We start from the raw sequence: 144,179 nt of genomic DNA on the forward strand, positions 1-144,179 counted from the left end.
GTACTTGGCCCCACAAATCTTAGAAACATGGCGTCTAACCAGATCCTTACTCTGGATGGCATTACTCTGATGTCTAGTAATACTGTGAGAAATCTTGGAGTCATTTTTGATCAGGATATGTCATTCAATACGCATATTAAACAAATATGTAGGACTGCTTTTTTGCATTTGCGCAATATCTCTAAAATTAGAAAGGTCTTGTCTCAGAGTGATGCTGACAAACTGTGTGAAAAAAAGTGTAGTGACACGGACCCACAACAGGGGGCGCAAATGAACGGTCAATAGATGAGCCAAAAGGTAACAATTTAATGTTGTGAATGTGCACAACGATTATACAGACAATCACAGAATCTGATAGCAGTCAATACACAAAGGTGACGTGTGGGCAGGCTCGAGGATAGAAGACATCTGTCCTGAGAAGAGCCAGAACCACACGATTTCCACCACCACAGAACCCGGTGAATACTGGAACCGCCAAGTCCCGAATTCCCAGGTGATCACCGTCCCCGACTGTCGGATCTGGTACTGCTGGCGAGGAGCACAAACAGTGAGATGTGGGTGTGTGCACACCCAGTAACAAAACAGTCAGAAGGTGGAAAGTCACCTCCACCTCTAATCAAACACTCGTGCAGCTCCTGTTAAACCACTTATCTGGATTGGGTGTGAAGCGTAGCCGTCGCTGTTCACACCAAACGCCAATCCAGCTGATAAGGCACACCACAGGAAAACGGCTGCAAAAGAGTTCAGACTATTATTTAAGTTTAAGTCAGCAGAGAAATTACCTTCACAGGTAGATGATATCTCGGCAGCCAGTTGGAGATGACGTCCGGCTTTTATGGAGTAGATTGATGAAGTGGAGATGGGTGACAACTGTCATGAGTTGATGAGTGACAGCTGTCATGGCGGCAGCGCCCTCTAGTGCCTGAAGCCCGCACTTCAGGCAGGGCGCCCTCTGGTGGTGGGCCAGCAGTACCTCCTCTTCTGGCAGCCCACACAACAGTTATGCTGCTATAGACTTAGACTGCTGGGGGGTTCCCATGATGCACTGAGTGTTTCTTTCTCTTTTTGCTCTGTATGCACCACTCTGCATTTAATCATTAGTGATTGATCTCTGCTCCCCTCCACAGTATGTCTTTTTCCTGGTTCTCTCCCTCAGCCCCAACCAGTCCCAGCAGAGGACTGCCCCTCCCTGAGCCTGGTTCTGCTGGAGGTTTCTTCCTGTTAAAAGGGAGTTTTTCCTTCCCACTGTCGCCAAGTGCTTGCTCACAGGGGGTCGTTTTGACCGTTGGGGTTTTTACGTAATTATTGTATGGCCTTGCCTTACAATATAAAGCGCCTTGGGGCAACTGTTTGTTGTGATTTGGCGCTTTTGATTTGATTTGATTTGATATGACCGTTAACTATAATTACATGAAAGGCATGGCTGGACTGGTTATCTGGCGTACCCGGCAAATCCCGCCGGGCCCTCACGCATTTTGGGCCCCCTCAGGTCTGTCATTAAAAAATATATGTATATAATTATATTTTTTATTGATTGCGATGGTAAAAAATGACACATAGACGCCCACTGGATGCTTCTCCTGAGGCAGATTGGGCTAGTCCCATGAAATTCCTTGGTTCTCGAAGGCCCGCCCCTCCCTACAGGCCCCCACCTGACCCAAGTCATCACTCAAAGTTTTGGATATTCGATCCGAGCTCGAGTGGAGAACGGAGAGTTGTGCGCAAAATGGAGAAGCAAAAGAGTGGAGCTGAGAAGCGAAAGGAAAAAAGAAAACAGTAATTAAAATATGACACAGCAAAATGTGCCAAAATCACAGATATGTTTAAAACCACAAGCTCGACCTCGGGTTCGGGTAGTGGGGCCGCCGGTCCGTCATTTCAAACTAGCCTGGGACCAGCGTCAAGAGCACAGGTGGTGGAGAGTGAGCAGGAGGAGGAGGAGACGGAGACGGAGAGAGACGTGACCCAGCAGGGAGAGATTGAGGTTAGAATTCATCTCAACACTTGCTAGTAGCTAGCCAATGCAGTGTAGCTATTCACCGCTTCGGCGTTTCGTTTCCCATTTATTGCCTGAAACTAAGACTAGGGGCACTAGGGGGCGTGGCTTAGTTCCGGCTTTACCGGGAATCGTCGAAAAAATTATTCAACATGTTGAATAATTCCGGGAGCACTCCCGGAGAATTCGCGTGACGACGGAGACAACGCGAACAACGGTGTTTGATACTTTTTAATCGTTGTTTCATCCTGCCCCTTCCTGTAGTGCCGCAGTTTACACTGCCATAATTGGCAGCCGGCATTGTATCCCTAACCAACAACGTGTAAAACGGTGATAGAGCCCACATCGGCGTCCTCAAAGGTGTTTTAACCGGCGACAGAGGCACACAAAACGGCGGCGCTAGCGGACAGTACGACGTTCTAAACGCCACCTCCCGGTTAACGGTGTTCCAAACAGCCGATAGGCGGCGGTCAGTATAAAAACTCTAGTGCGCTGCATGCAGGCCTCTCACTCGTGGCCAGCTCCAGATATTTTTGCAGAGAAGCTCCAGTATGCCTCCTAAAAGAAAATTGGCAGCGGCAAGGACTTACCAAGAGATCTGGTTCAGAAGCAGAGGAGAGGCCTGTGGTGGAGACGAGCAACACGTTGAAGAGGGGAAAAGGAAAGGAGAAGAAAAGGCTCAGAGATGAGCTCCCTCCCCCTGCAGTGACAGCTGCTTCAGCCTATTATACTCTGGGGCGGTGCCTATATGCAAAAGTTCCTGGAGTAACGCAGGATTTGCCTGGATAAATCCAGCAGTACACAGGGCATTATCGGCGGCAGCAGGACACCGCCATTTTCACGCGCGTCTTAACCTGCGATTGTAAAGGATAGAACTGGGTATTAACCCCCATTGCCTGATGTGTGCCGGATGCTACGGCGTCAAAACGCTGCTTTATTCGGCAGATTTAGCGGCGTTTTATCCGCGTATTTGCGGCTAGTACGGCGCTCAAAACGCCGGCGAAATGCTCCGCCCCTTTCCACCGCAAAAACACCCGGAACTATTGCGAACTTCGGTCTACGTACTACCCGCCGACAAAACTGTCTATGTGTAACCTGGGCTTAAGTTGTCATCCTGACTTTCTCAAATCAGTCACAAACATGTACCCATTTGATTTATTTTCATACACTTTGACTTCTCTTGTATTGTTGCGCCAGCATATAGAACTCTTCCATTTGTCTTGAACTGTCACAAGGACGACCTGTGCTGTGTGTCTAAAGTAACTGCTAGTGCGTGTTAGTTATGGCATCCCCCCCTTTCACTTTCACAAATCCAACTAATATCTTATTTCTACTCTACTGCTTGTCTATGCACCACTCTGCATTTAATCATTAGTGATCGATCTCTGCTCCCCTCCACAGCATGTCTTTTTCCTGGTTCTCTCCCTCAGCCCCAACCAGTCCCAGCAGAAGACTACCCCTCCCTGAGCCTGGTTCTGCTGGAGGTTTCTTCCTGTTAAAAGGGAGTTTTTCCTTCCCACTGTAGCCAAGTGCTTGCTCACAGGGGGTCGTTTTGACCGTTGGGGTTTTACATAATTATTGTATGGCCTTGCCTTACAATATAAAGCGCCTTGGGGCAACTGTTTGTTGTGATTTGGCGCTATATAAAAAAAAAATTGATTGATTGATTGATTGATTGTCATGTGTTGTGCAACTATGATTTTATACAAAATGTATTTTTGTAATCTTTTCCTTCTGTAATGGCATGCCATGTCATTATCAAGACATCTCGTATTAAGTATTGGCTGCCTCGTGGCGTGTTAGATGGATAGGCAAGAAGCCGACTAGCTGTGCTACTGTTTAGCAATCGCTGGTAGCTGTTCCAAGGTGGAGTAGCTACTGCCAGCCTGGTGAGAAGGGGCAGAAAGACGTGTGATACGCTGTGGAATTGGCCTAAAATATTTTTGGTTGTTATTAACATTCCATTCAGTAAGCTCACTGACAGTATCTCTCAACTGGAGCAATTGTAAGCTGAAAGTATGAAAATGTTTAACCTAGGAAATTATTACTAAGGGATTAATTTTATTCAGTAAGACTTAGAACATACAATAGCGGCCCAGATGGAGTTGTGCACAACACAGCCCTTTTCTTACTGTATATGAACAGAAATCATATTTACCTCATGGCCTATGCAGCACCATTTCCCTACTGTTTCCATGTTATTCATATGACCATCTATATTTAAGGACATAATACATTAGGGAATTAGGAGTTGGGGCACCAGTGTGTGTGTGTGTGTGTGTGTGTGTGTGTGTGTGTGTGTGTGTGTGTGTGTGGTGCCTTAGCTTTGGTGTCAAATAATGCTCTGACTAGATTTGGTGTCCAACTTACAGTGTTTTGTTGTGTGGGCCGCTGAAGAGGAGGTACTGCTGGCCCACCACCACCAGAGGGCGCCCTGCCTGGAGTGCGGGCTCCAGACATCGGAGGGCGCTGCCGCCTCACAGGAGCAGCCAGGGTGACAGCTGTCACCCATCACCTGAGACAGCTGATATCAATCACCAGGGAGGTATATCAGCAGGACGGCATCTCCACCTCATTGCCGAGATATCGCTCTACTAAGGAGGTAACGAACTCAGCCAGTTGTGTTATTCAGAGAAGTAATACTTTGTTGCTTGTGCTTAGGTCAGCTGAAGACCGTATTGGACGTGGTTGGATAAGTACTCACATTCCAATCCTACAGTGCTATTTTTGAGTAGAGGTGGAGGTGGTGTTTCCACCCTGTGTGTTGCTGGGTGCGGCCGCACCCACACCTGACTGTTTCTGTTCCTTGCCAGCAGTACCGGATCCGACGAGCGGAGGCAGTGGCCACCTGGGAGTTCGGGACTTGGCGGCTCCAGTATTCCCGGGGTTCGGTGGCAGAGGAAATCGGGTGGTTCCGGTTCGACTCGGACAGACGTCTCCTATCGTCGAGCCTGCCCCCACGACACCATTGGAATTCGGCTTACTGCTATAATTGTAATCTGTTGTGTTTGTTGTGCGTGTTCACAACAGTAAAGCTTTGTGATTTGACTTCCTCCATTGTCCGTTCATTTGCGTCCCCTGTTGTGGGTCCGTGTACCTACACTTTCACAACAGTGTTGTGTGTGTTAGTGAAATATTGCTTTGCTTAACCCTCGTAAGGTGTTTGGGTCTGTGGGACCCGTTTTCAGTTTTTGCTTAAGGAAAATGGTATGAATATTTTTTTTTTTTTTCACAGTGAGATTCACTGGCCAGGGCTCATAATCAGGAAAAAAAAGTTAGTGACCTTATCCTCCTCTCTCTCTATCTCTCACCCTCAAAAACATACATACACAGAACTTCACATACATTCTTCTTTAGCATATGCTTCCAGACATCATATATAGGCCTATATATATATCGTATATATAATGGCGCTGGGCCCTCAGGTGATCAAAAAGTGCCCGGGCCCTTTTCAGATGCCAGTCCAGCCCTGATGAAAGGCTATATGTTACAGTGCAGTTCTCTGACAATAAGAGCACTATTGAACCAATGTGGTACTACTGAAGCCAAATACAGTTTTTGAAGCAGATATATTGTTTCAGTGTATGTTTTGTTGAGGACAGACACATCACCCACGATGCATCTAAATGGTGATCTGATCACATTCAAACTCTCCAAACATTTCAAGCAAATCAGAGTCTGGCTTGCACCTTTGTGCCATCATGAAATAGATTTAAAACCCTACCTAAATATACATGATCACACTTGTAATAAAATGCATGGCTTGAGAGTGACAGGCGGGTTTGTCAAAAACATTTGGACACACAAACAGCTCTGGTTGGTAAAGGCTTTAGTAAGGAGGATAGCAGAGGTCGGTACATAAAATGGCAGTCCAAAATACACAGCAGCAGTACAAAAACCATCAGGCTTTGGCAAGGTTGGAAAAACGGGCAGGAGGTCCACAAACACACTGAGGCAGGCAGGACTATGGAACACGAGAACGAGAGCTGGAGAGAAGGCACAAGGCATATCAATCTGGCAAGGAGCAACAGTACCCACTGAGTTTATATAATCCCAGGTGATGAGCTGCAAATTAGCAACAGGTGTACGTGGAAAGCACCAGAACAAAGACGTGGCCAGAGAGAGAGAAACGCCCACCACCAAGAACCCAGGGACAGACAATAGAGATAGAAACAGACAGACCCAAGCAGAAAAACCCAGCAAGAGAATAAACACACAGAGAACCAATGAATCAAAGAAAATAACACAACAGACCAAAGGAAAATAAAATAGACAAGTAAACAAAATCTCAAACCCTGACAGAGAGTTGCATGTAAACACCCCACCCCACGCCACACACAAACACATACATAGAGACAATACAGTAGGGGAGGTGATGGTCTAGTGGTTAAGGTGTTCAGCTTGAGTCCAGAAGATCATGAGTTCAAATCCCCACCTGACTGGAAAATCACTAAGGGCCGTTCTGCAAGGCCTTTGATCCCCTATTGTTCCCGGTGTGTAGTGAGCGCCTTGTATGGCAGCACCCTGACATCGGGGTGAATGTGAGGCATAATTGTAAAGTGCTTTGAGCGTCTGATGCAGATGGAAAAGCGCTATATAAATGCAGTCCATTTAATACAGTACAGAATTTAAAATATCTTCAAAAATAAATGCAAATGAACCATATAATTTCAAACACAATCTTGTAAGGAACAATAAATTTGCTGAAGTAAACAGATCATTACTTGGTGGGAATATCAGAAGAAAACAAGAGCAATCAGAGATTTCTGATCACTTTCAAAATTCAGTGGAGTCTTCCATGCCCTAATATTGATCTGTGGTGCAACTGTGATGAGAATCCATGAAGTAGTTTTTACGTAATCCTTCAAACCCTATATAAAGTGAAATCTTGATCCAGAATCCAGATGCAAATCCAAATGACGCCCAGAATTCAACGGAGTCTTTCATCCCCTAATATCAATCTGTGGTGCAAATTTGGTGAGAATCCGTGAAGAAGTTTTGATGTAATCCTTCAAAGCCTATATAAAGTGAAATCTTGATCCAGAATCTGGATCCAAATCACCTCCAAAATTCTGTGGACTATTCCATGGCCTACGTACGTATCTGTAAATGTGGTGAAAATCCATGAAGTAGTTTTTGATATAAAGCCGATACAAAGTGAAATCTTGATCAAGAATCCTTATCTGGATCACCTCCAAAATTTAATGGAATCTTCCATGACCTAATATGTATCTGTGTTGAGAATTTCATCAACAGCATGCAGTAGTTTTGATGTAATCCTATTAACAGTAATCCTTCAAAGCCTATATAAAGTGAATCTTGATCCAGAATCTGGATTCGGATCTAGATCACCTCCAAAATTTAATGGAGTCTTCCATGCCCTAATATAAATCTGTGGTGAAAATTTCATCAAAATCTGTGTACAGACAGGCAAATAAATAAATAAACGCAGATGATTTTATTACATCCTTGGCAGACATAATTACAACTGTAAAGAATTTTATCTTTGAGCCAGAGTTAATTTTGCAGTGTCGCAAAATTCCCTGCTCACATAGTACCAGGCTGGCGGTTGAGTGAAAAGGCTTAGAAAGCTAGCTTCATCATGTAGTGGGATTTGTGTATTATTTAATTATTTGTGTATTATTATTATTATTATTGGGATTTCTGGATTATTGAAATTGCTTTTTAAAAAGGACTGGGTTTTTTTCTACTTGTGGAGGGGATGTTTCTCAATTCACATCGAGAGGGACTAAGGCCTAAAAATGTTGCTATTTACAGCCAAGTGGTAAGCTTCGATGGCCTCACATGAGGCCCTCCCAGAAGTGCAAAAAATTGCAGTTCTTTGACTGGCCACTTGAGACTCCAACAAAGAGCATATTCCCACAGGAATCAGTTTTATAATGTTCAATTTGAGAGCAGAAACAGTTTGGTACAAAAAAACGGTTTAGGCCTCTATAGATAGTCTCCTCCTCCATGACAGCTGTACAGGGAGTGAGTCTAACGTCTCAGTTTAAGAAGTTTAAAGACATAAAGTTCTATAAATTTGAGGACGTGGTTGCATTAAGTTGCAAATACCTGGAACAATACGGCTTGCTGTGCAGTGAAACATCATAGCACACAGAGAAACTCGTCGGATTTAGTGTTGTATGCTAACAGAGTTAGCACTTTAGCAGCTGTCAGCAGCTTCAACCGCTAGGTCCCTTTAGAGCACAATTACTTACAAAATAAGCAACTCATAAGTTTTCATGTCCACACCAAAGCAAACTGTTAGGACAACCGCTGCACAGTCCCCAAAAATATGATTGAATAAACACCTGAACCAAGGCTAGCCTGTTAGCATAGGTGGCTAGACTCAAAGAGAGGGGTGCATTCAGACTTCTTTGTCACACAGTCAGTCACGCATCATATTTGAAGTCATGGAGTCAGGCGTCATGTTTGGAGGAAACCAGGCACCATCCCTACAGTGAAGCATGGTAGTGGCAACATCATGCTGTGGGAATGTTTTTCAGCGGCTGGAATAGGGAGACTAGTCAGGATTGAGGGAATGTACAGAGACATCCTGGATAATAACCTGCTCCAGAGCAGTCTTGACCTCATACTGGGGCAATGGTTCATCTTTAAGCAGGACAATGACCCGAAACACACAACCAAGATATCAAAGGCGTGGGTTCAGGACAACTCTGTGAACATCCTTGAGTGGCCCAAAGGAATGGACAAAACTCCCCAAAGGCTGGTGCACCAAGCTTGTGGCATCAAGAGGACTTGAGGCTGTAATTGCTGCCAAAGGTGTATCAACAAAGTATTGAGCAAAAGATGTGAATACTTAGGTACCTGTGATTTCTTATTTTTTTTTTTTTTTTTTATAAATTTGCAATATATATATATATATATATAAAACAACTTTTCTCATGTTATCATTACGGGGTGTTGTGAGTAGAATTTTGAGGGAAAAAATTAATATATTCCATCTTGGAAGATGAATTTTATAAAAGCACACCTTTGTGGAGCCTTGAATGCTTATTGGGAATTCAAGGTGTCTCATCTGTCATTTGGGCGGCAAGGTGGATGAGTGGTTGGCACTGGTACCTCACAGCAAGAAGGTTGTGGGATCACTTCCCGCCCTTTCTGTGTGGTGTTTGCATTGTTCTCCCTTTGTCTGTGTGGGTTTCCTCAAATGTACAATGACAATAAAGACTCTTGTTCTTCATCTCATTCCCATTGATAGCTTTTTGCTGATAAGTCTGTAGAATGTTATCTTCTTTTCTTGTGCCATACATTTCATTTCATTAATGCATTGCTACACTGACGCACAGAATAAAAATCAGCTTTTATTATACAACACTTTTGAAGAATAATAAAGGATTATTAACCGAGCATGAGGTCTGTATGGGAAAATATCAGACCGAGATCTTAGTACAGACCGAGCCAGCGAGGTTAATGATTTGTTTATTACCTCCGCCAAGAAGGTTATGTTTTCGGTCGAGTTTGTTTGTTTGTTTGTTTGTCTGTCTGTTTGTCAACAGGATAACTCAAAAAGTTTCAAACGGATTTTGATGAAATTTTGTGGAGTGGTTGGAAATGACAAGAGGAACAAGTGATTAAATTTTACTGGTGATCCGGATCACAATCCGGATCCAGGAATTTTTTAAAGGATTCTTCACCATTGCGGGATAGGGGGAATTTTGACATTCTAGTTTCTAACTCCACAAAAACAAGGCAGAAAGGCTTGAAAAAAATTAGGGTGTAACACAGTCAAATGTTCTATCAAACAACAAAGTTTGGTGATGATCGGATCCGGATTCCGGATCTGGTGATCCAGAATATGTAAAAATATAGGGAAAATAGAAAATATGTCAGTGTGAGGTGACAAATGAAGCTAGAGATGCACAACTAACACCAAATTGTAGCTGAATCTGTACTGATTCAGTAAGGTGTCATCAGATTTGATGTAGCTTCAAATGTTATGGAGCTAGATCCAGAAGAAAACCGCCATTACCGAAAAATTGTTTTTATACAATAACTTTTGAACTAATAAAGACATAAAAGTGATTCCAAGTTCTAGTGGTATGTTTTCATGGTCAAGGATGTCAAATATAAAGGAAAGAAAAGTGTATGTATCATAGTTTTGGTTGTAACACTGAATTGTTGAATAGATCACTGAGCCAAGGAGGGAATCTCTTTAGGGTCAGTGACCCTATGGCCTTGTGTATCACATGCAACACTTAAAAAATAGTTCTATTTCAGAATTTACTGTTATTTATTTAGAGAAGTGTTTCATAAATGTTAAAAAATTCATATATTTGCAGTTTAGTTCAATCAACTTCAACTTCAATCAACTTTTTTCTTGTATAGCGCCAAATCACAACAAACAGTTGCCCCAAGGCGCTCCACATTGCAAGGCAAGGCCATACAATAATTATGAAACACAGTCTACGTCTAAAGCAACATAACCAAGGGATGGTCCAGGGTCACCCGATCCAGCCCTAACTATAAGCCTTAGCGAAAAGGAAAGTTTTAAGCCTAATCTTAAAAGTAGAGAGGGTATCTGTCTCCCTGATCTGAATTGGGAGCTGGTTCCACAGGAGAGGAGCCTGAAAGCTGAAGGCTCTGCCTCCCATTCTACTCTTACAAACCCTAGGAACTACAAGTAAGCCCGCAGTCTGAGAGCGAAGCGCTCTAATGGGGTAATATGGTACTACGAGGTCCCTAAGATAAGATGGGACCTGATTATTCAAAACCTTATAAGTAAGAAGAAGAATTTTAAATTCTATTCTAGCATTAACAGGAAGCCAATGAAGGGAGGCCAACACGGGTGAGATATGCTCTCTCCTGCTAGTCCCCGTCAGTACTCTAGCTGCAGCATTCTGAACCAACTGAAGGCTTTTTAGGGAACTTTTAGGACAACCTGATAATAATGAATTACAATAGTCCAGCCTAGAGGAAACAAATGCATGAATTAGTTTTTCAGCATCACTCTGAGACAAGACCTTTCTGATTTTAGAGATATTGCGTAAATGCAAAAAGGCAGTCCTACATATTTGTTTAATATGCGCTTTGAATGACATATCCTGATCAAAAATAACTCCAAGATTTCTCACAGTATTACTAGAGATCAGGGAAATGCCATCCAGAGTAACGATCTGGTTAGACACCATGCTTCTAAGATTTGTGGGGCCAAGTACAATAACTTCAGTTTTATCTGAGTTTAAAAGCAGGAAATTAGAGGTCATCCATGTCTTTATGTCTGTAAGACAATCCTGCTGTTTAGCTAATTGGTGCGTATCCTCTGGCTTCATGGATAGATAAAGCTGGGTATCATCTGCGTAACAATGAAAATTTAAGCAATACCGTCTAATAATACTGCCCAAGGGAAGCATGTATAAAGTGAATAAAATTGGTCCTAGCACAGAACCTTGTGGAACTCCATAATTAACTTTAGTCTGTGAAGAAGATTCCCCATTTACATGAACAAACTGTAATCTATTAGACAAATATGATTCAAACCACCGCAGCGCAATGCCTTTAATACCTATGACATGCTCTAATCTCTGTAATAAAATTTTATGGTCAACAGTATCAAAAGCAGCACTGAGGTCCAACAGAACAAGCACAGAGATAAGTCCACTGTCCGAAGCCATAAGAAGATCATTTGTAACCTTCACTAATGCTGTTTCTGTACTATGATGAATTCTAAAACCTGACTGAAACTCTTCAAATAGACCATTCCTCTGCAGGTGATCAGTTAGCTGTTTTACAACTACCCTCTCAAGAATCTTTGAGAGAAAAGGAAGGTTGGAGATTGGCCTATAATTAGCTAAGATAGCTGGGTCAAGTGATGGCTTTTTAAGTAATGGTTTAATTACTGCCACCTTAAAGGCCTGTGGTACATAACCAACTAACAAAGATAGATTGATCATATTTAAGATTGAAGCATTAAATAATGGTAGGACTTCCTTGAGCAGCCTGGCAGGAATGGGGTCTAATAAGCATGTTGATGGTTTGGATGAAGTAACTAATGAAAATAACTCAGACAGAACAATCGGAGAGAAAGAATCTAACCAAATACCGGCATCACTGAAAGCAGCCAAAGATAACGATACATCTTTGGGATGGTTATGAGTAATTTTTTCTCTAATAGTCAAAATTTTGTTAGCAAAGAAAGTCATGAAGTCATTACTAGTTAAAGTTAATGGAATACTCAGCTCAATAGAGCTCTGACTCTTTGTCAGCCTGGCTACAGTGCTGAAAAGAAACCTGGGGTTGTTCTTATTTTCTTCAATTAGTGATGAGTAGAAAGATGTCCTAGCTTCACGAAGGGCTTTCTTATAGAGCAACAAACTCTTTTTCCAGGCTAAGTGAAGATCTTCTAAATTAGTGAGACGCCATTTCCTCTCCAACTTACGGGTTATCTGCTTTAAGCTACGAGTTTGTGAGTTATACCACGGAGTCAGACACTTCTGATTTAAAGCTCTCTTTTTCAGAGGAGCTACAGCATCCAAAGTTGTCTTCAATGAGGATGTAAAACTATTGACGAGATACTCTAACTCCCTTACAGAGTTTAGGTAGCTACTCTGCTCTGTGTTGGTATATGACATTAGAGAACATAAAGAAGGAATCATATCCTTAAACCTAGTTACAGCGCTTTCTGAAAGACTTCTAGTGTAATGAAACTTATTCCCCACTGCAGGGTAGTCCATCAGGGTAAATGTAAATGTTATTAAAAAATGATCAGACAAAAGGGAGTTTTCAGGGAATACTGTTAAGTCTTCTATTTCCATACCATAAGTCAGAACAAGATCTAAAATATGATTAAAGTGGTGGGTGGACTCATTTACTTTTTGAGCAAAGCCGATAGAGTCTAATAATAGATTAAATGCAGTGTTGAGGCTGTCATTCTCAGCATCTGTGTGGATGTTAAAATCGCCCACTATAATTATCTTATCTGAGCTAAGCACTAAGTCAGACAAAAGGTCTGAAAATTCACAGAGAAACTCACAGTAACGACCAGGTGGACGATAGATAATAACAAATAAAACTGGTTTTTGGGACTTCCAATTTGGATGGACAAGACTAAGAGACAAGCTTTCAAATGAATTAAAGCTCTGTCTAGGTTTTTGATTAATTAATAAGCTGGAATGGAAGATTGCTGCTAATCCTCCGCCCCGGCCCGTGCTACGAGCATTCTGACAGTTAGTGTGACTCGGGGGTGTTGACTCATTTAAACTAACATATTCATCCTGCTGTAACCAAGTTTCTGTTAGGCAGAATAAATCAATACGTTGATCAATTATTATATCATTTACCAACAGGGACTTAGAAGAAAGAGACCTAATGTTTAATAGACCACATTTAACTGTTTTAGTCTGTGGTGCAATTGAAGGTGCTATATTATTTTTTCTTTTTGAATTTTTATGCTTAAATAGATTTTTGCTAGTTATTGGTGGTCTGGGAGCAGGCACCGTCTCTATGGGGATGGGGTAATAGGGGGATGGCAGGGGGAGAGAAGCTGCAGAGAGGTGTATAAGACCACAGCTCTGCCTCCTGGTCCCAACGCTAGACAGTCACAGTTTGGAGGATCCCAAAAAATTGGCCAGATTTCTAGAAATGAGAGCTGCTCCCTCTAAAGTGGGATGGATGCCGTATCTCCTAACAAGACCAGGTTTTCCCCAGAAGCTTTGCCAATTATCTATGAAGCCCACCTCATTTTTTGGACACCACTCAGACAGCCAGCAATTCAAGGAGAACATGCGGCTAAACATGTCACTCCCGGTCTGATTGGGGAGGGGCCCAGAGAAAACAACAGAGTCCGACATTGTTTTTGCAAAGTTACACACCGATTCAATGTTAATTTTAGTGACCTCCGATTGGCGTAACCGAGTGTCATTACTGCCGACGTGAATTACAATCTTACCAAATTTACGCTTAGCCTTAGCCAGCAATTTCAAATGTCCTTCGATGTCGCCTGCTCTGGCCCCCGGAAGACAATTGACAATGGTTGCTGGTGTCGCTAACTTCACATTTCTCAAAACAGAGTCGCCAATAACCAGAGTTTGATCCTCGGCGAGTGTATCGTCGAGTGGGGAAAAACGGTTAGAGATGTGAACGGGTTGATGGTGTACACGGGGCTTCTGTTTAGGGCTACGCTTCCTCCTCACAGTCACCCAGTCAGCCTGCCTTCCCGACTGCACGGGGTCTGCCAGGGGGGAACTAACGGCGGCTAAGCTACCTTGGTCCGCACCGACTACAGGGGCCTGGCTAGCTGTAGAATTTTCCACGGTGCGGAGCCGAGCCTCCAATTCGCCCAGCCTGGCCTCCAAAGCTACGAATAAGCTGCACTTATTACATGTACCGTTACTGCTAAAAGAGGCCGAGGAATAACTAAACATTTCACACCCAGAGCAGAAAAGTACGGGAGAGACAGGAGAAGCCGCCATGCTAAAACGGCTAAGAGCTAGTAGCTACGCTAAGCTAGCGGATTCCCAAACAGGGAATCCGACACTAGACAGGCTGTGGAGCAGCACAGGTAACGCACAACAACAGTGCTAAAAAATAAAATAAAAATCCACTAGACAGGCTGTGGAGCAGCACAGGTAACGCACAACAACAGTGCTAAAAAATAAAATAAAATAAAAATAAAAATCCACTGGACAGGGTGTGGAGCAGCACAGGCAACGCACGACAACAGTGCTAAAACAAAATAAAAATCCACTAGACAGGCTGTGGAGCCTGTTGAATAATAAATAGAATTTTGTCTCTTATTTGTTTTTGTCTATAAGCACATGCAATATCAATATCAGTGCTCAGATGACAGTAGCTTCTGGGAAAGGTGCAAGTTGCAATAAACTGTGATGCCAAGCACTAAGGATACATGCTATCCAGTCACAGCAGATGAAACTTTTTTAGCAAACATAATTGTTAGACTTTTTTAGGTTCAATGATTCCACAGCGTGTAGATGTTATGGCATCAGTGACCCCATGGCCTTGGCGGAGGTTTGCACTCTCTGAGTGCTTCTAGTTATATGGCTGTTTTAATTTTGTTGGTCTTCGTTTTGCATGTCCACATCGAGTTCATTTGTTGTTAATTCCTCCAATTTAAACTCGTCAGTGTAATAAATTTGCTTGCAGAATGGACCTCTTTGTCGCTCATAATTTCTTTGTTCACTATTTGTTTTGTTTTATTTCGCACCGTCAAAATTGTAAACAAAGTCGCAAATCTGATACATGATACGGACCAATTTCCATGGTAACGGTCTGATATGGGAAAATATCAGACCGGAAATCATCCCATCAGAGCGCACGTACTGATGTAGCCACATAATCATTTGGAATATTATCCTCCATCACTCTTGTTCAAAAAACAAAACAAAAGAATAACAAAGAACAATCTGCCACACTGGAACTCCTGCATGTGCAAGGCATTATGGGATGTTGCAGAACACTCAATATCACTCTGCATGTCTAAATTTAGTGTCGGGGGCACGCAGTTGCACCAGCTGGATGTGTCGCTGTCTGACCTAATTAATACACCTATGAGAAAATGTGTAAATGTATCACCATAATTTGTCTCTCACTCTCCACCATGTGGGCTTTTAAAGGTAGCCTGTATGCTGTAGAGATATTCAGTCACAGACATGTTAACTGTCAGCCTGTTTCCCACACGTCATATAATGAAGAGTGGTTGTAGAAGCTAATCCTCTTTATAAAAACTGTATGTATTTTTATGTTCTTGGCTTCTGGTCCGGTGAATTATTTATCATCAGCCTGTCTATTTTTAGGAGGCAACCAAATTTAACCTGAATGACACACGTGATCTATAGTGTAATGATTTATGGGCACTTAACAATCTATTAGAGTAAGAATGAAGACTTTGTTGTTGTTTTTTGTAAAGTATGACTGTTCAGCTGACATCTGATGTGTGTATACTGATGTTTCAACTCAAGCTGATGCTGCAGAGTTCACATTTTCCTGCATTTGTGCCAAAGAAAACTAACCAGTCACCAATTTCAATGTTTTATTATATCAAACAAACTTAGATGTATAGATGTAATCATCAATCAATTCAGGTTAAAACTGGACAAAAACAAAACAAAAAAGAGTCCCTCCTGGGATTGAATCTATTTAAAACTATTACAAATAAAAAGCAAAGTAACATCACATATGCTGTAAATACACTGCAGAATAAAACAAATGCTTGCACAGGAATTTCTCACTGCTTGTCTCATTCATTTTTGAGGATAATGAGGAAATTATCTTTTCATATTAAATCAGCTCAACTGACATCAATACTGGGGTGGATTTAATCTTATATTTTAGTTTTACTGATTTTATTTTGCTCCGACATGAATGTTATGTAAGGATTGTCACACAGTAATGCTGCTTCACTAATACAAAGAATGGAGATAAAATGAGAAAAGCTAAACTTCTTGTTATACACAAAAGTAGAATTAAAAGGAAACGCCGTAATTACAGTTTGCCTATAATGTTTGATTTGCTGTTATAATAAGTTCTACTACAAACAGAGGGGCAGTTGTTGATCAAAGGAAACAGGTGCCACTGAAACATTCAGTGCCATGAAAGAAATTGTTTTCAGACTCCTGAAATCGTAAGTGCCAAAAATCAGATGTTAAGAATATGATTCCCTCATCAGAGGATTAATTTGTACAGGGGTGGACTCAAAATTTCATGGGCAACTGTGCTACACTATGGCCCTAAAATATCAAATATAATCACAGAAGCAAATTAAAATAATGCAAATAGCACTTCTGAGAAGAAGTAAATCTGATATTCTGCATTTTCCAAGTATAAGTCACAGGTTTTTGTTTTGTTTTGTTTTTTTTTTTTTTTTTTTACTCATTTGGGAAGTCAAATGACTTATACTCCAGAGTAGGGATGGGTATTGATAAGATTTTATCGATATCGATGCCATTATCGATTCTGCTTATCGATCCGATTCCCTTATCGATACCTCGTGAATTTTGTACTAAAAGTAGGCTTTACAGGTTTTCTATGTATTTCATTGAGTCTTAAAGTAAATAAATATGAAATTGGTCACTGTATCCTTGATCTCTGGACATAAATAAAAATAAACAAAACAGTGTTTTGCTTTGAAGTTATTAATTCCGACTGGATTCTATCGTTCTAACTTGACTCGTCAGAGAGCCGCGCAATGTTTGGAGCTGTGTGAACAGAACGGAGGACGATTCTCGTTTCTTTCTCACAACAAGACAGGAGTCCCAGTTAGTAACTTTAATCCGCACAAAAGTGACTCACATATTTCACACATATTTCACATATTCAAGGATGAAAGTGGTGAAAAATAAAAAAAGCTGAAACCCAAAATTACCCCCAACACCACCTGCACGAAAATGTTTAAATTCTAGAAGCTCTGAAATGCAATCTGGGACTATTCCAGACAATAAACTGGAGTGAGTGCAGCATCCATTTAGTGAAGCTTTTATATTTTCTGTTGTGTTTCTATTCAGGTTCTTTTTGTCTCTCTAAAATTGTATATAATAATCATTACATTATTAATATATAAACAAAAAAAATTTAAGAAATATTACAATTTGAAAACAAATGCACCCGAACGTGATGACAGCTGCAACTGCATAATGCTAACTTTTAACATTGAAAACGCCATAGACATGCTAACACGTTAGCATCGCTCCCGTTTTTAAGTTATAAAATACATCTATCAACTGTTTCAGAAGACCATAACACGTCAGTTTAACATAGAAAAGGTAAATAATACTCACAGATGTATGCTCTTTAGGGTTTTAGCGGGGGAAAATTAAGCGAAAGAAAGAAAGAATAAACGAAGCAATAGATCGAAGCATTGCTTCAATCTGCGAACTACTGCTTCGATTGGTTCAAGGTTCAAAGCAAAGCCGCGCTGCAGAAAAGTTGATTACGGACCCGCTGCAGGGTCTGTAATCAATGTAGAGATATTATCATTTTCCTGACAAACACCCCCCAAAACAACGGCCACTCTGAAGGACCGATAACAGAATCGTTAAGCACAAAGCTTATTGATGTCGGTGGATCGAATAATTTCTTAATGATACCCGAAAGGAACCAGTTCTCGATACCCATCCCTACTCCACAGTGACATATATATATATATATATATATATATATATATATATATATATATATATATGTGTGTGTGTGTGTGTGTGTGTGTGTGTGTGTGTGCGTGTGTGTGTATTTGGCAGGTGCGAGTTGTACTCCGAAAAATGCAGTAAGATTTGAGGCCCATTAGTACGAGTGCTCATTCCTGGCTACACTGAAGCAGTTGGGAGTTAAGGATTCCTCCTGGAACGAGGTGCCAGTCCATCACTGGTTACTTCCCCAGCCAAGGCTGGTACCCATTTACAGCTGGGGGGGCTGCAGATGAAGTGTCACATCTAGGGACACACACAGGTAGCATGAGAAAGAATCAATAGGAAGTTGTGTTACCATTATTGGTAACGTTTCTGTGAAGGCTCTCAGTTGTCCAGGTGACTTCCATAGTAGAGAAGCTTGAATCCTTGACTGGACTGGGTTGCTTGATGCGAGGACGTTTCGCTTCAAATTGCAAAAGCTTCCTCAGCTAAAATTCTTGCTCTCGTAGTCTGACTTCTGTCTTGACCCTTGTAGAGAAGAACAAACAGAAGCCACAAAAGCTGGAGTTTTAAACATAACTAGACCCCTCCTACCGAGAGGCAGAATGCTATTGGCTAGTGACTAAACAATTGCTTTAATTAGCACCTATTGTGCTCTAGTTAGCACCCTCCTAATGACAGGATAGCTGTCCTTCCTAACGATGGGACTGACACCTCTCCTGACAGCTCTCCTGATGATGTGAATGACTCATTGCCATGAACAAAAGACTGAAACTGCTTTGACCTGAGTACCCCATTGTAAACAGGGGACAAAGCGTGTCTCAGACCCCCTCCCCGGTTAAGGCTGGGTTTCAACTGTTTCACATACAATGCCTCCTTCACCCCTCTCTTAAACCATTTCTTCTCTCTGGCTAAGATTTTAACTTCCTTGTCCTCAAATGTGTGGTTAGTGTCTTTAAGGTGGAGATGAACTGCAGACTGAGGTCCACCGGCGCCCTCTCTGCGGTGCTGGTATAGCCTTTTGTGTAATGGCTGCTTAGTCTCACCTATGTAGTGTTCATTACAGTTTTCCTGACATCTGAAAGAATACACTACATTGCTCTGTTTGTAACTAGGGATCCTGTCCTTAGGGTGAACTAATTTCTGTCTCAAGGTGTTAACAGGTTTAAAGTAAACTGGGATTTTGTGCTGTCTGAGGATCCTCTGTAGTTTTCCCCCTACTCCTGCTAAATAAGGGAGAGACACTCTTCTTCTTGGCTCTGTCTCCTGTCTGTCTGGAGACCAGACAGACAGGAGAGTGGGTCTGAGACACGCTTTGTCCCCTGTTTACAATGGGGTACTCAGGTCAAAGCAGTTTCAGTCTTTTGTTCATGGCAATGAGTCATTCACGTCATCAGGAGAGCCATCAGGAGAGACTTCCGTCCCATCATTAGGAGGGACAGTTGCCCTGTCATTAGGAGGGTGCTAACTAGAGCACAATAGGTGCTAATTAAAGCAATTGTTTAGTCACTAGCCAACAGCAGCCTGCCTCTCTGTAGGAGGGGTCTGGTTAGGTTTAAAACTCCAGCTTTTGTGGCTTGTTTGTTCTTCTCTACCAGAGTCAAGACAGAAGTCAGACTACCAGAGCAAGAATTTTAGCTGAGGAAGCTTCTGCGATTTGAAGCGAAATGTCCTCGCGTCAAGCAACCCAGTCCAGTCGAAGATTCAAGCTTCTCTACCATTACTGGTAACACAACTCCTTATCCCAATGATCAGGCAGCTTAATAGGTTTTTTCTTTAAATTAAACATAGTAAATAATTTTAATTTTTTGCTTTAATCAACATAAAATATTGCATTGTCCTGAGGCAGTGTTCTGTTGGCAGTCATTGGTGCCATTTGTTGCTAGTTATAATATTTATAATTTTGTCTTATATTAAATTTTGTGTTAGGTCTGTGAACACTGTACTATTGAATGTCCCTGGGTCCTGATTAGCAACCACTCAAGCAGTTATGTTTGTGATAATATTATTTGTGTTCTTCACAATATTTTTTTGTGCTGGGCCCCATGTTGCTTGGCACTCCCAAATTTCAGTCAATGCATTAATCCATATCTGCATGTGCAACATAATTCAAGGTATATAAATGCAAATTCAGCACTTAACACATCCCACTAATGAGAAATTCATAATCTAGTTCCCAATGTATTAACTAGATCTACTGAAAAGCTATGATTTATACTAAAAAGTGGATCATTTATCTATGTGACCAATCAAATACTGTAAACATACGAACTGTCAAACAACCCAAATAAACCCAAATGTTAATGTAGCTCTTTTCTTCTTCTTCTTTAAAATTTTGCTTCTAAGTTTGGAGAAAGTTATGATATGAATTTTAAGAGTGATCTTTTCTATTCCATTTACATATAAGGTACAGCTTTATTGCTTTGAGACGGAACTATGTTTGCAGAAGTCATGGCACAAATTCAATGACTAAAAAAATAAAATATAGTATTGTAAGAATATAAAATAATTTGTAAAGCTGGCCATTCACTACATGATGATGTGATGCACTTTGCGTATGGCTGTGGGAAGAGGATATGGGTTGGGAGTGGTGTAGTGGAGTATACCACTACTGACACAGCACATCCAAAAAGGTTGGATACAATATTTAAACAGCATGGTTATCTCTGTGTGTGTGTGTGTGTGTGTGTGTGTGTGTGTGTGTGTGTGTGTGTGTGTGTGTGTGTGTGTGTGTGTGTGTGTGTGTGTGTGTGTGTGTGTGTGTGTGTGTGTGTGTGTGTGTGTGTGTGTGTGTGTGTGTGTGTGTGTGTGTGCATGGCATGCACAACTGTGTAAACTGCTTTAATAACTGCAGCTGTCTCACTGCTTGTAATAAGATCTATGTAACAATCATAGACTGTATATATATTCTGGAATATATGCATGTATAGGTGCGAACAAAATTGTTGGTACCTCTATGTTTTATGCATGCATTTTAATATATGGTCAAAAATAAATGCAAACAAAGCAGTTTTGTTGAATCAAAATATTTTTCAAAATGTCCAAAGTTATTTGGTAACAAGAACTAAAAAAAAAAAAAGCTTTCATGAAGTGAAACAAAAAATTCTGACAATGAGTTATGCTGAAAACAATTATTGACACCCTTTGATGAAATGACAGTAAATCACCACTTTTCCAGCCATTTTTCTTTAGACATGTCAGAGGATGGATACATGAACATTTCCAAGTCACTCATTGTGTCTTGGACATTATTTACAAAATGCAAGTTTTGAATTTTGCATTACTAGTTATACATACATCTTCATGGTGCAGTGGTACAGACAATGATTTTCCTAAAAATGTGAAATTTCAGCTACAGATTTCCAGAAAGTGCATGAGAGATGTAAATCTAGATTAGATCTGTTTTGTTGTATGAAATCCTTTTCTCCTCCACTTCACCGTGAGGCTGAGTGGTGGTGCAACACACAAGCCGTACTGTGCACATTTTCTCCAGTCGCAAGCCTATCACTTCTTCAAAATTGTCTGGGTGTTTGGTGGCTTTCTTCACTCGTCTTCTTCGTGCATGGTCCCTTAGTTTTTGAGAACTCTCTGCTTCACACAAATTTACCACAGAGTGCCATACTGTTTGTATTTCTTCATAATTGGTGTAAATAAAGTCCAAGACATATTCAGTGACTTGGAAATGTTCATGTATCCATCCGCTGACTTGTCTCAAGAAAACTGTCTGTAAAAATGATAATTTACTGTAAATTTATCAAAGGGTGCCAATAATTGTGTTCAGCATACATTTTATGTCAAGCCTTTGGTTTTATTGTTGTTGCCAAATAACTTTGGACATTTTGATTAAACAAACTTGCTTTGTTTACATTTATTACTGACCATATATTAAAATGTGTACATAAATATAGGGGTATCAACAATTTTGTCCATGTGTGTGTTTGTATATATATATATATATATATATATATATATATATATAGGACCTGGATCCATTGGTTTTCTATCAAAGCCCGAAACAGCCGAAATTTCACAATGAACTTCTTAGTGCATAAAGGGGTGGAGCATGGGTGGCTCGGTGTGTGACAAAAAAAACACTGAACATTTAGAGTCCAAACTTTTAGAATCTGAATCACCAGCTAACAGGCTAACCTCCGTTTGGGTGTTTATTAAGTCATATTTTTCCGAGTGATTTACTTTCGTGTTGACAGTAAAAGTTATGAGCCACTTATTTTATCAGTAATCGTGCATTAAGTGGACATAACGAATGAAGCTACAGAAGCTGCTAAAAGTGCTAGCATTGGTAGCATAGTTTCACTCAGCGTCAATATTGCAACAGAGACGTCTTAGCTGATCCGTTAGGATGTTTCACCACCCAACAAGCTGTATTATTACACGTGTTTGTCATAAAATATTCCAAACAGACACAGCAACAACACAACAGCCAGTGGCTCCACATCACGCCGACTCTGAGCTACAGTCGAGGGATATGAGAGGAGGAGTCATTGGACTCAGCCGCTGTCACTCAAAGTAACCACGCCCACAATTATACAGAATTGTACAGATTAAAACATCTTTAAAAAGAGAAGTTAGAAAAACATTTCACCCCTTGTACACTTGCCATGGAGGAGGAAACTCTCTATAGAGACCAAAAACATTTTTTGTATGTACCAGGCTGTAAACATGTTTATTTCTGCTCTAAAGTTTGACATTTTAAAATGAGCTTCTATGGGAATGTGCTCTGTTTTGAAGCCAGCCTCAAGCGGCCAGTTAAGGTTCTTCACTTCCGTGTTAGGGTCAAAATACGGGCTCGAGTGTTGTCACTTGGCAACAATACGCAATCCATGCTGTGATGTAATAGAGGAGATGTGTCAAATGTCCCATCGCAGAAATTCTGAATGTTCAAAATGTTGCGTTGCGGACTGACACATTCTCATAATGCAGGTTTGTAGCACACACTGCAGTACGACGTGTGTTTCTGTACGGCCGTGACCAAACGCACATTCATAACGCATCATCGTGAAGTGAATGGCTGGCTGATGTTACATGATGTTGACTGTGAAACGAGTCATAATCTCGTCCCATCACAGGCTCGTTGGGTATAGTGCAGGGAAAACTATAGAAAACAAATCTGGTAGAATAAAAGAACTATCCCGTCCTTTCAGCTTCTGTACACAAAATAAGAGAAGAAACCCTTGCTATTCTAATAACTAAGGCCTGACTATAGAGGAATATTTGTACAGTAGATGCCCTGACGTTTCTAAAAAGTGAATCTGCAGACACAATCTTCTGTCATTGTGTTGAGCTGGCGGAGCAGACTGAGCAGCATTTTGTTGTAGAAAAGGCCGGTCTATTTCTTTGTCTTCTCCTCTGCCTGCTGACTCTCACTGGATGCTGCCGCTTTTGTGTCTGCAAGATAAAGACAGAAACATAAAAGACTGAGAGACAATGAGACTGAAAAGAGGCAGATTTGGGGGTTGGAAAAGAATCCTGCATCCCACCCGGGGGTCTACAATCATGCTCGGTCTCAAACAGAGGTCTCGGAAAGACATTAATGAAGCTTTATTACACAGATCAGAGTCTGAGGCACATTTTCAATTCACTTTTATCTCCAGACATGGCGATTTACCTTGAGGGGCAAAAAAGGGACAATAGAGTTTGTGGGACGCTCCTCCTACAGAGAATTACACAGCGTTTGGGAGGCTCATGAGTGACACCCAAACAGGAAAATGTTGTTTCCATTGTGTGATCACGGAGGGTGACTGAAAATCCCTACCAACATTCTAGTAACACGCCTACGTAAGACCTCACTTTGTGGATATTCATGACCAACATCCTGTTTTTCTGGAAAAACCCTCTCCTCAGTTTTACAACATAAAGTTTGTTATGTTAGGTTATGTTATGTTACATTAGGTTAGGCAGTGATGTTATGTTTAAAGTTAGATTAGAACTCAGATTTGGTTAAATTATATTAGGTTGAGGTTAGATTAAAGCAGTTTATGTTTAGGATTAAGTTTAAGTTACCGTTAGTGTTGGGATTCATTTAAAGTTACATGCAGGATTATATTAAGGTTAGAGTGAGGGTATAGAGCGGGTTAGGGTTAGGGGGCAAAGCAAATGAATGAGGCACAGTCTGTTGCTGAAGGATTTTTATGTATACTTTGGCTACATTGTTTTTTATGATACAACTAGGACAGTTAAAATATTTATTTATATTTCATTAAAATATCATACATGTAATATCTATACATTAAATAACAAAACATTCTTATCGACAAGAGGACCCTGCAGAAAACATTTGGGAGCTAGTGAGTTCATGTTAGGGTTAAGGCTCCCCGACACTTGCACGACTTTGATTCACGCACTTGTACGCACTATGTCATACAGGAGAGTAAACTTGTCATTAACGGGTGTAGAATGAATGAGAGAGGGGTGCCGGGGCGTGCAATTGCACAGAGAATTTTGAAATGTTCCAAAAATCTTTCACTCATAAATGTCATGCAACATTGCACGATCTACTCACCAACACTACATGCAGCTAGTGAAGTTGAGTAAAGAAGTGAACAGTGCGAGTGGTTGCGTCAGTACACCGCAGCTCATCTGAACAATTATAACGAGATGTTAAATCTATCACAAACATACTTTTACAGCTGCACACAAGAAGGAAAGAATATGCAACTGTTTTACCAAGCCTTTACCATATAAACTTGCTAAATAATTACCTTTTTAGTTGGCTCCAAATACTTTCTCCACCTCATTCGGCGCATGTGCACACGTACGCGTGAAAGCTGCGGCTGGAGCAGTCCTCTGTGATTCAGGAAGCGATTACAGCTGTTTTCAACAGTCAACTTGCAGAGCAAATGATTAATCCGCTACAAAATAATTATTTTATATACGCAGCGTCCAGCACACAACGCGTGGCAGCCGGTGTAACAAAGCGTGGTGTCCAGCTGGGAGCTCAGTGGGTGGGATCGTCACGACGATGTGCATGTAAGTGAGCAGATCAAAGTCGTGCAAGTGTCAGGGGGCCTTTCGTTTACAGTTGGTTATTGTGAGGTTAAGGTTGGGTTCTGATTGCGATTACATTCAGGTTATGGTACAGACAGGGTAACATTAACGATATGTTAAGGTTTAGTTAAGGTTAGGGTGAAACTTGGTCTTATTGCAAATAAGATAACTGAACAAATTTTAAAAAAACAATTAGCTGGTATGATGATGTGATTCTTTCTGGAAATCAATCACACCACTCCACAGTACCAGCTCTACCACCTCTCCCCACCCCTCCGCCTCCATTCTTATCTGCCACCCAGCCATGGTGGCCCACTCTGTGAAATGGAAATTAAAGCTACTTGTTCTTGATGTTTGCAGATGAGCCGTGATTGCCTGACTGACATCAAGTCAAGCCTGTTGAATTGTTTAAATAAACAATGACTAAAGTGAAGAGCAGGACTCTCCAAACCCTGTAGATGTGGGAACCTGGACTCAAACAGACCTGATTTTGAGTTGTTATGTTGCGACGAGCAATCTGCTACATTGGCACCACTGGAACAATCTGCTTGCTCCTTGGAGAGGGGGCACTCCAGGCCACCTGCAGCCTCTAATAGACTCTCCCGCGAGAATTCTGCTGAGGGCAAAGAGAGATAAATGGTGCAGGAAATGGAGGATGTGACTGATACTGGGAAAGACAAAGGGGTAGGAAATGTGCTTTGTTATATTGTGCTACTCACCAACAACAAATTCTGCGGAAGGATAAATAATAACTAAAACAAATTTGATTGAAGGCAAAAAATTTCAGACAGTGTGCTTTATTAAACCTGTTTGTCCACCCATCTGTGTGTCTCTGAACACTATACTATACCTCAGGAATAGCTGGCCATACTGACTTAACACCATCACATTATTTGCAAAATATAACTTTAAAACTCAAGTGTTGGAATAGCAATGGCCAGAAAAGAACAAAATCAAAAATCCACCCAGTATTCTGATCTCAGAAACCACTGAAGTCTGACAGACAATTTTGGTCCTAAAGCTACAGTGTGTAGTATAGTGCCCTCTAGTGGTGAAGTCACAGGCTGCATTATGGCATTGCAGGTCACAATATTAGTTCCATCCACGTTTTTACTTCTTTAGCAACAGGGATTCGTGCACTCTTGCCTTCTCGTGGTAAGGAACATGTATGATACTCAATTTCACAAAAATGGGGGTTCCCAAACTTGTTAGTCTGCACTAGCAGCCACTACACCATGTACAGGAGAGTAACCACTGATCTTTTTTCTTCAGTCTTCCGGCTGGACTGTAAAATGTGAAAGATGGAGTACTTATGTCCCTTTTGGGCAACTCAAACAACATGGCGACCTCCATGAGGGGGCCCACTCCCATGTAGATATGATACAGGTAACTGGACAGTGCAGTCTCGTTTGAGGGCGGGCGCTAAAGGGGTAAAATGTGACGCATACGATGTAATTTCTCTACTTCCGGGGACAGAAACATAACACTTTCTCTGAGGTTTTGGGCAAATTACATGCAAAAAAGTGAAAATACAAAGAAAAAGTGACGATGAGGTAGAAAGTGGACGTGTGTTGTGGTTTGTTTATGAACCAGAGCTCAAATGTGTTGAGGCGGTTGTGCAGGCGAGACAACGTAGCTACTCTGGTTAGCTGTGTAGGCTAACACTTACCGACACAACCTTTCCCATTTGCCTCATCTTCCCTTCTTCACTGTGAACCGTAAAAACCTTCACTTTTCGCGACTGCTTCGGTGAGCCAAAATCAAAACAATACACCATTTTCCTGTGTGAAGTTATGCTGTTTATATATTCCGCAATGGGAGTGGCTGCCCCCATAAGTGGCCAAATCCGGCAATATCACGCAGGGTTCAAATGAGACTGTGCTGCCCTATTAATTATCAACTTATGAATGCTATGTTCCATTTATGCTAATAAACACCCCTAAATCATACACACTGTAGCTTTAAATTTCTCAATGACCCCAAGTTTTGATTTGATCGAAGGGAACCTCTAGAGTTCTAGCAATCTTGCACTAAAAAGACCCTTAACAGCTCAGCAACTGAACATCTTTAATTTCATCCATACATCTATTTTCTTTACCCGTTTACTCCAATTACGGGTCACAGAGGGGTGGGAGGGTGGGGGGGCTGGACCCTATCCTAGCAATCATAGGGCTTGAGGTGGGGTACACCCTGGACAGGTCACCAGTCCAGTCAGTTTAAAGTTACCAATTCACTTATTGTGACCTTCATGTCTTTGGATGTGGAAGGAAGTAGGAGCTCATGGAGGGAACCCACGCAAACACGGGGAGAACATGCAAACTCTACACAGAAAAGCCCAGGTGGGAAGCAATCCCATAACCTTCTTGCTGTGAGGCAACAGTGCTAAACACTAATCCACCATGCTGCTAAGTTAAACCGAGCACAGTGTTAATAATCAAAGACAAATAACTGTTTTTCAACTTACGGTGATGTAATGTAGAAAATAAATATTTTTATATGTGGGGATAATTTTGACCTGCTGGAGCTGTTGCTCCCGCGACCCGAACCCGGAAAAGCGGTTGAAGATGAATGAATGAATGAACCAAGAAGATACAGCTAGTACAGGTACAGTACACCACCGGAAAGATTTGCCACAGCGTCTGCCAGCAAGAACCAGTCTGCGTACTGACATCAGTCAGTGCAAACTGACATTTGCAGTTGCATGCTGATTACTCACATTGAGGCTGATATTTCCAGTAAGTGAACCACACTAGACTGGACTGGTGTTAATGGTCATTGATTTGTTCTGCTCAGCTTGCTGATTCCTTATAATATCTGCTGAGTAATTAATTAGTGGCCTCTTTTAACATTTGACCAAACACATAGTTATGTGTTTTTTTCTCTTGAGCTTTCAGGCTGTGCATCCCACTGAATGGACAGCATTATTACATGCAGCTTATTGGTTTTCAGGACAAATGTTGTGTAATTATCTCTTCATCTGCCATGTTATCAGACAACATGACCTCTGCTTTTTGTCAGGAGATGAAACATTTGACGAAGGAGGAGGCAGATCTACCAAGGTGACACAATGAAAATGTGTTTTCATTATGGATTCCTCTGTTTCACCAGTGGTGAGTCCAGACTTATTGATTTATGTGAGATGGCATGAAGTACAAGCACACATACGAGGTCTGTCCGTAAAGTATAGGTCCTTTTTATTTTTTTCAAAAACTATATGGATTTCATTCATATGTTTTTACGTCAGACATGCTTGAACCCTCGTGCGCATGCGTGAGTTTTTCCACGCCTGTCGGTGACGTCATTCGCCTGTGAGCACTCCTTGTGGGAGGAGTCGTCCAGCCCCTCGTCGGAATTCCTTTGTCTGAGAAATTGCTGAGAGACTGGCGCTTTGTTTGATCAAAATTTTTTCTAAACCTGTGAGACACATCGAAGTGGACACGGTTCGAAAAATTAAGCTGGTTTTCAGTGAAAATTTTAACAGCTGATGAGAGATTTTGAGGTGATTCTGTCGCTTTAAGGACTTTTCACGGTGTGAGACGTCGCGCAGCGCTCTCAGGCGGCGTCATCAGCCTGTTTCAAGCTTAAAACCTCCACATTTCAGGCTCTATTGATCCAGGACGTCGTGAGAGAACAGAGACGTTTCAGAAGAAGTCGGTTTCAGCATTTTATCCGGATATTCCACTGTTAAAGGAGATTTTTTTAATGAAAGACGTGCAGCACACGAAAAACACCTCCGTGTTGATAACCATTTGTTAAAATCCAGTTGGCTTTTGATGGCTTTCAGTGGAGTGAGTATATGAGAAATTGTTTATCAGCTGGAGATCAATCAACTTCAATCAACTTTTTTCTTATATAGCGCCAAATCACAACAAACAGTTGCCCCAAGGCGCTCCATATTGCAAGGCAAGGCCATACAATAATTATGAAAAAAAAAAAAAAGCACTTGGCAACAGTGGGAAGGAAAAACTCCCTTTTAACAGGAAGAAACCTCCAGCAGAACCAGGCTCAGGGAGGGGCAGTCTTCTGCTGAGACTGGTTGGGGCTGAGGGAAAAAAACCAGGAAAAAGACATGCCGTGAAGGGGGGCAGAGATCGATCACTAATGATTAAATGCAGAGTGATGCATACGGAGCAAAAAGAGAAAGAAACAGTGCATCATGGGAACCCCCCCACAATCTACGTCTAAAGCAGCATAACCAAGGGATGGTCCAGGGTCACCCGATCCAGCCCTAACTATAAGCCTTAGCGAAAAGGAAAGTTTTAAGCCTAATCTTAAAAGTAGAGAGGGTATCTGTCTCCCTGATCTGAATTGGGAGCTGGTTCCACAGGAGACGAGCCTGAAAGCTGAAGGCTCTGCCTCCCATTCTACTCTTACAAACCCTAGGAACTACAAGTAAGCCCGCAGTCTGAGAACGAAGCGCTCTAATGGGGTAATATGGTACTACGAGGTCCCTAAGATAAGATGGGACCTGATTATTCAAAACCTTATAAGTAAGAAGAAGAATTTTAAATTCTATTCTAGAATTAACAGGAAGCCAATGAAGAGAGGCCAACACGGGTGAGATATGCTCTCTCCTGCTAGTCCCCGTCAGTACTCTAGCTGCAGCATTCTGAACAAACTGAAGGCTTTTTAGGGAACTTTTAGGACAACCTGATAATAATGAATTACAATAGTCCAGCCTAGAGGAAATAAATGCATGAATTAGTTTTTCAGCATCACTCTGAGACAAGACCTTTCTGATTTTAGAGATATTGCGTAAATGCAAAAAGGCAGTCCTACATATTTGTTTAATATGCACTTTGAATGACATATCCTGATCAAAAATGACTCCAAGATTTCTCACAGTATTACTAGAGATCAGGGAAATGCCATCCAGAGTAACAATCTGGTTAGACACCATGCTTCTAAGATTTGTGGGGCCAAGTACAATAACTTCAGTTTTATCTGAGTTTAAAAGCAGGAAATTAGAGGTCATCCATGTCTTTATGTCTGTAAGACAATCCTGCAGTTTAGCTAATTGGTGTGTATCCTCTGGCTTCATGGATAGATAAAGCTGGGTATCATCTGCGTAACAATGAAAATTTAAGCAATACCATCTAATAATACTGCCTAAGGGAAGCATGTATAAAGTGAATAAAATTGGTCCTAGCACAGAACCTTGTGGAACTCCATAATTAACTTTAGTCTGTGAAGAAGATTCCCCATTTACATGAACAAACTGTAATCTATTAGACAAATATGATTCAAACCACCGCAGCGCAGTGCCTTTAATACCTATGACATGCTCTAATCTCTGTAATAAAATTTTATGGTCAACAGTATCAAAAGCAGCACTGAGGTCCAACAGAACAAGCACAGAGATAAGTCCACTGTCCGAAGCCATAAGAAGATCATTTGTAACCTTCACTAATGCTGTTTCTGTACTATGATGAATTCTAAAACCTGACTGAAACTCTTCAAATAGACCATTCCTCTGCAGGTGATCAGTTAGCTGTTTTACAACTACCCTCTCAAGAATCTTTGAGAGAAAAGGAAGGTTGGAAATTGGCCTATAATTAGCTAAGATAGCTGGGTCAAGTGATGGCTTTTTAAGTAATGGTTTAATTACTGCCACCTTAAAGGCCTGTGGTACATAACCAACTAACAAAGATAGATTGATCATATTTAAGATTGAAGCATTAAATAATGGTAGGACTTCCTTGAGCAGCCTGGCAGGAATGGGGTCCAATAAACATGCCGATGGTTTGGACGAAGCAACCAATGAAAATAACTCAGACAGAACAACCGGAGAGAAAGAGTCTAACCAAATACCGGCATCACTGAAAGCAGCCAAAGATAACGATACATCTTTGGGATGGTTATGAGTAATTTTTTCTCTAATAGTCAAAATTTTGTTAGCAAAGAAAGTCATGAAGTCATTACTAGTTAAAGTTAATGGAATACTCAGCTCAATAGAGCTCTGACTCTTTGTCAGCCTAGCTACAGTGCTGAAAAGAAACCTGAGGTTATTCTTATTGATGTTCCAACTTGTCCTCAAGGCTTCCAACAGAGGTGTTTTTCCTGTGGCGGAGCGTCGCGGCGGCTGCGAGCCGACGCTGCAATCCACCCGCACGTCTTTCATTAAAAAAAATCTCCTTTAACAGTGGAATATCAATCAACTCAATCAACTTTTTTCTTATATAGCGCCAAATCACAACAAACAGTTGCCCCAAGGCGCTCCATATTGTAAGGCAAGGCCATACAATAATTATGAAAAACCCCAACGGTCAAAACGACCCCCTATGAGCAAGCACTTGGCAACAGTGGGAAGGAAAAACTCCCTTTTAACAGGAAGAAACCTCCAGCAGAACCAGGCTCAGGGAGGGGCAGTCTTCTGCTGAGACTGGTTGGGGCTGAGGGAAAAAACCAGGAAAAAGACATGCCGTGAAGGGGGGCAGAGATCGATCACTAATGATTAAATGCAGAGTGATGCATACGGAGCAAAAAGAGAAAGAAACAGTGCATCATGGGAACCCCCCCACAATCTACGTCTAAAGCAGCATAACCAAGGGATGGTCCAGGGTCACCCGATCCAGCCCTAACTATAAGCCTTAGCGAAAAGGAAAGTTTTAAGCCTAATTTAAAAGTAGAGAGGGTATCTGTCTCCCTGATCTGAATTGGGAGCTGGTTCCACAGGAGAGGAGCCTGAAAGCTGAAGGCTCTGCCTCCCATTCTACTCTTACAAACCCTAGGAACTACAAGTAAGCCCGCAGTCTGAGAGCGAAGCGCTCTAATGGGGTAATATGGTACTACGAGGTCCCTAAGATAAGATGGGACCTGATTATTCAAAACCTTATAAGTAAGAAGAAGAATTTTAAATTCTATTCTAGAATTAACAGGAAGCCAATGAAGAGAGGCCAACACGGGTGAGATATGCTCTCTCCTGCTAGTCCCCGTCAGTACTCTAGCTGCAGCATTCTTTCATTCATTCATTCAGAATATCCGGATAAAATGCTGAAACCGACTTCTTCTGAAACTTCTCTGTTCTCTCACGACGTCCTGGATCAACAGAGCCTGAAATGTGGAGGTTTTAAGCTTGAAACAGGCTGATGACGCCGCCTGAGAGCGCTGCGCGACGTCTCACACCGTGAAAAGTCCTTAAAGCGACAGAATCACCTCAAAATCTCTCATCAGCTGTTAAAATTTTCACTGAAGACCAGCTTAATTTTTCGAACCATGGCCACTTCGATGTGTCTCACAGGTTTAGAAAAAATTTTGATCAAACAAAGCGCCAGTCTCTCAGCAACTTCTCAGACAAAGGAATTCCGACGAGGGGCTGGACGACTCCTCCCACAAGGAGTGCTCACAGGCGAATGATGTCACCGACAGGCGTGGAAAAACTCACGCATGCGCACGAGGGTTCAAGCATGTCTGACGTAAAAACATATGAATGAAATCCATATAGTTTTTGAAAAAAATAAAAAGGACCTATACTTTACGGACAGACCTCGTATACACACACGTGTGCACACATATCACAAGAGCTTATTTGATTAAAAACTAGACTCAACATCCAGGTTGAAGGCTGATGATCTGTAAACAGGTGAGGAAAATAACCTCTGACCATGTTCTTTACTCTCAATATGAGCTGTTTCAATCTGGACGTCGCTACTGAGTTCCATCTAAAAACAAAAACAGATACCTAAACAGGTATAAAAACTCATTCCTCCCTATATCAGTGAACCTCCTGAACTCAAACCAAAGAGCAGGTCGTTAATGTAACATTGTGATTGTTTTGTATTGTCTGGGTCTGTCTTGTCATGTCTGTATTTGGTTAGTGTATTTTATGTGGCTGCCTGTGTGTCCAAGACAAATTTTCCCTTGGGGACAAATAAAAGAATCTTGGATCTTGAATCTTGACATTGTCATCTAAGTGAGAATAAAAGCAGTCATTTTTTTCTAAGTAGTTTAAGTGGTATGATACCTAACTCAAAGAAATAAAATACCATCATGACTAAATGGACTGCACTTCTCCATCTGAAGGAGATGCTACATGTTGATACGTCATTCAACATTGACCCATACCAATACATTCCCCCATACCAATGTCAGTGTGCTGCCATCCAAGGCACTCAGGTCTATGCTGGAAGCATCTTAGGGTTGAAGGGCCTTGCCCAAGTGAGCTTAGTGATTTTCCAGACTGACAGGGACTTGAACTAATGATCTTGTGGTCTCAAGCCCACCACTCTAACCTCTGGACCATAAATGAATAATTGAATCCAAGTCTCATCTCTCACTGGGCAGATAACCACTCACAGTTTACAATCATGGAGTGATGCCTAGGGTGGCCAGTCAGAGTCCAGGGGTACCTTGACCTACCTAAGGCTACCCCATGGACCAGCACCTTTTTTTCTTCTTCTTCACATCTCCTTTTTTTCTTTCTAAGATTACATGTAAGCAATCTAAGAAAAAAAAACAATAGATTTGCATTTTCCGGTGCACACATTCAAATCAAGTCAAATCAAATCAATTTCATTTATATAGCACCAAATCACAACAAACAGTTGCCCCAAGGCGCTTCATATTGCAAGGCAAAGCCATACAATAATTACAGAAAAACCCCAACTGTCAAAACGACCCCCTGTGAGCAAGCACTTGGCGACAGTGGGAAGGAAAAACTCCCTTTTAACAGGAAGAAGCCTCCAGCAGAACCAGGCTCAGGGAGGGGCAGTCTTCTGCTGGGACTGGTTGGGGCTGAGGGAGAGAACCAGGAAAAAGACATGCTGTGGAGGGGAGCAGAGATCAATCACTAATGATTAAATGCAGAGTGGTGCATACAGAGCAAAAAGAGAAAGAAACACTCAGTGCATCATGGGAACCCAGCAGTCTAAGTCTATAGCAGCATAACTAAGGGATGGTTCAGGGTCACCTGATCCAGCCCTAACTATAAGCTTTAGCAAAAAGGAAAGTTTTAAGCCTAATCTTAAAAGTAGAGAGGGTGTCTGTCTCCCTGATCCGAATTGGGAGCTGGTTCCACAGGAGAGGAGCCTGAAAGCTGAAGGCTCTGCCTCCCATTCTACTCTTACAAACCCTAGGAACTACAAGTAAGCCTGCAGTCTGAGAGTGAAGCGCTCTATTGGGGTGATATGGTACTATGAGGTCCCTAAGATAAGATGGGACCTGATTATTCAAATCCTTATAAGTAAGAAGAAGAATTTTAAATTCTATTCTAGAATTAACAGGAAGCCAATGAAGAGAGGCCAATATGGGTGAGATATGCTCTCTCCTTCTAGTCCCTGTCAGTACTCTAGCTGCAGCATTTTGAATTAACTGAAGGCTTTTCAGGGAACTTTTAGGACAACCTGATAATAATGAATTACAATAGTCCAGCCTAGAGGAAATAAATGCATGAATTAGTTTTTCAGCATCACTCTGAGACAAGACCTTTCTAATTTTAGAGATATTGTGCAAATGCAAAAAAGCAGTCCTACATATTTGTTTAATATGCGCATTGAATGACATATCCTGATCAAAAATGACTCCAAGATTTCTCACAGTATTACTAGAGGTCAGGGTAATGCCATCCAGAGTAAGGATCTGGTTAGACACCATGTTTCTAAGATTTGTGGGGCCAAGTACAATAACTTCAGTTTTATCTCAGTTTAAAAGCAGGAAATTAGAGGTCATCCATGTCTTTATGTCTGTAAGACAATCCTACAGTTTAGCTAACACAGTCATTCCCATTTCCCCCAAGTTTTCCTCCTTTCCTTCATTTTTAATCTGCTGCAATTGGCTTCAGTCATCTGTTGATGTTCTTCTACGTCTGCTCCTTCTTTCCTTCGATTTCCATTTGCACTCTTCCCACGAAACTGCACCATCCATTATTCAAAGGCCCCAACATCAGTGACCTCCTTATCTGTCCCATGTTGTCCCTTCAGGTATTCTTTTGCTCATCCTTCCCACTCGTTAAATTCCCATCTTTTCTCTGCCTTCTGTTCACATAATCTGTCAGATCCCCCCCCCCCTTCCTGGGCAAACAGCCATTCGTAATCTTCATCCCTATTAGTTCCTTAAAGTTAATTAAATGTCTTTTTGCAGATCATTGATTCAAAGTTGCAGACGTTCACACAGTAGACTGCCTAATGAGTAGCAGAGATATGCAACCTAAATATAGAACTGGCCTTACTTTAATGAAGTCGTTCTTTAGTAATTCCCTTTGTGCCTTGACTTCGACTAAATTAGCAATAATGTATTTTCAAGGCAATTGGTGCTGGTGGAAATAGAAGCTACAGCTCTTTCCCTTCCCTCTTTCTGTCACTCGTTATTACTTTTTCATTCTGGATTTTTGGTCATACCCTCCATTTGGCAGCGCAGTTTTTCGAAGGCCTCAGCAGTGGCTTCATCGTCGTGTGGGAGCTCCTCCCCGGTGGGAACAGAGTCGGGGCTGGGCCGATCGGACAAGCAGCTCTCTGAGGAGCACTCGTCCCCGGCGCCTTGCTGTTGTAGGTAAAGGTGGTGCTCAACCAGAAACTGCAGCTCTGTGAGGATGTGAATGGAGACATGAAAGAGAAAGAGCAAGAAATGGAAAGGACAAGTCAGTTTTTTAAACCATCTGAGACATATTCAAACACTGTTGGCAGTTAAGCCTTTGAGTGCTTGACTTGTCTCTGGCAATTGTGTCATATGAGAGAATGTCTTTTTTTGACAAACTGTAGCAAAGTAAATCTAGGGGGAACCTGTAGTGCTCATACTCAACTCAAACTCTATTCACAGCCTCAACACTGCATTTAATCTATTATTAGACTCTATCGGCTTTGCTCAAAAAGTAAATGAGTCCACCCACCACTTTAATCATATTTTAGATCTTGTTCTGACTTATGGTATGGAAATAGAAGACTTAACAGTATTCCCTGAAAACTCCCTTTTGTCTGATCATTTTTTAATAACATTTACATTTACCCTGATGGACTACCCTGCAGTGGGGAATAAGTTTCATTACACTAGAAGTCTTTCAGAAAGCGCTGTAACTAGGTTTAAGGATATGATTCCTTCTTTATGTTCTCTAATGTCATATACCAACACAGAGCAGAGTAGCTACCTAAACTCTGTAAGGGAGTTAGAGTATCTTGTCAATAGTTTTACATCCTCATTGAAGACAACTTTGGATGCTGTAGCTCCTCTGAAAAAGAGAGCTTTAAATCAGAAGTGTCTGACTCCGTGGTATAACTCACAAACTCGTAGCTTAAAGCAGATAACCCGTAAGTTGGAGAGGAAATGGCGTCTCACTAATTTAGAAGATCTTCACTTAGCCTGGAAAAAGAGTTTGTTGCTCTATAAGAAAGCCCTTCGTGAAGCTAGGACATCTTTCTACTCATCACTAATTGAAGAAAATAAGAACAACCCCAGGTTTCTTTTCAGCACTGTAGCCAGGCTGACAAAGAGTCAGAGCTCTATTGAGCTGAGTATTCCATTAACTTTAACTAGTAATGACTTCATGACTTTCTTTGCTAACAAAATTTTGACTATTAGAGAAAAAATTACTCATAACCATCCCAAAGATGTATCGTTATCTTTGGCTGCTTTCAGTGATGCCGGTATTTGGTTAGACTCTTTCTCTCCGATTGTTTTGTCTGAGTTATTTTCATTAGTTACTTCATCCAAACCATCAACATGCTTATTAGACCCCATTCCTGCCAGGCTGCTCAAGGAAGTCCTACCATTATTTAATGCTTCAATCTTAAATATGATCAATCTATCTTTGTTAGTTGGTTATGTACCACAGGCCTTTAAGGTGGCAGTAATTAAACCATTACTTAAAAAGCCATCACTTGACCCAGCTATCTTAGCTAATTATAGGCCAATCTCCAACCTTCCTTTTCTCTCAAAGATTCTTGAGAGGGTAGTTGTAAAACAGCTAACTGATCACCTGCAGAGGAATGGTCTATTTGAAGAGTTTCAGTCAGGTTTTAGAATTCATCATAGTACAGAAACAGCATTAGTGAAGGTTACAAATTATCTTCTTATGGCTTCGGACAGTGGACTTATCTCTGTGCTTGTTCTGTTGGACCTCAGTGCTGCTTTTGATACTGTTGACCATAAAATTTTATTACAGAGATTAGAGCATGTCATAGGTATTAAAGGCATTGCGCTGCGGTGGTTTGAATCATATTTGTCTAATAGATTACAGTTTGTTCATGTAAATGGGGAATCTTCTTCACAGACTAAAGTTAATTATGGAGTTCCACAAGGTTCTGTGCTAGGACCAATTTTATTCACTTTATACATGCTTCCCTTGGGCAGTATTATTAGACGGTATTGCTTAAATTTTCATTGTTACGCAGATGATACCCAGCTTTATCTATCCATGAAGCCAGAGGATACGCACCAATTAGCTAAACTGCAGGATTGTCTTACAGACATAAAGACATGGATGACCTCTAATTTCCTGCTTTTAAACTCAGATAAAACTGAAGTTATTGTACTTGGCCCCACAAATCTTAGAAGCATGGTGTCTAACCAGATCGTTACTCTGGATGGCATTTCCCTGATCTCTAGTAATACTGTGAGAAATCTTGGAGTTATTTTTGATCAGGATATGTCATTCAAAGCGCATATTAAACAAATATGTAGGACTGCCTTTTTGCATTTACGCAATATCTCTAAAATCAGAAAGGTCTTGTCTCAGAGTGATGCTGAAAAACTAATTCATGCATTTGTTTCCTCTAGGCTGGACTATTGTAATTCATTATTATCAGGTTGTCCTAAAAGTTCCCTAAAAAGCCTTCAGTTGGTTCAGAATGCTGCAGCTAGAGTACTGACGGGGACTAGCAGGAGAGAGCATATCTCACCCGTGTTGGCCTCCCTTCATTGGCTTCCTGTTAATGCTAGAATAGAATTTAAAATTCTTCTTCTTACTTATAAGGTTTTGAATAATCAGGTCCCATCTTATCTTAGGGACCTCATAGTACCATATTACCCCATTAGAGCGCTTCGCTCTCAGACTGCGGGCTTACTTGTAGTTCCTAGGGTTTGTAAGAGTAGAATGGGAGGCAGAGCCTTCAGCTTTCAGGCTCCTCTCCTGTGGAACCAGCTCCCAATTCAGATCACGGAGACAGATACCCTCTCTACTTTTAAGATTAGGCTTAAAACTTTCCTTTTCGCTAAGGCTTATAGTTAGGGCTGGATCGGGTGACCCTGGACCATCCCTTGGTTATGTTGCTTTAGACGTAGACTGTGTTTCATAATTATTGTATGGCCTTGCCTTGCAATGTGGAGCGCCTTGGGGCAACTGTTTGTTGTGATTTGGCGCTATACAAGAAAAAAGTTGATTGATTGATTGATTGATGAACCTTAAAATTTCACATTGCAGTTATTACAGTTAGTATAGTTCTACACTTTTTACTCTTTTAATTCATTTTATTAGTCAATCAATCAATCAATTTTTTATATAGCGCCAAATCACAACAAACAGTTGCCCCAAGGCGCTTTATATTGTAAGGCAAGGCCATACAATAATTATGTAAAACCCCAACGGTCAAAATAGGTATTAAAGGCACTGCGCTGCGGTGGTTTGAATCATATTTGTCTAATAGATTACAATTTGTTCATGTAAATGGGGAATCTTCTTCACAGACTAAGGTTAATTATGGAGTTCCACAAGGTTCTGTGCTAGGACCAATTTTATTCACTTTATACATGCTTCCCTTAGGCAGTATTATTAGACGGTATTGCTTAAATTTTCATTGTTACGCAGATGATACCCAGCTTTATCTATCCATGAAGCCAGAGGACACACACCAATTAGCTAAACTGCAGGATTGTCTTACAGACATAAAGACATGGATGACCTCTAATTTCCTGCTTTTAAACTCAGATAAAACTGAAGTTATTGTACTTGGCCCCGCAAATCTTAGAAACATGGTGTCTAACCAGATCCTTACTCTGGATGGCATTACCCTGACCTCTAGTAATACTGTGAGAAATCTTGGAGTCATTTTTGATCAGGATATGTCATTCAAAGCGCATTTTAAACAAATATGTAGGACTGCTTTTTTGCATTTACGCAATATCTCTAAAATCAGAAAGGTCTTGTCTCAGAGTGATGCTGAAAAACTAATTCATGCATTTATTTCCTCTAGGCTGGACTATTGTAATTCATTATTATCAGGTTGTCCTAAAAGTTCCCTAAAAAGCCTTCAGTTAATTCAAAATGCTGCAGCTAGAGTACTGACGGGGACTAGAAGGAGAGAGCATATCTCACCCATATTGGCCTCTCTTCATTGGCTTCCTGTTAATTCTAGAATAGAATTTAAAATTCTTCTTCTTACTTATAAGGTTTTGAATAATCAGGTCCCATCTTATCTTAGGGACCTCGTAGTACCATATCACCCCAATAGAGCGCTTCGCTCTCAGACTGCAGGCTTACTTGTAGTTCCTAGGGTTTGTAAGAGTAGAATGGGAGGCAGAGCCTTCAGCTTTCAGGCTCCTCTCCTCTGGAACCAGCTCCCAATTCAGATCAGGGAGACAGACACCCTCACTACTTTTAAGATTAGGCTTAAAACTTTCCTTTTTGCTAAAGCTTATAGTTAGGGCTGGATCAGGTGACCCTGAACCATCCCTTAGTTATGCTGCTATAGACGTAGACTGCTGGGGGGTTCCCATGATGCACTGTTTCTTTCTCTTTTTGCTCTGTATGCACCACTCTGCATTTAATCATTAGTGATTGATCTCTGCTCCCCTCCACAGCATGTCTTTAGTAAACGGAACGGGCCGCGGCCTCAACTTTACTTAAATTCTGGGTCTTTTAGTGAAGCTTAGGGCTAGTGGTCGGCGGCCACCTTAGTATTTCCTGCTTTTTTGTTGTTTAATGCTGACAAATTATACAGTATTTCTTGTCTTTCTGATGCCTGATTCTGTTTTTTCTCTCTGTTATGGTGCAGCTCCATCCAGAGATGGGTGTGGTATTTCTACTGGAGACCCTCCTGTCCTGTGCACCAACAGCATTTCCTGTATATTAATTTTGTGAATTGTTCTGTAATTTATGTCTGTAGCATGGCCCAAGCAGAGGGTCACCCCTTTGAGTCTGGTCTGCTTGAGGTTTCTTCCTCAGAGGGAGTTTTTCCTTACCACTGCTGCTCTGGGGTTAGTAAGGTTAGACCTTAGTTGTGTGAAGCACCTTGAGGCAACTTTGTTGTGATTTGGCACTATATAAATGAAAATGAAAATTGAAATAGAAAAATTACACAGTCTTTAATTTTATGATTACTTATAGCATATGTATGTTGCTGGTTGTATTGCTCTCACTAAGATATCTCAAAAGTGTTGAGTGCTGAGGAAATTCATGAGTGCTGTGCAGAGTGGGGCAGAATTTTTCCCAGTGAACATTGATATTTGTCAGAAATATGTTTTGGTTCCTACTCTGTTCAATGCTTGCATGGTCTGAGAGTTGGGTACTTGTAGAGTTGTGGAAACCAGTGGCTTTGGTGACTTTAATGTGGAGGAAAGGTTTGTTGAACTTGACTTCACAGATGATGGTGTGAGCTTTGCAGGATCAGTATATAGCCTGAATGCAGAACTTGAGAGCCTGAGTGAGGAATTGGAGTGTCTGGGTTTGTGAGAGTTAGTAAAGCATTGAACTTGGAGACATTCACAGCTCTGGGTCTTCGGCCTTTGTGAGTGGGAGACTAGTGGGAAGAGCTTGAGGAGTCATGAGGTTGCTGGACAGAGGGGTTTGGCAATTTCAGTTCGATACCTTTGTAGGAGAATGAAGGTACAACTCTTTAGGGTCTTGGTCTTCCTGTCTAACTGTATGGTTGTGAGGCTAACCAATGATGTGGGATATTTTTTGATACTACCTCTTTTTAGAGGACCCTCGGGGACTGCTGGAATGACTTTGTATCAAGTTACTTAGGGAGACTGGGGATAAAGATAAGGAGTATCACTTGCATTGTGAATGAACGTCTGCTACAACATTTTGGCCATGTGGCATGTTCCTCAGGGCATGATCCAGCATGCAGGTGAAGACCCACAGCAACAGGCCAAGCTGACACCCACATTTCTTCTGGTTGCAACAGACAGATGGACTGGCTGTCTCCTTGGGTAACTGCCATGAAGGTCACAAGAACGTTGTGTAGTGTGATAGATGCAGTGATGCCTGGCACCACTGTGTGCGTGCGCCCACACGCAACCGCCAACCTGATATTATTAAACTTCTATCGGGGTTCTCACTCTGTCAGTGGTTTTGTTTTCCACATTTCCTGTGAAGGTTCAACCTCTGCTTTCAGAACATAGGATGAGAATGGAGCAAATGAAGATTAATAGAGGACATGACCGAGCAATCATTCCGCTCTTAAAATTAGCACGTGTATGCTTTATTTTTATTTATTTTTTATGCTATTGTTTGGTACATGTTAAAAATGTTATCAATTATGTTCCGAGGAGGATTCAACACAAGATTTATGTGCAACATCAGATGGAAGGAAACTCACATGGGTCAACGTCTAAGACTGATGCAGGGTGAGGGGAAAAAACACACCTAGCTGGACACTTTTCTCTGAACATCGTACCATTAACATCCAATGATTATATAACAGGTTGATTAAGTTAATTCAAGGCTATTTTTTTTTGGAGAGAACATATTTTTGTTACTTTTTAGACAGATGTCCCCTCAGTCTCATTAATTCCTTCCGAAACTCTTCTTTTTCTTCTTCTTCTTTCAGCTGCTCCATTAGAGGTCACCATAGCAGATCATCTGTCTCCATCTATCTTAACCTATCCTCTCCATCTTCTGCTTTCACACCAACCACCTGCAACCATAAACCTCCTCTCTGGCCTCCCTCTAGTCCTCCTGCCTGGAGGCTCCATCCTCAACAGCATCTTTCTCCCTATATAAGCTGGCTGGGTCCTTCCTCTGTACATGTCCAAACCATCTCAGTCTGGCCTCTCTAATTTTGTCTCTGACCTGTCCTACCTGTGCTGTCTCACTGATATGTTAATTCCTAATCCTGGCCATCTTAGTCACTTCCAATGAAAACTTGCAGCATATTCAGCTCTGCCATCTCCAGCTCAGCCTGCTGTTTTTCTGTTGGTGCCACTGCCTCTAAGTCATAGAACATCACTGATCCCCTTCTATGACACATCACTCCTTTCTCAACTAATTTACCACAAAAAAAAGATTTCCCACATACTAAAAATAAATTAATTAACCCTCTGAGGTCCGAGGGCATTTTTTGGACAGTTCACTCACCTGGCATAAATGTTTTATTATTGCTGTTAAGAGCTCACCGTGCATCCCACAATCAAGTGCTATGTTTTTGTTTTTTTGTTTTTCAGGACAACCTGTACTTTCAGAATATATATGTTATAGTGGTGTTTTTATAAATGTAATAAAGGTTTACAATCAGAAATAAGAAAGGAAAAAATAAAGCGAAAAATACTTTTCACACACATTTATTCAAAACACAGCAGACTATAATAAACAACTATTTTGACACTTTATAAAGGCAGTTTGGGGTCTTGTACAAAGAGAATTTACAAAATAAATGTTCTAACAATAAACACAAATGCACATTTTGAACAATATATACAAAATGGTCCATGCGTTTTGTTTGTCTTTATGCCACATCTCAAAGAAATTTCTGTCTGCTATTACACAAAGGCTTACAACACAAACTTTTTAATTCTATGGAGTTGACTCCCTCTTGGACTGCATGCAGTGACACTCTTTGGTCAATCACGTGAGATTGTATGAGACCCTCTTATGCTGATCACTTCATTCATATGTGCAACGCTGCACTTTTACACATGGAGCCAGCAGCCAGAGGGCTGTTTAAACAGTATTCACATCCCATAGAGTAACATATCACTGATCCTAACAATCTTTGGGATACCATGTGAGATTGCTCTGCCCTACGATTGGATATTGGAGAAATCATGTGACGGTTAACCAATTCCGATTGGACACTCACATTGCGCATGTCATCACACAGCTTCTATGAGGAGTACAAACATGGTGGACAACTGGCTCGAAAGTCCTTGGAGTTCACTTTTCAGCAAAAAAAAAAAGTAAGTTTCTATCTCATATCATTAAAAAGTTATTTATAATTTAGTAAAACTTGTACTCAGCCGTCATATACGATTGGCCCCAGAGGGTTAATTAATAAAAAAGTCCATGGTGAATGACACACTCAGAGGTATGATCTGTAATAATGTTAATATACGGCTAGGACTGGAAAAAAAGAAAGTGATCTTGTACTTTAGACATAAACTGAAAGAACCACTCGTCAGAATGTCGGAAACCAAATGGCAGCAAACAAAAAAGTGATGTGAAATGAAAGTAACTAAATTATTACAGTTTGTAGGACAGATGGATAAAAATGGAGGTGGAGGTACAATGAGAAACTCAACATTTATAAAAGTAGTGGTCATTTTGAATAAAGTAGGAACATTTAATTACCACTCAGCACTGCCTCGTGTGGGAGGGCAGGTTAAGAGTAATTTAACAACCTTCTTGGTATTTTTTAAATTACCTCCAGCAATGTTTTTATTACCGTTAAGCTTGTTGTACAAGGAGCAGGACTTGCGCGGTGGAGCTCATCTCGAGGGCACATGGTCACCAGCCAAGATGAGCTCCAGTACTGAAGAAAAAAGTTTGTCTTTACATAAAAATACAGTAATAAGTGTCTTTTCAATTTAAAAAAGTAAAAACTTACATGTACACACGCTGTTGTGTGTTGGGGGGTTTGGCTGGACATTTTGGTGTTCTTTTCTTTTCTTTGCTCTCCAGGTGGTATGCAAACTGATTTATTGTCTGTGGAGAAGGTGCTGGCAGAAGAGTCCTTCACCATCATCAACGTGATATGCAGCACCTGTGGATGATGCTCACGTGCAACCTTAAAGACTTTCAGCTGAAGCAGATAATGAGATGGCGTTCTGCATTTAAGCCATGTGTGATTCAAGCAGAATTGCCGGGAACTCGACCTTGTGATGTTCGTTTGTGAGACGCTGAGGACCGCGCCTGGGTTTGACACATCGTGCCTGTGAAGGAGGACGGGTGAGGGACACATGCTGTCAGCACACATCAGAGGTGATTTGATTGTCTGAATAATTGTTAACAGTAATTTGGTATTTTGTTACGCAGTATATGTGAATATTGATCAGAGTTGTGCAGCTTGCTTCTCACGGCCGTGGCGTGCGGACAGATGATCCTCCACCTGTTGTGAGAAGCTGCTCATTTACATAAAGCTTAAATTCAGACCTGAATGTGTTGCTGATATTGTGTTCCTTTGAAGGATATTAGTTGTAGCTGCTGACTTACCTCACCTTTTCTATCCTTCACAGAGTCGGTTTGTCGTGTCCATCTGGGGGGTGTTTGGCGGTGAACGTGGGTCCAGAGGCGCCGGGCTTCGATCCCTTTGGGCGCTGGAGAGCGCACCGTCCTTCACTCCGCCAGACAGACGCGTTTTATGAATTTGTACACCGAGTATTGCACAAAAGGGGGAAAATAAATTGTTTTGTTATTGGAACCGCTTTCTGGTTATTTTAGCGCTGGGTTCAGTCAGACGCAGGTCCGCTCCTCAACCCGCGTCGACACATAACACACGCTGTCTTTAAAGCCTCCATCACACATAGCAAGAATGTGGAGAAAGCATTCCGACACGGTAAATATTGCCATAATCCGATGCAGTCGGGAAGAAAAGAGGCGTGGTCAGGATGCGCAGCGCTCTCAGAAACTGTGGGCGGTCTTTAAACTGACTGGAGCACTCCTTAATCTGTGTAATCCCCATAAAATCGTCCCTGAAAGCCATCTGAATTTTCTGAATGGTGTCCACCTGGAGGTCTCTCACAGTTTCTGGAAAAATTTGATGCAGCAAAGCTCCAAATCGTTCAGACATTTTATTCGCAATAAAAATCTGACGAGAGGGGTGGACCACTGCTCACACTAAGCGTGCTCACAGGCGAATGACGCAACTGACAGGCGTGAAAAAACTCACGCATGCGCACGAAGGTTCAAGCTTGGCTGATGCAATCACACGTGATTCAAATCCATATGGTTTTTGCAAAAAATAAAAAGGTTGGATAGTTTTGTAACAGACCTCGTATAGATATATATATGTGTGTGTGTGTGTGTGTGTGTGTGTGTGTGCGTGCGTGCGTGCGTGCGTGCGTGCGTGCGTGTGTGTGTGTGTGTGTGTGTGTGTAAAAATAACAAATACCCCAAAATACAAAGCAGTCATCATTGCTTGCTTCAAAAGTAGCTCTTCCTCCCGAAGTGAGATGTCAAAATAGGATTGAAATAGCCACGGATACTCCCTAAATTTTTGATTATTTCAGGAATTTTTGGTGTGAAAGGAGCTAAATACAGAATGTTAATTCCCATACTGTAGATTGTTTCCTTCATGGGTTAATCATTACTAAAACAACAGCTCACAAACAGCTTAAACTGTCACATAAGTGATAAGTTACCTTTCATTGTAGGTGTTCCTTTTGGCCCTTTTCGCCGCTGTCGGGGAGAATTCAATAAAGCCGCCTGCATAACATCAGCATATATCACACATTAAGAGACTCAATAAGACTATTACAGTTTAAATACTTGCAATACTTTTGTAATCTTTTTTCAATATTGTTGTCAGTATGGAGCATGAATAACTGACCTTGTACAGTTGGTTCGGTAGACGATCTTCATCAATTTCTGGAAGAAGATAAACAATTTAATGAGTTAAACAAATATAAAAATTCATCCAAAGCCAGTCATACATTCCAACCAGCCTGTACAGCACATACTGGGCAAACAGGTGATTTACGTCAGCGTTCTTCTGCCTGCAGTACAAGAACAGAGCAGCCGCAGAAACACATACAGTAGTGTTCAGAATAATAGTAGTGTTATGTGACTAAAAACATCAATCCAGGTTTTGAGTATATTTCTTATTGTTACATGGGAAACAAGGTACCAGTAGATCCAGTAGATTCTCACAAATCCAAGACCAAGCATTCATGATATGCACACTTTAAGGCTATGAAATTGGGCTATTAGTAAAAAAAAGTAGAAAAGGGGGTGTTCACAATAATAGTAGTGTCAATTTTGTGGAACAAACAGGTGTGAATCAGGTGTTCCCTATTTAAGGATGAAGCCAGCACCTGTTGAACATGCTTTTCTCTTTGAAAGCCTGAGGAAAATGAGGGGTTCAAGACATTGTTCAGAAGAACAGCGTAGTTTGATTAAAAAGTTGATTGCAAAAGGGGAAAACTTATACGCAGGTGCAAAAAATTATAGGCTGTTCATCTACAATGATCTCCAATGCTTTAAAATGGACAAAAAAAACAGAGAGACGTGGAAGAAAAGGGAAAACAATAATCAAAATGGATAGAAGAATAACCAGAATGGCAAAGGCTCACCCATTGATCAGCTCCAGGATGATCAAAGACAGTCTGGAGTTACCTGTAAGTGCTGTGACAGTTAGAATACGCCTGTGTGAAGCTAATTTATTTGCAAGAATCCCCTGCAAAGTCCCTCTGTTAAATAAAAGACATGTGCAGAAGAGGTTACAATTTGCCAAAGAACACATCAACTGGCCTAAAGAGAAATGGAGGAATAATTTGTGGACTGATGACAGTAAAATTGTTCTTTTTGGGTCCAAGGGCCGCAGACAGTTTGTGAGACGACCCCCAAACTGTGAATTCAAGCCAAAGTTCACAGTGAAGACAGTGAAGCATGGTGGTGCAAGCATCATAATATGGGCATGTTTCTCCTACTATGGTGTTGGGCCTATATATCGCATACCAAGTATCATGGATCAGTTTGGATATGTCAAAATACTTGAAGAGGACATGCCCTTAAAATGGATGTTTCAACAAGACAATGACCCCAAGCACACTAGTAAACGAGCAACATCTTGGTTCCAAACCAACAAAATTAATGCCTCACAGATGTGAAGAAATCATGAAAAACTGTGGTTATACAACTAAATACTAGTTAAGTGATTCACAGGATTACTAAAAAAGCAGTTTGAACATAACAGTTTTGAGTTTGTAGTGTCAACAGCAGATGCTACTATTATTGTGAACACCCCCTTTTCTACTTTTTTTACTAATAGCCCAATTTCATAGACTTAAGAGTGTGAATATCATGAATGCTTGGTCTTGTTGGATTTGTGAGAATCTACTGAATCTACTGGTACCTTGTTTCCCATGTAACAATAAGAAACATACTCAAAACCTGGATTAATCTTTTTAGTCACATAGCACTACTATTAATCTGAACACTACTGAATACTGTGCAGTTTGCCACAAATAAAACAACAACAATAAAGAAGTATTTCAGGGTTTTGTGTAATCTTCTGTTGTTTTTCTGTACAGAGCATCCGGAAAGTATTCACATTTTTTCATGTTTTGTTATGTTACAGCCTGATTCCAAAATGGATGAAATGAAATGTTTTCCTCAAATTCTACACACAATACCCCATAATGACAATGTGAAAAAAGTTTTTGAATTTTTTGCAAATTTATTTAAAAAAAAATATCACATACTCATAAGTATTCACAGCCTTTGCCATGAAGCTCAAAACTGAGCTCAGGTTAATCCTGTTTCCACTGATCATCATTGAGATGTTTCTACAACAGTGATGCCGGTAATGCGTTACTTAGTAACGCGTTACTCTAATCTGACCACTTTTTTTAGTAACGAGTAATCTAACGCGTTAATCTTTCCAAATCAGTAATCAGATTAAAGTTACTTCTCTGAGTCACTGTGCGTTACTATTATTTTTGCATTGTGGGTCGATAGCAGCATTAAACTTGGTCCGTGGGAAGGAGGTCGGGGTTCGACTGAACTGCCCACTTTAAGCGAGCTGTGAGCTTTTCATCCACGGTTTTCTGCAGCAGCTACGAATGGTCCTCACCTCTTAAAGCGCGGTGACAACAGCACATCTGCACTGAGCTTTACAAGACATTTTTATGCTTTTTTTCTCCTTTATTTAGAATTCTGAGCTGAGCCGCTCCGTATCTGCTGCTAAAAACAGCTGATCCTCCGCGACACGTCAACAACTAACACTATTTTCCACTCAAATGCACCTAAACTCTCTTTCTGAGGACCACATGATGTGAAAACGCAATAAAACTTTCTTACCTGTAAATCTGGTCATGTTTTCTGCATAAATAAATGTTATCCATTCTTTGTGCTCAGACGCCAAAGCAGGGGCGAATCCAGATTGAATGGAGGCGTGGGGCAGGGATGTGCCCCCCCAACACCCCAAGATTAAAGGTCCAGTTTTGAAGCCTAATACTACTTATAATAATAATTTGGACAAGTAAAATGTTTAGAGAGAATTTAAATGTTAGAAAAATGTTAGAAAGAATTCAATAGTTACATTTATAAACAATGTAGGTTAGAAATGGCAAGTTTTACTGTTACAGTGCTGTCAACAGTTAAATATGAGGTCAAGAAAGATGTCTTTATTTTACTTTTTATAAAACAAGTATTTATTTTCATTGAAGTCAAGAAAGTGTGACTATAAAGTGAGTTTTGGCAAAACAGGTATCATTGTCATGTTGAGGTGGCAGAGGGTTGTTGTCGGGAGCTGGGAAAAGTAACTAAAAAAGTAACTAGTAATCTAACTTAGTTACTTTTCCAATTGAGTAATCAGTAAAGTAACTAAGTTACTTTTTAAAGGAGTAATCAGTAATCAGTAATTGGGATACTTTTTCAAAGTAACTGTGGCAACACTGTTCTACAACTAAACTGGAGTCCACCTGGACTAAATTCAATTGATTGGACATGATTTGGAAAGGCACACACCTGTCTAAATATAAGGTCACACAGTTGACAGTGCATGTCAGAACACAAACCAAGCATGAAGTCAAAGGAACTGTTTGTAGACCTCTGAGACAGGATTGTCTCGAGGCACCAATCTGGAGAAGGGTACAAATACATTTCTGTTGCTTTGAAGGTCAAAATGAGCAGAGTGTCCTCCATCATCCATAAATGGAAAAAGTCCAGATTCACCAGGACTCTTCCTGGAGCTGGCAGCCCATCTAAAAAGAGCGATTGGTGGAGAAGGGCCTTAGTCAGGGAGGGGACCAAGAACTTTGTCAAAGCTCCAGCATTATTCTGTGGAGAGAGAAGACTCTTCCAGAAGGACAACCATCTGTGCAGCAACCCACCAATTAGGCTTGTGTGGTAGAGTGGCCAGATGGAAGAGACATCCTGGATGAAATAGGGTGATGGTTCATTTTCCAGCAGGGTAATGACCCTAAGCACACAGCCAAGATATCAAAGGAGTGGCTTCAGTACAACTCTGTGAATGTCCTTGAGTGGCCCAGCCAGAGCCTAGACCTGAATCCAATTGAACATTTCTGGAGTGCACCAACGCTCCCCATCCAACCTGATGAAGCTTGAGATGTGCTACAACGAGGAATGCACCAAGCTTGTGGCATCATATTCAAGAAGACTTGAGGCTATAATTGCTGTCATAGTAAAATAAGTATTGCGCAAAGGGCGTGAATACCATCTACATGTGATTTCTTTCTGTTTGTTACGTGTGATTCAGCGCAACAAATAGCAAAATAACAAAATGTATAGAACACTGCCATCTACTGGATGGCAGTGTGAAAAATACCGACCGACTCACATGGTCACTATTTGTTGAGATGTTACGAGGACTGCTTTCTTCCACCTGTGAAATATAGCGAAGATTTGTCCCATCTATGGCTGATGCTGAGACCCTGATTCATGTGTTTGTCTCTTCTAGATTGGACTAGTGCAATGTTCTATTTTCTGGTTTACATCAGTCCAGCATTAGGGCTCTCCAATTGGTTCAAAATGCTGCTGCCAGACTTTTGACACGAAGCAGAAAGTTTGACCATATTACAACCATTTTGGTGTCTCTTCACTGGCTTCCTGTCCCAGTGAGATCAGATTTTAAGGTTCTGCTATTAACTATAAAATTATTCACAGACAAGCGCCTCCCTACTTAGCTGATACTTAAACCCTATGTACCGGCCCAGGCTCTGCGTTCTCAGGGTGCAGGATTCGTTTGTGTTCCTCGGGTGAATAAAAAGTCTGCAGGTCACAGAGCTTTCTCTTATCGTGCCCCTGTTCTGTGGAATGATCTCCCTGCGTCAATAAAACAGTCAGATTCTGTAAAAACTTTCAAGTACAGACTTAAGACGCATTTATTGTCCCCTTCGTATGGCATACTGACACAGTATGTTACTATGGTTTTTACCCTTTTAAATTCATTTTATTGGGAAACAGAGCGGGCCGCGGCCTCAACTTTATCTAAATTCTGGTTCTTTCAGTGAAGCGTTGGGCTAGTGGCTGGCGGTCTTTTGTTTTTCTTGTTGCTTAATGCTGAAAGATTACACTGTATTTGTTGTCTTTCTGATGCCTGATTCTGTTTTTTTCTCTCTCTCTTTGTCTGTTTGAGGTGCGGCTCCATCTTGAGGTGGGAGTTGGTGTCTTCTTCTACAAGCCTCCTATCTTGTACAACAGCATGGACTCCCAAAATTTCCTGTTTATTTGTATTGTCAAGTGTGTTGGTAGTATGGCCCAAGCAGAGGGTCACCTGTTTGAGTCTGGTCTGCTTGAGGTTTCTTCCTCAAATCATCAGAGGGAGGTTTTCCTTACCACTGTCGACTGTGTGCATGCTCTAGGGGCTGGTAAGGTTAGACCTTACTTATGTGAAGCGCCTTGAGGCAGCTTTGTTGTGCTTTGGCGCTAGATAAATGAAATAAATAAATTAAATTAAATAAACCGCCATGTGTCAGCATGAGTGAGGTGGAGCAGAAAACAGAGCAGATGCAAGGTCACTATGAGCCATCTAACCCACTATGCCTAAAGTCTTTACCCCTGTTTCACCAGTCATGAAGGGTGGATATTTGTCTTCTCAACTGAAATGTTTCTTTAGTGGTTAATTTGTACTTTTAAAATGCTGATGTCTCTGTACTCTCATCATCTTCGCATTAGACACCTGCAAACATTCAGGAGCTCATGGCAAACAAACAGTGAGGCTCCACAATGGGGAGTAACTGTGTTGCATACGAACATGCACCACAGTATATACCTACACTAATCAAGTTTATGTTAATGAAATAAAGAATATTAGAATGTGTGTGCTGCAGTAAACAAGCAGCACACATATGAAGCTCATGCAACTCTCTGCTGGTTAAAGATGCTGTAAGAGTTATAAAAAATGTGACCCTGTGATCGTTATAAGAAACAGCTGAGAAAAAAAACAATCTGTTTTCTGGTGTAGTGAACCCATTAACTCTGATCAATAGAGTGTGTTGAACCCACATCCAATTCTGAGTTTTCAGCCTTTGAACTTTATTTTCTAGGACACCGCTGTGTTGCTTGGCAACCTATGCATCCCTAGGCACTACAATAGCACTGTGTATATATGCACGTGTGTGTGTGTGTGTGTGTGTGTGTGTGTGTGTGTGTGTGTGTGTGTGTGTGTGTGTGTGTGTGTGTGTGTGTGTGTGTGTGTGTGTGTGTGTGTGAGAGAGAGAGAGAGAGAGAGAGAGAGAGAGAGAGAGAGAGTGATGTGCATATATTATTTCTACTTAAAAGTATGCACCCGGCTGATGAAAATTACAATTCCTTTTTCATATCTCTCGCTCTCTCTCTCTCTCGCTACCAAAGACAACCCCAGCGGTGGATAAAACCTGACCCAAAAAACATTTAATTTAATTTGAGGAGAGCATTTTTTTAAATACAGTTATTTGACAATGCTAGAAACAATTCTTTATCTTTTTGGCTATGAAACATTGCAGTAATTACTTTGGATTTTCTTTCAAATAAATACAAATATCATGTGTTGATACAAATAAACATGACTTAATTAAATACTAACATGCATGCATAAAGATTTGATATTTTATTTTAATCCAGAAACATACAGTCAAAAACGACATTGATTTTGACTCACCGAGGAGTCCACTGACTCCTGATGTTTAGGGCTGGAGTCTGATGTTGTTTTGGTTGTTGTATCATATTGTACTATACATGGCTTATTCATCCATGAAAGTGAGTCAGACAAAACATCAGCATGACCTTTAAATATGATGCAGTCCAATGCAGCTCATCCATACAGGCTCAGCATGACATCAAACTGAATCACACTCACACGAAATAGCAGTCAGTGTAAAAAATAAAACCTTTTTTATAGGACTACTGTGCTGTATTTCATTTAACTGATTGTGGGCTCGAATCAGATTGATATGCATCTTTATGTGCCGATACCAATATTAGGGAGAAAAATAATGATACTAATATATCTGCTGATACGTAAATAAAAATGCCCATGATTCCTAACATTTCTTTATCAAACCTTTATGACAAAGAGAAGTGAAAATTCACTTGGTCCATTGACAGATTTTTTTACTTAAATGAAAACAAGGTATTTTTGTTAAGATTTTTTAAAATAAAGTTCTGCAATTATCTGAGAAAAAGCTTGTTTTGAGCTCTATTTTACAAATAACAGGGCAACTAAAATAATAATAATAATAATAATCTTATGGTCAGTGCAAAAAGCTTGTTTTGTCTCAGATATGACTCAAAACAAGAGATTTCCAAGACTCCTTCACTAAAACCAGATTATCGTAGATGTATTATTACATCCGCCGTAATAAAATCATTGCCATTTATTTATTTGTCTGTCTGTTTGACTGTTAGCAGGATTATGTTAAACTACTCCACGGATTTAGACAAAATTTTCACCACACATAGATATTAGACTATGAAAGGCTCCATTAAATCTTGGAGGTGACCTGGATCCAGATCTGGATTCTGGATCAAGATTTCACTTTATATAGGCTTTGCAGGTTTATGTAAAACTACTTCACAGATTCTCATCAAATTTGCACCACAGATACATATTAGGGCATGGAAGACTCTACTGAATTTTGGAGGTGATCCAGATTAAGATTCTGGATCAAGATTTCACTTTATATAGGCTTTGAGGGTTACACCAGAATTACTTGATGGATTCTCACCAAATTTGCACCAGATTGATATTAGAGCATGGAAGACTCCACTGAATTTTGGAGGTGATCCAGATCCAGATTCTGGATCAGGATTTCAATTTGTATGCTTCACTTTGTCAGATTCGGTACTTTAATGTTTCCCATAATGCCCCTGGCAGCCTCCGATGCTTCCCAGAATGCATTGCGGTCCCAGCAGAATTCCGGCGTCTCACAGCACATGTAATCAATCACTAACGAGGATGTGGATGGTGTTGATCCAGCGAGTTCACGGGCGATTATGATGATGACACATTCTCCCAAGTTCAGAGGGTTATCAAGAGGAGGTGTAGCACCTGTGATGGACTTCTGCTGTGCCCCAATGTTGTCTTGTTGTCCATACTTCACAAAGTTTGCTTACATTGTGACCTGAACCCGAACTCTGCTGAAACTGATCTCTTGCGTGAGTCACGGACCGTAAGATGGCACGAGACTCACAACTGCGAAACAACAAATTTTGAGGATTATGTCAAAACTACTTAACAGATTCTCACCAAATTTTCACCACACATAGGTGTTAGGCCTTGGAAAACTTCATTCAATTTGGATCTGGATCTGGATCAGGATTTCACTTTGTAGACTTATTATTATGTTATAGGATTATGTCAAAACTACTTCACGGGTACGACATCACGATGTGAAACCAAGATCAGGAAGACGCTATTTTGTTTCAGCTTGTGAATTAAATATCACATTGCAACACCTTGATCAGTCGGACCATTCTGGATCAGTATGCAATTATTGCATTGTGTTGTGGAATCCAGATCTGGGTAAAGTCCAGGTCACGATGTGAATCACATATGTTATTTTTAGTCTTCGCCAACCCTTGGTGCAGGGTTGGCCAAGTTCGGTCCTTGAGAGCCACATTCCTGACACTCTTAGTTGTCTCCCTGCTCCAACACACCTGAATCCAATGAAAGACTCGTTAGCAGACTTTTAATGAGCCTTTTATTAGAGTGTCAGGAATGTGGCTCTCGAGGACCGAACTTGGCCACCCCTGCCTTGATGGATGTCAGAAATCTCTGATTGCTCTTGTTGAAAAACAAGTCTTCATATCAAACTGAAATTTTGTTTAAAGGAGACCTGCGTTGAAAAAAATGCAGTCAGATTTTTTTGAACAAAAAATGACTTACATTTACACATGAGATCCTTCTGAATGTAGTAACGTAAATCTGGAAGCCCAGATCTGTCATTCAACGGAGAAATCTTCATTTGAAAAAGACAAATTTACTGCTAACATTTAGCCCTCCGCAAACTGTCCCTCTCATCATGGACGCTGCCGAGACGTCACGGACAAGACCCTCTCCCAGCATGCATTGCGCCAATTGTAATTTGTGGATTTACGTCAGTTTGCATCTGCACCTTTTTCTTGTCTTATACGGAAGGATCTACTTTTTTTAAAACTTCATATTGTCTTGTGGCACGTTTGGTGAGTACACATTTCTTTTATTTGTGCTTGAAAATTATTTTGGGGGACTTTTTCATACACCCGTTTGATTAAGTGGTGTCGCAATGAAAATCTACTGTCTTTCACCTCCGGTACCATCGCGGGATATGGGCGCGAGACCCGCAAAGAATCCCAGTCATTAAAAATATATAAACCTCTCTCAGCGTCCATGGAGCTCTGGGGCTCTGATTGCCGAGACGTGCGGTGCTGTGGATTTTGCCGCAAGAAGTCTGTCCTTGCAGCAACAGGTGTACCGGCCACTTCGCATTAAAACAGCGAGTGTAATCTCAGGACTTGTGCCAAGTGTGCTGCAGCTCCATTCAGTAGACAGAGAGGTGATGCCGGTGTTGTGCGCTGAATCTGACACAACACCGGCGGTGTGACGAGCTCGTTAATGAGCTCGTTAACGAGCCCGCAGACTTAATAAGCACAGCGGAGGCAGAGAGCGGGAGAGGAAGAACGGCGCCCGCTGTCGATGTCGTTGCTGATCTGAGCACACAGATCTGTATCTCACATTCATTGCAGCTTACTTGTGGATGTTGAAACCAGGATGTGTATAAGTAACATTACTAACAGATAAAATCAATTTCAGTGCGGGATCAGACTGAAGGCGGGAGCGTGTCGTCTTGTCCCTGACGTCATGGAAATGATACGGCTATACAAACTGTTTTCACAGAGGGCTAAATTTTAGCTGCAAATTTGTCATTTTTAAACGAAGATTTCTCCGCTGAATTACAAATTTGAGCTTACAGATTTACTTTACTGCATTCACAAGGGTCTTATAAATACATATCAGTTATTTCTTTCTGAAATCTGACCACATTTATTTCAATGCAGGTCTACTTTAAAAATTAAGTGTAGATTAGATATTCTGCTAGAAGTTAGACAAATATACTTGGTAAGCTTTTGTGTTTTGTAGCATTGTGTTTCTTGTGTCTGACTGTAATTATGACACAGAGTACAAGTTTTATTGTATGTGCAATGATAAGTAATGGGTCTTCATCATCTAGTTATTGTGTGACACGTATCTGACAGGGAAGGTTGAGGTGGGTTAGTTGAGGTAATAACGGTTTGCTATTACTGTTCTGGCAGATTTATGCACACTCTGAGTGCCCTCTTGTTACGTTTGTCCACCAGAGACTGACTAAAATTTCAGTTGTGATGTATTAAGCTGCCTTAGGTTTTTAATTTAAAATGTAGCTGAACACCATTACTTCCTTATTTCCTTATTTTAAAAGCAGGAATGACTGGATTAAAATACATGATTCTTATTTGCATTGATACTAATGGGCGTATATTATAGGGGCATCATTTGAGGTTAAACTATTATTTGGGGTCAAGAAACACAGAATATAGCTTTCACAGCATTGATACTCTGATTGATTCCTCTGCGCGTTATGTCCATCTGTGCCTCTAGAGTCAATATCAAAAGGCCAATATCAAAAGATGATGAGTCTATCGCAGCGATTCCCTGCTGACTGTCTGCCTGACACGGAGCCAGATGAGAACAGATAGGCTCCAATGACTCCACTTCACCCAGCCAAGCCTTTTTAATTTAGCCGTCTACGGTGTGCAGGTGTGCAGTTACACTGCAGAATGTGAGGAGAAAATAGTGCAAAATCAGGATTACTTGTGCACCGTGTGTTAAATCAAGAAGAAATATGTGCCTGCATGCAGTGGGTGTAGCCAGAAAAGCAGCTGATTTATTTGCTGCAGTTGTTTACTGTTCTTAAGCAAATGATCAAATTGAATGGAGGAAGAAAATAGATAGCTTTGCCTGTGATAATCAAAAACAGGTGCTGCTCCTTTCTACCCATTTTAAAAGGTATACGATTCTCAACTAAATGTACAAAATTCTCTTTGTCATGAAATGTAGTAAAAATAATGTACCTTTATTGCTGTCTTACAGAGTAAAATTACAACTAATTTTATTGCAGGTGAAGTATTTTAGACCTTGTGGAGGACATGACAGATGCGATGACAACTAAAATAAAATAAAAATAGCAACATGGCGTGTTCAGGTCAGTTTTGGCATCAATGGCATTTACAAATAAACTCTAATTTTGTCCTGATAGAAATCCAAAATTGTACAGCAAAGGATGGCACAGTGGACTAGAGGTTAGCACTGCTGCCTCACAACAAAAAAGCCCTGGGATTGATTCCCATCAGGTCCTTTGTACATGAAGTTTGCATGCTCTCTGCGTGTTTGTACCCTGCCAGTTCCTGCGAGACCCATTATTGGAATAATGAATGAATAAATAATAAGATAATAATGATAATAAGAGAATGACTGAATAAATGTTAGAGCAAATGACAGGAAAGAAAAAAAAAGCATGACTGAAAATGAAATCATTTCTCTACCGCTGGTTGTCACTACACCCAAAATAGGCTCTTTGGATGAACTCAATTCAATTCTGTGCAGGATTTCCATATAATAAATATATGTTGCCCCAACTCAAATAAAATACATCCATACAAGATAATGTAATTTTAATTGAGTTGGGACTACATATACAGGGGGGAAAATAAGTATTTGCCCACCTGTCAGTTTTGCAAGTTTTCCGGCCTACAAAGAATGGAGAGGTCTGTAATTTTTATCGTAGGTACACTTCAACTGTGAGAGCTAAAAAAAAAAAAAAATCCAGAAAATCACATTGTATGATTTTTAAATAATAAATTTGCATTTTATTATATAAAATAAGTATTTGAACACCTACCAACCAGCACGAATTCTGGCTCACACAGACCTGTTAATTTTTCTTTAAGAAGCCCTCTTATTCTGCACTCTCTACCTGTATTAATTGCACCTGTTTGAACTTGTTACCTCTATAAAAGACACCTGTTCACACACTCAATCAATCACACTCCAACCTGCCCACCATAGCCAAGACCAAAGAGCTGTCTAAGGACACCAGGTACAAAACTGTAGACCTGCACAAGGCTGCGATGGACTACAGGACAACAGGCAAGCAGCTTGGTAGAAGACAACTGTTATGATTATTTATCAGAAAGTGGAAGAAACACAAGATGACTGTCAATCTCCCTCGGTCTGGGATTCCATGCAAGATCTCACTTTGTGGGGTAAGGATGATTCTGAAAAAGCTCAGAACTACACAGGAGGACCTGGTCAATGACCTGAAGAGAGCTGGGACCACAGTCACAAAGATTACATTAGTAACACATGATGCTGTCATGGTTTAAAATCCTGCAGGGCAGCAAGGTCCCACTGCTCAAGCCAGCACATGTCCAGGCCTGTTTGAAGTTCACCAGTGACTATCTGGATGATCCAGAGGAGGCATGGGAGAAGGTCATGTGGTCAGATGGGACCACAATAGAACTTTTTGCAATCAACTCCACTTGCCATGTTTAGAGGATGAGAAGAACCCCAAGAAAACCATCCCAACCATGAAGCATGGGGGTGGAAACATCATACTCTGGGGGTGCTCTTCAGCAAAGGAGACAGGACGACTGCACCGTAATGAAAGGAGGATGGATGGGGTCATGTATTTGAGATTTTGGCAAACAACCTCCTTCCCTCAGTAAGAGCATTAAAGATGGGTCATGGCTGGGTCTTCCAGCATGACAATGACCCCAAACACACAGCCAGGGCAACTAAGGAAGCATTTCAAGGTCCTGGAGTGGCCTGGCCAGTCTCCAGACCTGAACTCAATAGAAAATCTTTGGAGGGAGCTGAAACTCCAAACCTGAAAGATTTGGAGAAGATCTGTATGGAGGAGTGGACCAAAATCCCTGCTGCAGTGTGTGAAAACTTGGTCAAGAACTACAGGAAACGTCTGTAATGGCAGACAAATGTTTCTGTACCAGTTGTTAAGCTCTGTTTTTCTAGGGGGTGAAATACTTATTTTATGCAATAAAATCCAAATGAATTACTTATAAATCATACAATGTGATTTACTGGATTTTTTTTTTTAGATTCTGTCTCTCACAGTTGAAGTGTACCTACAATAAAAATTACAGACATCTCCATTCTTTGTAGGTGGGAAAACCTGCAAAACTGACAAGGGGGGCAAATACTTATTTTCCCCACTGTATTTATTAGATGGAATCCAATCGAATGAGTCAGTTTTTTTTTAGTGTATCACACAAACAAATTCCTCATTAGATGAACTCAATTCAGTTATGGGCAGGATTTCCATCTAATAAATGTATTTATTAGATAGAAATCCTATTTTAGATGCATTTCTTAATGCGTTTTGTGCTTTCTCATTTTTTAGCCCTGAAAGTGTAACAGGCCTGCCTGTGTGTCTGATGTGTTATTGGGCTTCAAAATGAACAAGGGAAAACCATCTGCAGAGCGTTAAATAATGCAGAGCTGTGTGTGATGTAGGGCACACCATTACCGCACCAGCACCACTCTTCTTCCTCATCATCATATCTGTTCACCACCTCCCCCAATTTAGGCACATCCTCACATATGTGCCGTGTCTGTGATTACACCTGAGACTAATTTGATTTCTATGTTGGCTTCTGCCATTTTTAATCCCTTTGTTTCATGTTCTAACGTAGGTTCAACATCTGAAAATTATTTCTGTCCATCTATTTCTCACAGTGAGATTTTGCCACACACACACACACAAAAAAAAAAATATTACACCACCTTTAATTCCATCCTGCAATAAACACTAATCTCTTCATATGTTCATCTCTGAGAGAAATCACAGTTTCCTCTTTGGCCAATTTTCCTCGCTTCTGCTGACTTTGGTTTGTCCCTCCCTCCCACTCTCCTCTTCACTCCTCTGAAGTTTCATCTCTCACTTTCACTGATCTGCTAAAGCAGGGAGGATTTTTGAGGGTTTTCCTTCCTCTTTCATTATGAGATCAAATATAACCGTGACTCCTATTACAAAATCAAAACGCATCCACAGACTTGTGCAATCATACACATAAAAACGAACGAATAATGAGAATTTTTTTATTATATCCAATTAGAATGAGTGCAATTTTGCAGAAGAGAAAAAAGTACAATATAACATGCTATTAACCCCCCGCTCCTGAATGATTCATCAACAGAGAACACCACCCGCTGGTTTCTCACTAAATCACTCCCCGCACCTTATTCCCACTTGATTTTAATTCTGTAGCAGATCACTTTATACCCTGACAAACCAAAGTAGGTTTGGAAGCAGCGAGGGAAGCCAGATCACAAAACACAGAACAGGAGAAAACTCCAGGGACTGGCTGTTGTCTTTGATCATTGTGAGCCCATGAGAGCGAGCATGCATGGCTGTTTTTGTTGCTCTAATGCACCATGATGATTCGTTTGGTGCATAATAAGCTCGAGTTGCTGCATGTGAGCCATCAAATTAAGGCACAGAAATAAAAGGAGCGACTGGTACACTGTGTGGCTGCTTGTTAGTGTGACTGCAGGCCTGTGAGTTTGAAATACATCATATATTAGCAAGCCTTGACCCTCATTCTCACATTCACAGACATGCATCCCTGAAGGTCATGGCCTATAACCACGGGAAACCAGTGTGTCAAGATGGCGGTTGCTAGTGATTGTGATCTAGAGTGCAGATTGATGAAATAATGTTCCAGACTTGTACCATGTCATCTATGCAAAAAGAACTATAATATGACTTTAGCACAACCTTATGTCATTCTGTGTACGACAACATTACAGGCTCCATGGGACTGATTAATAGCCCTGTCTCATTTCATCCCGAATAGCAAATCAGGGTGTGTTCTGAAGCATCACAATAACTCTTTGATCCATCTTTGTCAGTCTTGAAAAAGCTGGTATATGCACGCTGTAGTTAATGGCCATCATTGACACCAGTTTTGATATTGTTCAAAAATTTCATCCAGATTCGCCAAATTTCACTTTTTTCCATTTATTTTAATTTATATTTCGCCAAACCACAACAAAGTTGCCTCAAGGTGCGTCACACAAGTAAGGTCTAACTTTACCAACCCCTAGAGCAAGCACACAGGCGACAGTGGTAAGGAAAAACTCCCTCTGATGATTTGAGGAAGAAACCTCAAGCAGACCAGACTCAAAGGGGTGACCCACTGCTTGGGCCATGCTACAAGCACAATAGACAATACAGGAAATAATACAGAACATTTTGGGGGATTTTGGGAGTCCATGCTGGTGCACAAGACGGGAGGCCTGCAGAAGATAATGCCCACTCACATCTCTGGATGAAGCCGCACCTTAAACAGAGAGAAAACTGGCGTCATTACGCGGTTGCTTCCGGCCGGTTGTAGTCTTAACAGCTTCAATCATTTTCAAACATCTTTAAACGTGGTAATCTTGGTGAGTACAGCTTGATACTTGTTTGATTGTGCTCCATCGGGGTAAAAATTATTAAGCAAAAGCAGTATTCGTGACAGTTCTGGCTGAGAATGTGGCCGGGCGCAGCTTTACTTTTGTTTTCGGGCGAGTTGCCAGGAATGTGCTTTATAAGCCAGGCAATTGTCAGGACTGCACTTTATAAGCCAGCCTGACAGGAGGCATGTACGCTGTTTCATTCAGTTTTTGTACTTTTTCTAGATCGTGGGGTATCGTAATATAACGATGTCCTGTGGAATAGGAGTGTAACAAACTATGTCAAAAAAGGAAAAAATAGCAGTTTTCAAATATGTTTAAAGTCTTTAAAAGCATTGCCCAATCATGTAATATCCCGCTTATCCATTGCACAAGGTTTCAAACTGTGACATTTCGGGATGCATATCCATGAAATTGGGAACGGAGCTTCAGATTGTGCGCCATGTCATAGTTACATTTAGGCTAAAGCTACAGTGTGTTGGATTAGTGTCATGTACTGGTGAGGCTGCAGGTTGCATCTGTCACCACGCACGATTTTGCTTTCCTTCATGTTTCTGCTTCTTTGGCAATGGCAACTCATACTCCCATGCCATCTCTTAGGATAAGTAATATGCATACATGTCAACCTATACGGATTGTCCGTAAATTATACAGATTTTTCAGAGTTTCAGAGTCATACGGACGTACAAATAAAGTCTTATGGATATTCAGGGTTTTCTGTTGTAAATTTATTTAACTGTTGTTTTTCTTAACTCCGCGGACTTTCTGCCAGCCATCCACCATCTTTGTACTCCTCATAGAAGCTGTGTGATGACGTGTGCAATGTGAGCGTCCAATTGGAATTGGTTCACCGTCACATGGCTTTCCAATATCCAATCGTAGGGCAGAGCAGTCTCAGATGGTAGGGCCAAAGACTGTTAGGAGCAGTGATCTGTTACTCTGTGAGTTCTGGTTTCTGTAAAAATAGAACAGCTGTGTGACACTATATTCAAGGGAAATATATTGAGTTTGTACAAAATACCAAGCGATTTTATTGTGGAGCAAGAGAATTTAACTGTGGAGGACTTCCATCATAAAAGAGCCTATGGAGATCCCTGGTGTTAGTTATTAATACGAGGGCTGTCAATAAAGTTACGGTCCTTTTTATTTTTTTCAAAAACTATATGGATTTCATTCATATGTTTTTACGTCAGACATGCTTGAACCCTCGTGCGCATGCGTGAGTTTTTCCACGCCTGTCGGTGACGTCATTCGCCTGTGAGCACTCCTTGTGGGAGGAGTCGTCCAGCCCCTCGTCGGAATTCCTTTGTCTGAGAAGTTGCTGAGAGACTGGCGCGTTGTTTGATCAAAATTTTTTCTAAACCTGTGAGACACATCGAAGTGGACACGGTTCGAAAAATTAAGCTGGTTTTCAGTGAAAATTTTAACGGCTGATGAGAGATTTTGAGGTGATTCTGTCGCTTTAAGGACTTTTCACAGTGTGAGACGTCGCTCTGCGCTCTCAGGCGCCGTCGTCAGCCTGTTTCAAGCTGAAAACCTCCACATTTCAGGCTCTATTGATCCAGGACGTCGTGAGAGAACAGAGAAGTTTCAGAAGAAGTCGGTTTCAGCATTTTATCCGGATATTCCATTGTTAAAGGAGATTTTTTTAATGAAAGACGTGCGGACGGGTCCGCGCGTCAGGACGCAGCCGACGCGACGCTCCGCCACAGGAAAAACACCTCTGTTGAAAGCCTTAAGGACAAGTTGGAACATGTCCTGCCTGTTAAACAATTTCTCATATACTCACTCCACTGAAAGCCATCAAAAGCCGCCTGGATTTTACAAATGGTTATCAACACGGAGGTGTTTTTCCTGTGCCGCTGCACCGCGTCGGCTGCGTCCCGACGCGCGGATCCGTCTGCACGTCTTTCATTAAAAAAATCTCCTTTAACAGTGGAATATCCGGATAAAATGCTGAAACCGACTTCTTCTGAAACTTCTCTGTTCTCTCACGACGTCCTGGATCAATAGAGCCTGAAATGTGGAGGTTTTCAGCTTGAACAGGCTGATGACGGCGCCTGAGAGTGCTGCACGACGTCTCGCACCGTGAAAAGTCCTTAAAGCGACAGAATCACCTCAAAATCTCTCATCAGCTGTTAAAATTTTCACTGAAAACCAGCTTAATTTTTCAAACCGTGTCCACTTCGATGTGTCTCACAGGTTTAGAAAAAATTTTGATCAAACAACGCGCCAGTCTCTCAGCAACTTCTCAGACAAAGGAATTCCGACGAGGGGCTGGACGACTCCTCCCACAAGGAGTGCTCACAGGCGAATGACGTCACCGACAGGCGTGGAAAAACTCACGCATGCGCACGAGGGTTCAAGCATGTCTGACGTAAAAACATATGAATGAAATCCATATATTTTTTGAAAAAAATAAAAAGGACCGTTACTTTATTGACAGCCCTCGTATATGGACAAAACCCCAGTTATGTGATACCGCCATGTGGTTGTATACTGTAATAAAACTGATTTTGGTGCGATTTGGAGGTTATAAGGATTTTGTGTTGATTTTATGGATTTTATCACTTGGTTATACAGGTGGACCCTCAAAGGGGTTGACATGTATGAATATGTATGATCCCCATTTCACAAAAATGAGGGTTGCAAAACCTGGCAGTAGAGCTTCCACAAGCACAGACACATTTGTGGGACCTTGATAATGTTTAAAATCAAAGACCAACCATATTGAAATGCAAACACATTAGTAATGCCAGTTTAACACAATATTCAATTCAATTCAATCAATTTTTTTATATAGCGCCAAATCACAACAAACAGTTGCCCCAAGGCGCTTTATATTGTAAGGCAAGGCCATACAATAATTATGTAAAACCCCAATGGTCAAAACGACCCCCTGTGAGCAAGCACTTGGCTACAGTGGGAAGGAAAAACTCCCTTTTAACAGGAAGAAACCTCCAGCAGAACCAGGCTCAGGGAGGGGCAGTCTTCTGCTGGGACTGGTTGGGGCTGAGGGAGAGAACCAGGAAAAAGACATGCTGTGGAGGGGAGCAGAGATCGATCACTAATGATTAAATGCAGAGTGGTGCATACAGAGCAAAAAGAGAAAGAAACAGTGCATCATGGGAACCCCCCAGCAGTCTACGTCTATAGCAGCATAACTAAGGGATGGTTCAGGGTCACCCGATCCAGCCCTAACTATAAGCTTTAGCAAAAAGGAAAGTTTTAAGCCTAATCTTAAAAGTAGAGAGGGTGTCTGTCTCCCTGATCTGAATTGGGAGCTGGTTCCACAGGAGAGGAGCCTGAAAGCTGAAGGCTCTGCCTCCCATTCTACTCTTACAAACCCTAGGAACTACAAGTAAGCCTGCAGTCTGAGAGCGAAGCGCTCTATTGGGGTAATATGGTACTACGAGGTCCCTAAGATAAGATGGGACCTGATTATTCAAAACCTTATAAGTAAGAAGAAGAATTTTAAATTCTATTCTAGAATTAACAGGAAGCCAATGAAGAGAAGCCAATATGGGTGAGATATGCTCTCTCCTTCTAGTCCCCGTCAGTACTCTAGCTGCAGCATTTTGAATTAACTGAAGGCTTTTTAGGGAACTTTTAGGACAACCTGATAATAATGAATTACAATAGTCCAGCCTAGAGGAAATAAATGCATGAATTAGTTTTTCAGCATCACTCTGAGACAAGACCTTTCTGATTTTAGAGATATTGCGTAAATGCAAAAAAGCAGTCCTACATATTTGTTTAATATGCGCTTTGAATGACATATCCTGATCAAAAATGACTCCAAGATTTCTCACAGTATTACTAGAGGTCAGGGTAATGCCATCCAGAGTAAGGATCCGGTTAGACACCATGTTTCTAAGATTTGTGGGGCCAAGTACAATAACTTCAGTTTTATCTGAGTTTAAAAGCAGGAAATTAGAGGTCATCCATGTCTTTATGTCTGTAAGACAATCCTGCAGTTTAGCTAATTGGTGTGTGTCCTCTGGCTTCATGGATAGATAAAGCTGGGTATCATCTGCGTAACAATGAAAATTTAAGCAATACCGTCTAATAATACTGCCTAAGGGAAGCATGTATAAAGTGAATAAAATTGGTCCTAGCACAGAACCTTGTGGAACTCCATAATTAACTTTAGTCTGTGAAGAAGATTCCCCATTTACATGAACAAATTGTAATCTATTAGACAAATATGATTCAAACCACCGCAGCGCAGTGCCTTTAATACCTATGGCATGCTCTAATCTCTGTAATAAAATTTTATGGTCAACAGTATCAAAAGCAGCACTGAGGTCTAACAGAACAAGCACAGAGATGAGTCCACTGTCCGAGGCCATAAGAAGATCATTTGTAACCTTCACTAATGCTGTTTCTGTACCCTGATGAATTCTAAAACCTGACTGAAACTCTTCAAATAGACCATTCCTCTGCAGATGATCAGTTAGCTGTTTTACAACTACCCTTTCAAGAATTTTTGAGAGAAAAGGAAGGTTGGAGATTGGCCTATAATTAGCTAAGATAGCTGGGTCAAGTGATGGCTTTTTAAGTAATGGTTTAATTACTGCCACCTTAAAAGCCTGTGGTACATAGCCAACTAACAAAGATAGATTGATCATATTTAAGATCGAAGCATTAAATAATGGTAGGGCTTCCTTGAGCAGCCTGGTAGGAATGGGGTCTAATAAACATGTTGATGGTTTGGATGAAGTAACTAATGAAAATAACTCAGACAGAACGATCGGAGAGAAAGAGTCTAACCAAATACCGGCATCACTGAAAGCAGCCAAAGATAACGATACGTCTTTGGGATGGTTATGAGTAATTTTTTCTCTAATAGTTAAAATTTTGTTAGCAAAGAAAGTCATGAAGTCATTACTAGTTAAAGTTAATGGAATACTCAGCTCAATAGAGCTCTGACTCTTTGTCAGCCTGGCTACAGTGCTGAAAAGAAACCTGGGGTTGTTCTTATTTTCTTCAATTAGTGATGAGTAGAAAGATGTCCTAGCTTTACGGAGGGCTTTTTTATAGAGCAACAGACTCTTTTTCCAGGCTAAGTGAAGATCTTCTAAATTAGTGAGACGCCATTTCCTCTCCAACTTACGGGTTATCTGCTTTAAGCTACGAGTTTGTGAGTTATACCACGGAGTCAGGCACTTCTGATTTAAAGCTCTCTTTTTTAGAGGAGCTACAGCATCCAAAGTTGTCTTCAATGAGGATGTAAAACTATTGACGAGATACTCTATCTCACTTACAGAGTTTAGGTAGCTACTCTGCACTGTGTTGGTATATGGCATTAGAGAACATAAAGAAGGAATCATATCCTTAAACCTAGTTACAGCGCTTTCTGAAAGACTTCTAGTGTAATGAAACTTATTCCCCACTGCTGGATAGTCCATCAGAGTAAATGTAAATGTTATTAAGAAATGATCAGACAGAAGGGAGTTTTCAGGGAATACTGTCATGGATATATGATCCATTAATGAAGCCAACAGAACACCCCAACAACTATCATCTCTCTCTATCTGTCTTTGCAGTTTGGACTTTGTGTTCAGCCTTACCTGGTGAGGATTGATCACTGGACGCCACCAAGGTGGCAGGTGTGGGTCTGCGTCTTCTAATCTGAAACGACAGAACAACTTCAGTCTTAAAAGGACACCATGATACAATGTACAAAAGAACATACACACTTATATACAATTACCATTGCATTTGATGTCTAGCAAGGAATTGGACCTATAGTACGTGTGCAGAGACAATGCTGGAAATTATGACAGTTGGATGAACAAGTATGTGAATGTTATGTCCTTCAACATCTGTTGCACACATACTGTGTAAAACATGTTCACTGACCACCGTGCATGGCTATGCGCATCAGGTGCCATTTCAGCTGACTCGAGATTGACCGAATAAGCAGATTCCTTAATGAATGGAAAGACCAAGACATGCCAAGTGCAGTACTTTTTTTTTATAGCTAAATTAATAACTGTCAGTTTATCTTAAATATGAATTTTGCTGTCAACTATTAATAGAGCATGAGGTCTGCATGGGAAAGTATCAGACTGAGGTGTAAGTATGGACTGAGCGTTAGTGTGGTCCGTGCAAAAAACACAGAGATCTGATAATCCCATACAGACCATACAGGTTAATAATTTGTTTATTATGTGGCTATTACATACAGTGGGGTAAAAAAGTATTTAGTCAGTCGCTGATTGTGCAAGTTCTCCTACTTAGAAAGATGAGAGAGGTCTGTAATTTTTAACATAGGTACACTTCAATTATGAGAGACAAAATGAGAAAAACAATCCAGAAAATCACATTGTAGGATTTTTAAAGAATTTATTTGTAAATTATGGTGGAAAATAAGTATTTAGTCACCCACAAACAAGCAAGATTTCTGGCTCTCACAGACCTGTAACTTCTTCTTTAAGAAGCTCTTCTGTCCTCCACCTGTTACCTGTATTAATGGCATTGGTTGGAACTCATTATCTGTATAAAAGACACCTATCCACAGCCTCAAACAGTCAGACTCCAAACTCAACCATGGCCAAGACCAAAGAGCTGTCGAAGGACACCAGGAAGAAAATTGTAGACCTGCACCAGGCTGGGAAGAGTGAATCTGCAATAGTCAAGCAGGTTGGTGTGAATAAATCAACTGTGGGAGCAACTGTAAGAAAATGGAAGACATACAAGACCATTGATAATCTCCCTCGATCTGGGGCTCCACGCAAGATGCCATCCCGTGGGGTCAAAATGATCATGAGAACGGTGAGCAAAAATCCCAGAACTACACAGAGGGACCTGATGAATAACCTGCAGAGAGCTGGGACCAAAGTAACAAAGGCTACACACTACGCAGAGAGGGACTCAAATCCTGCAGTGCCAGGCGTGTCCCCCTGCTTAAGTCAGTACGTGTCCATGCCCGTCTGAAGTTTGCCAGAGAGCATATAGATGACCCAGAAGAGGATTGGGAGAATATCATGTGGTCAGATGAAACCAAAATAGAACATTTTGGTAAAAACTCAATTTGTCGTGTTTGGAGGAAGAAGAATGCTGAGTTGCATCCCAAGAACACCATACCTACTGTGAAGCATGGGCGTGGAAACATCGTGTTTTGGGGCTGTTTTTCTGTAAAGGGGGCAGGACGACTGATCTGTGTTAAGGGAAGAATGAACGTGGCCACGTATCATGACATTTTAAGCTAAAACCTCCTTCCATCAGTGAGAGTATTGAAGATGTAACATGGCTGGGTCTTCCACCATGACAATGACCCCAAACACACCGCTTGGACAATGAAGGAGTGGCTCCGTAAAAAGCATTTCAAGGTCATGGAGTGGCCAAGCCAGTCTCCAGACCTCAACTCCATAGAAAATTTGTTGAGGGAGTTGAAAGTCCATGTTGCCCAGCAACAGCCCCAAAACATCACTGCTCTAGAGGAGATCTGCATGGAGGAATGGGCCAAAATACCAGCTACAGTGTGTGCAAACCTGGTGAAGACTTACAGGAAACATTTGACCTCTGTCATTGCCAACAAAGATTATATTACAATGTACTGAGTTGAACTTTTGTTATTGACCAAATACTTATTTTCCACCATGATTTACAAATACATTCTTTAAAAATCCTACAATGTGATTTTGTGGATTTTTTTTTTCTCATTGTGTCTCTCATAGTTGAAGTGTACCTATCTTGAAAATTGCAGACCTCTCTCATTTTTCTAAGAAGAACAACTTGCACAATCAGGGACTGACTAAATACTTTTTTACCCCACTATATATATATATATATATATATATATATATATATATATATATATATATATATATATATATATATATATATATATATAAACACACAAAATTACAGTATCATCCAAATATGGAAGATGCTGACAGTTTGGGCTCATAGTCAGACCTGTTTGCTTCACGTCCATGAAGAACTTGCTAACAGATGGTCCAGTCATTAGCTGGTAAGCTTTCAATCTGTGTGTGTGTGTGTGTGTGTTTTTTCTGATGCTATTTAGATATTTGTGAAGTATGTTCATGTCCAACTTGGTTTTTCTAATCGTGTTTTTAGGTTTCTGGTTTGTAACGAATGGGATACGTGTTTCGGACCGATTGTCATGGTAACTGGGAAAATATCGGACTGGAAATCGGCCAATCAGAGCATGCGTAGCGTTGCAGCCATATAATAATAATTAGATATATTTTTCCTACTTGTAACTGAAAATATTGCAATATAGTTTCCATATTCATCAGCAGAAGACTCTTGTAATATAATTTCAGGTTTCACTACAGTGGAATTCAGCATTTTTCTAAGGCAAAGGCTATACGCCCCAACCGTTGGGCAGATAAATATAATGTCTTATCTTATTCGCCCAACCGTGATCGTGTATTGACATGTTTTGTGCATCTAAACTACGTTTTTTACACCACTTTTTAGGACTCTATTGTGGCGTATGTTTGACACATTTAATGGCGCCATCTTTAATTACTGTCAAAACACCGCAATGGATTAAAACAGACAAACGTCATAAGCATTTTGAACTGAAGTCTGTTAATGATGATGAAAGTTTCTGAACAAAATGCTGCTTGTTGGCTGTAAGATGGTATTAGTTTGACACTGTTCCCTGGGTGTGATGAGCCAAACAGAACCGCTTTAGATCACAGCTCCTCCACGGGCTGCGAACCCTCCCGCAGCCGGTGAGAAAATATCTGCCTTTTTTCCCCTCTGTGTTGAAACCGGAAGTGAGCTTACATGCGCACTCATTGGTCGGTTGTGGTTGAGCGTATCCGGTTGTTAAGTGTGACGTAACGCATCATGTGATTTTCAACTTCTGGCTCCAAACAAAAAAGGCGCGCTGTCATTAACATTGAGAACTGCACTGAGACGATATGATCAGGCTGCACTGAAACCGTTGCACACAGACAACAGCATTAACATAGCAACATAAAACTTTTTGTATATTGTGCCTAAAACTCTCCTGGATATGTTAACTGGGTTTTTAGATGTTGTTACTGCGTTTGTTTTATGTAAAAATGTCAGACGCTCAGATTGTTTCTCCGTTATTTTCAATGGGAGTTGCTGCGAGCTGCGATCGCTTCCTGTTCATGTCGTTCGGGGAGAAAGTGAAGTTTGCACTTTAACGTCCTGTTTATTGTAATAAATCATTTTTTATTAACAAGCAGACATGTATATTTTACCTGTGCATAATAAAATATGTAAAGTAAAACAAAAAAAAAAGTTTTATTAAGTGTTCTGACCAAAGAACCAGACGAATGCGGTTAACGGAGGTGGAGGCAGAGAAGCGAGGGACGGAGGTTTGCGCACAATGTAAACACAAACTAAACTCAAACTGTAAAGCCTTAAAAGGATCAAACAGACATAACTTTAATTGTAAAGTTGGAGGTCTATGGACCCGGAAACAGATTTATCACGTGATGCGTTACGTCAGCGCTTAGCAACCGGATATGCTCATGTATTTACTTTATTGACCCAACGGTTGAGCGTATAGCCACTCTCTTTTTCTAAACATTTGTCATTGCCCTTCCTCACTCCCGTCATTTTGATGGCTGATTTAAGTCTACGTTTGAGTGTGAGGCACAAGCAAACGAAGGTTAGTGTAAGTAGCTATCTAGCTTGTTTAATACTCTTTGTGTTGTTGCATTCAAAGGTTTTGAATAGATTGTCTCAAGGGCCTAAGGACAAGTGCTAACGTTATCTTAAGTTGTAATTTAACTAACCTTAGCTAGCTAATGCTAACATTTGCTGTAAATAACATTACGTAAGCATGCATCCCAACTGTCACTATAATTTGCACACTGCTCAGAAATAGCATTAATTTTAATGCCATGGGAGTTGAATTAACACTGAGGGTTTTGCTGTCTAACAGGCTGCGAACATGAGGATATTAACAATTCATGGCTTCCTCTTCAGTTTAAGAAGCAGCTCGAGACAAGTGTGAATAGCAGTTCTCAAAGTACTTAAAATTTGAAGTGGTTTCATTTGTTGAATGATAAATCTCAAGTGCATGTTTGATATTCAGCCAAGCTTTTGTCCTCTGAATGTGTTTCGTGGCTCAAAAATGCTCAGCTGTCATTTGAAACGTGCCAATTCTGGCACTCACTCTGTACTTTGTTGTGATCACTTTGGGTTTGAGGCCTATTGTTGTTTATTGACAGCAGCATCACTCACAGTGTTAACAGTTTACGGACGTGACCGGTGCCGTGTGGAGGCTGTGAACTGTTCAGGGGTGGGTGCAAGCTACACTCAACAAAAATATAAATGCAACACTTTTGGTTTTGCTCCCATTTTGTATGAGATGAACTCAAAGATCTAAAACTTTTTCCACATACACAATATCACCATTTCCCTCAAATATTGTTCACAAACCAGTCTAAATCTGTGACAGTGAGCACTTCTCCTTTGCTGAGATAATCCATCCCACCTCACAGGTGTGCCATATCAAGATGCTGATTAGACACCATGATTAGTGCACAGGTGTGCCTTAGACTGTCCACAATTAAAGGCCACTCTGAAAGGTGCAGTTTGATCACACAGCACAATGCCACAGATGTTGCAAGATTTGAGGGAGCGTGCAATTGGCATGCTGACAGCAGGAATGTCAACCAGAGCTGTTGCTCGTGTATTGAATGTTCATGTCTCTACCATAAGCCGTCTCCAAAGGTGTTTCAGAGAATCTGGCAGTACATCCAACCAGCCTCACAACCGCAGACCACGTGTAACCACACCAGCCCAGGACCTCCACATCCAGCATGTTCACCTCCAAGATCGTCTGAGACCAGCCACTCGGACAGCTGCTGAAACAATCGGTTTGCATAACCAAAGAATTTCTGCACAAACTGTCAGAAACTGTCTCAGGGAAGCTCATCTGCATGCTCGTCGTCCTCATCGGGGTCTCGACCTGACTCCAGTTCGTCGTCGTAACCGACTTGAGTGGGCAAATGCTCACATTCGCTGGCGTTTGGCACGTTGGAGAGGTGTTCTCTTCACGGATGAATCCCGGTTCACACTGTCCAGGGCAGATGGCAGACAGCGTGTGTGGCATCGTGTGGGTGAGCGGTTTTCTGATGTCAATGTTGTGGATCGAGTGGCCCATGGTGGCGGTGGGGTTATGGTATGGGCAGGCGCCTGTTATGGACAAAGAACACAGGTGCATTTTATTGATGGCATTTTGAATGCACAGAGATACCGTGACGAGATCCTGAGGCCCATTGTTGTGCCATACATCCAAGAACATCACCTCATGTTGCAGCAGGATAATGCACGGCCCCATGTTGCAAGGATCTGTACACAATTCTTGGAAGCTGAAAATGTCCCATGTGCCGGCATACTCACCGGACATGTCACCCATTGAGCATGTTTGGGATGCTCTGGACCAGCGTATATGACAGCGTGTACCAGTTCCTGCCAATATCCAGCAACTTCGCACAGCCATTGAAGAGGAATGGACCAACATTCCACAGGCCACAACTGACAACCTGATCAACTCTATGCGAAGGAGATGTGTTGCACTGCATGAGGCAAATGGTGGTCACACCAGATACTGACTGGTATCCCCCCCCCAATAAAACAAAACTGCAGCTTTCAGCGTGGCCTTTTATTGTGGGCAGTCTAAGGCACACCTGTGCACTAATCATGGTGTCTAATCAGCATCTTGATATGGCACACCTGTGAGGTGGGATGGATTATCTCAGCAAAGGAGAAGTGCTCACTATCACAGATTTAGACTGGTTTGTGAACAATATTTGAGGGAAATGGTGATATTGTGTATGTGGAAAAAGTTTTAGATCTTTGAGTTCATCCAATACAAAATGGGAGCAAAACCAAAAGTGTTGCGTTTATATTTTTGTTGAGTGTATTTCCTGGGAACTGCTTCTCATTTAGGTTAGTCATGGCTAATCGAACTCAGATGTTTACAGCTTTCTAACTGCTACCTGACAGAATTGCTGACTAATGCAAAACTGCACAAATGTGTTAGTGGTTAAGTTTATGCATGGTAAAGCATGAGGATTCCTCTGCTTACCTTTCCTATACTGAGGTTTAAGTGGCTTTTATGAATGCTGGAAATGCTGAAACTGTAATGAAGACAGGAGGAAGGAGGGTGGTGTAAAAATATATGTAGAATTAAATTGTATACTTTCAGCTATGTAAAGAAATGGTTATTTAAATTTATTTTACAAGCAGCAGTGGCATTGGTCGCAATACACCTAGGCCCTGGAAATGAAAGAAACTTACAAATAAGCTCATTTCAAGCTACAAATAACCAAATAAACCAAACAAAACCTCAACCACACACACTCCTAATTTCTATCATTTATTTGATGATTTAAAAAAAAATATTCCTAGCAACAATCCCTGCAAAAAAGTTGATTTTCAGATTGAACCAGAGCATCAAAGTTGACCAAATTTAAATCAGTTTATCTTCATTATATGCCATTTTAACTGGGAGGTGTACTGAGTAATAGTATTTATTGTTTTTGAGTTACCATGTTAATAAACTGTTTGTCTGTCCAATAACTCACTGCATAGGACACATTGGTTTAAACTTTTTCAAAATAACATTTTAAGCAATGTTGACAAATGTTTTGTTCATCGACAAATTTTTACTCTAATGATAAAATTAATCATCTCTTTTGTCTACAATGACATGATTACAACAAAGTGAGCAAAACTGAATCAAATCACCATCAGTTTTCAGAAAGAGCAAAAGGTTGCACTCAGTATACTTTTCATTATTCCAGATGTATTGAGAATGAAATTAAATGTCCAAAGTGTAACAGAAGAAAAGGTGCACTGAGTCTAAAAAAAAAAGAAAAAAAAAAGAGAGAATTCTGCATTTATTTAATTATGTCAACCACCAAACATGGTTGTTTACATGGGAAGCAATACACAATTAACTGGGATAGTTTGTCAGGATTTGCTTTTCCCATTTAAACAACCAAATTATGTGTTTACAGTTTACATTATGAGATTACGAGGGGTGATTGAAAAGTTTTTGGGCCGACCAAGAAGAAACCACAACTGCATTAATGTAATCTCCATGTAAGTACACAGACTCCATTCAGTATCACTGCAGCGTCTTAGGACCCCTTCACACATAGTACGAAGTTGGTCGATTTGCGCATAAAGTGCACATGAAGCAGGAATCGTGTGCAAAACGTGTAAAATCACAGCCGCCTCGTACACCTGTTGCTAATACTATTTGCACACACCAGCAGCTGAAAGACAAAGTGTGCGCTTTGTGAACCCATCGAATCCTCTCACAGCAGGTGTCGGCCAAATTCCAGGTGATACACACGAACATCTAACACCGCTCGTTTGGCGCTTAGAAAATGTGTGGCCATTCATACTATTGACACAACAACAGTCAGAAGACAGTCACTGTCGAGCTGGATGTAAAATTTGTCTAAGTGCCCCACGATTGTGGCGTTGCAAAACACACACTGACACGTTGGTGTGTGTGCTGAACTGACAGGAGGTGTGGCTGCCAACAGAAGCAGGTGGGGAGCTGTGGATCTGGACATCCCAGCTGGACAACACGTACTGTGTTTGGACAGACATGAACTAACAACTGCCCACTGTGACGCGCATGTGTCTGCTTGCTGTCCTTACGTGGACATAAATAAAAACATATATTGTTGTGGCGATGGGCTGCAGGTTGAAATGGACTGTCAGATCATAACACGCAGTAGGCGATCTGACTGTTACACCACCCACGTGAGCTCTGTTCCACATGATGTCCTGCAGTGCGGTGTCCACAAGACACGTGTGTTGGGCAGAACATGCACACGTGGCTGGCTGGACGCACCGGACCACTAGATGTGGACATGAGAAGAGCGAACTGCGTCATCATTCATGTCATTTCATGACTGTATGTCTGTGACCATGGGTCATCTACAGAGGAACAGACAGATCATATGTGCATTGCCCGCTTGATAAGATGGATTCAATATAATGCAATGTTTTTAATATGGTGTGCGTTTTTGTTTTGTTTTTTAATACATCCATGTCCTTCCTGATATGAGGCAGTTTCCCGCAGCTATCACAGGACAGTGATCGTAGCTCAGTGGTAAAGTTTCTGACTGGCAATCAGACCTTTTGGCACCAGTTCGATTTCCGTGGGTGGCATGTAATTTTTATTTTTTTTATTTTCACAACTGCTGTGAAAAGCTGCTGTGTTCCCACGTGCACAAAACAATCGCAGCATGTATATTTAAATTTTTTTATTTATTTTTTTCTTCACAGCAGCTGCGCAATGTATAACCACATCGTGCAGCTGGTGGCACTGTGTTCCCGCGTGCACGAACCGTCGCACCGGCTTCGTGCACACCTGCCCACAGCGCGATGTTTTGTGGTTCGCTCATACGAGCTGCTCCAATGGGTGTCGCCCTGAGTTGTACATATTTGCACTATGTGTGAAGGGGCTGTTAATACCGTTCTCATAGAAGGCCGTATCCTGGAGCTCAAGGAAGTTATCCACTGCAGATTTGACATTATTACCAGTTTTATGAGGTCCAGCAAGTTGCCTTTTCAGGTTTGGAAACATATGGACTTCTGAAGGAGCCAAATCAGGGAAATAAGGTGGGTGTGGAAAAATAGTAGAAGACCTAACTGAGACACATACGCACATCATTTAGGAGAGGATAACTCAATTGTTTTAGAATAATATAACCCCAATGAACAACTTGGGATATGTGCCAAAATCTCTAAACAGGACGAACATGTTGTGAAAGTGTAGGAACACGGACCCACAACAGGGGGCGCAATGAACGGACAATGGAGAGAGTAAATAACAAGATTTACTACTGAAACAAGCACGAGTAATACAACAAACACAATTTGGGGTCGAATCCGCTGGTGTCGTGTGGGCAGGCTCGAAGGTAGGAGACGTCTGTCTCAGTCGAACCGGAACCACCCAGATCTCCTCTGCCACCGAACCCTGGAAATACTGGAACCGCCAAGTCCCGAATTCCCAGGTGGCCACTGCCTCCGCTCGTCGGATCCGGTACTGCTGGCAGGAGAGAGAGCAACAACACACAGGAGTGGATGAACGCACCCAGTAACAGAGAGGGGAGAAGCCGCCTCCACCTCTTGGCAAAGTATAGCAGGAAGGTGAGTACTTATCCAAAGAATGAGGTTTTCAGTAGTCACCAGTCCTGAAAAAGGTTTTAACAGTCTTAGCTGATGATGCAATGTATAACTGCAGAGAATACTACCTTGGTCTTAGGCGATATCTCGGCACTGAGGTGGAGACGCCGTCCTCCTGATATACCTCGGTGCTGAGTAGAACAGCTGTGTCTGGTGATGGGTGACAGCTGTCACCCAGGCTACTCCCATGATGCGGCAGCGCCCTCTGGTGCCTGGAGCCCGCACTCCAGGCAGGGCGCCCTCTGGTGGTGGTGGGCCAGCAGTACCTCCGCTTCAGCAGCCCACACAACAGAACAGCCCAAAAATGACCACATCCTTTTTAAAAATGATCATGGCCTTTTTCGTCCTGAGTGCTACTTCAAATACAGCTGCATTTTCTAAACTACCGCAGCTATAGGTTTCTCAAGATATTCGAAATGCTCAGAATGACCAATATATGTTTGGGAGGGTCATAGAAAAGTGCAAATTTATGTTTTGATATTTTAAGAGAAAAAGGCTAAAATAAGTGGCTCAACGTATTACTGTACATCGAAAGAAAATGAACATTTGCCAAATACCGTATAATGAAATTTTATTTTCAGTCATACTGTTTTCAATGGAATATTGATTTAAAGTGAACAATACAAAAGAAAACTTGTTTCTTTTGCAGACAGCAGTATCTATAGAGATCTAAAATGTTTTAAAGATTATCAGGGAAATTTCCCAACAGCCAATAATACAACTTATAACACCACATTACTGTTTCTTTTTCAAACACATAAATGCAACAAAATCCAGATATGAAAATTATGCTCATTCAGTGTTAGGGTTTTTACAGCAATCACCTCCCTTGCATTTGCAGAAGTTGCAGCAATAGATCCCAGCTACCCAAAAATACAGCTGTATTTGAAGTAACACTCGCAATAACAAAGACGTGGTCATTTTTTAAAAGTTCGGGCTGTTCGTCCTGGACAGAGATTTTGGCACATATCCCAAGTTGTTCAGTGGGGTCATATTAGTGTAGAACAGTTGAGTTATCCTCTCCCAAATGATGTGCATACATGTCTAAACTAAGTCCTAGACTACAATTGAAGCCACATTCATGAATGACAGCCATTGTCATGACCGGCATGTGGTCCGGATCTTTGTCCTAATGAAACAGAACACCTCATCCGAGCATTCCACACTGCTTCTGTCAATTTCAATTTCAATTTATTTTCATTTATATAGCGCCAAATAACAGAGTTGCCTCAAGGCGCTTCACACAAGTCTGCTTTATTTTCTCCTGCATAATAGGCCCCACTGATGGTCTGTCCCATCTGGAGATACAGTAGTCCACCATTATGATGCCCTCAGCATCCCAGAAGACAGAGGATATGACCTTTCCAGCAGATGAGACAGCTATGGCTTCCTTCAACAGGGGTGAACCCACATGTTCATTGTTTGCTTCGACTGTTGTTTGGACTGCGGTTTAGAGTGATGGACCCAGGCCTCATCCATGGTCATGAATCCTTGCATGAAGCTATCTGAACCTGCCTGAAAAAGCTGAAGATTGTCCCGGGACATCTGGAACCTCGTGCATTACCAGGACCTTGGGACCCATCATGCTGAAGGTTTCGTCATTCCCAGTTCTTCCATCAGAACCAGATGAACTCTCTCCTGGGAAATACCTACAGTACTGCCTATGTGATGCTCACTTACTCTTCTGTTAGCGAGGACCACATCATCAGTCAAGGTGGCAGTTCTGCGTCTTCCTCATCTTTGACATGTATTCTGCTCCTCTTAAGATTGGCTGGCCAGTGTTTAACTGCAGCATACGATGGGGCAACCTCCCCTAATGCCAATACAAGGTCCTCATGGATCTTCTTTGGAAACATTCCCTTTTTTGTGAGATACTGAATCACGGCACCAACCTTGTCCATGTTGCCAATCTGACACACCCTAACTTGACTGAAATATTGCGTCTGCAACACTGAACCCAGTGAGTCAAAATTTCACACATTCTTAAGTGAAATGTTGGTTTCTCAGAACGCAAGAGATGGAGAACCACTCCCTACTTTTTCTGGGTCAGGCTCAAAACTTTTCCATCACCCCTCTTACGTAAATATCACATTTAATTTCTGAGAGTGCTGAATCCCTGTTCCATTCACGTTTTATTGGAAATGTACAAAAATTCACTGGAATTTAAGACATAAATTAATTTCCCCTGCCATGGCTGTTCTGTTTTTACCTATGTATGTCAGCATTTCAAGGCAGCATTTTCTGAATTTCTCCTCAATCAATTTGTGAACCTCAATCAAATAAGATACACTTGAACTGCATAATGTCCTACCAGGTTTTATGCAGCCTACAATTTTAATTAAAATCTCAAATTTGCAAATCAGCAATCAGAAAGTTGATGGGACGTTCATTTATCTCAGCAGTTGACATTCATACATCTGGGTCTTCGGCCTTTGAGATCAAGAGACTTTTGGGATGCGCTTATGGTGCCATGAGGACTATATCAAATTTCAACTGTGCTGCTTTCCCTGTAATCACCACAAATGTACTACACTCGAATAATTAAGTACACACACCGAAACATTTATAGATTTGATTGGTTATTTTGATTGGTTTGACACATTCAACAAGATTTCATTCTTGTTGAATGTGTCATGTTCTAACAATATTAATTAGTTCTGGACTGCAGTGACAAGCTGTAAAAATCAAACGTAATGGAAAAAAAAAAAAAAAGTCGCTCATGCTGTTTGAGTGACACGGTATAATTGGACATACAGCTTTAAAGAGGCCTTCATTAACTTTCAAACTGCATCCTTGGAGTACAGAAAGGCAGAGTTAATGAGAAGAGGCACTGAATGACTTTTCTGTGCTTTTCTCTCTTGGTATGCAAGGATGCACTGCTGTCGGTGCTCCAACACTTTTCCGAGAAAATTGTTGAGCTCACATCCTGTAATACGTCAGCTATTCAACGTTTGCTCCATGTGTCACTGCTTCATTCAGTTTAAACTCCTAATTTACCCATTTTTTCCTTTCTTGGTGCATGCTGTCACATGCTCATGTTAATATCCTCACGCAGGAAATGGCATATTAAAACCGACAGAAATACAGTCGAGCATGGGAATAATTCTGGTTTCGAACCCTATGTAAGCATGCTTAAATGCAAGTATCCAGCAAATGAACTGTCAGTATACTAATACTGTGGAAAAATAAATAAATAAAAATAAAAATGATTTTTTTTTTTAATTACTGATCAGACAATCAATGAAAATATAAAAATATTATGCTCTGTAAGCCAAAAGAAACAAGAATTAACTGCACACATAAAGATTACACAAAAGGTATTCCATAAATCTGTCATGATATTTAATCGGGTGATCCGAGGAACTGATACAGACCCGTTTGTCCAGATTTCAATGTGTAATTTGAAAAACAAGCTTGAGCAGTGTTAAAGATCAGTTGATAACCATCCTCTTTTAGACTCCAACAGTGGTCTCATTTGGTCCTGAATTGGAGGAGTTAGCTTCTCATGCTTTTATCCCAGTTTTCTCACTCTGCTTTACAACCATATTTATTGTCTTTTCTCATTGATTGGTTGAAGAAGATCCATTAATATATTCTCAGAAAATCACAGACAGAAGATAAACATCATCATTTTATGTGACAATATAGCTTGGCTGCTTCAGGTCCAAACATTAGATTTATTTATTGCCCTCCACACACAGTGATGCAGGATTAAAATCATTCATATGTGTCTGCCTGGGTAAAACAAATATCTCAGAACTGGCATTTTCAGCAAACTTGGGAGAAATATTATTTAGCTGAGTGCTTCCAGAGGATTACGTTTTGTAGCAGATTGATCAAATTTCAAGGTTGTAAAAAAATCTTCAGAAAAACAGATTTTCCGGGATATCAGTTCAATTCAGTTTCAATTTATTTGTATTTATATAGCGCCAAATCACAACAGAGGTGCTTCAAGGCGCTTCACACAAGTAAGGTCTAACCTTACTAACCCCCAGAGCAGCAGTGGTAAGGAAAAACTCCCTCTGAGGAAGAAACCTCAAGCAGATCAGACTCAAAGGGGTGACCCTCTGCTTGGGCCATGCTACAGACACAAATTACAGAACAATTCACAAAACGAATATACAGGAAATGCTGCTGGTGCACAGGAAAGGAGAGTCTCCAGCACAAATACAACTCCCATCTCTGGATGGAGATGCACCTTAAACAGAGAGAAAAAACAGAATCAGACATCAGAAAGACAAGAAATACTGTATAATTTGCCAGCATTAAACAACAAGAAAAAAAGACGTAATACTAAGGTGATCGCCGGCCACTAAGCTAACCCTAAGCTTCACTAAAAGACCTAGAATTTAGATAAAGATGAGGCCGTGGCACGCTCCGTTTCCTAAAATAAAACTATACCAGTATGCTAGCCATATGAAAGGGAAAATAAGTGCATCCTAAGTCTGGACTTGAAAGTCTCCACAGAATCTGACTGTTTAATTGACGCAAGGAGATCATTCCACAGAACAGGGGCACGATAAGACAAAGCTCTATGACCTGCAGACTTCTTAATCACCCGAGGGACACAAAGTAGTCCTGCACCCTGAGAACGCAAAGCCGGGCCCGTACGTAAGGTTTAATTAGGTCAGCTTGGTAGGGAGGTGCCAGTCCGTGTACAATTTTATAGACTAGTAGCAGAACCATAAAATCTGATCTGCAGCATTTTGAACCAATATATCCTGGATATTTCAGATGGCAACCAGTTCTAATCGAGGAGTTGAGGTGCTGGCTGTGGATTCATACAAGTACCTCGGGCTGTGGCTGGACCGCAAACTGGACTGGACAACCCACACCAACCACCTGTACAAGAAGGGACAAAGCAAGCTGTATTTTCTCAGGAGGTTGTGGTCATTTAACATCTGCAGGAAACTCCTGTGGATGTTCTACCAGTCCCTAGTAGCCGGTGTCCTCTTTCACACTGGTGTGCTGGGGGGCAGCACATCCAAGGAGGACACATCCAGGCTGGACAAACTGATCAGATGGTCTGGTTCTGTGGTTGGCATGAATCTGGACTCTCTAGTGATGGTGACAGAGAAGAGAACACTGGACAAACTGCTGGACATTATGGATGATGCCAGTCACCCTCTGCACTCCGTCATCAGCAACCAGAGGAGCCTCTTCAGCCACAGACTGCTCCTTCCCAAGTACAGGACCAACAGACTGAAAAACTCCTTTGTCCCTCAGGCCATCAGACTGTACAACTCCTCACTCGGAGGAGGAGGAGTGTTAACCACATTATCCACAAACTGTTGATTGCAAAACGTGAATACTGTCCTGTCAAACGGGAACAAAGGGATCAAACTCACAGAGGACAGAAACCTCCCCCTCCGGTAAACGGTTCAAGAATCTTAAGAGAAACACTGTAGAAAAACAAACAACACTAGTTTCTAACCTCAGGAAGGTAGACAACAAGCTATAACCTTATTTTTATCCATACGAATCGTCCTCTGAGCTGGAAAAATAATATTGACCTGAGCGAGCAGACGGTGGAGAAATGGAAGCGTAGGGACCGTCTACATAGTGCAAAAACAAGACACCAGAAAAATATTCAATAAATTCAGGTGTGGTGTCACCAAACTCACTGCACACATCAATAGTCTCCTGCTGGTTATACTACAGCATTCAGTTTGGAAAAATGTCATTGTGAAAAAACTGAATTGTGAATTTTATTGCTCATTTTATGACTTATTTCAATGATTTAAAAAAAATCACTAAAATTCCATTTTTGCACATTTTTCTTGAACCAGAGACCTTTTGTTGTGTCAACAGGCTTCTATATAAATCAGCAGATTACTTTTTAACAAATTCTGCAGTCATGGGCAAGGGACACAACTGTAAGTTGATTTTCCCCAAAAGATAACCAATGCCAAAAAGCTAACTTCTCAAATGAATAAACAGTCAAGACCTTGCTGCACATTTGAGTAGCTTTTGTCACCATCTAGCAGAGATGGGACAAAGTCACTGTCAAGCCATTCTCAAGTCATGAATCAGCAAGTCCCAAGTCAAGTCTCAAGTCAGCTTGCAAACAATTGGTTGTCATTATGACTTCAGACTTGACTTGGGACTTGCTGATTCATGACTTGAGAGTGACTTGATGGTGACTTTGTCCCACCCAGGCTTCTGTAACATTTCCTACTTGAAACCCAAAATTCCAAAACCCAACCCCCACCCCCCCCACCCCAAAAAGGCATTTCTAAATGTCTGAAATACGATTGGTTTTTGTTGTTGTTGTTGTTTCTTTTTTGTTGTTGTTGTTTCTTTGTTTTTTGGCAGACATCTTTGACCTCCCGGTATTAATGTATAAAAAATTAAATTTTGAGAATTTTGAGTTCTAAGAAGCATAAGGTTTCATCCAACAGAAGGACAGCAGTTTTTCTTAACAAGCACAATTTACAGTTGTGAAAAACAGAATGTCTTTCACAGCAGCAATTGGACAACTACAACAAAAATACGCTTTTAGAATCATATAATTCAGCATGAAAGCATAGGTCTCTGGCTACAACTTGACTAATATGATTCGCTTTTCAGAAAAAATCACGTTGTTTACAATGCTGTCAAACATAGCTTGGACCCCCGACACCCCTTGGTCACAGTCACTAAAAGAAAAAGGGAGCAGCTGCCATTCATTTTCATTCAGAAAGGCCATTTTGCCAGCAGCTAGGAAGAGCCAAAATAGACGAGAAGTCTTTTTTTATTTGACAAAATAATCCAAGATGGCAGAATACACTCCCAGACAGCTGCATTTCCATATAAATCTGATTTGCACTATTTTCACTAATATTTGGTAAAGGTTACCACGAAATCAACACTTTTATATATCAGCAAATATATCATTCCTGTAATTAATGAATTAATTTTTAACTTCTTAATATCGGAATTAATAGCAGCCTCTCCCCACCCCCCATATTTTGAGGTGATAAAGTCTTAATTACCTTAATGTTGATCAGATACAGCATGTACAGCGTAAGAAAATGACTAATCTACTTCAGCCTCCAGAAGGCTATACAAACTAATTGTTATGATCCAACCGAAAGACAATAACGCTCTGCCGTGACTGTAGAAAGACCACTGGGAAAAACACTGTTTCACATGTGAAATGCATGTAATAAAAAGAAAATTGCCTCATACATTGTGCCAGCCATGGATATTGATCTATGGGTGTGATTTTGTGGAGGGGGGATGGTGGGGTGGAGACCAATTAAAAAAAAAATCACTGTCAAAGCTGTAACACAAAGAGAAATTACTCTAGAACTCTGTTGACAGCTGCTATAGCTCAGTTAATCATCCTATATGTGCCCTAGCAGTAGCCTTCCTGATGTTATGACTTATGCAAAATGAGAAATGGCATTAAGCAGGGCAAAGAGGAATATCCAGCAAAGCTCTGAAGACGCACCGCAGCAATAAAGGGATCAGCTTGACTGATCTACAACAAGCACAATCCTTCAGGCCTTTTATGACGCGTTCATCCATTCAGTAGCAGCTTAAACAGCCTGTACCGTTTACTTTATAATACTCAATTAAACTCCTGTAATATACTACCATGCAGAGCACTCAGTATTTTCTACAGACGTCTAATGCTGCCACACCAGTAAAAGAAATTCACCCAGTATCTAATATTAATCTAAAATCTTTCAGGTTATAATGTTATGATTTGTTTCATTATAATGAGAAACAATTCACAGGTTTTGAGTGAGGGAAGCAGCTGTAATGAACCTTGCTACAGTTAGGGTGCAGTGCCGGTCACACAGCACTAACGAAGGACAACGAAGCCCAAACACAACAAGAAATCTGGACTTTGACTTTCAGAGGCATCGTTTAACCCTCATTCAGCTTCGTTCCTGCAGTTGACACTTCGTCAGAATTTTTAAACTGTTGAAAAATGTGAACGAATACCGGTGTCATCGACTGAACGGTCCTCCCTAAAAATCGGTCCTCCCTGCCTTCACTGCACATACGTCATCAGCCACGGTTCACAGATTATCACCTCGTTCCTGCTTCAAACTGCACTCCAGTCATCATCTATCATCATATCTGAAGCTTTTGTACAACAATCATTTCCACATAAATTCACCATTATTTCATCATAAAAGATGGAGGAAGCGATCAGAGCACCGCGGCTACATGAGCTGCTAGCTGCTGCATTCACTGCGCCTCCATCATTTCCAAGCATAACTGATTATCGCCTCATTTCTGCTTAAAATGGCCTCGTTTCTGCTTAAAACTGACTTTAGAATGATTTAGGAGGTTTTACCTTGTCATCTGATGGTTAACAATCCCATTAATCCATTTGATCACTTTGGGTGAAGAGACTCTCTCTTAGTCGAGCTGCTGAGCTCCAAAATGAGGCATGCGCAGTGGAGGCAGGGTGGATCAATTTTTAGGGCCCCTTCACACATAGTGCGAATTTGGTCGATTTGCACATAAAGTGCGCATGGAGCAGGAATCGCATGCAAAACCTGTAGAATTGTAGCTGCATCTCACACCTCTTACACCTATTGCTACAACTATTTGCGCACACCAGCGGCTGAAAGACAGTGTGCTCTGTGTGAGCCCATCAAACCCTCTTGCAGCAGGTGTCGGCCAAATTCCAGCTGACACACACGAACATCAAACACCGCTCATTTGGCACTTAGCAAATGTGTGGCCATTTGCACTATTAACATGACAACAGTCAGCAGACAGTCACTGTCATGCTGGCAGTGAAATTTGTCTAAGTGCCCCCACTTGTGACTTTGGTGTGTGCGCTGAACTGACAGGAAGTGTGGCAGGCGACAGAAGCAGGTGTTGAGATCTGTGGATCTGGACGTCCCAGCTGGACAACGCGTACTGTGTTTGGATGGATATGGACTAACAACTGCCCACTGTCACGTGGGTATGTCTGCTTGCTGTCCTTACGTGGACATAAATAAAACATATATCATTGTGGTGACAAGCTGCAGCAAGCGAGCACGCACACGCACGCTGCAGCCCATTGACAGTCTGCCCCCAGGTTGAAACGGACCGTCAGATCATAACACGCAGTGGGCAATCTGACTGTCACACCACCCACATGAGCTCTGTTTCACATGGCGATATCAGTCGTGTGGCGTGGTGTCCACAAGACATGCGTGTCGGGCAGAACATGCGCGTGGCCGGCTGGACGCACCAGACCAGTAGAGGTGGACATGAGAAGAGCGAACTGCTTCATAATTCATGTCATTTCATGACTGTATGTCTGTGACCATGGGTCATCTACAGAGGAAACAGACGGATCATATTTGTATTCAATAAAATGCAGCATTTTTATGTGGTGTGCGGGTTCTTTTTTTTTTTTAATACGTCCATGTCCTTCCTGATATGAGGCAGTTTCCCGCAGCTATCATAGGACAGTGATCGTAGCTCAGTGATAAAGTTTCTGACTGGCAATCAGAGCTTTTGGCGTGGATTCGATTTCCGTGGGTGGCATGTAATTTTTTTTCTTCACAGCAGCTGTGTTCCCGCGTGCACAAAACCATTGCAGCATGTATTTTTAAATTTTTTTATTCATTTTTTTCTTCACAACAGCTGCGCAATGTGTAACCACATGTTGCAGCTGGTGGCAGTGTCTTCCCGCGTGCATGAACCATCGCACCGGCATCGTGCACACCTGCCCATCAGCGTGATGTTTTGTGGTTCACTCATACGAGCTGCTCTGACGGGTGTTGCCCTGAGTTGTACATATTCACACTATGTGTGAAGGGGCCCTTGGGGGAACCGTTCGGTCTGCAACACTGGCAACAACCTCAATTCATCCGTATTTTATTTTGCTTTTGTTTTTCGCAGTTTCTAATTGTTTGCTTAGTTTTCGTAATGTTTGTGTTTCATTTGACTTTCATCCAACTTCATTCAACTTCCCAAGTCCGACGTACTGAAAGAAGGTTGATGAATGCAGCGATATCTGAAAAATTCGTAACTAAAGCTTCGATGAGCTACATTTTTGTACAGAAACAATAGCATTAAGAAAGTTTTATCTACTACTTACACTATTTTCACGTTTCAACCATTTCTGGCTGGCCTACGTGTGCCTGCATGTGCGGGTCTTCGGGAGTAGCCTTCATCTGACACAGACAGTTCCCCATGGCTGATGCCATGGACTCATCAAAAGTACTTGTTAGGACAAGTACTATCACAGATAAAGATAAAAACAGCAAAAAATGACAGTATTCCTCTGGGGATTCTTCAGACAAAAGAATGATAAAAAGCAATTATTCCAGACATAAAAACACTGCACCCCAAAAATACAATGTGGTCAGGTCAGTGTCAGTATCCAGAACAGACGGTTTGTCCTCATGAGTACAAAACAGGTTCTAATATGAGTTTAAAATGCGGGTTATATGTAAGAATGAGCATGTGAGGGTCAGATTTCATGAAAACCACTTTGACTCATGTGCCGTCCTCCTCAGAGGCTGATTAACCATGCTGAGTCAAGTTGCAAGGATTACTGAACTGTGGGTGAAGCCCCCCCCTGCTGTGATATTCATGCTTGAAAACACAGAGACATGCATGCACTGTCTCACACATGCACACAAGCTTTCTTTTGCTTTTAACAGACAGTTTTCGCTTTATTTCTGCCTGTCAAGCTGTTATCTTTCGGTCTGTGGTGCACAGTTAAGAGTCAGCACACCATGCTGGCTCAGGGGCCACTCAGCGGTCTTAAAATGAACTGGAATGGTATCATAAAAGGCTACAGACCCAGTGGCAAGAAGCCCAGCTTTGGTGATGCAAATGCAGGATAAGCGCCGAAAACTGTCTTGCATGTCAGCCGATGCAGTGTTAACTGTATTTTTAAATGCATATGGGTAAAAGTAGATCTCATCTAACATGTAAAATTGACAGCAACGAAACAGAAAGGGGAGGCAGACTGTGACTGAGGGAGACAAACAGCGCTACAGGAGGGGTGTCGGAGGAAACCAAATTCAATCACAGAAAATGTGACTGGTCAGATATGCTTTATAACTCAGAAGCACCTGCTGCTAGTTTCTTGGTGTCAAGACAGTAATAACTAGAAGGGCACTCTGTAAAATGTATACTGTACCTATACTGAAACCCTACATTCAGCTTTAATTTAAATGAAGCCCCAAACCAAATACTACTTGATCCACTCTGTAAAGCTATTAATAAGGTAACTGTCTGATACGCATCATAGTGTACTGGAACTGTGGTTAACATATCAGCTAACTGACAAATCAAGTACTCATCTTTGATCCCCATCACTGAACTTTGATGCTGAATGCTAAACTCTGATTCTTATTGAATGCCCTTGATCCTTGTCCTAAACTTATGTCATGAGGGGAAATATTTGATTGCTATTTCACTCACTGGCCACTTTTTTAGGTATGCCTTGATAGTACCAGGTTGAACCTCTTTTGCCTCCACAACTGTCTTAATTCTTCGTGTCATAGATTTAACAAGATGTTTGAAACATTCCTGAGATGCTGGTCAATATTGACATGATATCATCACATAGTCGCCCATTCAAACCAGTCTGCCCTTTCTCCTTTGACTTTTGACACCAACAAGGTCTTTTCGCGCACACAACTGCCACTTCCTGGATATCTTCTCTTTTTTGGACCATTTGCTGTAAACCTTAGAGATGGTGGTGTGTAAAAATACCAGTAGATCAGCAGTTTGTGAAATACTCAGACCAGCTCGTCGGCCACCAACAAATATGTCACATTCAAAGTCACTTAAATCCGCCTTCTTCACGTCCAGATGCTTAAATGCACTGAGTTGCTGCCATGTGATTAGCTGTTTTTCTTGTTGTTTAATGCTGACAAATTATACTGTATTTCTTGTCTGTATTACTTGCCTGATTCTGGTTTTCTCTAAGGTGTGGCTCCATTCAGAGATGGGTGTGGCTTTTGTGGTGGAGACTCTCCTGTCCTGTGCACCAACAGCATTTCCTGTATATTCAGTTAGTGAATTGTTCTGTAATTTATGTCCGTAGCATGGCCCAAGCAGAGGGTCACCCCTTTGAGTCTGGTCTGCTTGAGGTTTCTTCCTCAGAGGGAGTTTTTCCTTACCAGTGTTACTCTGGGCGTTGGTAAGGTTAGACCTTATATCCAGTCATATTTTTATTGATTTTATCAATTGAAAAAAAATCATACGAGGGCTGTCCGTAAAGTATAGGTCCTTTTTATTTTTTTCAAAAACTATATGGATTTCATTCATATGTTTTTACGTCAGACATGCTTGCACCCTCGTGCGCATGCGTGAGTTTTTCCATGCCTGTCGGTGACGTCATTCGCCTGTGAGCACTCCTTGTGGGAGGAGTCGTCCAGCCCCTCGTCGGAATTCCTTTGTCTGAGAAGTTGCTGAGAGACTGGTGCTTTGTTTGATCAAAATTTTTTCTAAACCTGTGAGACACATCGAAGTGGACATGGTTCGAAAAATTAAGCTGGTTTTCAGTGAAAATTTTAACAGCTGATGAGAGATTTTGAGGTGATTCTGTCGCTTTAAGGACTTTTCACGGTGCGAGACCTCGCGCAGCGCTCTCAGGCGCCGTCGTCAGCCTGTTTCAAGCTGAAAACCTCCACATTTCAGGCTCTATTGATCCAGGACATCGTGAGAGAACAGAGAAGTTTCAGAAGAAGTCGGTTTCAGCATTTTATCCGGATATTCCACTGTTAAAGGAGATTTTTTTAATGAAAGACGTGCGGACGGGTCCGCGCGTCGGGACGCAGCCGACGCGGAGCGGCGGCACAGGAAAAACACCTCCGTGTTGATAACCATTTGTAAAATCCAGTTGGCTTTTGATGGCTTTCAGTGGAGTGAGTATATGAGAAATTGTTTATCAGCTGGAGATGTTCCAACATGTCCTCAAGGCTTCCAACAGAGGTGTTTTTCCTGTGGCGGAGCGTCGCGGCGGCTGCGAGCCGACGCTGCAATCCGCCCGCACGTCTTTCATTAAAAAAATCTCCTTTAACAGTGGAATATCCGGATAAAATGCTGAAACCGACTTCTTCTGAAACTTCTCTGTTCTCTCACGACGTCCTGGATCAATAGAGCCTGAAATGTGGAGGTTTTAAGCTTGAAACAGGCTGATGACGCCGCCTGAGAGCGCTGCGCGACGTCTCGCACCGTGAAAAGTCCTTAAAGCGACAGTATCACCTCAAAATCTCTCATCAGCTGTTAAAATTTTCACTGAAGACCAGCTTAATTTTCGAACCATGTCCACTTCGATGTGTCTCACAGGTTTAGAAAAAATTTTGATCAAACAAAGCGCCAGTCTCTCAGCAACTTCTCAGACAAAGGAATTCCGACGAGGGGCTGGACGACTCCTCCCACAAGGAGTGCTCACAGGCGAATGACGTCACCGACAGGCGTGGAAAAACTCACGCATGCGCACGAGGGTTCAAGCATGTCTGGCGTAAAAACATATGAATGAAATCCATATAGTTTTTGAAAAAAATAAAAAGGACCTATACTTTACGGACAGACCTCGTATATAGATTCAGTAATTGAAAGATTTTGGCAATAAATTTGATCCTGTTTACAGTCAATTTTTGTTATAGTGTTTTTTTTTAGGACATCATATTTATACAAATAAGTGTTCACTATGGTCCATTAAGTAAATATAAATATATTAAAAGAACTGTGACAGTGTATGCTGCACACAAATAAAAGAATGAAGATTATTGAATAACAAGACGTGTATGATTTTTGGGCAAAAATGCATCTGTCAGACTTTCACTCTGGATCCAGCCCTGCTATTGTGTGTGTGTGTGTGTGTGTGTTGTTGTTTTTTTTTACCTTTATTATACTAATTGTAAATATAGTACAACAGTTGGCAGAGACATTAAATATTGACTTTATGACCTTGTATTATTAGAGACAAAGCTAGATATCATTAGATCAGTTTGAAAATGTGATAAACATATATCTGATAGCTTATAGAACAGCTTATAGCTTATATCTTATATTATATATAAGCAGCTCTAACCCATAAACCTGAAACTGATGGTGCACAAAAACTATAGTGTAATGTCCCTTAAATAGGAAGCTTAACCACAGGGTAAAGAGTACAAACCAGCAGCCTTAAGAAAGAACAAGAAACAGACGAGTGTGCAGTCAGACTCATACATCTTTCCTGGTTTAACTTGAGGCACATTCATAATAAATGACCTGTCCTGTTCGTGTTATATTTATAAAAAGACGGAAATGGGACATATCACTCTGTGTATTCTCTACGGGTGTGAGCTTTGCTGTGACTGGTTCACTGATAATAGCTCTTTGATCTTTTGCGATAAACTGAGTTAGAGTTTATATAATCTGAAAACAACAGATTAAATATCATGTTGCATGTTGTCATCTGTACATGAACCCTGTATCAAGTCTGGTTGACGGATGAGGCAGGGCTCAGACACAAAGCTCTGTATGTAAAAACAGTTTACTGTGATAGTAAACGGGATCCGGTACACAGGAAGGCAGTCCAAAATGAACAACAGTACAAGGAGCATCGGGCTAAGGCATGGTCGAGGAAACAAGCAGGCTGTCAAAACACACATGAGGCTAGCAGGTTGAGAATACAAAAACAGAGCTGGAGAGAAGGCACTAGGCGCATCAATCTGGCGGAGGACTGAGGGATCTGGAGAGCTATATATACACCCAGGTGATGAGGTGCAAATTGAAAGCAGGTGTGCATGGAATGTACCAGAATGAGGGAGTGGCTAGAGAGAGGGAGACGCCCACCACCAAGAGCCAGGAGAGAGAGACAAGGGATACAGACACAGACAGACCCAAGCAGGATTAACCCAAGAAGAAAATACACACACAGGACAGCAACAAAACCAAGAACATCTAACAAAAGAACACATCAAATCAAAATATGAAAATAAAGCCAAACAAAACTCATCCTGACACCCTGTTTCTGATCTTATGTCATATATATTTTATTGCTATATTTGTCCAAATATAAGATGGTCTAGTACCCGCACTCTTTTACTATGAAGCCACGCTGTTGTAACGTGCAGAATGTGGCTTGACATTGTCTTACTGAAATAAGCAGGGACGTCCCTGATAAAGACGTTGCGTGGATGGCAGCATGTGTTGCTCCAAAACCTGGATGTACCTTTCAGCATTGATGGTGCCATCACAGGTGTGTAAGCTGGCCATGCCATGGACACTAAAACACCCCCATACCATCACAGATGCTGGCTTTTGAATTTTGCGCTGGTATCAATCTGGATGGTCTTTTTCCTCTTTTGTCTGGAGGACACGACATCTATGATTTCCAAAAACAATCTGAAATGTGGACTCATCAGACCACAGCACACTTTTCCACTTTGCGTCTGTCCATTTCAAATGAGCTCGGGCCCAGAGAAGGTGGCGGTTTTTGGATGTTGTTGATGTATGGCTTTCTGTCAGAACGGGTGGGAGCCCGTCTACCATGGTGGCTGGACCCGCAATGCAAACTCCCGGACTAGGCTTAGGTGTAGGAGAAAACATGGTCTTTATTCCAGGCTCTGGTTCGGTACACATGTGATCAAGCAGCTGAGCAGAGGTACAATCAGGATCAGGCAAAAACGCAGTCATGGTTGGGCAGGGGTCAGAGGCACGAGCAAACAAATCTGTCCGGGATGAGGCAAAAGGCATGGTCGAGGAAAACAGAACAGAGGTACGATACACGGCAAAGCAAAAAATCAGAACTGACAAAGGGCGCTGGAATGTGTACGAGACAACAAACTGGCAGTGAGCTGTGAGACTGTGATGGTTTAAATAAGGAGCAAACAAATTAGGGTGATGTGAAGCAGGTGCGTGGAAGTCTCTGGAAGGGGGCGTGACCGGGGGAGCCAAAGGTTGTGCAGGGTACAAGATAGTGAAGGAAGGAAAACACAGAGTGGAGTGAAGTAACAGATAAAGACACGTGAGCTGGAGCATGAGTGGGAGTGAACGAAAACACAAAGCAGACATAAACAAGGTGGGAAACAAAGACATGGGGCAGGTGCAGTGATGTGAACATAATAAGCTGGGTGTGAGGAATAAACTATCACCGAATGTGAAACTACAAAAACAAGAACTGAAATCAAACATGAGCATGTGAACAAAAGCAACTAGAACTGATCAGGAAATCAATATAAAAGCAAAATTAAACAGGAACAGACTAATAAACAGAAATCAAAACCCGATATAAAAGTACAACAGCCAACATATACAGAAGAAAGCTAAATGATAAACAATGAAAACACAAACCAGCTGAACAGAACTGGACAATGGCTAAAGTAAGTAACAAAGAGATAAGAAAAACATAACAGGAAAACTCATGATGAAAATAATTACTGATAAATCAAAGCTGAAACAGACGGAAAACCACAAAAAGGGGAAAAACAAGGGCCCAGCGCCCTGACCCGGCCAAATTCCTGACACTTTCACTTTTCATGGTAGAGTTTTAACTTGCACTTGTAGATGGAGTGACGAACTGTGTTAACTGGTAATGGTTTTCTGAAGTATTCCTGAGCCCAAGCGGTAAGATCCTTTACACCAGGGGTAGGCAACCTGTTCCAGAAAGAGCCATGAGGGTGCAGGTTTTCTTTGCAGCCACTGACTCCACCAGGTGATTTCACTGATTAACTGATTCCATCTGCTCAAAGTGATATTAATCAGTAATATCTAGGTATAGATATTACCTAGGTTTTTTCTAGGTATAGGGAGGAGGAAGGGTAATGAGGGTTAGGGTGTTTTTGTTTTTTGCTTCGGCTTGTAAATATATAGTATTTTGTATGTAAGTAGGTATGTGTAGGTGTATATTTATGTTTGTGTATATATATGTGTATATATGTATATGTGTGTATATGTGTATATATGTGTATGTATATGTGTGTGTATGTATATATATATATTGATATTGATATTGGTTTAGGTGTGTAGGAATCTATGTGTATATGTGGCAAAGGGTATTACTGGTTGTGGGGAAGAAGGGGTAGGGATAAATAAGCTGATGCTTCACCCTACCCCTTTTCGGACATGTTGGGTACACAGTAGGAACTTTTTTGTTGTTGTCTTTACTGATCTATCTTGTAATTGTTGTTGTATCAAATGTTCGAAATAAACAGTTTTCATTCATTCATTCATTCATTCATTCATTCATTCAATGTTGAATAATGCACTAATTTTGGGGTTTTGTAACAAAGAGACAGATCGCAAAGGATTCTGGGTAAAGGTGCCTGCTAAACACTGATTGGTTCAGTCATTCATTATGTAAACCAACACGTTAATGTGACGTCTGTTGTGTTGGTGTTTAAATGTGCTTTTGTAAAATATTCCATTTTTTTATTTGTAAAAACAGGCATTTTTACGGAGCTCTGGAAGTGTCATCGCAAATTTTTTTGCATGGTTTTTTTTTGCATACTTTTTCTTTTGCATTTTTTTGCATTCTCTCTTTACAACATTCATTTGATGTTGTAAAACATACTTTACACTGTGCGAGATGATTTTTCATGCAGGAATTTTTTGGACCAAGTTTCAGGTTAATTGTGCATCCTGCATCGTGTAGTGTTCATGGAGTATCAAGCTGCGTGTTGTGTGTTGGGGGGGCGTGGCTGGCTGTGTTGGTGTTCTTTTCTTTTCTTTGCTCTCCAGGTGGCATGAGGGCTGATTTGTCTGTGGAGAAAGTGCTGGCTGAAGAGTCCTCACCCTTATTAGCGTCATGTGGAACACCTGTGGCAGGGGCTCACGTGCGGCCTTGAAGACTTGCAGCTGGAGCAGATAATTGGATGGCGTTCTGCATATAAGTCATGTGTGAATTGAGCAGAACGGCCGGGAACTCGACCTTGTGACGTTTGTTTGTGAGACGCTGAGGACCGCGCCTGGGTTTGACATATCGAGCCCGTGAAGCAGGGAAGGGTGAGGACACATGCTGTCAGCACACGCTAAAGGTAATTAAGTGATTAAGTAATTGTTGATAGTATCTTGGTGTTTTGTTACACAGTAAACTGAGACTGTGAAGAGAATTGTGCAGCTTGCTTCTCACTGCGGTGTTGTGCAGGATAAGTGATCCTCCACTTGTTGTGAGAGGCTGCTCATTTGCATAAAGTTAAAAAGAAACATTGACCTAAGTGTGTTGCTGATAGCGTGTGTTATGCGAAAGATAGAGTTGTATCTGCTGACTCACCTCACCTTCTCTTTGCTCCACAGAGAGTCGGTTCGTCGTGTCCACCTGGGGGGTGTTTGGCGGTGGTAGTGAGTCCAGGAGCGCCGGGCTTTAATCCTTGCGGGCGATGGAGAACGTGCCACTTATCACTCCACCAGAGGGACGCTTTTTATGTTTTATATTTGTAAGCACAGGTGAAAAATAAATTGTTTCTGTTGGGAACCGCCTTCTGGTTATTTTGACCGCTGGGTTCTGTCAGACGCAGGTCCGCTCCTCAACCCGCGTCGACACATAACACTGCGGTCAACATCTGACGACCACCTCCTGATCGCCGATCGTATGGTCGAATGAGAATCAAACCTGTTTGATATATTATTGTGGTCGGCCATCGTGAAGGTTATCCTGCTGCTGAAAGCTACAAGCAGCATCCAACCGTTCGCACTGTACCTGTGCAAACACTGCAGAGCTGTCTTGTAATAATGTTATTATTATTATTAGGGCCCGAGTAGGCAACGTCCTACGAGGACCCTATTGTAATTGCGCTGTTTATTATTATTATTATTAGGGCCCGAGTAGGCAACGACCTACGAGGACCCTATTGTAATTGCGCTGTTTATTATTATTATTATTATTTATTATTATTATTATTCTCACTCTTGAAATCGAAATTTCGGCCTCTTCCCATGCTCAAAAACTCACCAAACTTTCCAAAGTCATCCGGCCGGATCCGAAATTCGATATTTTGGGGGCCTCGCACATGGTTGCAGAAAAATCGCGAAATAGCGCCCCCTAGAAATTTTCAAAAACCCCTCCGCATTGGGCTTTTTTCGTCATAGCCTCACGAAATTCGGTACACATATTTAACATGCCAGGACGCATGAAAAAGTCTCTTACTGTCATGGTGAAATATCGACAGGAAGTCGGCCATTTTGATTTAAAGTTTCGATTTTGAGCAAATTTTTGCCATTTTTGGCCATTTCCACTACTTACATTTGAACGAACTCGTCCTAGGGATTTTATCCGATCGACTTTAAATTTGGTCAAAATCATCACAACACAATGGTGATCAAAAGTTATCAAAAGATTCTAATTAAGTCAAAAGGCATGGCTGCTAGGGGTCGTCAAACTTTGGCGTGCTTTTTGGAGCGCGCCATTTCACTTCGAAGGGCTGTCACGCCCACATACTTCATCGTAGATCCTTCAAACTTGCTGGACATGATGAGGGCTCCGCCCTGAACGTCTACATATCTTAAGTTCCCACCTGCGCCATAGCGCCGCCCGGTTGTGGTGGGAAATGTCCTATTTTTACTTTAAGAGGTCCTGATGTCACATGCTTAATCCACTCAACTTCATTCCACTGCTAAAACATGTAGAACAAATTGGTGAACGTTATCAATGAACGCCGTGAAGTTACAAGTAACGGCGTCTGTGTGGCGGCGTGACGAATATTGCCCATTCGCCATGAAATTACGTTCTTCCTTTTGACGGCTTTAATTTTGTCACATCATCATGAAAATTGATACACAGGTCGAGCACGACAACTTCTTACAATTCATAGGGGCGTCACCCATGGGTGGGGCAAAATGCCTCAATAGCGCCCCCTTGAATCTTTCAAAAACCCCTCCCCATAGGGGTTTTTTTCGAGTAGGGAGATGAAAATTGGTACACATGTGTGACTTGCATAGACGTACAAAAAAGTCTCTTGCACCATGGGTCTACTCCAAACAGGAAGTCGGCCATTTTGAATTTTCTTCTCATTTTGGCGTGATTTCCACATGTTGTATTTGAAAGAACTCCTCCTAGGGATTTTGTCCAATGCACTTCAAATTTCTTCCACATCACCCAGAGACGATACTGACCAAACGTTATCGAAAGATCTTCTTTATGTCGAAGGGTGTGGCCGCTATGGCGCCACCATTTTGACCCTTCGCTATGGAACATTATACTTAAACAGGTACTGATTTCACATACTTAACACCATCAACTTCCTTCCACTTCTAAAACATGCAGAACAAGTTGGTGAACATAGGCAATGATCGCCGTGAACTTACGAGTAACGGCTTCTGTGTGGTGGCGTACCGAATATCGCCCCTTCGCCATGAAATTATGTTCTTCCTTTTGATGGCTTTAATTTTGTCATATCATCATGAAAATTGATACACAGGTCAAGCATGACAACCTCCTACAATTCATAGGGGCCTCGCCCATGGGCGGGTCAAAGTGCCTCAATAGCACCCCCTTGAATATTTCAAAAAACCCTCCCCATAGGGGTTTTTTCGGAGTAGGGAGATGAAAATTGGTACACGTGTGACTTGCATAGACGTACAAAAAAGTCTCTTGCACCATGAGTCTACCCCAAACAGGAAGTCAGCCATTTTGAATTTTCTTCTCATTTTGAAATGATTTCCACATGTTGTATTTGAACGAACTCCTCCTAGGGATATTGACCTATGCACTTCAAATTTCTTTGACAACATCCAAAGATGATACTGACCCAAAGTTATCGAAAGCTTTTTTCTATGTTGAAGGGTGTGGCCGCTATGGTGCCGCCATTGTGACCCTTTTCCATGGAACATCAAGTCATGATAACTCCTTCATGCTTTCCCTGATTGACTTGAAACTTCACATGTATGATGACGGTTGGCCCCTGAACACACCCAACCCCTCTGTTTGTACACTGAGCACCCCCTAGTGGATGAACAATCAACATGTCATAACTCCTTGATGCATTGTGTGATTTGTTTAAAATTGTAACTGTGTGATGAGTGGTTGCCCCTGCATGCACATGCCCACATGTGGTCACAAGGGAACCCACTGGCCTGGGTAGGCGGTTGCGCAGAACGAGGGCCCGTATATAACTGCTTGCAGTCCTAGTTATTATTATTATTATTATTATTATTATTATTATTATTATTATTATTATTATGCAGTTGTTTTGTTTTTAAACTTCATTTGTAAAAAAAAAAAAAAAAAGCCATTTGCAAAGCAAAAATTTGATTTGACAATCATCTTTCTTTCTTTCTTTCTTTAATATTTATTTCATTCATTTAAAAGAAAAAAACAGAAAAAACAGAAATAAAGCATCACAATCACCAGAATGAAAAGGAGCAGAGAGAAGAACAAGTCTTATATCTGACATAACCGGGGTCAAAATAAATAGAACACTGCCATCTACTGGTCCCCAGACACTCCCATGAACACTACTGGCCAGTAGATGCTAGATGGCAGTAGAGGCTTTCAAAACAAATTCTAGACAATCCCTGTCTGTTCACATTTAAAATGCGTGGAATTTATCAAACGCAATTAAAAAATCAATGTCTATAAATGCAGAGAATATATACAAGAGAGTTTTAGGCACTAGAGTTTAATGCTGTTGTCCTTGGAGCCTGAACAGAGTGTCTGAAATGCATTTGTCCTGTCGTGACATACTGAGATTACATCATCCTACCCATAATGCACTGCGGGGCAGAGCATGTGCTCACAAAACCTTAAAAATTAACACATTACTTTAAAACTAAAACATATATCTGATATTTTTACTTTATACAACTTCAGACATGACAGTAATTTTAAATAACTTGTCCAAAATTAGTTTGGTTAAAATTTGAACCATAAGTTAAAGATGTATGCCTCTGGATGACTTGGGTCATATTGCCAGCATATCAGTATGGTATTAAAGGAAAAGTTTTTTGTTTTTTTTTGTCTGCAGAGGATTGACATGCTTTTTATACAAGCAGGTCTCTTCTGTTTACAAAGGTTATAGCTGTGCGTCTTGTACAAAACTTTTAACAGGTGAGTGCTGAACTAATTTAAAAAATGCTTGTTGCTGTTCAGCTTTGTTTATTTTGTTTATCTATCAGACAAAAATTCATTGGAAGATAATTAGTCTGATGATGGTCTTTAAAGTTATCTTAAAAGATAATCTGATAATCAAATCAATTTTATTTATATAGCGCCAAATCACAACAAACAGTTGCCCCAAGGCGCTTTATATTGCCCAACGGTCAAAACGACCCCCTGTGAGCAAGCATTTGGCAACAGTGGGAAGGAAAAACTCCCTCTTAACAGGAAGAAACCTCCAGCAGAACCAGGCCCAGGGAGGGGCAGTCTTCTGCTGGGACTGGTTGGGGCTGAGGGAGAGAACCAGGAAAAAGACATGCTGTGGAGGGGAGCAGAGATCAATCATTAATCATTAAATGCAGAGTGGTGCATACAAAGCAAAAACAGAAAGAAACACTCAGTGCATCATGGGAACCCCCCAGCAGTCTAAGTCTATAGCAGCATAACTAAGGGATGGTTCAGGGTCACCTGATCCAGCCCTAACTATAAGCTTTAGCAAAAAGGAAAGTTTTAAGCCTAATCTTAAAAGTAGAGAGGGTGTCTGTCTCCCTGATCTCAATTGGGAGCTGGTCTACAGGAGAGGAGCCTGAAAGCTGAAGGCTCTGCCTCCCATTCTACTCTTACAAATGCTAGGAACTACAAGTAAGCCTGCAGTCTGAGAGCAAAGCGCTCTATTGGGGTGATATGGTACTATGAGGTCCCTAAGATAAGATGGGACCTGATTATTCAAAACCTTATAAGTAAGAAGAAGAATTTTAAATTCTATTCTAGAATTAACAGGAAGCCAATGAAGAGAGGCCAATATGGGTGAGATATGCTCTCTCCTTCTAGTCCCTGTTAGCACTCTAGCTGCAGCATTTTGAATTAACTGAAGGCTTTTCAGGGAACTTTTAGGACAACCTGATAATAATGAATTACAATAGTCCAGCCTAGAGGAAATAAATGCATGAATTAGTTTTTCAGCATCACTCTGAGACAAGACCTTTCTAATTTTAGAGATATTGCGCAAATGCAAAAAAGCAGTCCTACATATTTGTTTAATATGCACATTGAATGACATATCCTGATCAAAAATGACTCCAAGATTTCTCACAGTATTACTAGAGGTCAGGGTAATGCCATCCAGAGTAAGCATCTGGTTAGACACCATGTTTCTAAGATCTGTGGGGCCAAGTACAATAACTTCAGTTTTATCTGAGTTTAAAAGCAGGAAATTAGAGGTCATCCATGTCTTTATGTCTGTAAGACAATCCTGCAGTTTAGCTAATTGGTGTGTGTCCTCTGGCTTCATGGATAGATAAAGCTGGGTATCATCTGCGTAACAATGAAAATTTAAGCAATGCCGTCTAATAATACTGCCTAAGGGAAACATGTATAAAGTGAATAAAATTGGTCCTAGCACAGAACCTTGTGGAACTCCATAATTAACCTTAGTCTGTGAAGAAGATTCCCCATTTACATGAACAAATTGTAATCTATTAGATAAATATGATTCAAGCCACTGCAGCGCAGTGCCTTTAATACCTATGGCATGCGCTAATCTCTGTAATAAAATTTTATGGTCAACAGTATCAAAAGCAGCACTGAGGTCTAACAGAACAAGCACAGAGATGAGTCCACTGTCTGAGGCCATAAGATGATCATTTGTAACCTTCACTAATGCAGTTTCTGTACTATGATGAATTCTAAAACCTGACTGAAACTCTTCAAATAGACCATTCCTCTGCAGATGATCAGTTAGCTGTTTTACAGCTACCCTTTCAAGAATTTTTGAGAGAAAAGGAAGGTTGGCGATTGGCCTATAATTAGCTAAGATAGCTGGGTCAAGTGATGGCTTTTTAAGTAATGGTTTAATTACTGCCACCTTAAAAGCCTGTGGTCATAGCCAACTAATAAAGATAGATTGATCATGTTTAAGATCGAAGCATTAATTAATGGTAGGGCTTCCTTGAGCAGCCTGGTAGGAATGGGGTCTAATAGACATGTTGATGGTTTGGAGGAAGTAACTAATGAAAATAACTCAGACAGAACAATCGGAGACAAAGAGTCTAACCAAATACCGGCATCACTGAAAGCAGCCAAAGATAACGATACGTCTTTGGGATGGTTATGAGTAATTTTTTCTCTAATAGTTAAAATTTTATTAGCAAAGAAAGTCATGAAGTCATTACTAGTTAAAGTTAAAGGAATACTCGGCTCAATAGAGCTCTTACTTTTTGTCAGCCTGGCTACAGTGCTGAAAAGAAACCTGGGGTTGTTCTTATTTTCTTCAATTAGTGATGAGTAGTAAGATGTCCTAGCTTTACAGAGGGCTTTTTTATAGAGCAACAGACTCTTTTTCCAGGCTAAGTAAAGATCTTCTAAATTAGTGAGATGCCCTTTCCTCTCCAACTTACGGGTTATCTGCTTTAAGCTGCGAGTCTGTGAGTTATACCACGGAGTCAGGCACTTCTGATTTAAAGCTCTCTTTTTCAGAGGAGCTACAGCATCCAAAGTTGTCTTCAATGAGGATGTAAAACTATTGACGAGATACTCTATCTCACTTACAGAGTTTAGGTAGCTACTCTGCACTGTGTTGGTATATGGCATTAGAGAACATAAAGAAGGAATCATATCCTTAAACCTAGTTACAGCGCTTTCTGAAAGACTTCTAGTGTAATGAAACTTATTCCCCACTGCTGGGTAGTCCATCAGAGTAAATGTAAATGTTATTAAGAAATGATCAGACAGAAGGGAGTTTTCAGGGAATACTGTTAAGTCTTCAATTTCCATACCATAAGTCAGAACAAGATCTAAGATATGATTAAAGTGGTGGGTGGACTCATTTACATTTTGAGCAAAGCCAATTGAGTCTAATAATAGATTAAATGCAGTGTTGAGACTGTCATTCTCAGCATCTGTGTGGATGTTAAAATCGCCCACTATAATTATCTTAGCTGAGCTAAGCACTAAGTCAGACAAAAGGTCTGAAAATTCACAGAGAAACGCACAGTAACGACCAGGTGGACGATAGATAATAACAAATAAAACTGGTTTTTGGGACTTCCAATTTGGATGGACAAGACTAAGAGTCAAGCTTTCAAATGAATTAAAGCTCTGTCTGGGTTTTTGAGTAATTAATAAGCTGGAATGGAAGATTGCTGCTAATCCTCCGCCTCGGCCCGTGCTACGAGCATTCTGACAGTTAGTGTGACTCGGGGGTGTTGACTCATTTAAACTAACATATTCATCCTGCTGTAACCAGGTTTCTGTAAGGCAGAATAAATCAATATGTTGATCAATTATTATATCATTTACTAACAGGGACTTAGAAGAGAGAGACCTAATGTTTAATAGACCACATTTAACTGTTTTAGTCTGTGGTGCAGTTGAAGGTGCTATATTATTTTTTCTTTTTGAATTTTTATGCTTAAATAGATTTTACTGGTTATTGGTGGTCTGGGAGCAGGCACCGTCTCTACGGGGATGGGGTAATGAGGGGATGGCAGGGGGAGAGAAGCTGCAGAGAGGTGTGTAAGACTACAACTCTGCTTCCTGGTCCCAACCCTGGATAGTCACGGTTTGGAGGATTTAAGAAAATTGGCCAGATTTCTAGAAATGACAGCTGCTCCATCCAAAGTGGGATGGATGCCGTCTCTCCTAACAAGACCAGGTTTTCCCCAGAAGCTTTGCCAATTATCTATGAAGCCCACCTCATTTTTTTATATAATTAAATGAAACCGTTATCGGAATTGTGCCCACCACTGGTCACATGACATTCAGATCGCCCGCTGCGTGTTATGATCTGATGGTCCAGATCACCTGGAGTAGCCTATCAATGTGCGCACCGTGTGCGTGCTGGCTGCAGCCCATTGCAACAGCGATATATGTTTTTATGCATGTCCACGTGATGACACCAAGCACACACAAGTGCGTCACAGTGGACAGTTGTTAGTTCATGTCCATCCAAACACAGTACGTGGTCTCCAGCCGCGATGTCCAGAACCACAGATCTCCACAGCTGCTCCTGTCGGCGGACACACCCCTGTCAGATCAGAGCACACACCAACATGTCACTGTGTCTGTTTGCAAAGCCACGCTCGTGGGGGATCGACAGTGACTGTCTGCTGACTGTTTTTATGCCAAGAGTACGAATGGCCACACATTTTCTAAGTGCCATGCAAGCGGTATTAGATGTTCGTGCGTGCCACCTAGAATTTGTCAGACACCTGCCGCGAGAGGGTTCGATGGGCTCTCACAGCACACACCCTGTCTTTCAGCCACTGGTGTGTGCAAATAGTTGTAGCAACAGGTGTATGAGGCATTAGAGCAGGGGTGGCCAAGTTCAGTCCTCGAGAGCCACCTTCCTGACACTCTTAGTTGTCTCCCTGCTCCAACACACGTGAATCCAATGAAAGGTTCATTAAAAGTCTGCTAACGAGTCTTGGATTCAAGTGTGTTGAAGCAGGGAGACAACTAAGAGTGTCAGGAAGGTGGCTCTCGAGGACCGAACTTGGCCACCCCTGCATTAGAGGAAGGTACGATTTTACACGTTTTGCATACAATTCCTGCTTCATGCGCACTAAATGCGCAATTCGACCAAATTCACACTATGTGCGAAAGGAGCTCTTATATTCGAGTGAACCTACTATGACTTGATTAAACTATCTTAAATCAGCTGTTCTGGAACTGAAAACTCAGCATTTCCCATTTCAGTGTATATCAGATTTCAACAACAGACTCAGAATTTTGTTGAACGTCCTTTCTGAAACAGACCCAGTGTGCATTCTCAGTGGGTAGGTACGTTTTTGTGTGTAGCACCTTGTAGTGACTTATGTCGTGACTTGGTGCTGTATGAATAAACTGAATTGAATTTAATGTAACTGGAAAAAAAGTTTGGACAATACAGTTTTTTTTTATTTTATTTTAGTGATGACATTCACACAGGTACAATGTTCAGAGGTTAATGCTATATTTGAAATGAATTAAATTTTTTCCATAAAGAAGTAACACTAATTTGATTTGTGATAAGGTTATTGTGACCAATCACACAACTTTTCTTTAGTGTCTAGCTGTGCAGAAAGTTGTCGAAACCTAAAGACCAAGGCCACAGGGTCACATTTCTACTGCAGCATCCTTTTATAAGACTGCTGCGTGTGAAGGTGGAAAAATCAATCCTAAATTCATTTGATTCATATTAACTCTGCATACAAAAGATGCAGCTGGCCAGTTGAGTATGTGGAGGTAATAACAAGCTGAAAATGTGTTCATTTTAAAGCAGCAAGATGTTATTGGACTATACTCAAGTGCACCACACATTTTATTCCACTCGGGCTGCCATGTCTGCACCAGCATGCTTTTATGATTTCAAGAATTTACTTTCTTCAAATTTAACTCACGGACAATCAGCTCTTCCTTGTAAATCAGTCTCACACACACACACACACACACACACACACACTCATCTTCAACCGCTTACTCCAATTAAGGGCCACGGGGGGCTGGAGCCTATCCCAGAAGTCACAGAGCATGAGGCAGGGTGCACCCAGGACAGGATGCCCATCTGTTGCAGGGCAACATATAGACAAACAAACACATTCACACCTGCACACACACCTACAGATAATTTAAAGTTTCCAATCCACCTAACCTGCGTGTCTTTGGATGTGGGAGGAAGACAGAGCACCCGGAGAAAACCCACGCAAACATGGGGAGAACACGCAAACGCCACACAGAAAGGCCACAGGTGGAAATTTGAACCCATGACCTTCTCACTGTGAGGCAACAGTGCTAACCACCAAGCCACCGTTCTGCCCTAAATCAATCACAATAATGAAAAAAAACAACAAGTGGAATTCATCATCCTCTAAACATGCCACTAATAATAATAATAATAATAATAATAATAACAACAATAATAATAATTATAATAATAACTTATAAAGTGCTTCACATAATAAAACAAGATAAAAAAAATAGTTTATATTAAATGCCAAAAACACAAAAACAGCAAATATAATAAAAAAGAGCTAAAACAATAAAACTAATGGTATAAACGGGGTAATTTACAGTATATGGTGCATTTTTTTGAGGTCAAAACATTTTACAGTGATGCCTCACATCAACCCATACACTCACATCAGCATGCAATTTGGGAAGTAATGACCTTGGTCTCAGCCCCTTTGTGACTTTGCGGTTTGAGGATTTGAACAGAAGATCCTCTGGTCACATACCTTCAATCACTTCACCATCACACATCACTAAGGATAAACAGGAGAAAATAAATTACTTTTAATATTTGCTTTAAAAGACTCAGCTGAAGTGGGCCTTGGAATATCAAGAGTCAAATAGTTCTTCGGTGTAGGAGCACGTTAGATGAAGGCACTAAAGACTGTTGAGTTCTTCTGGACTATGGGGACACAGAGCATGAAAAGACACATAGGGTTTAACAATTTCAGCAATCCCACTGAACCCAGTGAAAGAAAGACGGAAGCTCAGTCTACAATATTTCACAAATAAAAATGGGCCATTCTGATGACGTCCTTCATATGTAAATCAAATGTCAGTGTTGGATCAAAGGATTCATAGATTTTTCACCTTGATGAATCATAGGCAACATGTTAACCAATCACAAACATGTCTCAGTCTGGCAGGGCCAACAAAAATCATCTCAGTGTTACCTGTGTTCAGAAGCAGGAAGTTAGACATCCAATGTTCCACTGCAACCAAGCAAGTCTACATCTTTGCAATTTGAGAGCCAGAGGCAGGTATATTATCTGCAGATCATCATCTTAGCACTTAAGTTTAATTCCATGGTGTCATTTAATCTGACCAACTGCTTCTACTTAAAGAGAGAGCAACATAGGACCCAGAACAGAACCCTGAGGTACCTCAAATTCCATAGTTGAAAATTCAGATAGTACACTGCCATCAACAGGACAAATATGATCTCAGCCATGAAAGCACCCATCCAAAAATACCAAAATAGTACTTAATCCTTGATCAGAAAATACAGTGATCAGCTATATGAAAAGCTGCACTCAAATCAAGCAACAGCAACTTTGATGTGGAATGTGTCTCCATAGCTAACCACAAACCATTCACCTTTTAGTAAGTGCAGTCTCTGTGGAAGGATGTACCCAATATGCTGACTGTAGGGCTCAAAAAGATCATTCTCTGATAGATAAGCAAGAAGTTGTTTAGGTCTATATACCTAAAGAAATCCTGAAAGCAGCAACATTTCCTCCTCCTTACCTGTTCAGCTGCCTCTGGGTCCAGGTGGGTGTCCAGTAAGGGGACAGTGAACTGAATTTTTCTAGGGCTTCCAGTTTCCATGGTGGTACTGTCTGTCAGCAGCTGGAGAGAGGAGAACAGGAGGAAGAGCAGGTGGAGGCAATCCGAGGAAGGAGAATCCGTGCAAGAGGAGGGTGTTTGAAAAAGAAAATAAGTGGTCTCTGGTGTTTCAGTTGAGTAGAAAAAAATAGCAGATTAGTTTTTTTTTTCAGCTCTTTCCTGAGCCTTTGAACATGTTTTGCCTAAATTATCAAGCTTTCTTTTTTTTTTTTTTTTTTTTTTTTTTTTGGTACCCTATTCCCTACTCTCTGCTTCTTTTTACTATCCTCAGCACTTGCTGTCTGCTTATTCCACCTTCACTCTCCCTCTCTGTCTCTCCAGGCTCTCGGCACTGATGCAAGGGCATTCTGGGATAGGAATACCTCTCCTTCACACTCATTCGCTGTGCCTGACTCCTTGTCAGACCAAGTCCCACCCTCTCTTCCATGGTTCTTTCAGTATTGGCCATCTGTGCTGCAGCAGCCCCTGCACAGAGGGGCGAGCAAGGATGACAAAGACACACACACACACACTCTCTCTCTCTCTCTCTCTCTCTCTCTCTCTCTCTCCCCCCCCTTCTCTGATGCATCATCATGCCTCTGATTTAAGGGAGCATTTTTGAAATCACTTGCCTCCACATGCCCAATAAAGAGAGCATGTGCACAAACATGCATTCTCTCTCTCTCTCTCTCTCTCTCTCTCTCTGTCTGTCTTATGTACAAGCACCTGTCGTAATTATTGACACGACATGCAGCAGCTTACAATTCACTGATAAATATGCTGTTTGCTGCACATTCTTTTAACTAATATTTCATTTACTCAAGCGGATGACCATGAATAAGAAGATAAAGCTCTTTTGGTGATTATCTGAGCTTTGTTCGTGTCTGGCCAAGCTTGTCCCCGCTGCTGCCTGGACACCACAGCCTTTATTGATCGGGTCTTGAGTGTCTCGACATCACACATCTGCTGAGTCCTGATACCTGACACCAATAGCAGCTCATGGGGGTAACATTTTGCAGTATGGATAACAAATATAATTTCATTTTTTAATGAGGCAATTCCAGTGTGTAAACAGCATTATGCCAGAAGAAAGTATATCAGGTTTAATTTTCAATTCAGAAACTTCCCACTAGTCCTAGAGGCCACTAGCCCTAGTATTAAGGAGAGCATGTTGAAGTTGTTTTTACATTTATGGTAGGCTATATGTTGTACTCAAGTAGGCTAAGTAATGTTACAAAAGTATGACAATTAAAAAAAACATTTAATTATGATGAATTACCATGATTCGTTGATTTTCAATTCAACAGATTTATAGACAACAGTACAATTAAAAGTGATTAATGGTTGTACTAGCATGTTGCCCATGGGAATCCATGGGCTCTAGATTGGGTAGTGTAGCTGACATTTTTCAAGGGTGGTAATAAATTATGCAGTATCTAGAATGAGTTGGAATGGCGTATGAGTCCAGAATGTTTTTAGATCCCTAGACCTTATACCTCAACAGTTTTTAGAAAAAATCTCAACCCTTTTATTTCCTATTAATTATGTATTTTTAATATTAATTTACTGTCTTAATGTATTTACAAATTGTTTAAGTTGTTATCAAATACACACTATTATGATGATTATGATGATGATGATGATGATGATTATTATTACTTCTGTTTTGTCATTTGATTTTTAAATGGACCACAGTGGAAATAAGTGTTTTCACTTTCTCATGTCATCCATGTATTTTTAACATATTTACAATTATATTATGTACTTACATTGAACTTACTAAATAAAGTCATGCATGCATGCACACATTAATATACATACATACATAAGCATACCAAATGGCAAATGTCAGCTCTTCCCAGTTTGTTCATGATCAAAGTTATACACACGCATGCACGCAGAACTTTTGATCTTTTCTGCATTCTGCTGCAAGCATTAATTTTACCCTCGCCTTAATTTCATTCTAATGTTCTGATTTAACTTTCATATCAGTAGTGAGTGCAATCTGATATTGGATAAAACATATGTTGATCACTTTAGTCAATCTAACACAGAAGGCCATGTGTGTGGCATGTTAGTGGCAACTACTGGTGTGCTGTACTCGCTGCGCACATGCCTGCACTTGACACCAATATCACCACGTTGTCTCTTTTGTTGTCCATTTTATCATGAATTTGGACTTTCTGAACAACCTGATGCTTTCCAACATGTCACAAAGACTCCGTGCACATGGAGAGTTAGTGGCATGTAAAGTGGTGACCATGCGAGGAGTGAAGTTGAGTGGCAAGTGTTTTAAACATGTCCAAAACACTCAACACGTCCTGGTGATAGTCAGCAAACATGTGGTGTTGTGTGACATCTTTGCAGAGAGTAGTGATATGTTTGTGACAGATTCAATCAATCAATCAATCAACTTTTTTCTTGTATAGCGCCAAATCACAACAAACAGTTGCCCCAAGGCGCTCCACATTGCAAGGCAAGGCCATACAATAATTATGAAACACAGTCTACGTCTAAAGCAACATAACCAAGGGATGGTCCAGGGTCACCCGATCCAGCCCTAACTATAAGCCTTAGCGAAAAGGAAAGTTTTAAGCCTAATCTTAAAAGTAGAGAGGGTATCTGTCTCCCTGATCTGAATTGGGAGCTGGTTCCACAGGAGAGGAGCCTGAAAGCTGAAGGCTCTGCCTCCCATTCTACTCTTACAAACCCTAGGAACTACAAGTAAGCCCGCAGTCTGAGAGCGAAGCGCTCTAATGGGGTAATATGGTACTACGAGGTCCCTAAGATAAGATGGGACCTGATTATTCAAAACCTTATAAGTAAGAAGAAGAATTTTAAATTCTATTCTAGCATTAACAGGAAGCCAATGAAGGGAGGCCAACACGGGTGTTGATTGTGGTGACTTTGGTGGCGCATGTGACATGGTGCTTCTAAACGCCACACACAGGCCTTCTAGTGAGGCAGCTTAAGTCAGTATAACATAAAAATCTTTCACTTGGAGATACAAGCACCAAATTTGGTACATAAATACTTCAGGACCTACTCTCTTAGAAAAGGTCGCTATCCAGGTGAAAAAACAAAATGGCTGACATTTTTCAAGATGGCCGCCACATTAAAGGTGAAAAAGGGTGTTTTCAGCTCAGAATGTCAAGGAATCAAAACATCTGAGTAATGCAAATATCAAAATGTATGTATTCTGACCAGGAGAACTTAATAGTATCAATGTCATTCCAAAATGGCCACCATTTTTAAAAATGGTGGCCATTTCATGACTGAAAATGCATATTTATGACACATCCAGCTGTCTGATCACATTATTACATATTACATACAAAACCTTGCCAACATTGTTGTAATACAATGTTAACTAGCTCTTGTTTTCAATATTATGAATCAGAGTGATGCCATAGCACAACCAGGGCACACTGGTGGCATCACTGCTGTGAGACTCAGCATGGGGTTCAGTGTCGGCTTGTAGTACAGTAGCTGTAGTTGTAGTTTACTAATTATTGTAGTAGTACAACCCCTGGCAAAAATTATGGAATCACCGGCCTCAGAGGATGTTCATTCAGTTGTTTAATTTTGTAGAAAAAAAGCAGATCACAGACATGACACAAAACTAAAGTCATTTCAAATGGCAACTTTCTGGCTTTAAGAAACACTATAAGAAATCAGGAAAAAAAATTGTGGCAGTCAGTAACGATTACTTTTTTAGACCAAGCAGAGGGAAAAAAAATATGGACTCACTCAATTCTGGGGAATAAATTATGGAATCACCCTGTAAATTTTCATCCCCAAAACTAACACCTGCATCAAATCAGATCTGCGCGTTAGTCTGCATCTAAAAAGGAGTGATCACACCTTGGAGAGCTGTTGCACCAAGTGGACTGACATGAATCATGGCTCCAACACGAGACATGTCAGTTGAAACAAAAGAGAGGATTATCAAACTCTTAAAAGAGGGTAAATCATCACGCAATGTTGCAAAAGATGTTGGTTGTTCACAGTCAGCTGTGTCTAAACTCTGGACCAAATACAAACAACATGGGAAGGTTGTTAAAGGCAAACATACTGGTAGACCAAGGAAGACATCAAAGCCCGTATGATGCCATTCCACCAACAAGTGCATCCCTCTTCGAGCATGTAAAACGGTCTGTCTTCCAAGATGCCTGTATATGGGGCCAGGCTACTGTGTGTGAAATGCAAATTGAAAGCCCTGCCAACTGGGGTTGGATAAAAGATGGTGAGATGTGGAAAGTTCTGTGGTCAAAGCTTCCTGCAATTGCAGAGAGTTGCCAGCAATTGACAAAATGTGGATGCAAGACTGACTGTCGAGGAAGATGCAAATGCTATCGCTTCAGCCTCAAGTGTACACAGTTATGTTCCTGCAAATGTGATGACTGAAAAGAACTTATGCAAACTGTACATCAACAGAGACTTTGTTTCATACCAAAGCAACAAACATGTAATCATTGATGTTATGTTTTTGGAAATTTAGCAGATTGCAAACATCATTGCACGAGTGTTCATTTACATAATTTACATAAAATTACCTGATTTTTCAATATTTTTTTGGTTTTTTGACTGCATAATTGGATTTTCTAGGCTCCAAATCATATATTTCCATTGCTACATCTTCCAGATATGGTTATTCAATTAAAATATAGGTAAAACAAGCTTAAAAACCAGTTTGATTGGTGGCCATCTTGGAAAATGGCAACCATTTTGTTTTTTTACCTGGATAGCGACCTTTTCTAATTTCCAAATTTAGTGCTTGTATCACCAAGTGAAAGATTATTTGAGGTATCTGCTGCACTATTCTGTGTGAGTAGCTTTACCTGATTTTTCAGCCCTTTTTGAAATGTCAGAATAGCACTGCTCGAGTGAGAGTCAGGATAATATTCCTACCATCTGCCATATTTTTTTCTGTGTATATACTGCCTTGCATCAGTGAGAAGTTGGATGTCTAGCAACTTCCTACTTTAATCTCGGATAAGACTGAAATGATGAGAAACCTGGTTACAGCAGGATGAATATGTTAGTTTAAATGAGTCAACACCCCCGAGTCACACTAACTGTCAGAATGCTCGTAGCACGGTATTTGGTTAGACTCTTTCTCTCCGATTGTTCTGTCTGAGTTATTTTCATTAGTTACTTCATCCAAACCATCAACATGTTTATTAGACCCCATTCCTACCAGGCTGCTCAAGGAAGCCCTACCATTATTTAATGCTTCGATCTTAAATATGATCAGTCTATCTTTGTTAGTTGGCTATGTACCACAGGCTTTTAAGGTGGCAGTAATTAAACCATTACTTAAAAAGCCATCACTTGACCCAGCTATCTTAGCTAATTATAGGCCAATCTCCAACCTTCCTTTTCTCTCAAAAAGTCTTGAAAGGGTAGTTGTAAAACAGCTAACTGATCATCTGCAGAGGAATGGTCTATTTGAAGAGTTTCAGTCAGGTTTTAGAATTCATCATAGTACAGAAACAGCATTAGTGAAGGTTACAAATGATCTTCTTATGGCCTCGGACAGTGGACTCATCTCTGTGCTTGTTCTGTTAGACCTCAGTGCTGCTTTTGATACTGTTGACCATAAAATTTTATTACAGAGATTAGAGCATGCCATAGGTATTAAAGGCACTGCGCTGCGGTGGTTTGAATCATATTTGTCTAATAGATTACAATTTGTTCATGTAAATGGGGAATCTTCTTCACAGACTAAAGTTAATTATGGAGTTCCACAAGGTTCTGTGCTAGGACCAATTTTATTCACTTTATACATGCTTCCCTTAGGCAGTATTATTAGACGGTATTGCTTAAATTTTCATTGTTATGCAGATGATACCCAGCTTTATCTATCCATGAAGCCAGAGGACACACACCAATTAGCTAAACTGCAGGATTGTCTTACAGACATAAAGACATGGATGACCTCTAATTTCCTGCTTTTAAACTCAGATAAAACTGAAGTTATTGTACTTGGTCCCACAAATCTTAGAAACATGGTGTCTAACCAGATCCTTACTCTGGATGGCATTACCCTGACCTCTAGTAATACTGTGAGAAATCTTGGAGTCATTTTTGATCAGGATATGTCATTCAAAGCGCATATTAAACAAATATGTAGGACTGCTTTTTTGCATTTACGCAATATCTCTAAAATCAGAAAGGTCTTGTCTCAGAGTGATGCTGAAAAACTAATTCATGCATTTATTTCCTCTAGGCTGGACTATTGTAATTCATTATTATCAGGTTGTCCTAAAAGTTCCCTAAAAAGCCTTCAGTTAATTCAAAATGCTGCAGCTAGAGTACTGACGGGGACTAGAAGGAGAGAGCATATCTCACCCATATTGGCCTCTCTTCATTGGCTTCCTGTTAATTCTAGAATAGAATTTAAAATTCTTCTTCTTACTTATAAGGTTTGAATAATCAGGTCCCATCTTATCTTAGGGACCTTGTAGTACCATATCACCCCAATAGAGCGCTTCGCTCTCAGACTGCAGGCTTACTTGTAGTTCCTAGGGTTTGTAAGAGTAGAATGGGAGGCAGAGCCTTCAGCTTTCAGGCTCCTCTCCTGTGGAACCAGCTCCCAATTCAGATCAGGGAGACAGACACCCTCTCTACTTTTAAGATTAGGCTTAAAACTTTCCTTTTTGCTAAAGCTTATAGTTAGGGCTGGATCAGGTGACCCTGAACCATCCCTTAGTTATGCTGCTATAGATGTAGACTGCTGGGGGGTTCCCATGATGCACTGTTTCTTTCTCTTTTTGCTCTGTATGCACCACTCTGCATTTAATCATTAGTGATCGATCTCTGCTCCCCTCCACAGCATGTCTTTTTCCTGGTTCTCTCCCTCAGCCCCAACTAGTCCCAGCAGAAGACTGCCCCTCCCTGAGCCTGGTTCTGCTGGAGGTTTCTTCCTGTTAAAAGGGAGTTTTTCCTTCCCACTGTAGCCAAGTGCTTGCTCACAGGGGGTTGTTTTGACCGTTGGGGTTTTACATAATTATTGTATGGCCTTGCCTTACAATATAAAGCACCTTGGGGCAACTGTTTGTTGTGATTTGGCGCTATATAAAAAAATTGATTGATTGATTGATTGATTGATGGTTCTTGGTCCAGTGAGACATCGGCATCAATTTGACCAGCTAACGCTTAACCTAGGCTCGTGTGTCACAACACACGGACAAAGTGAGGAACCTTGGGGTAATTTTTGATCCTACGTTATCCTTTGACCTCCACATTAGAGATATTACGAGGACTGCTTTCTTCCAACTCCGAAATATAGCGAAGATTCGTCCCATCCTGTCTATGGCTGATGCTGAGACCCTGATCCATGCATTTATCTCTTCTAGATTGGACTACTGCAATGTTCTATTTTCTGGTTTACCACAGTCCAGCATTAGGGGTCTCCAACTGGTTCAAAATGCTGCTGCCAGACTTTTGACACAAAGCAGAAACTTTGACCACATAACACCCATTTGGTGTCTCTTCACTGGCTTCCTGTCCCTGTGAGATCAGCTTTTAAGGTTCTGCTACTAATCTATAAAATTGTTAAAATTGAGATAAAATAAAATAAACCAAAGGACAATCGACTAAACTGATAATGATCAGTTGATTCATTGGAAAAAAATTGCTAGATTAATGGAATAATGAAATCAAAGAACAATCGCAAGTTTAATCATCTTCATCAGTTTGAACAATAGTCAGTAGTTGCAGATCTAGTAAAATGGTCAAGATCCTAAATTGTTTCCAGAATTTTGATTTTAAAAAAATTGTATGAAATCTCAAAAGAAAAAAATTATTGTGATGCTGAAGAAGATCCTTCTTTGTTACTTAAATAGTAAGAAATTGAAAGGGTCTACACCTATAAATGATCAGGAGGAGCAAGGGCCTGAATGTTTCTGTTCCTGTCAGTACGCGTTTAAGCTCCTCATTCTGATTCCTTTTTCTTTTTTATCATTTTTCATGAGGTCCGTTAGTGCTGATAGGGCTGCATACGACCCATTAAACACAAAGGTCACTTTTTGTTGTTGCTGAGAAACAGCGAGAGTGATAATGAAAAGCTGCCACTGTAATAAGAGCTTTTCTGGAATTATGCTTTTGTCATCTAAACACAGAAGTGTGTTAATGAGAGGCAGCTGGCTGTGTGTGTGTGTGTGTGTGTGTGTGTGTGTGTGTGTGTGTGTGTGTGTGTGTGTGTGTGTGTGTGTGTGTGTGTGTGTGTGTGTGTGTGTGTGTGTGTGTGTGTCCTCTGAAGTTTGCATCAGAGTGAGAGGGAAAAAAGCATGTTATTTCTTAATTCTAGCACATTTTCTGTCATCTACTAAGATAAAACCTGGAAATGTAACTGAATATAATGTCATTAGTCCAGTTTTTTTTGGGGGGGGGGGCAAAATACTACAACGTGCACAGAGGTGCAGCCGGTCTGCTCTGTGTCAGCCTGATCCTGTCAGATCTCAGAAGCTAAGCAGTGCAGCATCTGGTTAGTACTTGGATGGAAGACCTCTTTGGAACACCAGCGGCTGTGTGTTTCTCCAGGTAACACTGGAGTTGCACCATGAAGGGCATCCGGCGTAAAACTTGTGCCAAGTACCAATGCGGATCTATCCACTGTGGCGACCCCAAACAAAACGGAAGCAGCTGAATGGACAACAACAACAACTACAAAGTGCACAGAACAACTGTTTGCAGGTTTTTCAACTCATCGGTGAAATCATCTGCTGAGGCAGTCAAATGCTGCTAAAACTGCAGACGGCCCATTGTGCCACATTGTCGCTCATCCCTACTGCAGAGATTTTTGCAACAAAAATTGTGTTACAATTGTTTGTTGTGAATCATTTAATGAAAACATGGCACTTTAGCACTTGTTAATGATCTCAGTTTTCAACCAAAACCATAAGAAGAGAAAATATAAAGATTTGCATGCATACTCTACCCCTCCAAAAGCCCTAAAATACTACTGAGAATCCTGAATGTGACATATGCTCATAGTTCGCTCAAATAATCCAAACTAGAGGTGATTCAACCAGTTTGCAACAACATGTGGGAGCAAGTGGCACAACAATAGGTTGTTCCCTTTTTCAAAACTCTTCATTGCACATTGATTAAAAACATATTGTTGTTCTCTTTTTGTGTCCATGCTTGATGTCTGTCTGTCTGTCTGTCTGTCTGTCTGTCTGTCTGTCTGTCTGTCTGTCTGTCTGTCTATCAATCAAGTGATATTACATCTTGTTAATTTGGTTCAAATCTTATGCTCTGTACATGTATGAGGAAATGTGAGAGAAATGTATCACGAATCATTCGGTAGGTTTACTCTCCAGAGTTTGGACATGTTCTGTTAAAATTAATTATTTGATATGATGTCACAAATGTTGAGTTAATATCTCAAACGATATGACTTTGATTTCTCGCTCAAGGATTGCAAAGACAATCAAACAGTAATAACAACAAAAGTGTAAATATCGATGTGTTTGGATGTCTGTTTCCAATGATCATCCTTGAGATGTTTCTACAGCTTAATTGGAGTCCACCTGGGGTAAATTCAGTTGATTGGACATGATTTGGAAAGACACACATCTGTCTACATATAAGGTCCCACAGTTGGCAGTGCATGTCAGAGCACAAACCAAGTATGAAGTCAAACAAAGTGTCTCTAGACCTTCCACACAGGATTATCACGAGGTACAAATCTGGAGAAGGGTACAGAAACATTTCTACTGCTTTAAAGGTCCCACTGAGCACAGTTGCCTCCATCATCCAAAATGGAAGATTTTTGAATGGTCACTGTCAGACCTCCAGCATTCCTCCGTGGAGGGACGAGAACCTTCCAGAAAGACAACTATCTCTGCAGCAATCCACCAATTGGGGCTGTATGGTAGTGTGTCCAGACGGAAGCCACTCCTTAGTAAAACGCACATGGCAGCCACCTGGAGTTTGCCTAAAGGCACCTGAAGGACTCTCAGACCATGAGAAACAAAATTTTCTGGTCTGATGAGACAAAGATTGAACACTTTGTTGTGAATGCCAGGCATCATGTTTGGAGGAAACCAGGTACCATCCCTACAGTGAAACATGGCGGTGGCAGCATCATGCTGTGGGGATATTTTTCAGTGGCAGGAACTGAGAGACTAGTCAGGATTGAGGGAAAGACGATGAATGCAGAAATGTACAAACATCCTGGATGAAATCTGCTCCAGAGCGCTCTTGACCTCAGACTAGGGTGATGGTTTATCTTTCAGCAGGACAATGACCCTAAGCACACAGCCAGCATATCAAAGGAGTGGCTTCAGGACAACTCTGTGAATGTCCTTGAGTGGTCCAGCCAGAGCCCAGACCTGAATCCGAATGAACATCTCTGAAGACATCTGAATATGGCTGTGCACGGACGCTCCTCATCCAACCTGATGGAGCTGGAGAGGTGCTGCAAAGAGGAATGGGCAACACAACCCAAAGATAGGTGAACCAAGCTTGTGGCATCATATTCATGAAGACCTGAGGCTGTAATTGCTGACAAAGATGCATCAACAAAGTATTGAGCAAAAGGTGTGAATACTTACGTACCTGGGATTTCTTAGTTCTTTTTTATTTTTCATAAATTAGCAAAAATTTAAAAAAAAAAAACCTTTGGTGTTGTCATTATGGGGTGTTGTGAGTAGAATTTTGAGGGGAAAAATGAATTTACTCCATTTTGAAATAAGGATGTAACATAAGAAAATGTGGAAAAAGTGAAGCACTGTGAATACTTTTCGGATGCACTGTAAATACTGAACAATGCCTGTGTGACGTCAGGTTTTCTATAGAGACTTAGAACAGTCAATATGAAGCCCATATCTGGGCCATAGTCTGGACATCACCATGTTGAAAGCAGCAGTACAATGAACTCATTAATGTATTAAGAGGTGAAGCATGGGTGGCTCTGTGTGTCATAAAAGAAGCCTGAAGATGCCGCTCTCTTTGAGTCCGATGCCAAACTAACTAAGCTAACAGGCTAACCTTGGTTCGGGTGTTTATTAAATCATTTTTTTGGGGGGGGGGGGGGGCAGTGTGCAGTGGTTCTCCTTAAGATTTGCTTTGGTGCTGACATTAAAAGTTATGAGCTGGTGATTTTCTCAATAATCATGCTTTAATGGGACTTAATGGATCAGGCTACCAACAGCTGCTAAAACCACTAACACAACTAAGACCACACAACATTAAATAAGATGAGCGTTTCATTCAGAAGATCTGTTAGGACTAAATAACAAACCGTGTTAGCCCAGGTGACTGTAAAAAAAAAAAAAAAACTCCAACTGACAGACAGCCTCCACAACAGTCAGTAGTTGTATTGAGCGGAATCTCTGCACTAACTAAGCTGCAAGAGGCAGAGACACTCGGCTGAGCCGCTGTCAGTCAAAGCGACTACGTCTCTTATTTTACAGAACTTTCTTAAAGTACAACGTTAGAAAAACATTCACCCCCAGACGGAGACCAAAACTGTTTTGTACCAGATTGTTTCTGCTCTAACGTTGGACATTCTAACAAGGGCTCCTACGGGAATGCGCTCTGTTTTGGAGCCAGCCTCAAGCAGCCAGTCAAGGAACTGCAACTTTTACTTCTTCCAGGAGGGCTTCATATGAGGCCATGGAAGTTTACCACTTAAGGCTGAGACAGGAAATATTCACTGTCCACAAAGAATTATGGGTCCCTGAAAGACTCTATAGGGAATGATGGTGGTCAAACAACACAGGTGCTAATGCTAGGTGCTAATGCTAATCCACAGTTTAAAACAATTTGGTGTCAAATTTCTGAGAGCTATGTGGAAGCAAGTTACTCAAGCAAGTGTAGCAGGATGGATGACCTTAATGATGTTCAGCTGGTTGTGGCAGAGGAGTGTTTGCATAAAAGAGGGAGTGTGTGTGCTCTTCTTTCTCTTTCTGGAGACTGACTGCAGGTGTTTGGACGTGTTCACTTCCATGTTCCCGTGAAGACAGGTAGGCGCCGGCCACAGCTGCAGGCTCGTTGAGGTGTAGTGGTGAGTGTTTAAGGAGGTGGTTTTGTTGTACAGAGACCTCTGTGTGGGCTGTCGTTGGTGGTGCGCTGCTGAGTTTGTGGTGCTCTTGACGCTCTGTGGTGGTGTCGAGTTACAGCTGATTGCTGTGACGGACGGTTCGGTATGTACAGCACAAAGTAAGCTCCTCTTTCAGATATTTGTTTTATATTTATTTGTTTAAAATGTAGGATTTTGGACCAAGCTGTGGAAGGAGGCCCTGCTGCTTTGCTCTGGTGCTCTGCTGAAAGATTTCGTCCCGTGGGACCAGTGTGTGGACATTTGGAAAACACTGCCAGCTGCGTGTGCTGCCGGGCTGCGTGATGCAAGGGCGCCCTCATGTGGTCATAATTGGTGGTGTTTTAAATGAGTTTTTTACCAAATTGTCTTTTTAACTAGAACTTCAATTGTTAATAAATTATTTGTTTGTATTTGGGAACCACGTCTCTGTCTCAATTACAACGAACCTGTGTGTCTTAGGTTGAAGTTATTCAATTGTCGAATTCCCTGGGTGAAATTCCCAGGATGGTGTCAGAAGTCCAACATACCATGTTCATTCATGATTTCTAATTGCCTTGACGATTGAGGAGTAAATTGTCCGCTTTGCCACATTTTGGTGTCAGGAAGTGGGATGTAAATTGAGACTAGAGAGGTGTGTTCTGTTTTTTTTTGTTGTTGTTGTTGTTTTTTTTGGTGAAGTAAATTTTTTTTTGTGTGTGTGTTTAATGTTTGTTTGTTTTTTTTCCAGAGCAAAGCAGCAGGTGGCCTCGGTGCAAGTAATTTCCCCTATTTTGGTCGCATCCTCATTGTGGGAAAGTCTCAAGGGGTATGATGGCAGAGGAAACGCAGGAGCTGAGAGAGTTAGTCACTCAGCTTAGGATGGAGAATGAGAGGTTGAAGCAGGAACAGGCTGAGGCAGCGCCTGGCCCGAGTATAGAGCCCTCATCTAAAGTGTCCTCTAGTGGTAATGGAGAAGTTTATTTTTTTACCCCGAGATAGATAATGTCCCATGTTTTATGGTAAGACAGGTATGGGGTTGGCTGAATGGTTGGAGGAGATGCAGGCTTGTGTGAGAGCCTGTCATGTCTCTAAAGCTGACCAGGCATTTTTTTTATTTTGATCATCTGGAGGGGGAAGCATGTGAGGAAATAAAGCATCGTTCCAGTGAAGAGCGTTCAGACCCATTAAAGATTATTGGGGTGTTGCAGGAGCTGTATGGGGATACAGAATCTTATGTGGCACTTCAAGAGGCCTTTTTCTCCCGCAGGCAGCGTGAGGGAGAGACTTTGTTAGGGTTTTCATTGGCATTAATGAGTCTGACATCTGTTAAGCAGCGCGCACCTAATGGTGTCCCAAATGAAGAGGTTTTGTTACGTGATCAGTTTGTTGAGTGTGTGTTTGATGGTTCACTTCGGCGTGAGTTGTAGCAGTTTGTGCGCCGGCAGCCTACCGCTACCTTGTTGGAGGTTAGGGGTGAGGCAATTAGATGGGAACGAGAGGGTTCACCTGGAGGTAGGAAGGGTAGTGATTTTTCCATCCAGTCTGTTGCGGGCACTCAGTGCGGGGTTCAGGGCAGTGGCCAGGTGGAGGCTGGTTCTTTTCAGGCCTCGGAACTACAGGAAGTAAGGGAGATGCTCCAGCGGCAACAGGAGCAGTTGAATCGGCTGACTCAGAGTATTTCCCATTTGCAGCATTCTGGGCAGTTTCGTCAATCAGTTCCCCGGGGGTCTATCATTTGTAGACACTGCCAGAAACCAGGTCACTTTGCCAGGGAGTGTGATGGAGTTCGGGTGGTGGCCCGCAGTCGATCCTCTTTGTCGGCCTCTTCATTGAACAAACCATCTTCTGCCGCTCAGGGGTTGGGAAACTAGTGCCCGCCGAGCTGCAGAGCCACAGCTCGGGGGGGCAAGTTACTGGCTCAGGTTTGCGTAGGACGTGTGACAAGGTAGTGTCCAAGCTTGTGTCGCCATGTCCTCATTTAATGGTGAGCATGGGGGGAGTTGGGATCCCTTGTTTGATAGATACAGGATCTATGGTGTCAACTATTCCAGAGTCTCTTTTTCATCAGCAGTTTGAGCCAGGGGGTTTGGGGTGACTGAAATCATGTAATTGGCTACAGCTTAAAGCAGCTAATGGTTTAGCCATCCCTTACCTGGGCTATTTGGAGTTGGATGTGGAGCTTTGTGGTAAACTGATGCCAGGATGTGGCATTTTGGTGGTTAAAGATGTGCCTGGTGTGTCTCCGCAGGCTTCTGGGGTCCTGGGGATGAATGTCATCCGCAGGTGTTATGGGGAACTTTTTGGGCAGTATGGGGTTTCCCTGTTTGATTTGCCAGCAGTGGCGGAGGCTCCGGAGTATGTCACGCAGGCGTTTCAGAAGTGCCACAAGGCTAGTGGTATTGTGGATCAAGGAGTAGGGAAGGTTAAGGTTCATGGGGGAGAGGCTTGTCAGATTCCGGGCAGTGTAATGAAGTTTGTTAGGGCGACATGCTCTGAGCGGTATTCTGGTGGGGCGGCTCTGTTTGAGCCTGTGGAGTCTGGCTTGCCTGCTGGACTGTTGGCATCTCCTGCATTGGTGCAGGTGGAGCAGGGTATAGCCTACATTCTGGTGATGAATGTGGGACTGGTGGATGTGTGGTTACGTCCCCGGGCTATGATTGGCACTTTAGAGGAAGTTCGGGTTGTGAGTCTGCCTGCGGGGGTTGCCGAGGTGCCCCCGGTGGAGGCAGTAGTGGCCTCGCAGTCCATTTCTCCATCCGTGCAGGATCAGATTGCAGCCCTGGAATTGGGTCACTTGCCTCTGGAAGTACAAGGTAAGGTGAGAGCATTGTTGGGTCAGTTTAGTTCTGTCTTTTCAGCCCAAGATGGGGATCTGGGTTGTACTGACCTAATATCACATGAGATTCCGCTTCTGGATGATATTCCAGTGCGACAGCGGTATCGCAGAATTCCACCTTCTGAGTATGAGGTTGTCAAAGATCACATCAATCAGCTGCTTGGAACACCAGTTATTAGGGAGAGTAGCAGTCCTTATGCCTCTCCTATTGTGCTGGTTAAGAAAAAGGATGGCAGTTTGCGCATGTGTGTTGATTACAGGCTCTTGAATGGAAAAACTAGGAAGGACGCCTTCCCTTTGCCTCGGATTGATGAGTCCTTGGATGCCCTCACTGGGGCTCGTTGATTTTCTACCATAGATCTGGCGAGTGGGTATAATCAGGTTCCTGTGGCGGAGCCTGATCGTCATAAGACATCCTTTTGCACGCCTTTTGGTTTGAGTGGAACCGGATGCCCTTTGGGCTTTGCAACGCTCCTGGTACTTTTCAGAGATTAATGCAGAGGATTTTAGGTGATCAGCAGTGTCTTTCCTTATTGTTGTATTTGGATGACATTGTGGTTTTTTCCTCTACTGTTGACCAACATCTGGATAGGTTGAGGGTGGTGCTGGCGCGTTTGTAGCATGAGTGTGCAAAGTGTGCATTTTTTCAGCAGGAAGTGCGTTACCTGGGGCATGTCATCTCTGATAAAGGGGTGGCTACTGACCCTAGCAAGGTGGAGGTGGTTGCTCATTGGCCACTTCCGGTCACACTCTCGGAACTGCGCTCTTTTCTGGGCTTTGCCAGCTACTACCGCCGGTTTGTAGGTGGTTTTGCAAGGTTGGCAGCACCCCTACACAAGTTGGTAGCAAAGTTGGCTGGAGTGAAGCCCGGTCGGGTAGATCAGCCAGTTTCGGGTTATTGGACGGAGGAATGTGGCCGTAGCTTTGAGACTTTAAAAGCTAAGCTTACCTCTGCACCTGTGCTGGCATATGCCAATTTTAGTCTTCAATTTATTTTGGAGGTGGATGCTAGCTATGGGGGGCTGGGAGCAGTGTTGTCTCAGGAACAGGATGGTAAAGTTAGGCCGATTGCTTACGCAAGCCGTGGGTTACGCCCTACTGAGCGTAATATGGTGAACTACAGCTCTATGAAGTTGGAATTTTTGGCACTCAAGTGGGCAATGACCGAGAAGTTTAGGGAGTACTTGCTGGGCCATAAGTGCATTGTGTACACGGACAACAATCCTTTGAGTCATTTGTCATCTGCAAAACTTGGTGCTACTGAGCAACGTTGGGCAGCGCAGTTGGCATCATTTGATTTTGAGATTAAGTATCGTTCGGGTTGTAGTAATAAGAACGCAGATGCCCTTTCTCAGTTGCATTCTCCTGGGATGCAGGACTTCCAGGTAATGGTTAGTGGTGCCCAGCTTCCGGAGCCGCTGCAACAGGTTTGTCATGGGAGTAGGGTAGATATAAGGCAGGCTGTGGTTGCAGCCTTGCCCCACCGTCTTCCATCTGATCTGGCTGCATTGCAGCGGGTTGATCCAGTGGTTAAGGAGGTTTGGGTGTTTTGGGGGGTCCTGGTAAGGAAGAGCGCAATCAGGTGTCGCAGTCAGCCCGGGTGTTGCTTCGGCAGTGGGACCGGTTGGTGGAGAGGGATGGTGTCTTGTACCGTCAGGTGTTTAAGTCCAATGGAGCTGGGGCTGTGTTGCAGTTGGTGTTGCCTGCAGCTTTAAAAGCCGATGTGTTGACTGAGGTTCATCAAGGGCATGCTCATCAAGGGGTTGAGAGGACCCTAGAGCTTTTACGTCAGCGGTGTTATTGGCCAGGGATGTCTGCGGAAGTGGCAGATTGGTGCCAGGCATGTGAGAGGTGTCAGGTAGCAAAGGTGAACCAACCAGTGGCTCGTGGCCCCATGGGACACCTGTTGGCATCTCGGCCTAATGGGATTCTTGCCATTAATTTTACTGTTCTAGAGCCTAGTCATGGTGGAGTGGAAGATGTTTTGGTAATGACTGACGTCTTTAGTAAGTACACGTGGGCAGTCCCTACCCGTGACCAGCGAGTTCCTACAGTAGCTCAAGTTCTGGTTACGGAGTGGTTTTTGAGGTTTGGGGTTCCAGCTCGGATACATTCTGATCAGGGACGGAGTTTTGAGAGTGTATTGATCCAGCAGTTGTGTGGCTTTTATGGCATTGGAAATCTCGTACTACACCATACCATCCATCTGGGAATGGGCAGTGTGAGCATTTTAATAGAACGCTTCATGATCTGTTGCGCACGCTGCCCGTGTCTCGAAAGCATCATTGGGGTTCTTGTCTGCCCCAGGTTTTGTAAGCTTATAATACAACACCGCATCAGGCAACTGGTGAGTCTCCTTTTTTGTTGATGTTTGGTCAGGAGCCAAGGCTTCCGTTTGATTTTCTGTTGGGTCGAGTTCGGGAGCCTGTGGGTGGTTTTGTTCATGAGTGGGTCCGGGAGCACCAGACCCGCTTGCAGATGGCTTTTGATGGAGCCCGGGATCGGCTGAAGGCCGCTGCAGAGCGGCGTAAGAAGGAATATGATCAGCGTGTCCGTGATGTTCCCCTGAAGGAGGGCCAGTTGGTCTGGTTGTGAGATTTTGGGGTACGGGGCCGTCATAAGATCCAGGACCAGTGGTCCTCTGTGATGTATCATGTCCTGAGGGCACCACAAGGAGAAGGGACTGTTTATACAATTGCCCCTAAGGATGATTTAACCAGAGCCAAGCAGGTTCATCGCTCATTGTTGAAAGTAGTGGTAGGGCTTGGGTCCCCTGATGAGGTTGTGGCCCATTCTCTGCCCCCTGTGGAGTTTTCTCCACCTGTGGTGGTGTAATGGCAGGTGGTTGGTGTCAGGATCCGAGGACCCTGCGTCTACTTCAGTTGTGCGGGAAGTGGTGACTCCGCCTGCTTCTCAGGTGGAGGGAGTGGGAGAGGTGACCCAGGTTGCCCCTCAGGTGGAGAGTGCGGAGGTTGTGAGTTTACCTGCTTCCCCACAGTTGAGTCCACCAGTAGATCCAGTGGTTGCTGTGCCACCTCTGCCAGTGGAGTCTAGTATGTCTTCCCTCCCCCCTAGTGAAGATGTTGTACTTTGGCGGGTCATCATTCTAATATACTTCATCTTCCACGGTCTGCAGTGCAAGTGGGTCCTTCTGGCCCTATGTAATATAGGTGGTATGATTAAGGTTAAGGAATGGGGTCTATTCCATCATGGGGCAACGATATAATTTGTGGGGGTGGATTGTAGCAGGATGGATGACCTTAATGATGTTCAGCTGGTGGATTGAGTGCATCTGGTTGTGGCAGAGGAGTGTTTGCATAAAAGAGGGAGTGTGTGTGCTCTTCTTTCTCTTTCTGGAGACTGACTGCAGGTGTTTGGACGTGTTCACTTCCATGTTCCCGTGAAGACAGGTAGGCGCTGGCCACAGCTGCAGGCTCGTTAAGGTGTAGTGGTGAGTGTTTAAGGAGGTGGTTTTGTTGTACAGAGACCTCTGTGTGGGCTGTCGTTGGTGGTGCGCTGCTGAGTTTGTGGTGCTCTTGATGCTCTGTGGTGGTGTTGAGTTACAGCTGATTGCTGTGACGGACGGTTCGGTATGTACAGCACAAAGTAAGCTCCTCTTTCAGATATTTGTTTTATATTTGTTTAAAATGTAGGATTTTGGACCAAGCTGTGGAAGGAGGCCCTGCTGCTTTGCTGTGGTGCTCTGCTGAAAGATTTCGTCCCGTGAGACCAGTGGATGTGCCCTGTTTGCTGCAGCGGCTTTACGCTCAGTGTGGACATTTGCAAAACTCTGACAGCTGCGTGTGCTGCCGACCTGCGTGGTGCAAGGGCGCCCTCATGTGGTCATAATTGGGGGTGTTTTAAATTAGTTTTTTACAAAATTGTCTTTTTTAACTAGAACTTCAATTGTTAAATTATTTGTTTGTATTTGGGAACCACGTCTCTGTCTCAATTACAACGAACCTGTGTGTCTTAGGTTGAAGTTATTCAATTGTCGAATTCCCTGGGTGAAATTCCCAGGGTGGTGTCAGAAGTCCGACATACCATGTTCATTCATGATTTCTAATTGCCTTGACGATTGAAGAGTAAATTGTCCGCTTTGCCACACAAGTCTTTCAATGTAACTACAAACATCTTAAAATACTGAAACTGAAGCAATAGTATTGAAGATAAGTTATAATTCATTGCTGACCAAAATAGTTACTGTGATTATTAGCTGTTTTGTCATTCGTCAGCAGAGCACACCTCTTTAATATAAAGCTGAAAGTCACTGTACCATTACTATTTCTTTTGTTGTAATTGACATCATCACTCACAGTGTGGCCATTAAAGCTTTAGTCTGTGGTTGTGTGTGACACATTGTGCTGAGTCATGGCCAGGGCTCAACTCCTCATCTGGTCCTGGTCAGGGTGGCTGACGTCCAACACCATGAGTGAAATGTGGGTCAGAGAAAGGTCAGTGAACAATGCACAGGAAGAGAAAAGTTAAGCTATCTTTAACTACTTATATTAATAAAATTTCTACCTGCGTCATTGAAGGCAGAGCAGGACCTGCTTGACTCTGTGTCTGTGATGCATCTAAAAAAAATAGAATATCATGAAAAAGTTTAATATTTTTGGTCATGGTATTTTTGAAAGTAAAAATCTTATACATTCTAGACTCATTACATAAAAACTAAAATAGTTCAAACATTTTTTTATTTTAATATTGATAATTATAGCCTACAGATCCAAAAATAGAAGGAAAAAAAAACCCTCAAAATATTAGAATATTTCAAGTTTGAGCATCCAACTATTTGTGCATTATAAATCCCAAATATTTCACAGGCTGGTCTGGGGATGACTGCTGACTTGACAGTTATTCAAAAGGCACCCGCTACAATGAGGGTAAGCCACAGAAGGTCATTGCTGAAAAGAGTTCACAGAGTGCTGTATTAAAGTATATTCATGGAAAGTTGGCTGAAAGGGGAAAGGTGTGGTAGAAAAAGATGCACAAGTAACAGGGAATGTCAAGCAAAGCTGATTGAAGAACTCTGGGAGCTTCACAGGAAGTGGACAGAGGTTAAAGTCAGTACATCAAGATCCACCACATCCAAACATGTCCAGGAAATGGGCTACAAGTGTTTCATTCCTAGTGTCAGACATTTTCATTGTAAATGTGCACAGTAAATGTGCTGAGTAAAATACACTCTGCCGAGATAACATGTGGTCCCAGTTTAAATAGAGTAAAATCAGTGGTGGACACAGCTAACCAAAACGTTGGCTTTGATAACCATTAATCCGCTAACTGAAAAGTTAACATTTATAAACCTAAACCGATAAATCCCTAAAAATGTATCGGAAGTTACAGATAAAACCTAACCGATAACTTTCAGTATTGACTTCAGTACACTGGCAGCTACTGACATAATGAGTCAACACTTCTGTGTCAGATCAGCCTTCTCTCAGCAAAAGAGACCTGGTGAGCAGAGAGAAAGGAGAGAAGGGGGTGAAAAAAAGATAATGTATCTGTTAAGGATTTTGTATATATGTTATCACTGTTAAACATTTGTACATTTGTCTTCTTTCTCATGAGAACGGTGTTGTGCTGTTTTGCACTTCACCCTGAGAATGTACGTGTTATTCAACCTTGTTTTAGCTTTGTCTTCTTTCTCATGAGAACGGAGATGTGCTGTTTTGCACCTGTCTTAATGCAATCCTGAGAATTCAATTTTGTTTTAGCACTCTGGGGTCAATCTGAGCTGGGAATGAAGGGCTGGATGTACTTATTATTATAATATAACTTTGTTTTCGCAGCCTCTAACGACTGGGAGTAAGAGAACGTTTTGACTATTGTGATGTGGTGTTTAGTGTGAAGGAGTGTGAAAGACAGGACACTTCAGGCAGATGCAGAACAGCTGATACCTGCAACAGACGAACGAGATGTGCTGACCTGAAAGTGTTCTTCCTTACAGCTGCACTTATTGACGTATGCGTTTATGTTATGGGAAGAAACTTGTCTTGCGTCATCACCCCCACCCTTAGGACAAGTTTCTTGTTTATGTGATGAGGGCGTCTCTTAATAAAAAGAGCGGAAAAGCAGGCCAGACTTTAGTGTAGCCTTGGTGTACAGCCTGGCCGCACTCCGCGCGTAAAATTTGACTTTCTGTCTCACTGGTGTTTCTTGACTCTGTGAGATGGGAAACGTTGGTAGCCGATGAATGGAGTAGATGGACACCAAGATGGGCACAAACCGAGTGGGCTAAGTACCAGAGTCAAATTCTCAAAATGTATCAAACAGATGATAAGCTGTCTATAGTGGTGAATACCACAGAAAAAGGAACCATATTCCCACCTGATATAGAGGGAGACTGTTGGTTGTTCCTCCTTTGGGTATACAAACAAGGAAAAGATCCGTATTTCCATTTCTTCCTCTGTGAAACAGATAGAGTACAGCAACCAATATTGACCGAATTAAGTACGTCAAAGGGGGTGCCCATACAAGCAAAGGGGGTGTCTGTACAAGGCACAAAAGACATGAAGGCAGATGACTGGTTCCTAGTAACTACAGGAATTAGTGGACAAAATAACAATTGGCTTTTAATGGCAGAACAAGCAGGACTAGCAGCAAAGAAGGACTGTGTTGTATGTATGGGACCCAGACCTATATTACAGGTAATACCGGCAGCATTACCCAAAGACTGTCTACTGACTGCTATGACACAGACATACATTGCGGCAAACAACACTTGTTCTAAGTGGGACAAGATCTATCCAGTGACCAAATTGACTAAGATTAAACCTTTATTCTCAAGCAAAGTTGGGCATGCTAACCATACATGTGTACACTTGACAGGGACAAGTAAGACTTTGGGTAGCTTAAACCACACCGCCTGGTGTAAGAATGTGGTCCATAGTACTCCCACATTCAAACCTGTCGGGAGGAGTGACGTATGGTGGTGGTGTGGGGATAACAGAATCTTTGACAGACTGCCACGGAATGTGTCAGGTTATTGTGCATTAATATCATTATTGTTACCAGTTGAAGCCATACCCATGACCCCTGAAGACGTTACGACATATGCAGCCTCTCTTATTCCTGAAGATTGGCAGAAAGGCATAGCCAGACATAGAGTGAAAAGAGATTGGAAAGGAGTGGGAAATCCAACATATATTGACGCAATAGGAGTCCCCAGGGGAGTGCCTGACGAGTATAAACTGGTTAATCAAATAGCAGCTGGATTCGAATCTTCCATCTGTTGGTGGTGCTCAATTAATAAAAACGTGGACAGAATAAACAACATCCACTACAATGTACAGAAATTAGGAAATTGGACTGAGGAAGGATTTAAGGCTGTCCATTCACAGTTAGAGGCCACGTCCCTTATGGCCTTCCAGAATCGTATTGCTCTGGATATGTTGTTGGCAGAGAAAGGAGGTGTTTGTGCCATGTTCGGAGAACAATGCTGCACATTCATTCCCAACAACACGGCTGCAGACGGCAGTCTCACTCAAGCCATTGACGGGCTGAGGACGTTGAACAGGAAGATGAAAGAGCACAGTGGAGTAAACACCGAAGGCTGGGATTGGTGGCTGGAAGGGATGGGAAAATGGAGGTCTTTGATTTCTTCACTATTAGTGTCTATAGCAGTATTTGCTGCAATTCTAACATTGTGTGGATGTTGTTGTATTCCATGTCTCCGAGGCCTTGTAAATAGAATGATAACCACAGCAATAAGTCCAGGACCAGGAGGGGGTCCGGCATCATATCCACTTCTGGGGACAGACGACAACGAGGAGGACGATGGCTCTCCTGACCTGTACCCAGACCAATGGAAGTATGATGACCCAGACACCGATGATGGTGACAATGACGACATCACCTCTGGGGTGTAAGCCTAGAGAGAGAACATACCATGATGAACCTCTTAGTGAAAATCTCAAAAAGAAGTGCTAAGCTGAGTGATGCCTACTGTATGTTTAACAGGCGATAAACAGGAGGGGAATGTTAAGGATTTTGTATATATGTTATCACTGTTAAACATTTGTACATTTGTCTTCTTTCTCATGAGAACGGTGTTGTGCTGTTTTGCACTTCACCCTGAGAATGTACGTGTTATTCAACCTTGTTTTAGCTTTGTCTTCTTTCTCATGAGAACGGAGATGTGCTGTTTTGCACCTGTCTTAATGCAATCCTGAGAATTCAATTTTGTTTTAGCACTCTGGGGTCAATCTGAGCTGGGAATGAAGGGCTGGATGTACTTACTATTATAATATAACTTTGTTTTCGCAGCCTCTAACGACTGGGAGTAAGAGAACGTTTTGACTATTGTGATGTGGTGTTTAGTGTGAAGGAGTGTGAAAGACAGGACACTTCAGGCAGATGCAGAACAGCTGATACCTGCAACAGACGAACGAGATGTGCTGACCTGAAAGTGTTCTTCCTTACAGCTGCACTTATTGACGTATGCGTTTATGTTATGGGAAGAAACTTGTCTTGCGTCATCACCCCCACCCTTAGGACAAGTTTCTTGTTTATGTGATGAGGGCGTCTCTTAATAAAAAGAGCGGAAAAGCAGGCCAGACTTTAGTGTAGCCTTGGTGTACAGCCTGGCCGCACTCCGCGCGTAAAATTTGACTTTCTGTCTCACTGGTGTTTCTTGACTCTGTTTGTCTTGTTAAAGGTTTTAAAAATGTTTGGAGGAGAAAATACCCAACAGTATCTTCACACCATACAGACCTGCCAGCATATCACTGGAGTCATGCACAGGCAGACAGTTTTGACTTATGGTTATAATTTTAAAGAAACTAATTCTGGGCAAGCAGTGGTGGGCACAGCTAACCAAAAAGTTAGCTTTGATAACCGTTAATCCACTAACTGAAAAGTTAACTTTTATAAAGCTAAACTGATAAATTCCTAAAAAGTTTAGCGGAAGTTACAGATAAAAGCTAAACCAATAACTTCTCTCAGCAAAAGAGACCTGGTGATCAGACAAAAAGGAGAGAGGAAAAAAAGGTCATTTCTCTTCACACCATACACCTAACGTCAGTGGTTGGCTGGTATGGGTATAACACACAGTTACTGAAACGTGTGATGGGTTTTAAAAATAAATCTACATTTGTAAATATGTCTTTTTTCATTCGTAAAAAAAAAAAGCCAATTTGAGAACACATAAACACCCTCACGTACACCTACGGACAATTTAAAGTTTCCAATCCACCTAACCTGCGTGTCTTTGGATGTGGGAGGAAGCTGGAGCACCAGCAGAGAACTCACACAAACACGAGGAGAACATGCAAACTCCACACAGAAAGATCACAGGTGGGAATTGAACCCATGACCTTCTCGATGTGAGGCAACAGTGCGAACCACTAATCCACCTTGCTGCCCTAAAATATAACAATAAACACAAATATACGAGGTCTGTGATAAAAGTAACGGACCTTATTATTTTTTTCAAAAACCATATGGATTTGAATCATGTGTGATTACATCAGACATGCTTGAACCCTCGTGGGCATGCAAGAGTTTTTTCACGTCTGTCGGTTACGTCATTTGCCTGTGGGCAGTCTTTGAGTGAGGAGTGGCCCACCCTCTCGTCGATTTTTCATTGTTTAGGAATGGCTCAGAGACTGCTGCTTTGTTTGATAAAAAATTTTTCAAAACCTGTAAGGCACAACTGAGTGGACACCATTCGATAAATTCAGCTGGTTTTCGGTAAAAAATTTTAACCGCTGATGAGAGATTTTGGTCTGGTAGTGTTGCTTTAAGGACGGCCCACGGTGCCTGACGGCGATCTGCGCTTCGAGGCAGCAGCGTCTCGCCATTTCAAGTTGAAAACTTCCACATTTCAGGCTCTGTTGACCCAGTAAGTCGTCAGAGAACAGAGTACTTTCAGAAGAAGTCGGCATGAGTTTATTCGGACATTCCATTGTTAACGGACATTTTGTAATGAAAGAACGTGCGGGCAGAGTCGCATGTCGGGCCGGACCCGACCACGGGGGGTCGCGACAGGAAAAACACCTCCGTTGGAAACCTTAACAGGCAAGTTGGAACATGCCCAAGCTGTTAAACAATTTCTCAGTTACTCACTTGTTGAAAGCCATCAAAAGCCGCCTGAATTTTACAAATGGTTTTCAACACGGAGGTGTTTTTCCTGTCGCGGCGCACACAGATTCGCTGAGTCGTCACGGAAACGACTCGGCAAATTTGCGCGCACGTCTTTCATTACAAAATGTCCTTAAACAGTGGAATGTCCGCATAAAGTCCTCATGCCGGCCTCTTCTGAATCTTCTCTGTTCTCTCATGACGTCCTGGGTGAATTAAGCCTTCAATTAGAATGTTTTCAGCTCGAAACAGGCCGACAACGGCGCCTGGAAGCACTGCGCGACGTCCCGCTCCGTGGGAAGTCCTTACAGCGACAGAAACACCCCATAATCTCTCATCAGCCGTTAAACTTTTCACGGAAAACCATCTTAATTTCTCGAATAGTGTCCACTCGGATATCCCTCACAGGTCCAGAAAAAATGTTGATAAAGCAACGCGCGCCGTCCGCAGCGGCTATTCAGACAAAGAGATTCTGACGGGCGGGGTGGAGCACTCCTCACTCAAGGCCTGCCCACAGGCGAATGACGTCACCGACACGCGTGAAAAAACTCACGCATGCGCACGAGGGTTCAAGCTTGTCTGACGTAAAAACATATGAATCAAATCCATTTATTTTTTGAAAAAAATAAAAAGTACCACTTTTTTCATCACAGACCTCGTATATCTAACAACTGAAAAATATGTATTGTAAAACTGTATAATTTTGTCCTTTGATACATGTTCTATTTATAGACTTTTTTTTTTCTATTGTCAGAAAAATGGCAATAACTTTATATTAATAGTTAACTGCAAGTTTAAACTGAATTTTTTCATGCTTTAATTAGTAACTTTTTTGAGCTGCTGATTTGCTGGTGATTAAACAAAAGTGCATTTTAAAAGAGTAACTCAAAGGTGTATTGCAGAGATGTTTTTTGTACAATGTACCTCAATTATTCATTAAATTTAAAAGCACCGAATGAACACAATATTTGATAAATAGGTTAACACTGCAGTGTTAATCTGCAGTGTTTATTTCTCACTGGATCTTCTCTGCTTAGAGAGAAAAATTGGAATACAGAAAATAAAAACACCTAAGAGGGATTGATGTGCTTTTCATCACAATAATTGGTTGTGGAAACCCTGAATGTGGACAGCGTAATTGCATGTTGCTATGTTTTAATTGGTACTGAAGCTTCTTGCCTGCTGGTTTCCCAGATGGCTTGTAAATCCACTGCAAAAAATATATATATAAATAAATAATAAAATTAAATAAAAAAAAACAGTCAATGCTTGTCTCCAGAACCTAGACCAATGTCATTTTACAATAAATGCATGACATTAAACATTCAGTAATGATGTATTTGTGCTGTGTTTAGGGTTAAAGTGAATTCACGAATTGTTCACAGATATTTTTGCAAAATAATAAAAAATATTATCTTTTATATGAATATTGTTCTTTCTGTGTAATTTGGTAAATTTTCCCTGAGTGAGGCAGATAAGACGACTTTAATCAAGCTGAAATAGCTCAGGCTGATTATGAGCTTGTATGCAGCCTATTAGATGTTTGTAGCTGTGCTGTGATCTGAGGGAAATTGTTTGCAATTAGTTTTGATTATATCATTTCTCATGGCATTTTTCTCATGATGCATGCACATCCATGCACATAAACACCTCTAATCAGCTGTGGCTAATTGCATTACTGTTTTTATATTCACAAATAGGTATTTCTGCTACACCAACCACATCTCAACTGCAACAAATTGTTCCTGAGCCAGATTGCCCACAGATACAGTGCATCTGGAAAGTATTTTTACAGCACTTCAGCTTTTCCACATTTTGTTATATTACAGTCTTATTCCAAAATGGATGAAATCAATTTACACCTCAAAACTGTAGACACAATACCCCATAATAACAATGTGAAAAGTTTTTTTTTTTTTTTTTTTTTAGATTTTTGCAAATCTGTGAAAAATAAAGAAACTAAGAAACCACATAAGTATTCACAGCCTTTGCCATGAAGCTACCAAAATTTAATGACTTCTAAGTTAGGCCAAGATACACCCCTGGTAAAAATTTCATTGAAATCCATTGAGGATTTTTTGAGTAATCCTGCTAACAAACCAACCAACCAACAAACGGATGCAACCGAAAACATAACCTTTTGGCGGATGTAATGAAATCACATCTACATAAATATTCACAGCCTTTAGCATAAAGTTCAAAATTGAGCACAGGTGCATCCTGTTTCCACTGATCATCCTTGAGATGTTTTTACAGCTTAACTGGAGTCCACCTGGGGTAAATTCAGTTGATTGGAAATGATTTGGAAAGGCACACACCTGTCTACATATAAGGTCCCACAGTTGACAGTGCACGTCAGAGCACAAACCAAGCATGAAGTCAGAGGAATTGTCTGTAGACCTCTGAGACAGAATTGTCTTGAGGCACAAATCTGGGGAAGGGTACAGATACATTTCTGCTGCTTTGAAGGTCTCAATGAGCACAGAGTTAACCATTATTGCACAGAAGAAATTACACATCATGAATTTTGAAATATCATGACTAAGTAAAACAATTATTAATCTACTAACTACCATCGGGTTCTTGGTCACGTCCCTGACTAACGCCCTTCTCCCCTTCTTCTCTTCAACTTTGCCACCTCCAGCTCTGGCTCCTTTTTTTTTTTTTTGGTGCCTCCGTCTCGAAGCTGTACGACATAGCTGATCTCACGACTATCTTGTAGACTTTCCCCTTCACTCTTGCTGCTATTCTTTAGTCACAAATCACTCCTGCCACCTTTCTCCATCCACTGCATCCTGCCTTCATTTCTTCGCCTCTCAACCACACTCTCCATTATTCTAAATGGTTGACTCCAAGTATTTAAATTCATCTACTTTCACCACTTCTACTCCTTGTAACTGCACTATTCCACTGGGCTCCCTCTCATTCACACACATGTACTCAGTTTTGCTCCTGACTTTCACTCCCCTTCTCTCCAGAGCATATCTCCACCTCTCTAGGCCAGTCTCAACCTGCTCTCTAGTCTCAGTACAGGTCACAATGTGATCTGTCATAGTCCATGGAGACTCCTGTCTGATCTCATCCATCAACCTGTCCATCACCAACGTGAACAAGAAAGGACTCAGAGCTGATCTTTGGTGTGATCCCACCTCCACCTTGAATGAGTCTGTCATTCCTACTGTGCATACTTCTCTTCCACTCCAGAATTGCTCATACAATATCACAACTCTTTTGTTGGTACTTTGTCATAACTTTTCTCTAAATCCACAAACACACAATGTAACTCTTTCTAGCCTTCTCTAAATTTCTCCATCAGCACTCTCAGAGGAACTGTAGTGCTCTTTCCCAGCATGAAACCATATTGCTGCTCACAGATCTTCACCTGTTTTCTAAGCCTATCTTCTATTGCTCTTTCCCATAACTTCATGCTGTGGCTGATCAACTTTATGCCTCTGTAGTTACTGCAGCTCTGCACATCACCCTTCTTCTAGGAACCAGCACACTTCATCTCCACTCCTTTATCTCTCACTTTCTAAGATTTTATTAAAATCTGGTTAGAAACTCCACTTCAATCTCTCCTAGACATTTCCATGACTCCACTGGAATGTCATCTGGACCAGCTGCCTTTCCATTCTTCATCCTGTTCATAGCTGCCCTCACTTTATCCTAACTAATCTCTTACACTTCCTGATTCACTTTCTCCACATCATCCAGCTTTTTCTCTCTCTGTTTCTTTATTCATCACCTCCTCAAAATATTCCCTCCACTTTCTTAACACACATTCCTCACTTGTCAGCACATTAGCATGTGCATCTTTTACCACCCTAACCTGCTGCACATGCTTCCCAGCTCAGTCCCTTTGTCTGCCCAATCAGTACAAGTCCTTTTCTCCTTCCTTAGTGTTTAACTTCTTGTACAGCTCACTCTATGCCTTTTCCTTAGTTTTTGCCACTTCTCCTTTTGCCTTATGCCATATCTCCTTGTACCCCTGTCAGCGTTCTTCATCTCTCCAACTATCCCAATTTTTTTGTCAACCTCTTTCTCCTTATGCTTTCCTGAACATCTTCATTACATCACCAAGTCTCCTTGTCTTCCTTCCACTGTCCAGATGTCACACCCAGTATGTTCCTAGCTGTCTCCCTCACTGCATCTGCCAGTTGTCCAAAATTGCTTCCCCTCCATCCACTGCCTGTTTCACGTGCTCACTGAATTTCACACGTCTTCCTCCTTCAACTTCCACCATCTGATACTTTGTTGAGCTCTCACTCTCTTCCTCTTCACCTCTAAAGTCATCCTACAAACCACCATCCTATGCTGTCTAGCTATACTCTCTCCTGCCACCCCCTTACAGTCTCCAGTTTATTTTAGCTTGCATCTCCTGTAAAGAATGTAGTCCACCTGGGTGCACCTTCCTCCACTTTCATATGTCACCCTGTGCTCCCCCCTTTTCTTAAAATAAGTATTCACCACGGTCATTTCCATTGATTTTGCCCTTCCGCATTCCTGTCCTTGATACCATATCTACCCATTACTTCTTCATCTTCTCTGTTCCCCTCACCAACATGCCCATTGAAATCTGCTTCTATCACTACTCTTTCATGCTTGGGTACACTCTCCACCACCTTATCTAACTCATTCCAGAAATCATCTTTGTCCTTCATCTCGCAACCTACCTGCAGGGCATATGCACTGATGATATTCATCATCACCCCTTCGATTTCCAACTTCACACTCCTCACCCTGTCAAACATTCACTTATCCTCCAACATAGTTAACATACTCTTCCATTAAAATGATGGCAACCCTATTTCTCTTTGTATCCTCACGAGGATAAAACAACTTGAACCCACTGTTTATGCTCCTGGCCTTACTTCCCTTCCACTTGGTCTCTTGTACACACAATATGTCTACCTTTCTCCTCTCCATCATGTCAGCCAGCACTCTCCCTTTACCAATCAAACTGCCAACATTCAAAGTCCCAACTCTCACTTCCACCCTTCTAGTTTTCCTCTTCTCCCACTGTCTCTGGACATGTTCTCCTCCTCTTCTTCTTCTTTGCCCAGCAGGAGCCAAATTTCTGCTGGCACCCTCTTGGGCAACGGCACCTATGCCGGTCATTGTTAACCCAGGCCTTGACCGAACCTGTATGGAAATTCGACTTGTATTCTGCATGGCTGTGTTGGCCTGATTTACACCAGATGCCCTTCCTGACTCAACCTTACTCATTTGTCTGGGCTTGTGATGGGCACTCAGAATGTACTGGCTGCACATACCATGTGGCTGAGTTAATCTTGTAATCTTTATATATATATATTCTAACGCTTAAAAATGGTTACTTTTTATTCACTGTGTATATAACATAAGCACCAGAGGTAGTGCATGCAGCCAATTGTAATGTACTTGTAAAATGCAATAGAGAAATCTAATCTAATCTATTATTTTACAATATTTCATATTTGATTTTTTTTGGGGGGGGGGGGGGGGGGGAGGGACTATTTAGATAATACAAACTGATTTTGTTATTCACCCATTGATGGGGGTAAAATATAAAAAAAAATCTATATTTTTGTCAAACTTCTACAGTGTCATGCCCCCCTATTCCACAGGGCACTGTTCTGTTATGATCCCCCATGATCCAGAAATATTGCAAAAATGGGATGAAATGGCTTTCTCCGGCATGTCTCCTGTCAGGCTGGCTTATAAAGTGCAGACCTGGCATCTGGCAGGCTTATAAAGCGCATACCTGGAAACCCCCTCAAAGCTGAAAGTAAAGCCGTGCCTGGCTGCATTCTCAGCCAGAACTGCAACAAACGCTGCTTTTGCTTCCAATTTTTATCCCAATTTCCCCACAGGCCAATTTTGAAGCTGTGCTCACTAGGTTGACCCTGTTTAAAGATGTTTGAACATGACTGAAGCTGTTAAGACTACAGACACCCGTGACTAACCGCATAATGACGCTGATTTGGCAAATTGGGATGAAATTTTGAACAGCTCTGATTTCAAAACTGGTGCCGATGATGGCTGTAACTACTGCGTATACCAAGTTTGTTCAAGATTGACAAAAGATGGATCAAGGAGTTACTGTGATGCTTCAAAACATGCCCTGATTTGCTATTCGGGATGAAACGGGAAGGAACGCCGCTATATAAAGCTTTTGCACAGAACTATATATCTTTTTTAACAAACATTGTTCACTATACTGCTTTTACTACTAAACACACATCTGCTCATTTCTTCTGCTTTCTGCTAAGAAAGATGCACAAGTCATGCCCCGCCTATCGCCCTTGTCACTCATAGACATTATATACATAGATGCCTCATAACTTGCTGTAACGTAATCCAGCGTCGCCGCCATATTGGATGGGTCTCTTCGCAATAGGCTCACACCAGAGTGAATGGAAAGTGAGTAGAGAAGCTTGAATCTTCGACTGGACTGGGTTGCTTGACGTGAGGACATTTCGCTTCAAATCGCAGAAGCTTCCTCAGCTAAAATTCTTGCTCTGGTAGTCTGACTTCCGTCTTGATTCTTGTAGAGAAGAATAAAACAGAAGCCAACAAAAACTGGAGTTTTTAACCTAACCAGACCCCTCCTACCGAGAGGACGACTGCTACAGGCTAGTGACTCAACAATAGCTCTAATTAGCATCTGTTGTGCTCTAGTTAGCACCCTCCTAATGACAGGGCAGCTGTCCCTCCTAATGATGGGACGGAAGTCTCTCCTGATGGCTCCCTTGACCACTCTCCTGATGACGTGAATGACTCATTACCATGAACAAAAGACTGAAACTGCTTTGACCTGAGTACCCCATTGTAAACAGGGGACAAAGCATGTCTGAGACCCCCTCCCAGGTTAAGGCTGGGTTTCAACTGTTTTACAAAGAATGCTTCCTTGACACCTCTCTCAAACCACTTCTTCTCTCTGGCTAAGATTTTAACTTCCTTGTCCTCAAACGTGTGGTTAGTGTCTTTCAGGTGGAGATGAACTACAGACTGAGGTCCACTGGCACCCTCTCTGTGGTGCTGGTATAGCCTTTTGTGTAAAGGTTGCTTAGTCTCACCTATGTAGTGTTCATTAGTTTTCCTGACATCTGATAGAATACACTACATTGCTCTGTTTGTAACTAGGGATCCTGCCCTTAGGGTGAACTAATGTCTGTCTCAAGGTTTCTGTGTAGGCTCTCAGTTGTCCAGGTGGTTTCCATAGTAGTGAAGCTTGAATCTTCGACTGGACTGGGTTGCTTGACGCGAGGACATTTCGCTTCAAATCGCAGAAGCTTCCTCAGCTAAAATTCTTGCTCTGGTAGTCTGACTTCTGTCTTGACTCTTGTAGAGAAGAATAAACAGACAGCCACAAAAGCTGGAGTTTTAAACCTAACCAGATCCCTCCTATCGAGAGGCTGACTGCTATAGGCTGGTGAGATGAACTGCAGACTGAGGTCCATTTGCGCCCTCTCTGCGGTGCTGGTATAGCCTCTTGTTTAAAGGTTGCTTAGTCTCACCTATGTAGTGTTCATTACAGTTTTCCTGACATCTAATAGAATACACTGCATTGCTCTGTTTGTAACTAGGGATCCTGTCCTTAGGGTGAACTAATTTCTGTCTCAAGGTGTTAACCGGTTTAAAGTAAACTGGGATTTTGTGCTGTCTGAAGATCCTTTGTAGTTTTTCCCCTACTCCTGCTAAATAAGGGAGAGACACTCCTCTTCTTCTTGTCTCTGTCTCCTGTCTATCTGGTCTCTTTGTTTTCTGGGACTTCTGCACTTTGTCCAGGGACCATCGTGGGTACCCACATACTGTGAGGGCTTTCCGTACAAGTTGTTGTTCTTTAGCCCTTCCCTCTGCAGTTGTGGGCACCTGTAGGGCTCTGTGTTGAAGAGTCCTGATCACCCCGAGCTTGTGTTCAAGGGGGTGGTTTGATCCAAAGAGCATGTATTGGTCAGTGTGAGTGGGTTTTCTGTAAACCTCTGTCTGGAGCTGCCTGTTCTCTCCAATCGTAACATCACAGTCCAAGAAGGCTAAATGGTTGTTTCTGGCATCCTCACGTGTGAACTTGATATTGGAATCCACCGAGTTGATGTGTTCTGTAAAGTCCTCGACCTCCTGTTGCTTGATTTTAACCCATGTGTCATCAACATATCTGAACCAGTGACTGGGAGAGATGCCCGTGAAAGACGTCAAGGCTGTCTTCTCCACTCGCTCCATGTACAGATTGGCCACAATGGGGGATACCGGAGACCCCATTGCACAACCATGGATCTGCCTGTAGTAATTCCCCCTAAACAGGAAATACGTAATACGTAGTGTTAAGACAGATCTCCAAGAGTTGGCAGATGTGGTCTGGTGTGAGTTTGGTCCTTTCAAGTAGAGACACATCCTCCAGCAGTCTCTGCCTCACAGCTGAGATGGCCTCAGTGGTGGGGATGCAGGTGAACAATGATGTCACATCAAATGACACCATAGTTTCATCTGCCTCCAGCTGCAGGTCCTTGATCTTGTTCACAAAATCTTGTGTGTTCTCCACATGGTGGTCTGAGTTACCCACTAGAAGAGCCAAAATCCACTTGAGGTGCTTGGCCAAATTGTATGTGATGGAATCTGTGCTACATACAATAGGCCTGAGTGGCACGTCCTGTTTGTGGATTTTTGGCAGTCCATAGATGCATGGAGTGGCGTCCCCAGGGTACAGTCTGTAGTATGTCTGCCTGTTGATGAATCCCTCTTTCTCCAGGTTTTGGAGGTAACTAATGATTTTCTTCTTATAGCCGCTCGTGGGGTCTCTCTTCAGACGTTCGTATGTACTGGAGTCACTGAGCAAGTTGTTGATCTTGGCCTCGTAGTCCGGTGTGTTCAGGACCACTGTGCATCTGCCTTTATCTGCTGGCAGGATAAGGATGCTTTGGTCCTTCTGCAGTGCTGACAAAGCTTTCTGTTCTTCTCCTGTGATGTTGGACGGAGGAGGCTTAGCACTGTTAAGCACTGCTGTGACTCTTAGTCGGAGGTCCCCAGCTTCTGACTCTGACAAACTGTTATGTTTAATGGCTGACTCTACTGCAGTGATGTAATCTACTGTCGGTATATGTTTAGGGGTCACTGAGAAATTTAGTCCTTTAGCAAGCACATCCTTTTCTGTCTGTGTAAGAACCCTGTCGGACAGATTCTTTACCCAATTTTCCCTGTTGTCACTAATTTGTCTGGGTGTATCTTTAAAACTACTCCCACTGAAAGTACGCCTTTTCTGCACTAAAAGGTTGTGAAACATCCTGATTTGCCGTTCCTTACTTTTTAAATGCTCAGCCATTTGAATTTTAACTATGAAATTTGTGAATTTATTATGGGCCTCTTCCCCCACTAAGGTTTCTAACATTTTGTGCAGACTATCAAGATTATTTTGGAGGTCTAATATTTTAAAATGAAGCCTTCTACAACCCCTGGCAAAAATGATGGAATCACCGGCCTCGGAGGATGTTCATTCAGTTGTTTAATTTTGTAGAAAAAAAGCAGATCACAGACATGACACAAAACTAAAGTCATTTCAAATGGCAACTTTCTGGCTTTAAGAAACACTATAAGAAATCAGGAAAAAAAATTATGGCAGTCAGTAACGGTTACTTTTTTAGACCAAGCAGAGGGAAAAAAAATATGGAATCACTCAATTCTGAGGAAAAAATTATGGAATCATGAAAAACAAAAGAACGCTCCAACACATCACTAGTATTTTGTTGTACCACCTCTGGCTTTTATAACAGCTTGCAGTCTTTGAGGCATGGACTTAATGAGTGACAAACAGTACTCTTCATCAATCTGGCTCCAACTTTCTCTGATTGCTGTTACCAGATCAGCTTTGCAGGTTGGAGCCTTGTCATGGACCATTTTCTTCAACTTCCACCAAAGATTTTCAATTGGATTAAGATCCGGACTATTTGCAGGCCATGACATTGACCCTATGTGTCTTTTTGCAAGGAATGTTTTCACAGTTTTTGCTTTATGGCAAGATGCATTATCATCTTGAAAAATGATTTCATCATCCCCAAACATCCTTTCAATTAATGGGACAAGAAAAGTGTCCAAAATATCAACGTAAACTTGTGCATTTATTGATGATATAATGACAGCCATCTCCCCAGTGCCTTTACCTGACATGCAGCCCCATATCATCAATGACTGTGGACATTTACATTTAGATCTTTATAAATCTCATTGGAACGGCACCAAACAAAAGTTCCAGCATCATCACCTTGCCCAATGCAGATTCGAGATTCATCACTGAATATGACTTTCATCCAGTCATCCACAGTCCACGATAGCTTTTTCTTAGCTCATTGTAACCTTGTTTTTTTTTTTTTTTTCTGTTTAGGTGTTAATGATGACTTTCGTTTAGCTTTTCTGTATGTAAATCCCATTTCCTTTAGGCAGTTTCTTACAGTTCGGTCACTAGGGATGGGTATCGAGAACCAGTTCCTTTCGGGTATCGTTAAGAAATGATTCGATCAACCAACATCAGTAAGCTTTGTGCTTAACGATTCTGTTATCAGTCCTTCAGAGTGGCTGTTGTTTTGGCGGGTGTTTGTCAGGAAAATGATCATTTCTCTACATTGATTACAGACCCTGCAGCGGGTCCTTAATCAACTTTTCTGCAGCGCGGCTTTGCTTTGAACCTTGAACCAATCGAAGCGTGGTTCGCAGACTGAAGCAATGCTTTGGTCGATTGCTTCGTTTATTTATTTCTTTCGCTTAATTTTCCCCCGCTAAAACCCTAAAGAGCGTTAGCATTTAGCAATTGCAGCCGTCATCACATTCGGGTGCATTTGTTTTCAAATTGTAATATTCCTTAAATTTATTTTTGCTTATATATTAATAATCTAATGATTATTATATACAGTTTTAGAGAAAGAGACAAAAAGAACCTGAATAGAAACACAACAGAAAATATATAATAGCAATTAAAATGAACATAAATAAATAAATACATACAGAAATAAGTGTTTCCTGTGAACACCTAGTGACTCTCACACCTCCATTTCATCCCTGTCTTATTTAAGTTTAATGACAGTTTGTTTCGGTCAAACCATATTTTCAATTTGTTAATTTCTTCAGTGATTTCCTCCAGAACTATCTGCCAAACTAGAAAACTGCTGCATCCTAGTAAGAGCAGAATACTGCTGGAATGAATCCAAATAAGGAAAGTTGTTTGTTTTTTTTTTCTCACCTAAATGGATGCTGCACTCACTCCAGTTTATTGTCTGGAATAGTCCCAGATTGCATTTCAGAGCTTCTAGAATTCAAACATTTTCATGCAGGTGGTGGTGTTGGGGGGTAATTTTGGGTTTCAGCTTTTTTTGTTTTTCACCACTTTCATCCCTGAATATGAGTTGTGATTCACTTTTGTGCAGATTAAAGTTACTAACTGGGACTCCTGTCTCGTTGCAAGAAATAAACGACAATCATCCTCCGTTCTGTTCACACAGCTCCAAACGTTGCGCGTCTCTCTGACAAGTCAAGATAGAACGATAGAATTCAGTCTGAATTAATAACTTCAAAGCGAAACACAGTTTTGTTTATTTTTATTTATGTCCAGAGATCAAGGATACAGTGACTAATCTCATATTTATTTACTTTAAGACTCAAGGAAATACATTGAAAACCTGTAAAGCCTACTTTTAGTACAAAATTCACAAGGTATCGATAAGGGAATCGATAAGGAATCGGATCGATAAGCAGAATCGATAATGGCATCGATATCGATAAAACCTTATCAATACCCATCCCTATCGGTCACAGACGTTGACTCCAGTTTCCTCCCATTCGTTCCTCATTTGTTTTGTTGTGCATTTTCGATTTTTGAGACATATTGCTTTAAGTTTTCTATCTTGACGCTTTGATGTCTTCCTTGGTCTACCAGTATGTTTGCCTTTAACAACCTTCCCATGTTGTTTGTATTTGGTCCAGAGTTTAGACACAGCTGACTGTGAACAACCAACATCTTTTGCAACATTGCGTGATGATTTACCCTCTTTTAAGAGTTTGATAATCCTCTCCTTTGTTTCAATTGACATCTCTCGTGTTGGAACCATGATTCATGTCAGTCCACTTGAGCAGATCTGATTTGATGCAGGTGTTAGTTTTGGGGATGAAAATTTACAGAGTGATTCCATAATTTTTTCCTCAGAATTGAGTGAGTCCATATTTTTTTCCCTCTGCTTGGTCTAAAAAAGTAACCATTACTGACTGCCACAATTTTTTTTTCCAGATTTCTAATAGTGTTTCTTAAAGCCAGAAAGTTGCCATTTGAAATGACTTTAGTTTTGTGTCATGTCTGTGATCTGCTTTTTTTCTACAAAATTAAACAACTGAATGAACATCCTCCGAGGCCGGTGATTCCATAATTTTTGCCAGGGGTTGTAATTCTAAGACACAAAATCCTCCTAAGGTAACTGTGCTGGATCTTTTCTGCTGTGTGGCCTGCTTCTAGTGCCTTTTGCTTCATGCATTTTGGAATAACATTTTTTTGTTTGCATCTCAGGTTAAATCTTAAGTGGTTTCTAAAGTTAGCTATCTTTTTAGCAGTCGTTTCCAGCTTACGTACCAGTGCCAGGGTCTCATGCCCACAGTTGGTCGCAATGTTTCTCTGTAGGTATTCAGTTGTCCAGGTGGTTTCCATAGTAGAGAAACTTGAATCTTCGACTGGACTGGGTTGCTTGACGTGAGGACGTTTCGCTTCAAATCGCAGAAGCTTCCTCAGCTAAAATTCTTGCTCTGGTAGTCTGACTTCCGTCTTGACTCTTGTAGAGAAGAATAAAACAGAAGCCAACAAAAGCTCAGACACGCTTTGTCAGGTCTCAGGTCTCTCTCTTTCTCAGGTCTCAGACACGCTTTGTCCGCTGTTTACAATGGGGTACTCACGTCAAAGCAGTTTCAGTCTTTTGTTCATGGTAATGAGTCATTCACGTCATCAGGAGAGTCATCAAGGGAGCCATCAGGAGAGACTTCCGTCCCATCATTAGGAGGGACAGCTGCCCTGTCATTAGGAGGGTGCTAACTAGAGCACAATAGGTGCTAATTAGAGCTATTGTTTAGTCACTAGCCTGTAGCGGTCGGCCTCTCGGTAGGAGGGGTCTGGTTAGGTTAAAAACTCCAGCTTTTGTTGGCTTCTGTTTTATTCTTCTCTACAAGAGTCAAGACGGAAGTCAGACTACCAGAGCAAGAATTTTAGCTGAGGAAGCTTCTGCGATTTGAAGCAAAACATCCTCACGTCAAGCAACCCAGTCCAGTCGAAGATTCAAGCTTCTCTACTATGGAAACCACCTGGACAACTGAGAGCCTACACAGAAACAATGGAAAGTGAGCAAATATGCCTGTATTTTGTGCTGCTTACGGTTACAATAACCACATATAGAAAACCAGATTGTGTGGGAGTACCTTTCACAAATAAGATTGAACAATAATTTTGGTTATTTTTATCATTTGTAACATTATGTCATCATAACAAACGATACTTACGTGTAACGCTATTACAGCAGGAACTGGTCCTCTCTCATTAGCTGTGTTTCCATCCAACTAGTATCACAACTCTTAAGCAAATTTTCATTAATGTGGCAAAAGGAAGAGTGTATTTGCGCGCATTTTTATCCACTTGTTATGCACTTTTGTTTCACAATTCTTTGGAATTGAGAACCATCATTTCATGCTTCAGTCATTTGTGGTGTCTGTATTTCACAAAGTAAGGCTGCACCACATCGCAAAATTAACTACACTGGAGTTACAGAGTACCAGCACACGCAAGAAGCTGTGCAACACAATTCTTTTTCAAGGGTTTTAACTCTCCAGCCCCAGTTGCAAGCCTAAGACCCTGGAATGATCTGGAACTTTCTTTTCCTGCCCTTGAAAAAAATGTTCATCATTGCA

At 41.5% G+C, this 144,179-nt stretch overlaps 1 protein-coding gene and 1 long non-coding RNA gene across 3 annotated transcripts; one reads left to right on the plus strand and one right to left on the minus strand.

The window, feature by feature from the left end:
• Positions 1–23,047: 23,047 nt before the first annotated feature.
• LOC117506640 (protein phosphatase 1 regulatory subunit 1A-like) lies at positions 23,048–105,773 on the minus strand. Of its 2 annotated transcripts, none has more exons than XM_034166164.1 (7): positions 105,244–105,773; positions 66,413–66,473; positions 45,735–45,772; positions 45,547–45,610; positions 35,439–35,621; positions 25,589–25,720; positions 23,048–23,505 (listed from the first exon to the last, which is right to left on the minus strand). In XM_034166164.1, the coding sequence occupies exons 1-7, from the start codon at positions 105,322–105,324 to the stop codon at positions 23,447–23,449; spliced, it is 618 nt and encodes a 205-aa protein (XP_034022055.1). In that variant the 5' UTR covers positions 105,325–105,773; the 3' UTR covers positions 23,048–23,446. The 2 variants fall into 2 exon arrangements, with proteins under 2 accessions (XP_034022055.1, XP_034022056.1); XM_034166165.1 differs by having other exon boundaries at positions 25,589–25,717; positions 105,244–105,770.
• On the plus strand, positions 38,424–40,722 carry LOC117506641. The gene is made up of 3 exons (XR_004559522.1): positions 38,424–38,460; positions 39,829–39,831; positions 40,330–40,722. It is a non-coding gene; the product is annotated as an uncharacterized LOC117506641 (long non-coding RNA).
• Positions 105,774–144,179: the final 38,406 nt, after the last annotated feature.

The sequence above is a fragment of the Thalassophryne amazonica genome, chromosome 3, assembly GCF_902500255.1.
Source record: "Thalassophryne amazonica chromosome 3, fThaAma1.1, whole genome shotgun sequence".
Taxonomy (NCBI): domain Eukaryota; kingdom Metazoa; phylum Chordata; class Actinopteri; order Batrachoidiformes; family Batrachoididae; genus Thalassophryne; species Thalassophryne amazonica.

What these genes read in the sequence shown, in the direction of transcription:
- LOC117506640 (XM_034166164.1), bottom strand. Translation starts at nt 105,324, where the DNA reads ATGGAAACTGGAAGCCCTAGAAAAATTCAGTTCACTGTCCCCTTACTG. An exon ending in ACCCAGAGGCAGCTGAACAG is followed by an intron (nt 66,474 to 105,243) that starts GTAAGGAGGAGG and finishes CTGTCGTTTCAG; the next exon opens with ATTAGAAGACGCAGACCCAC. An exon ending in TACCGAACCAACTGTACAAG is followed by an intron (nt 45,611 to 45,734) that starts GTCAGTTATTCA and finishes GATGTTATGCAG; the next exon opens with GCGGCTTTATTGAATTCTCC.